The sequence below is a fragment of the Heloderma suspectum genome, chromosome 3, assembly GCF_057233095.1.
Source record: "Heloderma suspectum isolate Gila_16-S chromosome 3, 16-S_ref, whole genome shotgun sequence".
Classification (NCBI taxonomy): Eukaryota; Metazoa; Chordata; class Lepidosauria; order Squamata; family Helodermatidae; genus Heloderma; species Heloderma suspectum.
This window is the reverse complement of record NC_139460.1, coordinates 159,958,124-160,102,302: the sequence shown is the minus strand read 5'-3', so window position 1 is coordinate 160,102,302 and position 144,179 is coordinate 159,958,124. Positions and strand designations below refer to the sequence as shown.

Genomic DNA, 144,179 nt, shown 5'->3' with positions numbered 1-144,179 from the left:
CAGACCCCATCCCAAATGTCTTGGGTAAACCTGACCAAACCTATGTTGCTAGCTTATGGAATTGATACTGAGTCCTTTCCTTCTTTCCCTTCTGATAGAGTAAAGCAGAGGCTTAAAGAAAAAAATTATCTTTATTCTAAGTGGATGGATTTGGTTACAATCTCACAAATGCCTTACTCTTGCTGGTACCCATTATATAAGATGTCATTTGGTCTGGAGAGTTACTTTACAACTCTGACTGTGCCTCACTTACGGAAATCATTTACAGCATTGCGTCTGCAATGCATGCCTTCTGCCTTCTTGGAGGGAAGATTTGACAATAACCCAGTCCATCAGAGACTCTGTATCTGTGGGTCTGGGGAGGTTGAGGATGTCTCTCATTACTTACTTAGATGCCCTCTCTATGGCCATCCTAGGCATAAATTTCTTGCCATTATTTCCCAGAGCCTCCTAAATAGAACACCCTTAGAACAGATATGTGTCCTTTCTGGCACTGATGCTTTCACCACTGCCCAGGTAGCAAAATTTGCCTTGGCAGCAAGGAAAATATGTGCCAAAGCCCAAACAGCCTACTAGGGATGATTCTGTTGGATATATGAATTTATGTATACACAAATATGTGACTGTACTGTTTTTTTTTCTTGCTCTCTCTCTCTCTCTCTCATTTTAATGTACATTGTGGTGGCCTATGGCTTTAAGCAATAAAGTATCGTATCGTATCACAGACGGTGACTGTACCCATGAAATTAAAAGACACTTGCTCCTTGGGAGGAAAGCTATGGCAAACCTAGACAGCATGGTAAGAAGCAGAGATATCACCTTGCCGACAAAGGTCCGTATAATCAAAGCTATCGTTTTCCCAGTAGCAACGTATGGCTGTGAGAGCTGGACTATAAAGAAGGCTGAGCACCGAAGAATTGATGCTTTCGAACTGTGGTGCTGGAGAAGACTCTTACGAGTCCCCTGGACTGCAAAGAGGTCAAATCAGTCAATCCTAAAGGAAATCAACCCTGACTGCTCATTGGAAGGACAGATACTGAAGCTGAAGCTCAAATATTTTGGCCACCTAATGCGAAGAGAAAACTCCCTAGAAAAGACCCTGATGCTGGGAAAGATTGAAGGCAAAAGGAGAAGGGGACGGCAGAGGATGAGATGGCTAGATAGCATCACTGATGCAATGAATATGAACTTGAGCACATTCTGGGAGAGAGCGGAGGACAGGAAGGCCTGGCGTACTATGGTCCATGGGGTCGTGAAGAGTCAGACATGACTTAATGACTGAATAACAACAACAAGGATTTGATGAACTTCTCTGTATTTGCCAGATTTGACACTGAAGGCTAAGATGTACTGACTGACCCAAGATCACCCAGTGAGCTTCATGGCTGAGTACGAATTTGAACCTGGGGCTATCCCACCCTACAGCAGCACTGTAATGACTAAACCACATTGGTACAAATATGGTTGGTGGGTTACATTCAATTTACTGGGTCAGAAGTTATTTATCTCAAGTTACTGTTCCAGGCCTGACCAATTCTGGGAGATTTATACCAGTTAATATGTTATTTTTATTTTGTGATCTTTATTTTGTAAACCACTTTGTTTTTTAAATGAAAAGTGGTATAGACATTTATATTTATTTATAAAACAAACAAACAAATATCTTAATAATATGGTTGTTGCTGGAACAGGAAACCATATGGACACCTTTATATGTGTAACATGGTTGTATAAAGCAGTTGCCCTTAAGATATAGATGATTTCTGTCATGCTAGCAATCCACCTCGTGGGGCAAGGGGTGTTTGGTGGTGTGTTTGAACTTTGCCAAACTATATCAGGAACCACTTAATGTAAAAGTCATTGCATGCTGGAAATCAGCTATAGAGTTTCCTGTTCTGGCAGTAATATGGTTGTAAGATGGTACATTAATTGGGCCTAGAACAATTTGTGACACAATTTTAAAAACTACTGTTAGGAGCCTCTAAGGACTCAGCATAAGATTCCAAAGACCTGAGAAATCTAAAACAGTGTTCTTTTAATTTTTTTTTTTTTAAAAAGAACAGTGTTCTTTTAAACTCAGGCTTTCCAAATAGCATAGCTATTTATCTATAGCAGGGGTTGGCAACTGCAGGAGGTCTGAGGGCCATGAAACAAGTGGGAGTGACATTGGCAGAAAACCTGTAATGAATTTGACAGAACATGGACTACAGCCCATTTGAAGGCCTACTCTAGGGATGGACGAAAGTCACTTACCTGTCCTCGAAGCTTTTCACGGTGGGGGGGAGGCGCTTCGCTGCTCCCCCCGCGAAGTTCAGGCCGGGGGGGGGCTTCCCGCCTTGCCCGGCCGAAATTCAGGCCGGGGGGGAGGCGCCTCGCCCGGCCGCGAACTAAAAAGTTTTTTTTAAAAAAACCCACGCCCCCGTGATAGGCTACGTGATGATTAACGTAGCCTATCACGGCTAGATCTGCAAAGTCATCCGTGATAGGCTACGTTAATCGTCACGTAGCCTATCACGGGTGACCTAAAAAAAAAAAAAAAAAAGCACGTATGCAAATGGCGGCCCCCATAGGGAGCCGCCATTCGCGTTCCTTATTTGGTTGCTGTAGTCTACGTAAATCTTTACGTAGACTACAGCAACCAAATAAGGAATGGGAGTGGCGGCTCCCTATGGGGGCCGCCATTATCCGTATGCGCTTTTTTTTTTTTTTAAGTCACCCGTGATAGGCTATGTGACGATTTACGTAGCCTATCACGGCTGACTTTGCAAATCTAGCCGTGATAGGCTACGCTAATCGTCACGTAGCCTATCACGGGGTCGTTTGTTTTTTTTTCTTTGATTGGAATGGCGGCGGCGACAGCCGGTCAAAAGACCGGCTGCCGCTCCCGCCCTGGACGAAGACCCGATGAACCACCGGCCGGACCTGCCGCCGGGAGGGACATTCGCCAAAGGTACGTCCCGTCCCGGGGGGGTGCGGAGAATTTCTCCCCGAAACTTGTTCGGGGGGCTGAACACGTTGGCGCTCGGCCCCCCAAAGTTTCGGGGAGAAATTCTCCGCCAACCCTAGCCTACTCTACTGGTGATAGTGGTGAAGAAATTATTCTTCTCTGCCAGTATTGTGTCTGCACAGAGTTGTCCAATGAAACTTTTTTGGTGGACAAAAGGTTGTTACATTGTTGCCCATGAGAAGAAAATGTAGAACACTTGATAGCCAGTTGTGACATTTTATGGATAAAATCATTGTACCCAACTGGTATCGGTATAACGGATGTAACTTTGGCTTCTGCTTGTCCAGTTATAATGGATATTTTTCAAGTTGTAAAGTCCAGGAATGTGTACAGGATCCTTAGGGAGGTGAGATCTACCATGTGGGTGCTTGACCCTTGTCCTTCCTAGGGATGTACGAAAGGGACTTACCTTGTCCCGCAGCTTTTTTCGCGGTGGGGGGGAGGTGCTTCACTTCTCCCCCCGAAGTTCATGCAAGGGGGGGGAGGCTTCCCGCCTTGCCCGGCTGAAATTCAGGCCGGGCGGGAGGCGCCCCATCCCTCGCCGGCGAAATTCAGGCCGGGGAGAAGCGCCCCGTCTACCCGGCCGCGGAAAAAAAACAAACCCACCCCCGTGATAGGCTACGTTACGATTAACGTGGCCTATCACGGCTAGATTTGCAAAGTCAGCCATGATAGGCTACGTTAATCGTCACGTAGCCTATCACGGGTGACGTTGAAAGAAAAAAAAAGTGCATACGCAAATGGCGGCCCCCATAGGGAGCCGCCATTTGCGTTCCTTATTTGGTCCCTGTAGTCTACGTAAAGATTTACGTAGACTACGGCGAAAATAAGGGCAATGCTATTTGCCGATTTCGATTTCGGGGGGCCGAATGCGTTGGCGCTCGGCCCCCCGAAGTTTTGGGGAGAAATTCTCCCCCATCCCTAGTCCTTCCTGGCTTATAAAAGTGGGCAGAGGGGGATTGGTTGAGTGGTTAAGGGTAGTGGTGAATGCACTTCCACAACAGGGTGTGATTACATCATGCCTAAAAGGGGCTGAGCTGAGACCATTAAATAAAACCCTCCCAGAAACCCAGCATATTGGATAGTTTCTGACTGGTCTACAACATTCCATTCTTGGGTAAAGTGTTAGAACATGTGGCGGCATCTCCAAATCTGTTTATTGCGGTCCATGACCGGATTGAAAAAGCAAGGCATAATATATATGTATATATATTATACTATATATATTATACACACACACAAAGATATTGAGCAAAACAATATATATAGAAAGATGTATAGCACAGTGTGCCATCCATGCTAACCAAATAAAAAACAGCTCTTAACTGCAACAGAAAAAATATAGCAACTTTTCCAGTACCTTCAGGACTGGTGTTGGCTAAACAGCAAGATACATAAAACAGATTGTCTCTGCCAGAAAATTTAGATAATAAAGGCACAATCAATTATCTCCTAGCATCCTGATAAAAATTACAATACAGTAAGACATGCATTAGTCTCTAAATCCTCTTGACCATAAGGACAACAAAGTTTCAATAAAGAATCATTATTGAGTCTCCTCTCTAGCACGGCAGATGGTAGAACAGGTACATAGGGTACCAATGTACATATGGGCCAATGTAACTGCAACCCAAGGCTTATAAACATGAACAGTTTTTAGATAGTTAACCCCTTTGCTCCCAAATGGGAATTGAATGTCAAAACTAGGAGAACAAAATTTAGCTGCCAAGGATATCAAATTTTGCCATTCACTATCATACAGTCGTAATAACAGAACTTCTTTTGCCTTTTCTTGCCCAGAGAAAAAAGTTCAAATGGAGAAATACCGATTTTCATTATTTTACAGTGTACATCCTTCACTCAGCTATTTCTATAAGACTCTTGCCAGATCATAGAACAGTAGCAAGGTAGAGGCATCTCAGTTCCAGAAGTTCCTAGATGATGCATTATTTAGATCCATTTCAATCTGGCTTCAGCCTTGATTATGGGACAAAGGCTGCTTTGGTCATCTTGGTGGATGATCTGTGCCAAGAACTGGAGACAGGGGAATGTGTTCCTGTTGGTTCTGCTGGACCTCTTGGCAGATTTCAATACCATAAGCCATAGTGTCCTTCTGGGTTGTCTGTCTGGGATGGGAGGCAGTTTTATGGTGGCTCTGGTCTTTCCTGGAGGGGCAAGTTCAGAAGGTGATGCTGTGAGACTCCTGTTCAATGCTGCAGCCATTGGCCAGTGGTGTCGCAGGTTTGTTCTTGTTCTATTTAACATGTACATGAAACTGCTGGTTGTCCAGAGTTCTGAGGTTCAGTGCCACCAATATGCTGACAATGCCAAATTCTATCTTTATCTAAATCCAAGGAAATTATTCAAGTTCTAAATCAGTGTCCAGTGTTGGCAATGGACTGGATGAGGGTGAACAAGTTGAAGTTTAACCCAGACAAGCCAGATATCTCCCTGGCCTGTCAAAAGGCAGATCAGGGAATAGGGACTCAACCTATGTTGAATACTTCCCTTGAAGACTCCACATCACAGTTTTTTGTTTACTCCCAGATTCAGCCCTGAACCTTGATGCCCAGATTTTGGTGGTGGCCAGAAATGCATATGTGCAGCTAAGGCTAGTGCACAAACCACACCAATTCTGGAGATGTTGGCTCTGGCCATGGTGACACATACCTTAGTTACATTCTGTTTGGACTACTGTAACACACCCTACATGTGGCTGCCTTTGAAGACTGTTCAGAAACCTCCGCTGGTCCAGAATGGTGTGGCCACTTTGACTGGGCTGGTTAAAAAGAGCATGTGACTCCCTTATTACAACAGCTTTACTGGCTACCAATGCCAATTCAAAGTGCTATTGCTATCTATAAAGCCCTGCCCTACACAACTTGGGACCAGGCTATTTGAAAGACCACATTCTCTCTTATAAGCCTGCCTGGGTTTTAAGATCTTTGAGAGAGGCCTTTGTCTCTGTCCCACCACAACCAAAGGTACGTTTGGTGGGAACACAAGGAAGGGCTTTCGTGGCTGCTCCCAAGTTCTGGAACTTTCTGCTAAGGGAGGCAAGGCTAGCTCAATCTTTATTGACCTACCACCAACAGACAAATACATTTTTATTTAGGCAGGCTTTTAACTATTAAGCTGTTTTGTTTGCTGAACTAGGTTTTAACTGATGGGTGCTGTTTATTTCTTATTTCTTTTTAACTGGTAAGTTTTAATTTACATAGTTATGTTTTAATTATGTTACATTTTATCTGTATTTTATTACAATTGGTCATTTTGAGCACTATTTTTAATGGAAAGTCAGGATATAAAATACATAAATAAATAATATTTAAATATTTAAAAGGTGGAATATGGGATAACCAATAACAGAACAGAATTAGAGTAACGAAACATCATGTGAAACCTTCAAGTTGTTCATAAGCTGCTTGTTCATGCAGTGGGCTGGGGACCTTATTTCTCCCATCACCACTGCTTTAAAAATAAAGATAAGCCAGATCTAGAAACAATTTTTTTTATGAGTCTGTTTTCTCACCTGGAGTTAAAGGTGGTTTGAAAGAAGGATCATTTGACTCTGGTAAATATATTTTGCATTGTTTAAAGAAGTGCAAAACCTGTGTGACCAGGGGAACAGTGAGGCAAGAGAAATGTGAGTTCATCATGGGATGTGAATGTTCTCTTTAACCACTTAACTCTCTAAAGAAAACCTATTGTCTCTCTCCAGCCTGACATATCCAGTGATGAGACTGATTCATGCAAGGCAATATTTATTTGATATCAGTAGTCTGCTTGAGATGCCTGAATGATATAAGCAGGCACAAAGGGTTGGCAATGCTGGTATTAAAGTTTATTAACTATTGTACTGATTTCAGGCAGCTAACCCCCTTTGTAGCTTAAAACAGTTTGATGTAACACTTCTATTTTCTTTTACATCTAAATACTTACTACACTTTTTGATGATTGAGTTTGGTTTCTTACTGATCTCAGAAAACACTTGAATATATAGCATACTAATCTTAGGATCATTAGGGGTACATTTTCTGCTTCCATTTAAGTAGCTAAGTGCTTTATGTAACTGCCCTGGAAATACCTATCAGAGGGTGGTATATAATTTCATTTGAAAAAAATTTATTTATTTATTTATTTATTGCATTTATACCCCGCCTTTCTCCCTCTCGCAAGGAACTCAAGGCGGCTTACATTATCCTCCTCCTCACCGTTGTATCCTCACAACAACAACCCTGTGAGGTAGGTTGGGCTGAGAGTCTGTGACTGGCCCAAAGTCACCCAGTGAGCTTCCATGGCCAAGTGGGGACTAGAACCCGGATCTCCCGGCTCCCAGTCCGTCACTCTCACCACTACACTACACTGGTATTAGTGCATACATACATATTGAAATGATAGTGTTATGATTTTCAAAAGTCCTTGGCACAGAATGGTTCTGATTAGAAAGGATGAACATACTAGTACTTATTCACTAGTATGTTTAAACACAATAGTCAATAATTAGACCTTTTTCTAAGCAATAGTCCACACCCATCTATCCTTTGATTATTATGTTGCTGCCTCTTTAATAAATACATAGAACATGCTAACGGAACATATAAAACTGATGAGGACAGATATGAAACTTAGTGGGCCCCTGCCCACTAAGGAAGTATCAAGAAACATAGTTAAAAGAGCAATCCTATGGCTGCTAGACACTGTCTAACAGGCCATAGGATATGCTCATTTCCAGGAACCGGCCTCAGAGCCTGCGCTCCGAGGTCGGTTCCCGGAAAACTGAACACCCCTCTTATCCGCGCTGCCTCGGAGGCAGCACGGAGAAGCCCCATCCTCCATGCTCAGAAGAGGAGCGTGGAGCGACTGAAAGGGGGCGGGGCTGGGGGCATTCCAGGGTGGGGAGAGCAGGGCTGTGCGTATGACACATCCAATGTGTCGTACGGCAGCTTCCTCTCCCAGTCGCCCCCCTCTGCCGCTAGACAGCCAAAAAAGGCTGTCTAGTGAAAAATAGCAAGGCAGGAGACGCACAGAGTGAACGATCTCCCCGTGCCTCTCCTGCCTTGTTTTGGATAGGCGGTCACCTCCAAGGTCGGAGGTGGCTGCCTATCTAGTTAGGATTGTGCCCAAACACTACTACAGGATGACGCAGGACCTTCAGAGCAGCTGCCCAAAGGTAGTAGAATAGGCTTCCATTTGAGGTTTGGATATATACCTCAATGTTATGGTTCAGCAAAATTCACAACCTTTCTTCTTCAATATATTTTGGGACGGGTAAACTGGGATCATGCAGCTGTATTAAGAAAAGGTATATATTTTTTAACTTACTTCAGGTGACAGAGCAATGAGTCCTATCATCCAGTTGCACAGGTGGTTTACATATAATTTTTTAGTATGTCCCTTTCTCTGCTTCTCTTTCCAGGGATAGAGGTTACTGAGCTACCTTCTACCTGCAGTGGGGGAAGTGGGGTTGGGGGGAGGATGTGACCTCAAAGTCTGGTCCCAGTTTTATTGGAGATAGAACCCTGGAGGTAAAGTAATGAATAAACAGGTCTTCTAGAATAATTTTGGGTAAGAAAGAAGAACACAGACCAGCAATGAAAATAGTTATGCAGCATGTGTAGATAATTGTGCCATGCTACTGTTATTGTAATGCTGCTAGTAAAAGAGAGCTCTTGATTATTCAAAAGCCAGGTTGTTGATGACAGAAAAATGCTTATCAAAATGTTCTTCTTGATACCCCAGAATTATCTAAAGAAAACCCCCCAGTACTGAAGACTTATTATGAATTCAGTGTCATTAACCTGACATTTTGTAATGAAAAGGGAGCTGTTTTTAAATCCCTAACAAGATAAACTTCTTCACTGGTCTTTTACATTTTCTGCAGCACAAAAGTGTCCTGCCAGTTATTTGAAAATTCCATTGATAAAGCTGTAAAATGAATGGTCAGCTGGGTCAAACTGTGTATGTATAAGACAAAGAAATGTGATAGCTTTAGTATTAAGCTGTCACTGCCTTTTCATCTCAATAGTGCTAGTGACAGGTACAAGAGTTCACATTAACTGTACTTAGTGGATAGATGTTTGGGGAAGAACAGAATTCTGAAAAGAAAAAAAAAGGTTGACATTTCTGGTGCTTCAGTTTTCTCACTGTCACACAGCTATTGAGCAAAGTGATACTGTCAGATGTCAAGTGGTTACAAAACTTTACACTACTCTGAAATTAGTTCAAAAGCTGTCAGGTCCTTTTGGACAAGTTATACAAAGTCCATTTTATTATCAAGTTGAATCTTTTAAAGACAGAATCCAAATCAACAGACATGACAGCACAGAAATCTATATGAGCTGCTAGGGAAGCATCTGACTAAAAAGATCAAACAGATTAATATTGAGCCCATGCTTATGTGTTTATACTCATATGTCTGCTGTTAGCTGTGGAACAATATTAATAAGTGTACAGTGATGCACACTGGGGTAAAAAAAATTCTAACTTCACAAATACACTGATGGGGTTTGAGCTGGGGGTGATTGACCAGGATAGAGATTTGGAATCGTGGTGGATAGCTCAATGAAAACATCAAACCAGTGTGTAACAGCTGTGAAAAGGGCAAATTCCATGCTAGGGATCGTTAGGAAAACTGTCAATATCTAATGCATTTATATAAGTCTATGGCGCAACCACAATGCTCCGTATAGTAGCTGCATCTCAAAATTGCAATGTAGAACTTAAAAAGGTGCAGAATAGGGGTGAGCAGATCACTTAACCAGTTCCAGTCCAGGGCATCCGCTGGGGGGGGGGAGGTGATCCATCCCTCCCCCCCGGAATCCTCCCCGGCTGCAGCCGGACTTCTGGCCACTGCTGCCGCACTGCAGACGCAAATTGCGGCTGCTACACCGGCTGCATTTGCGTCCATGCCTTAGGCCGTGATAGGCTACGTAAGTATTTATGTAGCCTATCATGGCAAAGAGCAAGGGTGCAAATGGCACCCATTATGCCATTTGCGCCCCTGCTCTTTGCCGTAATAGGCTATGTAAGTATTTATGTAGCCTATCACGGCCTAAGGCACGGAGGCAAATGGCGGCTGCTACGACGGCCGCCATTTGCGGCTGCAACAGCCTGGCAGCGGCCGGAAGATGACCAGGAGCCACCGCATCCGCCGCCGCATCCACTGCTGCCAGGTAGGTCCATTCCAGGGGGGATTTCGAGGGGTAGCGGGGGGGTAGTCCATTCCACCATGGACTCCAGGGGAATCATTGGAGTCCATGGCGGAATTCTCCAACATCCCTCTTGCAGAAAAGGGCAGTGATCAGGGGGTTGGAGCAATTCACCATGAAGAAAGTTTACAATGCTTGGAGCTTTTGTACTTTAGAGAAATAGTGAGAAAGGGAGGGACATGATAGAGAATAACCAATGATGAGGGATGATAGGAATTGTGGGCCAAAACATCAGGAGGTCCAGAATTTGCCCACCCTTGCTTTATAGGATTCTGTCTCCAGAAACACTACAGTCATGCTGTCATTCTTGATATCTAGACTACATGTTGCATACAGGCAACCACCAAGGCAAGTTTCATACACAGAGATGCCAATCGTAATAAGCTAGACATCACTCACTGTGGGCTTTGGAGCCATTATGTAGGGATATACAAAAGTCACTTACCTGTTCGCGGATGTGATTCGCGGTAGGGGGGGAGGCGCTCCATCCCTCCCCCTGGAATTCTCAATGGGGGGGAGGTGATCCTGTCATCCCCCCTGGAATCCTGCCTGGCCAGCTCCACTCCGCGGCGGCTCCGCAGAGCAGCTGGCCAGGGCCATCCGCAGCCGGAGTTCCAGCTGCTGACAGGCTGCTGCGGACGCAAATGGCAGCCGCCATAGCAGCTGCCATTTGCATCCAGCCAGGCTGCCGTGATAGGCTACGTAAGTATTGCCTATCACGGCAAGCCAAAAAAAAACAGCGAACGCAAATGGCGGTGGCTACAGCAGCCACCATTTGCGTTCCCTATTTTTCGCCATTTCGTCCTACGTAAATATTTACATAGGCTATTATGGCGAAAAAAAAAGAGGAACGCAAATAGTGTAGTGGGCGCCATTTGCGTTCCTTCCCCCCCCCCCCCGTAATAGCTTATGTAAATATTTACGTAGGCTAAAACGGTGAAAAAAAGAGAACGCAAATGGCGGCTGACGTAGCCGCTAACATTTGCATAAGCTGTTTGTTTTTTTTTTGGCTTGCCGTGATAGGCTACGTAAATACTTACGTAGCCTATCACGGCAAACAGCAGATGCAAATGGCGGCTGCAGCAGCCGGTCGAAAGACCAGCCACCGCCACTGGAGCTGCCACTACCGGAACATCTGCCCCAGGTAAGCTTTGCCCCGGGGGGGGGGGAATCTGCGGGGGGGGCGGGGGGGGGAGGCTGTTCCGCCACGGGTTTCGGGGGGGCCAAATGCCGGTGCATTCGGCCTCACTGAAATCTGTGGCGGAATTCTCCGCCATCCCTACCATTATGTAATGAGTATGTCTGTCCCTACCAGCACAAACTCTCACTACATTATGGCTCTGAATCATGCAATGATTGATGCTTGACACTGTGACTGAAAGCTAAGCTCAGACATACCAGCTCCCATGGTGAATGTAAATTTGTATCCTGGTCCCAATTCAGCTCTTCAAAAAGCTACCACAAAGATGGTGCTGAAAAAAGATTAAATGTGAATCGCCACATTCCCTCTCTATGACTGCCACAAATTTGAAGTGGCAACATGGAGACTCACAATGTGAGTGACCCCAATTCCTGTGTTGTGTACTTTCATTTTGGGGATGTATGGAAAGAAAATCACCCACATAATTTTATCATTTTTATGTACACTCTAGTTGTTTTCCTTAAAATCCCACAAATCTTTTGCTCTAATAGAACCCCCAAATTCTTCTTGAAATTCCATTTTAGATAAAATGCAGTGGCAACTCTGTTACAGACATCACAGCTGGGAGATTAGTCATCACAGGGCAGCATTCCATGGAAACGTATGGGGTTGGAAGCAGTCTTGTTCATGCTTAGAGTACACCCACTAACCATGACTAACTTAAGTCTTATTGATTTCCTACTCTAACAACGGTTAAGTGTGGATCAAACACAGTTTGTGGTCTTATTCTTTTGTAAGTGAAACCTAAATAAACTCCCAAACCCCACTTACAGTGTGAAGTAGGCCCAAAAAAGCATAGCCAACACCAATCAGACTATGAGCCAAAAATTCCTACTCGGCCCCCAAAAGGATGACCAGTGAAACCCACACTGCATACAGAGCAGGAGGGCTTGAGCTGCACTTCAAAGAGGCAGAAGGGAGGGGCCCCTCAGTCTAAAACAGCCGGTAAGCCCCCCCCTCTGGTGGTGCCACGCCAGGAATGCCAATAGTGTTCCTGCTTGTCTCCTCTCCCCCCCCCCGCAAAATCCTCCCCGCAGCCAGGCAAGCTGGACGCAGGCGGAAGCTACTTGCAGGTGAAAGGAGGGGGGAAATAAAGAAATGAGACACAAGTATTTGGTATGAAATTTGGGCCACATTTATTGAAATTGCTCAGATCTGAGAAGGGCAAACTAAGTAGGCACCTTCTCTAAGCCAGTGTAGCCTGGCATTGTATTGGGCAAGACATTTTCTGCCTGTAGAGTGGCATCTTTGATCGCCACTTCTCATGGCTCCCCAATTTGGGGATGGGAGACTTACCCCTGCCACCTCCCCTCAAGCTGCAAAACTCTGAGTGGGTGAGTAGAGTTGGCCTCAAAGGTAACCCCTATCTTCCAACTGAGGCTGCAAAACCTTGAGCTGGAAGCCTCAGGCCTTACCAGTCACCTGAAACAAATGCCCATCAACCCAATAACCCACCAAAGGTGCCCGTACATGACCACCACAGGAGGATAGCAAGCCTCTGCTTAGCCATTCCCTCCCACCTGCACTGAATCAATTCCAGCACACCCCCTTGCAGATCGGCCAGAAACAAATCATTGACCATATTAGCTAAATGGACCCCATCCTGCCTATATAGTTCCCTCCACACTAGGGATGTACGAAATTGGCCTTACCTGGCTCCACCAGGTTCCGCTGGGGGGGAGGTGCTCCGTCCCTCCCCCCGGAATCCGTCCCTCCCCCCAGAATTACCTATCTCCCTACTTACCGTCCTGGGGGACCTGTCCAGGGCCTGAGGATCCATACCATCCCTCCACACCAGTCAAAGCAATAAACAAGACCAGATAATGGCAACTCCTGCTCAAAGCTGCTGGATAACTTCAATGTCAGCCAAAGCCTCCAAAATGGGGGCCTTGCCCTTCAGCAAGCCCAAATCATTCTTCCTAAGGTGAAACACCACAACCTGCAGCAGATTACCTAAAGTGGCTGCTGCCGGCTGCCGCCGCTGCCATTTCCAGTTAAAAAACAAAACAAAACTAAAAAACGTGATAGGCTACGTAAACATTTACGTAGCCTATCAAGGCTAGATTTTTAAAAAATACCGTGATAGGCCACGTAAATGTTTACGTAGCCTATCATGGCTGAGTGAAGAAAAAAAAAAACCGCGCATACGCAAATGGCGGCGCCCATGGGCACCGCCATTTGCGTTCCTTATTTTGGCACATCTAGTCTACATAAACATTTACGTAGCCTATCATGGCTGACTGCAGGGACGCAAACGGCGGAGGCTACGGCCGCCGCCATTTGCAGTCCCGGCAGAACAGGATTCGCGGTGGGAGGGACGAGGCGCCTCCCCGCCGGCCAGAATTTTGGGGGGGAGGGACGGGGCGCCTCCCCCCTGGCCAGAATTTTTTGGGGGAGGGACGGGGCACCTCCCCCCCAGCCAGAATTTCGAGGGGAGGGACGGAGCGCCTCCCCCCCACCGCAAATCAACTTTCGTCAAAGGTAAGGGACTTTCGTACATCCCTAGCGGGGAACCCAAATCAAACCTTGCTGGAATAACATGGGCAGGAGGTGCTTCCACCTAGGGATGTACGAAAGTCACTTACCTTTCGGGGATTATGCTAATGGTTGGGGGGGAGGTGTTCCGTCCCTCCCCCCAGAATCCTCGCCGGGGAGGAGGTGCTCCGTTCCCCCCCCCCCGGAATCCTGGCCGGCCGGCTCCGCTCCACAGGGATTCTGCGGAGCCGCTGGCCGGCTCCACCAGTGGCCGGACATCTGGCCGCTGGCTAGCAGGGACGCAAATGGCGGCGGCCGTAGCCACCGCCATTTGCGTCCCTGCAGTCAGCCGTGATAGGCTACATAAATGTTTACATAGCCTATCACGGCTGATTTAAAAAAAATATATGCACGTACGCAAATGGCGGCGCCTATGGGCGCCGCCATTTGTGTTCCTTATTTTGGCATGTCTTAGTCTACGTAAACATTTATGTAGACTAAGATGGTGAAAATAAGGGGAATGCAAATAGCGTAGCGTCTACGCTATTTGTGTTCTCCTTATTTTTGCCGTCTTAGTCTACGTAAATGTTTATGTTTACGTGCCAAAATAAGGAATGCAAATGGCGGCGCGCATTTTTGTTTTTTGTTTTTAAATCAACCGTGATAGGCTACGTAAAGATTTATGTAGCCTATCATGGTGTTTTTTAAAAATCTAGCCGTGATAGGCTACGTAAATCTTTACGTAGCCTATCACGTTTTTTTGGTTTTTTTTAACTGGAAATGGCAGCGGCAGCAGCCAGTCGGAAGACCGGCCGCCGCAGCTGCTGCTGCCGGACCGCCGCAGCCGCTGCCGCAGCCGCCACCGCCAGGAAGATCCGCCCCAGGTAAGTCCCGTCCCGGGGGGGGCGGGGGGCAGACCGTTCTGCCACCAATTTCAGGGGGCCGAATGCGCTGGCATTTGGCCTCCCCGAGATCCGTGGCGGAATTCTCTGACATCCCTAATTCCACCTCATGCCACATCTGCCCAACAATACAATGTTGGCACACAGGCTGCGTCCAAGCTGGCTCCACAGCTTGACCTGGAAGCCCTCTGTCTGGCCCATAACACATTGCTATGCTTATGTATGAGCTCATGCACTAGTTCCTGTCGATCCTGCAATCTAAGGGAATAAAACCAACAGGTGAGAGCTTGAACACTAGATAGCTATGCACCACTAATGCCCCAGGAATGACTGCATGTCAGATCAAAAGGCTTTAGAGCACCACTTGCCCCCTGCTTAAACCCTATCAGGCATGAAACCAAGAGAGATGGCTGTGGAAGCGGCCCAGATGTGGAAGGAATGTGAAGGGCTAACTCTTCCCCAGCAACTTTTAAAATCACCAAAATTAATATTTACTTCAGGAATGTTGTAAGAATGAAACAGGGGACCAGTCCCTGTCTCCTGATGCCAAGGAAAGCCTATACAGCCTTCACTGGGCATATTTCCATGATTCGGATGGGAAATGAGGACACACACACCTGTACCCCTCAGGTCAGTCCTGGGCCACCTGAGCTGGATATCTATGACCCGTTGTGAGAACTGAATAACCCCAACTAAAAAACCCGTCTGGCCACATTGTCCTTGGCTGCCACCACTAGCTAGGAAATTTGAAACACCCCAAGGAAGGCTGTTCATTCTACCACAGGGAATAAAATTGCTTCATAAGGAGTGTTCTGATGGCCACTGACCCCACAGACATAGTGAAATACAGTGGGTGCCTTGAATAAATTCTGCGGGCAACACTCTTGCCCTAAAATATATGGTGTTGTCAGACTTCCTTTATTCTGGACCCAAAGGCAAGTGCTGCCAGCTTACCACCAAGAATTTTATCCATGAATGGACATAGAACTGTAAAGGTGATCCACCAAAATGGGCCACAACTGCTGTAGTTGAATGCCTGACCCAGAAGCAAGTATCTGCCTTGGTATAAGAGGCCCTTGCACTGTGAGCTATGGAGAGCATCATGGCTTGTTCTGCCTAAATTCACCAATCTCCCAGAGAGCTGCTAGCATGGTCAAAAGTGCCAGCACCCAGGAAGCCATTTACCAGAACCTTTGCATCTGGTTAAGTGACAAAGCATCGCCACTGGCATTGTCCCAGTCAATTATATGCCTTATGCAAAACCATTTATTGCAGTGCAAGTTAAACGTTCAAACTAGAGCTATCACTCTCAGATCGCAGGAGGTCAATGTGTTAATGACATGAATGAAGGCCTGATTGTCACACCCAAAATGAATCTTGGAATTAGACTTTCAATCTACCTGATTATGGGCTGCTACATATGAGGGAGAAATTCCAATAAGTAAGATCCTGAAGGAACTGAGTGGTCAACCGTCAACATCTTCTCTCTTAATTCCTGTAGCCTATACCTTGGGATTTTACTGCACAGAAAACGGAATCCAGCACAATCCTTCAGAGACATTAAGATAAATAGTGGTCAACCCCAGGCACCGTTTTAGGCACTGTTGCTCAAGAAGAGCTCTCAGATTAAGAACAGGCAGGGCCATGAACAGGCCTAAAACCCTGCCTGCTGCATCACCTTATCAACATTTGACTTGACTAAATGTTCCACGCTGCAGACAGACTTCTAATGCTGAGAAAAGTGGGCCTTCCGCTGGCCCTGAAATGGAATCCAGAACCTTCTGAGAACCCCCTTTCTAAGCATACTGCCTCCTCCTGCTGTGGGTCTGTCACAACAGTCACATGAGGGGCTCGATTCTAACTTGGCTGGGTCCCTTATGAAGAGGGCTAATGCCCCAGCCAGCCTTCCTGCCCCCGTGCTTATCCTGACTAAGGCCCTGCCAACCCTTAAATTTTTGGAGTAGCTGGGGCAAGCATGAAATCCACAACAGATTGAGCCTTCATGGAAGAATATGCTGGTCCAGTCACAGAAACCTTGTGAACAAAATTCCCCAGCCAAAGCAGGTTATCGTGTGGCCAGAATGTGGCGACTCATATCTCCAAAACGTGGCCTGGCAGCCAGCAGTTCTGGTCCTTGATGTCCTAGGAATGAAGGGGTCAAAGGTCAATCCACTCCCATAACAGAAATTACTGTTGGAGAACACCTATGTAAATAAGGAAACCAGGCGTCAATTAGCCCATGTGGGACACCTTCTTCTGTCTCACCCTGTCCTGTTCCTCATCCCCAGGCTTGTCATTACCTTTTAATTCCTGTTCACAGAACAGGGAGGGGAATGTATCTAAGAACTCATTCCTCAGAAACTTCTCTCTAGCAGGTGGCAGTAGATATTATCACATCGGTGGTAGAACCACTGGTTGGAATTGCATCTTTATCAGCTTTGACATGCGAGTCATCCATCCCCAAGGACACGGGATTGTGCCATTGAGCCAGGGCCCACCCTCCCCTGTTATACCACAGCCCCCTGTAAGGCGCCACTAGTGGAGTGCAGGAAACATCAGCCCCAGGTCATACAGGCATGTGACCCTTCTCACCTCAATCCTGAGTTACTGTGCCAATGGCATCAGAAGCCTGGCATGGTTTCACTGTTGCAGACACCTAAGATATGGCTGGTGCAGGGGAGAGAGTTGATACTGCAGGTGCTGACACAAAACTTGACCCAGCTCACTGGGTATAAAAGGTTTGAATAGTGCCAAGGTGTGCTGAAACAGAGAGCCAAATTGATGCTGGGCCTGCAGCCAAGTTTCCATTTGCTGAGAACAGCCCCCTCCCCTTGTTGTGAAAGACGCTTCTCCACCCATGATACAGAAAGCTGCCTTATATTGAGTCAGACCCTTGGGCCACCCAGTCCAGCACTATAAACACTGACTGGCAGCAGCTCTCTGGGGCCTCAAACAAGGATCATTCCAGCACCACCCGGAAATGCCAGGGACCTAACCCAGGACCCTCTGCATGCCAAAATATGAACTCTACCACTGCACAATAGTCCCTAAAACATCCAGTCCCACCTCTTCTTCAGCCTTCACCAAGGCTACTTAGCTGGGGGGGGGGCACCTTCCCCTTCTCCTTCATCCTCCTTTGCCCCTTTTAGAGGCTTTTAACAAATCAATGGGATGGAGGTGGTAATAAAGAGACCAAAAAGCCACCCACAGCAGAAGGGGAGACTAAAAGAAAAGGTGCCACTACACCGAAGGGGCCCTAACACACCCAGGCAGGAACAGCAAACCACCTGTTCAAGCAGTAAGGTGGCCGAGTGAGAGGACTCGCACACTCAAATCAAAGGCCAGGCCCAAATCAGCCAGCACCCCAGGAAGCCCATAAAATTCCCACCTAGAGGTGATGTAACCCTCCAGCCACTGGCCCTACAACTGGGCTCTCCTCCCCTCTGGGTTAAACAGGCTGGGAAGGGAGGTTGGCAGCAGCGCCGAAAGACAAAGCATCCCAACAGGAAAATCATATGCTTGAACAGGGACATGAACCCTGTACCCTCAGATAAAAAGTCTGATGCTCTCAAAGGAAGGGTTCCCTTATCACTAAGCCCTAATTCCCAAAGCAGGGTGGGGGCAGTGAGGCCCTAGTGGCCCACCCAACAAACCTCAGGCTTACTGGTCCAGTAGAAACAAGAAAGGCGCCCGCTTTGTGCCACAAGCTGCGCATATGCGTGGGAAAGGCCACGCTGTCCCAGGAGCAGGGAATGCTGCTGCCCAAACACTGCCAAAGCCACCACCGCCACCACTCAAATCGGTCCCCGCAGAGGTCCAGCAGCCACAACTCCCACCACAGATGCCGCGAAGTAAGCCGTCCAATTCCTAAGGGTGGGGGGCAAAGCCGCCCAGGTCCCTCCAAACTGTCGCCTTTTCGCCGGCTGCAGGAGCACATGCCCAACCCACTCTGCAGCCACGCTTCGAAGAGGCAGAAGGGGGCGGTAAGCCCCTCCCCTCTCCAGTGGTGCCACCCAAGAAATGCCAATAGCATTCCTGCTCGTCTCCTCTTTCCCCCTGCCCACAAAATCCTCCCTACGGCCAGGCAAGCTGGATGCGGGGGGAAGGTACATGTTGTTGATTCTCAACTACTTGTGTGAACATATCACTATGAATTCCCCCCTTCCTGAAATGCCTTACAAACCACCATCGCTACTTCTGCCATTTTCTGTCACTAGCAGTCCAAATATCAGAAGGCCCGATACAGAGAATCAGTCAACTAGGGTATCTCTGTGGGGGCTCCCAGGTGGAAGAGATGATTCCTCAGTCTTCTCCTTCCCTCAGGTGGGCAAGTAGAGAACAATGGCTCTGTAGAATACAGTGGTCCACAGAACAAAGTTGGAGACAATCCTATGCATGTTTAGACAGAAAAAAGCCCTACAACTCCCAGAATTTCCCAGCCAGCCATGACTTGTTTTCTGAGTAACTTTTTTTCAGAGTAACTAGGAATTGAACGTTTGTTTGTTTGTTTGTTAGACTCTTTTCTATCTAAACATGCATAGGATTGCGCCCTTGGGTTGGGTAAACAATTTTTTTTCTGACTGTACACACACTACTTACACATAATACATGCTAGATAACTTATATTAGATAGTGAGCTTCTCCTCAGGCTATTTTATTCTAGTTGTAGCACAAACATATGGCTGAATCTACACACAGCAGCTATACCGTTATCATACCGTTATCATAACTATTGGAACACATGACACCAGGGGGCACCAACAGTTATGATAACGATATGATAACGGTATAACTGCTATGTATAGCTTCAGCCTATATGTGATATACTTAGGATTATAATCAATGAGTTTCTTTTATTTCTTTCGTTCTTTTGTATTGTTCTTTGTATTCTTTTTTTGTTGCCTGTATTTGTAAATTTATTTCAAAATAACATTCTATGGAAAAAAAATCTGTGGATTGCTGCCTCCTCTCAAAATGTATAACTTAACATCACTTAGTAAAATATTCACTTTGAAACTCTAATTCTTTAAAGAAGGAAAAACATTCTGGTTAAAAACATACATATTAATAAGTGGAACTAAATAATAATTTACCTGTGGTGGAAGGAGTGGTAATCGGATGTAGGCAAGCAACATACTCAGGTCACTACATCTCCTTTGCATGTCATATTTAACCCATTTCATTAAGGCATGGAAAATGGTCTCTTCATCAGGAACATTCACATCATCGCTGGCAAGAAGCCTGTGGAGTTCCTCTGCTGGTAACAGTAAAAATTCTTGATTTCTAATAACCTCCATTATGTTCTCCTACAAAGAAAAATTAACATTTCAGTCATTTTTTTTTCAGAGTAAAAAAATTCGACCAGTAACATGACCAACCTAGAACAAGATGGTGGTCATTAATTCATAACAAGAGCCTTGAGAATCAATCAGTTGTGAACAGTTGTACGAAAGCTATAGGTGATTTCTGAGGTTATACAACATAGTTCGCAAGGTTGTGAACCTCAAAGTGAACTAAATACCAACAAATTATGAATACCAATAAATCAATTGGCCTAAAATGGCAGGCTCTGAGACCCAAGTAATCAGGAATTACATGTTTTTCTTCAAACCTCTTCATCCTAGGAATGGGTAAACAGAAAAAAGTTGAATATTTATCTGTTTCTTTACCATTGCATAATGTTTCAAGATTAACCTTATACTTAACCTTTCACAGGGACAATTAGCAAACTTGTAACATGTTTCAAATATTGTACAATGTCCCCCATTTTTCCCCCCTGAAAGCCAGATGGTTCTTTCTTCCCTTTACCTTAACCACTATTGCATATATTTCCCCCTCCCATCTCTAAAAGCCTAATTTCAGTTAGGACTTTTGTGGGGGAGGGATTGTGACCTTTGCTGCACAACCTCTCCCTTGCTGCTTTTCACAGTGTTCTGGCATCTGTTTTTGAAGAGTATGAGCAGATCCTGATCTGTTTCTTTTGTTTTGTTTCAACAAATACATTTGTTTTAAGTAGCTTTCATCTTTTGTCTGCTCAGGTCATACAAGCTCTAAATGGAATTAATTGCACATCATAAATCCCATAAATCCCATGCATTAGCTAAGGTTTTGACCTGCTTGCTTTAAATTTCAGGTTTATATGGTTCAGGATATTACACATTGCCAGGATCATGAAAGCTAAATACCAGGCAGTAGGGAGCAATTCCATGCTCATTCCATGCTCATTCCATTCAAGGCAGATATAAACTATCTTGATCATGGGATGCATCTCATTTTTGTGTTTTTACTAATAAAAAAAATGTGTTCACTGAATAGTTTAATTTTTAAATAAATTAACTACATCTTAGAGGGGGCATGTAGTGTGGGAAATATCCACTACTTGGATGGACCCTCCCTTGTGGCAATAGTGATTAAAGTATTTTATTTATTTATTTATTTATTGCTTGCTTGCTTGCTTGCTTGCTTGCTTGCATTTATCTCCCACCTTTTTTCCTCCAAGTAATTAAAGCGGCATACATAAATATTCCTCCTCCTCTCCATTTTATCCTCACAACAACAACCCTGTGAGGTAGGTTGGGCTAAAGTCTGTGACTGGCCCAAAGTCACCCAGTGAGCTTCATGTCCGAGTGAGTGGGGACTAGTACCTGGTGTCTCCCAAGTCCCAGTCCAACACTCGAACCAGTATACCACACTGGCTCTTTTAAGGTATTTTTAAGGTAAAGGGACAATATTACAAAAAACCTGCCACATTTCTCCTGCACACACCATGCTGGGCTGTTAATCTCAAAGAAGAAACAAGGTCATGCAGAATAGAGAACTATGTAGCAATGATAGTACTGTATGCCTATATAAATAAACAAAATGAGAAAAACCACTCTTTCCTGACGTGAGCAGGTGATCACTGTCTTTCTAGCCATACTTCCCAACTTTTTCATGATCTGTATCAGGAACAAATTAATATGTTTGATTTTCAGCAATAATATGCAAATTAGACAGCCCAGATTTGGAGAACTGGGATATGGAACCATATGCATATAAGGATAGTGGGTTTGATCCAGATTTAGGTGCATGCACCTGAGCTCGCAGAAAAGGATGTTCCTGGCCCCTCTTCCCCATGGCAACCCCTCCAGGCCTCTGAAAATGCTACACAGAGGGTCAGAGGGCCTTGCTGGATGGGTGAGCTGTGGTGCAGGGGACAGGGGGATCTCTGAAAATTGGGCAGAGGCATCTCCTGTTGGCAGAGCTTTTCTGCCCACAGAAAACAGATCCTGCATCAAACCCACTGTGTGGTGTTTTGAGAATTTATAATGAAAATGTTTGCAGGCATTTAACTAACTGGTTTAAATTACTTTCCCATCAATACATCACAGTATTCAATAAATGTTAATTGCAGTTTTAAAAATATTTTATAGCACAAGTTCAGCTGTATTTTGTTAACCGTTGGATCCAAGTCCATTATAAAGATTTAATTCCACTTTGATAAACAGAGAACCAAAATCAAAATTTGAAATTCTATTCTAGTAATTTAATATTACTTCTCTAAGCAGAAGCCAGCGTACCTGTCATAAATTCACTGATATGAAGACTTTCCCTGGAATCTATACAACTATAAAACTATATTTATTTAACAAATAAGATTAGAGTTTGCTTTGGAGCAGTGCAATAACTGGAAACCCCTCCACAGTCAAATATAAGCTTTTATTTTAATTGTTTTGAAATATTTTCAGATTTGGTTGCAAGGTTCCTCTCTGTACCTTGTTCATTTTTCACATCCTTATCCTATTTGACCAAAAAGTTGGAAATTGTCTTACATGTTAACTTGCATGCACGTAATTATCTTACATGTAGGTCTTCAGACCAAACACCAAAGGCCTATTTAGTTCAGCATGCTGTTCCCAAAGAAGCTCACAAGCAGAGCATGAGTACAACAGCACCCTCCTGCTTGTGTTACCTAGCAATGGATACAGAAGCTAAGGCTAGATCTACACTACTGCTTTATAGAGGTATTAAAGTGCACTGATAAATGCTGGGGCACATTACACATTCAATATACCACTTTTGTAGTATTATTTCCTAATTTTATTCCACATTATCCAATCTACTGCAACAAATGTCAGTGTGTGTCCTATGAGGTATAAATGTGCAAGAGGGATATAGCGTTACCATGATGGGATTGTTGTAATGATAGGACACAAGGTGTAGATCTGGCCTAATTCTGAAGGTAATATATCGCCATCATAATAGTAGCCACTGATAGCCTTATCCTCCATTAATTTGTCTACCCCTTTTTAAAAGCTGTCCTGATTGGCTGCTATCACTACCATATCATCTTATGGTAGTGAATTCCATTGTTTAACCATGAGCTGTGTGAAGAAGCACTTATTTTTATCTAACCTGATTCTCCCACCTTTCAGCTTCATTGCATGATCATAACCTTATCTTCTTTCTCCACACCATAAAAATTGTATACACCTCTATCATGGCTCCCCTTCCTTGCCTTTTTTCTAAGCTAAAGAACCTGAAACACTGGAACTTTTCCTCATAGGGGACTTTAATCCCTTGTGAGGAAAGATTCCTTTCTGAACCCTTTCCAGCTCTACAATATTCTTTTTGAGGTGTGGCAGCCAGAACAGTACATAATATTCTAAGTACGGTTGTGCACAGCTGTGTATAAAGGCATTATGATATTGGAAGTTTTATGTTCTAATCCCTTCCTAATGATTCCCAACATGGAATTCATGTTTTCAACAGCTGCTGCAGACTGGTCAATGTTTTCATCTATCTATAACTCCAAGACCCCTTTCCTAGTCAGTCATTGCTAGCTCAGGCCCCCATCACCTTATATGTAAGTTGGGATCTTTGCCCCAACTTTGTATCACTTTATACATGCTTACTTTGAACCACATTTGCCATTCATCTTTATCCCCCCCCCCCACGACTTGCCTCCTGAATTCACAGATTTTCATTATACCCTGGCAAAACACCTGTAACTACGATGAGCAGAGAGTGCGTGGAGGGAAGGTTTTGTATTAGAAGAAAGGCTTGAAAGGTGTAGAATATGTCATATGCTCTGAAAAACACATTGCATCCCACTGGGGGGTCCTTGCCAGTAAAGGCAAGGCTACCAAATGTCAAATGTTTTTGGTTCACTTCAGCAGAGCTCCACACTATTTTCCAACAGGAGTGAATAGCGACCACCCACTCATATAGAATAATGTAAAGTGGTGCTATCAGGACCACCACTGGGATAGGGGTGAACATGATGTCTTCTCTGGTGATGATAGTTATTATGAAGAAAACCTGTTCCTGTCTGCATAGCCCCACCTATTCATCTGCATAGCCCACATAAGGGGTACTAGTAACATAGGAAGCCCCCTTATACTGAGTCAGACTCTTGATCCATCTAGCCCAGTATTGTCAACACTGACAGGCAGTGGCCTCCAGGATTTCAGGCCTACTTGGATATGCCAGGGATTTAACCTGGAACCTTCTGCATGTAAAGCATGTACTCTGTCATTAAGCTAAAGCCTTTTCCTGGCTCCTGCTTATGCAAACGTATGGCGCAATGTTGAACTGATCGACGTATATAGATAATTTTCAAAGAAAGAAGCCACTGCATCTAATAATATATCTATCCCAACTGTTGGTTGGATCCAAAGAAATGCAAAATTGTTTCCAACTGCACATGGGAGATTTTCAGTCCTCTTGAAGTAGCAGCCCCTCCCCAAGGACATCCTCCTACTGACTATTCATATCATCATGAACCTAAAACAATCCAACAGTTTCAAGGTTAATTCAAAGGACATTTGAATGTAGGGATGTACGAAAGTGACTTACCTTTCGCAGATTATGTTGATGGTGGGGGGGGAGGTGCTCCATTCCTCCCCCACGGAATCCTCGATGGCTGGCTGTGCTGTGCGGCAGCTCCGCGGAGCAGCCAGCCAGGCCCAGCCAGCTCAGAGCCATCCGCAGCCAGATTTCCGGCCGCGGAGGGCTCTGGGAAAAAACAAAAAACAAAACCCGCGTATGCAAATGGCGGTGGCTACGGCCACCGCCTTTTGCGTTCCTTATTTTTCGCCGTCTTAGTCTATGTAAATATTTACGTAGACTATGATGGCGAAAATAAAGGGGAACGCAAATAGCGTAGCGGACGCTATTTGCGTCCCTTTTTGATTCCCCGTTTTAGCCTATGTAAATCTTTTTTACCCGTCATTTGCATCATTTGCATACACGGGTTGTTGTTGTTTTTTAAACCCACCCAGCTATGATAGGCTATATAAAGATTTACGTAACCTATCATGTCGTGTTTTTTTTTAAACCTAGCCATGATAGGCTACGTAAATCTTTACGTAGCCTATCACGTCTTTTTTTTTTTTTTTTAACAAGACTGAAAATGGCGGCGGTGGCAGCCAGTCGGAAGACCAGCCGCCACCACCACCACCACCACCACCGCCAGAGCTGCCACTGCCCGGAAGATCCGCCCCAGGTAAGTCTTGTCCCGGGGGGGATCTGCAGGGGGGGCGGGGGGCAGGCCATTCCGCCACACATTTCGGGGGGCTGAATGCACTGGCATTCGGCCTCACCGAGATCCGTGGCGGAATTCTCTGCCATCCCTATTTGAATGGACTAGGTAGGTTTCTTCATGCATATTTTATGCACATTTCCAAAGTTGATTTCAGTAATGATAGTAAATATAATAATCTCTCCTCCTACTGAAATGTCGTAAGCTTTGGACAGAAATGGCACATCTATTTAGCAAAACAAAAAGCTAACATTGGAACTGGTGAAAGGGGCACCCCCTTGAAACTGAAAAAAGGAGGTTGAGAGAGAATAACTACTGCAGTGTTAGATCAACAAGCAAATGGCTGAATATTTTATGTGCTTAATTAGACAAAAAGTAATTCTTTTTATTTCTAATTATTTTCAAATTTAAATTAGTTCAAATCACATAATTATGTCTATATAATTCTTATGACTGCATTTAAAAAAATAAAAAAATAAAAAGGAAAGCCCCCTACTACTGCATTTAGTGAAGCAGAACACTTATGCCAGTGGAGCTGTTTCTTGTAGCAACTGAGTTTTTGTAAGGGATTTCCAAGTTATATCCTAACCTATTTTGACCTTACTTTCAAAAATTCAGTAGAATCACAGAACAAAATAATAAGCCTGCAGGTACATGCAGAAGCATACCTTTAAAAAGTCTAGTTTCAGAAGGCACCTTAAGGAGAAGATGAATATCCTTCTTACTCATGCCAATAACCCTTCAACCCAATCCCAGCTGTTTTTCAATTAACTCTTTTCAGCTGCAGAGGAAGCTTGATTCTGAAAAAGAACACTTCAGTCATTCCCTCACACCAACACTACCATTTCTCTTTCTTTGAATTGCCTACTGCCATAAAGGCAGGGAGTACTTCATCACTGGGGTATCAGCCCCACACACTTGACAGAGCAGTCTCCAGAAACAAGATTAAACAAAAGTGCTCTAAGCTGGTCCTGCCTACTGATTCCCCCACACCTCCTTTTCTTCACATCTTCTATAACAATAACAGAGGATGTATGTCTATCTGTCAACACCATAGCTCCAAGACTATGAAACCTAGATATGAACCTTGACATGCATACTCAGGGGACCCTAGGGGCATACCCCTCAGGGGTATTTGGTTGTTAAAATGCATGCATGCATGCATGCATGCATTAATTAATTAATACTAAATAGTACAACTGCACACACGCAGGAGCTGATAATCTTAATGCAGTACACAATAGTGCAGAGAGCAATTGTGGTACAAATGGAATGGTGGAGACAATGTTTCTGTAAGGTAGATAGATTTGTTTATTCATATAAAAAAGGTAAAAAAATCAAAACAAAAATAACGTATTTACATAAAGTTAACGCAAACACAAGTCATATAGAATAAACTTGAAATTCTGGATCTCTAGCTAAAATAAAATTACAAACCTGTGTAAGCAGTGTAAAATAGCTCAGACCTAAAATTCAGAATCTCCCTGGCATTCTCCTTTAAGAATTTTCCCCAATTACTGCAGGTAAAACTGTGCTGCCTTAGCAGTTAAATATATACCTTGCATAGAAAGCAAATAGATTACAGTCTCATGCACAGACCTCTGCAAATATCTCTCTAAATTCTGACCCAAATACTGTTTCCTTACCACATTATATAAGGGACAAGATATAATAATACATACAAGATCTTCTACATATCTTAAACCACAAGGACAGGTATGCTCAGAATATGGTCTAATTCCTGTATCTTCCTTCTAACACAGCTGAAGGCATCAGATTTAATCGAGCTTTAATAAAGGCCATCCTGTCTCTGAGCCTCTTCAAACCTTTAGGTAACAAAAGATCTAGAACATAAGGACTGTACGGGAAATTCTTATACAATGATGCTATTTTAGAAACTGATATAGTTGCACTGCCCATCTGTAAGAATACATCAGTCTGTCTCTACCTCAGACTTTTTGGGGAGCTCCATGCCCAAGTTTTTTAGATATACTTCAGAAAACCCCAATTTCACCACTAAGGATGAAACAAACCACTTCCAAGAATGATTATTCATTTCTTCAAAGGCTATCCTAAGAGGACATGAAGGCTCACTAAAGATAATGTTCGACTAATATTTAAGCATCATTTTATATGCAACTGCTTGTATTGTTACTATACCCAAACAACTCGGGACCAGAATACCTAGCTGACCACCTTCTCTTATATATACCCAGGCAACATTTAAGATCTCCAGAAGAGGTCCTGCTGATCATTCCAAAATGAACAGAATGTCACCACAAAAAACCCGAATGACAGGGCTTCTCTGTAGCGGCATCCACCCTCTGGAAAACCTTCCCTCGGGAGGCAGAAAATGTGACAGCTTATAAATGCCATCTGAAAATGCACCTTTTCACACAGGCTACCCCTGGGCTGTAACTGCTGCTGGGTTTCACTTCAGTTTTACATGGTGTGGCGATTCTACAGTGTGTATATGGTAAAGGTTTGTATATATGTATGGTGGCTGTATCTGGAATGACTGACAGGAGAGTGTGAGGCGGGGTTTGGCAGAATGTGGGCAAGAATGACAGTTTGGCATGTGGAAGGAACGGGGGGTGGCTGAGTGAGAATGGAATGCAGTGTGACTGGACGAGAGCTTGTGCAGAGAAAGGTGGGGTCTGTGCTACCAAAAAGAAAGAAAGCAGCTCTAAAAGGGTTATTGGTGGCAGCAACTGAGAGTGGTGAAACATCACAATACATAAACAAAATGTTGTGGGTGAGAGCCTAAAAGTGGCAGTGTGATGAGAGACACTGTCCAAAGCACCTGACCTGGTGACTACAAGTAGGATCGTGAGGTGGTCAAAAAGGCCTCAGGTCCTCACAAGTGGTGTCAGGCGGTGGGATTTCAAAAGAGAAACCTTTTTAGATTTCAAGAACGAAATCTTGAGTGTGTGCTGTTGAACAGAAAGAAAACCTGTGGAAAAGTAGCGTGTTGCCCAAGTTGTTGGGATCAGAAAATAAAATTACCTCACACAAAGTAAAAGTGTGTGTGTAGAGCCTTTTGAGAACCCAGAGAGCAGCCTTGTGTGCGTGTGTACAGAGGTAGCTTGGAAAAGGTTAAGGACTAGAAGCTGAACAGAAAGTAACTTTCACAGAGCAGAATCAGAAAAAAAGGAGAAAAAATAAGTAAAGGCACTCTCACAGACTATAAACATATCTTAAAGGAAAATAAGAAAAACACTCTCTAGAAAATAAGTAAACTTCTCTCAAGTGAGGGGGGAAAGAGAAAAAAAAAACTCAAGTAAAATGCCTCCCAAGGAAACAAGAAGAATTCCTGTTGTGAGTACTGACAGGGTAGATGATGAAGAAGCCATTTTGTCAGGAGAAATTCCTGAGGCAGAGGGGGAAGTTAGTGACAATATGGAAGATTTCAAAAGTGCAGAACTTATAGGAGAAGAAGAGATTAGACAAACAGTTCCAATCATAAGTGTGCTAAAAGCTAGTGATTCCTCACAGTCTGAGATGCAGTTGGAAATAAAACGTATGGAAATGGTGCTGAGACAAAAAGAACTGGAGAAGGAAGAGAAAGAAAGAGACAGGGAAGAGAGAGCACAAGAATTGGAAATTGAACAGATTAAGCTTGAGAAGGAGAGGGAGAGAGAGAGAGAGAGAGAGAGAGAGAGAGAGAGAAAGAAATACATAGGACATTGAGGGAGAAAGAAATGGAAATAGAAATTATGAGACTAAAACAACAGTCTAGTGAGGGAGAGAGAGGGAACATGAAAAAAAAAAAAAAAACCTTACATAAAAGCCCCAGATTAACCTCCAAAGACTTTGCCTCTTACATCCCAGGGCAAGATCCTCAAATCTCTCTATCCACATTTGAGAAAGCAGCGTTTAATTGGGGTATTGAACAGGCAGACTTTATGAAATTTATTCCAAGCATGGTGAAAGGGGAATTAGCAGAAGTATACAATACATTTCCCTCAGATAACAAAGTTAAACTCTTTATAAAGACTTTAAACCTGTTTTTAAAACTTTACCTCAGAAGGAGGAAGTTAAGAGAGGGTATTCACCTGGACAAGAAGGAGGTTTCAGAATGTTCAGACCAAGAGAAAATTACCACAGCCAAGTAACAAACAGCAATTGTGGGAAGACTGGCCATTATAAGTTTTAATGTCCAGGTCCACAACAGAGCAAATGTATGTAGTCATGCTGTGAAGTTAGTTAAATGTGTTGAGAAACACCTACAAAAGTTTTAGCAGAAAGCAGTGACAAAACACAGATTGTATCTCAGGGTATGTCAGGGTGGAAACTGAGCCAATAGAGCCCCAGAGCAGTTCCAATTCTGAGGAGGAACAGCAATCCGTGGGATAGGAGCTCACTCATTTCTCACAAGCACAGCAGCTGGCAGAGATTCCTCCTGCCAGCATTCCTGGGATAGATAGTGACCCTGGCAGTGAGAGAGCGCTGGAGGGGGGTTTGCTGGATGCTCGGCGCGGACGCAGGGAGCGACGACAGATGGAGGGCGCAGAAAGGAGGCGTACCGCTCGTTTGGCGCTCAAATAACGGTCGCGTCCCGAAGACCCAAGGGAAAGAGGGAGGATCTCTCCCTAGCCCATAAGTTCAGGGTCTTCCCATGGTTCTCCTTCAAACGGGGACCAACTGCCTTATCTGGAGCTTAGGCTACTCTGCCTATCTTTCCCCAATGCTGTTCCTTGCTTTGTTGCTAGTGATTAGTATCTGAAAGAGTCATAAAGTAATAAAGGAATAAAGTCTCAGAAAGAACCCTCGTCGTCTGTGTCCTGAGTTGGCTATTGGTGGGGACTGCAAGAGGCAGCTAGGGCGCTCCTGACAGAGTAATATTAAACATTTGGAAATATTACCTGAAAAGGTTATGTTGTGTGGTTTAAAAGTGTCAAATTTGCCACAGCTAGATGATGAGCTCTCAGAAATGGTACAGATAGGAGATCAAAAATATTTGGGTATGCTGGATTCAGGGGCTAAGGTTCATTAATTAGAGTAGATCTGGTGGAAGAAAAAGACATAATCCCTGGAAAGACATGTTATATACAGTCAGGGCCAGAAATATTGGAACAAGGATAACTGTTTTGGCAGTTGGCCACCACATTGAAGTTGAAAGGAAACACACCCAGATGGGAATGAAGTCAGGACTTTCAGCTGTAATTCAAGGGGTTTGACAAAAGTGGGGCACTAACCATTCAGAAAGGACAGCCAGTGGCATACACACACCCCATCCTTGGTGGCTGATAAGTAATGGAATGAATGGTTGACAAGCAGCTGCATGGCCAGGTGTGGCCTGTTTCCTGGGCACCCCATGACCAATCAAGCAGATAAAAGGCCTGGAGGTGGTTCTGAGTGTTACATTTGCACTAGCTGTTCACTGGCACTCCCAACGTGAGGTCCAAAGAGGTGTCCATGTGAGTGAAGGAGGCCATCATTAGGCTGAGGGAACAAAATAAACCTATCAGAGAGATAGCAAAAACATTGGGAGTGGCCAGTACAACAGTTTGGAAAATCCTGGAAAAGAAGGAATTAACTGGCAAGCTCAGCAACAGCAAAAGGCCTGAAAGACCACGGAAGCCAACTAAAGTGGATGACCGGAGAATTCTGCTCATGGTAAAGAGGAACCCTTTGACAACATCTCGCCAGGTCAAGAATGCTCTTGAGGAGGTAGGCATGTCATTGTCAACATCTACAGTCAAGAGACGGCTTTATGAATGTAAATACAGAGGCTTCACAACAAGGTGCAAACCACTTGTAACGCTCAAGAACAGACAGGCCAGATTAGCCTTTGCCAGCAAACACCTAAAAAAGCCTGCCCAGTTCTGGAATAAGATTCTTTGGAATGATGAAACCAAGATTAACTTGTACCAGAATGATGGGAAGAGAAAAGTATGGAGAAGGAAAGGAACAGCTCATGATCCAAAGCAGACCACATCATCTGTCAAACATGGTGGAGGCAGTGTTATGGCATGGGCATGAATGGCTGCCAATGGAACTGGGTCATTGGTGTTTATTGATGACCTGACTGCTGATAAAAGCAGCAGGATGAATTCTGAAGTGTATAGGGCTATACTTTCTGCTCAGATTCAGCCGAATGCTGCCAAACTGATAGGACGCCGCTTCATATTGCACATGGATCATGACCCAAAACATACAGCAAAAGCTACCCAAGAGTTTCTCAAGGCAAGAAGTGGGATGTTCTTCAATGGCCAAGTCACTCACCTGATCTCAACCCAATAGAGCATGCTTTTCACTTACTGAAGACAGGACTGGAGGCAGAAAGACCCACAAACAAGCAGCAGCTGAAGGCAGCTGCAGTAAAGGCCTGGCAAAGCATCTCGAGGGAGGAAACTCAGCATTGGGTCATGTCCATGGGTGCCACACTTCAGGCAGTCATTGACTGTAAAGGATTTTCATCCAGGTATTAAGGGTGATCCTTAAGTTTGAAATTATGTTGGTTTCTTCCATTACTTATGAGCCACCAACGATGGGTGTGTGTGTATTGCCACTGGCTGTACTTACTGAATGGTTAGTGCCCCACTTTTGTCCAACCCCTTGAATTACAGCTGAAAGTCCTGACTTTGCTCCCATCTGGGTGTGTTTCCTTTCAACTTCAATGTGGTGGTGTACAGAGGCCAACTGCCAAATCAATTATCCATGTTCCAATATTTCTGGCCCTGACTGTAAAAGGGATAAATGGCACTCACAGGGAACTTCCAGTTGCCAGTATATATCTACAATGGAGGTGTAGAAAAGGAAAATATGAGATGGCTGTAAATTCTGAGCAAAGATAGTCAGGGGGAATATGATGGGCGAGGAACCCACATTCATATTTGTCCTTCTGAAGAAAATTCTTTGACTCAAACAGAGAATGAGAAAGAAAACTTGAGTAGGCCTCAGGAAAGCCTTGGTAGTAGTGTAGAAAGAACTATAGAGGCAGTAGGCATGATTACTATGGCAACCCCTGTCCTTGGCCTAGAAGTACATCAGAGTTATGCTGTAACAACAGAGCCACAACAAACTGAGACTGTATTGAAACAGCTGACAAAAAGGGAAGATTTTAAACAGCCGACTCTCACAGACCCAAGTCTAGAAAGTATCAGGACTATGGCTAAAAAGAGACCAAATAGATTTGTCAACCCAGGAGGAGCAATTTATCTGGAAAAAAAGAGTTGCTATATAGATTATGGATCTCAAGAAGAGGTAGATCTTTGAAGGAAGAGCCATTTGAACATTTGGTAGTCCCTGCCAAATACAGAAAAGAGTTGCTGGAAATTGCCCATAATCCACCTTGTGCTGGGCATATGGGTATAGGAAAAACAAAAAGGAGCTTGATGGCTCATTATTTTTGGCCTGGAGTTGTGAGGGACACATATTTGTTCTGTCGGTCTTGTGAAACTTGTCAGTTGTTGAGTAAACAGGGCCATAATTCAAAAGCACCTTTACAGCCACTGCCAATAATAGGAGAAGCTTTCCATAGGGTAGCAATTGACATCATTGGATTATTTCCACAATCTACCCAGAAGGGAAAGAAATATATCCTAACAGTGATAGACTTTGCCACTAGATATCCTGATGCAGAGGCCCTATCCTCAGTCAGGGTAGATTCTGTGGCGGAAGCACCGCTCAAGATCTTTATGAGATGAGGATTTCCCTCAGAAATTCTTTCAGATAGAGGCTCAGTCTTCCTCTCTGAAGTAATGCAGACAGTCTGGAAAATGTGTGGAATAAAGCATTTAAAGTCAACCAGTTACCATCCACAAACCAATGGGTTGGTTGAGAACTTTAATGGAAACCCAAAAGAAATGATTAAGTTTTATGCTAATGAAAATGGGAAAGACTGGGATGACAAACTGCCCTGTTTGTTTTGTTTTGTTTTCTTATAGGGAAATTTCTCAGGTCTCAGGGATATTTGTAGAGATCTGAGGATTTGAATTAATGTTTTGGAGACAGGCTAAAGGACCCCTCTCCATTCTGAAGCAAGGTTGGGAAGGAGAACTGGGGGAAGCCAAAACTTCCACTATAGCATATGCCTTGAGACTGAGAAAAAAAATTGATTCCATGGTGGAATTAGTGAAAGCCAATTTAACAGCTGCTCAGTTAAAGCAGAAAACATGGTATGACAAAGTTGCACATAATAGACAATTTGAAATAGGGGATAAGGTTATGGTATTCCTACCCACCAGGCGAGATTAAATGACAGCTGCCTGGGAGGGCCCATACATTATAAGGGACAGGAATAATACCATTTATTCCATCAGCAAAATAACAGAAGAGAGGAGGTGGAAAACTGTTCATGTGAACATGTTAAAGCCATACCATGAAAGAGTGGAAGAAGTTTTATTCCTAGCTGTGCAGGAGGATCAATCAAATGATATTAGGTCTCTTACAAGAAACTAAAAAAAGAATGCACCATAGAACAAATAGTGTGGCCTCCGGATATAAGTCCAGTAGTGAAACAATAGATAAATATGATTCTACAGAAATACAAAATCATATTCTCTGTAATACCGGGGAGGATCACTAAGGCAGTTCATATAATTGATACAAAAGATCACCCTCCTATACGTTCTCCACCGTAGAGAGTAAATGGGAAAATACTGAAGTGTATAAGGCAGGAGGTGATACAAATGCTGAGACTGGGTATTATACAGCCCTCCACAAGCCCATGGAGTTCCCCAGTGGTGTTAGTGGCCAAGCCTGACAATTCGATCAGATTCTGCATAGACTATAGAAAATTAAATTTTATTACGAAACCTGATGCCTATCCCAATACTAGGGTAGACATGATGCTGGATGCTTTAGGCAGTGCACACATAATTTCAACCATAGACTTATGCAAGGGATTCTGGCAAATGGGAGTCCATCAAGAGTCACAATGCAAAATGGCTTTTATCACACCAGAGGGATTGTATGAGTTTAAAGTACTACCTTTTGGACTCCAGAATAGTCCAGCTTCTTTTCAAAGGCTCATTAATTCATTGTTAGCTGGGATGAGTGAGTTTGCAATGGCCTACATAGATGACATCACCATATATAGTCACACTTTACCAGAACACTTGGAACACCTAGATAAAGTATTGGGAGCAATTCAGGATGCTGGATTGACAATAAAAGCTAGCAAATGCCAATTTGGGCTTATACAGGTGAAATATTTGGGGCACCGTATAGGTAATGGTTGTATATCACCTTTATGGGACAGGGTGGAAGCCATAGCCAAGATAGAACCACCTAAAACAAAGAAACAAGTACATGCTTTTTCTGGAAATCGCTGGGTATTATAGAAGATTTATCCCCAAGTTTGGAGAGATTGCTATACCTGTGCATGCTCTCACCAAAAAATGTCAGCCAAATTTGATGCACTGGTCTGCAGAGTGCCAAAAAGCCTTCACAGATGTGAAGGAAAAGTTAATAAAATCCCCAATCTTACATGCACCTGATTATGGAAAGGCATTCTTAATAGCCACTGCTGCTTCAGACTCAGGTCTGGGGGCTGTTCTGATGCAAGAACAAGAGAAGATAAGACACCCCATGGCATATCTAAGCCGAAAGCTGAACCAACATGAGAAAAATTATTCCACAGTACAAAAGGAATGTCTGGCCATTGTGTGGGCTTTAAGTAAGCTGAAGTGCTACATATGGGATCAGCAATTTACCTTACTGACTGACCTTAATGCCTTGAGATGGTTGCACTCCATGAAAAACAGAAACTTCCAATTACAAAGATGGTCCTGGAGTTTGCAAGAGTACCACATGTCAATAGAACATATAAAAGGCAAAGATTACATCTTGGTGGACACCTTCTCTAGGTACCCTGTTACATCAAATTAAAAAAATAAATAAAGCAGCCAGTTAAGCTGCCTATAACGTCTCCAATTAAGAAGAAAGAAGCAGATGAGTCCAACGCAGTTGCAGCGAGGTGACCAACAAGGCTCACAGAAAAAAAAACAGAACAGAAGAAAAGAAAGACTAAAAGCTAAGACCTGTCAAAGAGACTTTTATCGTGAACTGTATCCAGTGCCCAGTTGCCGAGGGGTAACCAGCAAACCCCTAAGAAGAAAAGATTAGAAGACCCGAAGAAAGAAGATTATACGGAAATGTAAAATGTAAATGGGTTACCTACCCTTATTTTTTGGAAAAGCTGCACACTGTCCTTAGTTAAGCACAGTGTTGCGCTTTTCTCAAAAAGGAGGGGATAATGTGGCAATTCCACATGCACAGTGTGTGAATGGTAAAGGTTTGTATATATGTATGATGGCTGGTATGTATCTGGAATGATTAACAGGTGAGTGTGAGGTGGGGTTTGGCAGAATGTGGGCAAGAATGACAGTTTGGCATGTGGAAGGAAGGGGGGGTGGCTGAGTGAGAATGGAATACAATGTGATTGGACAAGAGCTTGTGCAGAAAAAGGTGGGGTGATTGCTTCTAGAGTCAGATCAGTCTGGGAGGAAGGTAGATTAGGTACAGCTAGATAAGTCTGAGTTAAGACTGGGAGATAAGAGTGAGAACACCTAGTAAGATAGTCAATGGCACAGAGAGTGTGTCAGATAGGTGAGAAGTTTTTTGAACATAGAACTAAAAGCAAGAGTTATATAGTATAGTTTATAGTGTTGACTTATTTTAATCATCATCCCTGAGATCCCTTCCTCATCCCAGCCCAGTTCCTACTTCCAGTCCTGTTGTACCAAATAAACTGTCTTTGTTTTCAATTTTAAAAGACAGTTTCCTTTTTAGTTACTAGGAAGGGTTTCATGGAATAGTGATGTACGAAAGTGACTTACCTTTCCGCGGATTATGTTGATGGTGGGGGGGGAGGCGTTCCGTCCCTCCCCCTGGAATCCTGGCTGGGGGGGGAGGCGCTCCATTCCTCTCCCCCGGAATCCTGGCCGGCCGGCTGTGCTCTGCAGCGATTCTGCGGAGCCACCGGCCAGCTCTGCCAGCAACCGGACATCCGACTGCTGGCTAGCAGGGACGCAAATGGCAGCAGCCGTAGCCGCCGCCGTTTGTTTCCCTGCAGTCAGCTGTGATAGGCTACGTAAATGTTTACGTAGCCTATCACGGCTGATTTTTTTTAAAAAAAATGCATGTATGCAAATGGCGGCGGCCATGGCCGCCGCTATTTGCATTCTTTATTTGGGCACGTCTTAGTCTACGTAAACATTTACATAGACTAAGACAGCGAAAATAAGGAGAACGCAAATAGCGTAGCGTCTTCGCTATTTGCCTTCTTTATTTTGGCACATCTTAGTCTACATAAACATTTACATAGACTAAGACGGAGAAAATAAGGGGAACGCAAATAGCGTAGCATCTTCGCTATTTGCGTTCCCCTTATTTTCGCTGTCTTAGTAAATGTTTACTAAGTAAATGTTTAAATGTTTACGTAGACTAAAACGTGCCAAAATAAGGAACGCAAATGGCGGCGGTCATGGCCGCTGCCATTTGCGTATGCATGTTTTGTTTTGTTTTTTAAGTCAGCCATGATAGGCTGCGTAAACATTTACGTAGCCTATCACGGTGTTTTTTTAAAATCTAGCCGTGATAGGCTATGTAAATCTTTACGTAGCCTATCACTTTTTTTGTTTTGTTTTGTTTTTTAACCTGGAAATGGCGGCGGTGGCGGCAGCCGGTCAGAAGACCGTCCGCCGCCACCGAACCTCGGCCGGAGCCGCCGGCGGAGCCGCCACTGGCAGGAAGATCTGCCCAAGGTAAGTCCCGTCCCGGGGGGGAGCAGGCCGTTCCGCCACCAATTTGGGGGGGCTGAATGCACTGGCATTCGGCCTCCCCGAGATCTGTGGTGGAACTTTCGTACATCCCTATCGTGGAATAACCCCCACATGCTAGCTGCTTGGTCTGTGCTACCAAAAAGAAAGAACGCAGCTCTGAAAGGGTTATTGGTGGCAGCAATTGAGAGAGTGGTGAAACATCACAATACACAAACAGAGGGTTGTGGGTGAGAGCCTAAAAGTGGCAGTGTGAGGAGAGACACTGACCAAAGCACCTGACCTGGTGACTAGAAGTAGGATCATGAGGTGGTCAAAAAGGTGTCAGGTCGTCAGACATGGTACTTTTAAACTTTTAAAGTTTTATATTGTGTTTTGTCATGTAGTATTTTATGGTTTTAATTGTTATGAACTGCCCAGAGAGCCTTGGCTGTTGGGCAGTATAGAAATTTAATAAATAAAATAATACATAAATACAGCTCTACATAAATCAGAAGGAACTGAAGAAGGGAGTGCTAACAATGTTTATAAAAAATACTTTTGAGTTGTCTCCAAGGGGTTTACATTCCCAGAAGACCGGACCTGGGCCCCATAGAGAAGTTATGGAATGAGTTTCCTACTATACAGTTCTAATGCTATTGCTACTAAATGTCCACCTCGAGTTCTATAAAAAAAAATGCAGGTTGCTTACCTGTAACTGTAGTTCTTCGAGTGGTCATCTGTGCATTCACACATATGGGCTCTGCACCTGCACAGAGCCTTGTTCAGGAAAATTCTCTAGCTGAGGAAAACATTTTTGGCGGGAACCCTCCCCCACCATCTACTGCACATATCCCAGTGGGTTCCTGCCCATTCCTTCAGTTCCTTGAGACCAACTAATGGCCTCGTTACTGAAGAAACTACCTCACCCTGACATCGACAACAATAGTGACATCCACATCAAAGTGGGGATGGTGGGTGGGTTGTGTGAATGCACAGATGGCCACTCAAAGAACTACAGTTACAGGTAAGCTACCTTCATTTCTTCTTCGTGGTCTCTGTGCATCACACAAGTGGGCAATTGACAAGCTGACTTACCGGAGGAGGGTAGAACATTGTTGTGTCTATTGGAGGATCAATGACAAGACAAGACTGCATGGCCAAAACTGCAATCCTCTCTAGCCCGAACATCCAGTCTATAGTGCAAGATGAAGGTTGAAGGCTTTGACTGTCACAGCTCTACACAAGTCCGGTATCAACACTCCCCGATTGTATGCTATGGAAGTGGACACACTTCTAGAGGAATGAGCTTTGATGTGACCATCAAGGTCCAATCCTGCAATTTCAAAGACCAACCTTATGGTATGTAAAATCCAAGAGGCAAACCTCTTAGGGGAAACCTGCAACCCTTTTTTAGGATCTCCATAGCAAACGAAGAGCCTTTGGGATTTGCGAAAAGGTTCAGTTCTAGACTTGTAGAAAGCCAGTGCTCAATGTACATCCAAAGTATGGAGCATTGTTTCCAGTTAAGAGGACAGCCCCAGAAACAAAGTGGGAAGAACAATATCTTGATTTACATGAAATTCAGACACAACGTTTGGTAGGAAGGAAGGGTCAGTTCTTAACATCACTTTGTCCTCATGAAAAGTGAGGTGTCCATGTTAGGTGCTAAAGGGATACTTTGTGGCAGCTTGCAAGATGTGTACTTCTCTGTGGTGGTTGACAAAATCTCCTATTCAAAATCCAGAGTGTCCATGGGAGGTGAACTAATTAGATGGGCAGATTTCCATAGTGCTGTTTGGAGGTGTGCTCGTTTATATTTGCTGATGAAGTGCACTGGGTGTTGGAGGAAATTTAGAACATCTTGGCATGTTTGTTACTGTTTCACTGGCCATATGTTTCTTCCACAAATGAGCACACATGCCTTCTGTTGAGGTCTACCCTCGGTTGTATACCTCAGCAACAAAGGTGTCACACTGATTCATTACAACTGTTTCTTCTGAACTGGGGTCACCAACAGCTCTAAACTTCTGGAGAATGTTTAGCATGTGGCCTTTACCAATTCCAGCAAGAGATTAGGGTGTGTCACAACCAGTGAGGGTGGGCAGCTAGCATATCTGTTATATATGAGTTGTGAACTGTGACAACATCACTTATGTCAATTACTGATTTGGACCCATAACATTCTTTCATTGTAATCGGTGTTAATATGCACTGGGTATATATGTGATATGCCAGCAGCACTAAGATGTCACTGTCATCACACTTTACTAGCATTGGATAATCTGGGGCATTTGCCACCTCCTGCACATCTATGTATACAATATTTAAGTCAGCTTCCTCATGTGTTGTTGATGGGCCCCGTAACCCGACATTAACTTCCACTGATGATGGCCCTGGGCCTGGACCAGTTAAGCTCAGTCTACGGGTTTCACTGACATCAACATTCATTAGTGCATCAACAATCAATGTAATCAATTGTGTTTTTATCTTCGTAGGTGGAGAAGCCAGAGACAGTTTGGTATTGCCTGGAATTTGCTCCATCACTTCTTTCATGTAAGAGCTTTGATTCTTTTCTCATAGTATTTCTAAAACAGTACATGCATGACAGGAGTTTGTTTCAGTTCTCATTCTACCATTGCTTTGTAAGCACTCACATACATTTGCACAGTCGCGGGCTGTGCTGGCCACGACACACACCCAAGCATGGCACAGCATCAAGGATAATTGTGTGGGTAGAGAATGGATTGTTCTAACACTTCTCGTGATGGCAACTTTTCTTTTGAACACACTCTTAGGTGCCTGCCGCATATCGCTATCTTAACTGAAGAGAGCAGTAAGCACTGGGGCAAGTTTGTGACTAAGTACATCATCCATCTTGATGTCTCAAGATCCCATTGTGCAGGCATAAATCAGAGTACGATCCACAACCACTTCACAATCACCTGATGCAGCTAGCCTCACAGATTTGGTGAATACCGTTATTGTTTTAATCTTTTTTGGTAATAGTTCCATAAGAACCAGAAGGCCAGTTGCTCACAAATTCACTGTATTGACTACTCCCAACAGCTACTGCATCATGCACATTTAATATGCAATAGTTCAGAATTTGGCCACTGACTGTGTTTATTAAACCATTCACTGGGTGACTGCTGTCATCAAGTGAATTGATACACATTGTTAAATAATTCCGGATCTTCATTCAGTTTGCACAGTCAGCCCTGATACATGGATCAGCCTCTTCCTTGTGATAAGTCACAACATTTTCAACATTCCCTTCCTTCATGTCTTCCAGATCTTTTAGAATCTGACCAAAAATGTATTGTGACAGAGCCCAAACAGCCAAAGTCTTTGGTTTCAGAGTGAATCCAATTATGTCTCCAGGGCCATGACCATATTGTATGTATGTTGTTTCAATAAACGAATTGGTCCATAGCCCATTCCATATACTTTTTTTGTGCCTGACTGTGTTCACCCACCATGAACTTTATAAATAGCTCTCAATCATGTTTTTGCATAGTCTTCAAGTAGTAGACCCATACCATGCATAGTTCATATGCCCTGGAGTGAAGAATATGGGAGCATTGACTCTACCGCATATAAATGCAGTAACCAATCACCTTCTCTCTCAGCATGGAGAGAGCTGTTTATTCATCATAATAAAATCAGGCTTGAGCAAGTAGTCATCCTATAGCTTTGAAGTCAGACCACTTTCAGACTTCTTACCAATCAGTTCCATCTGGGAGGTCACTCATAACTCCCTGCAATATTTCTTCTGCAACCCTCCTAAGGGCTCTCACATTTTGAGGAAACGTATGTCCTGAAAGCATCTTTGACACCCCAGCAAATGCACACTTTTATAATTAATAAATTAATAATTAATTAATGGTTAATATAATTAATAAATTTTAAAATTATATAAGAACAGAGTAAAAACCTTATTTGGTGTGAAATGTAATATTGTGAGATGTTCCTAAGGTTTAAAGAGCGGCACTCTTTAAAACTTGGGTTTAAAAGTAATATTAAAATCATGGTTTAAAATCAAGGTTTAAATGTAATATTGTGAAATTTCCCCAAGGTGGCACTCCTCAGATTCACATTCAGCACCTCAAAATCATGTAAGAAGAGTAAAAAATTATATATGATGAAAAGCAAAGTTCAGCTTCTCTTCCTGGATTATTGTGGCTATCAGGAAGGCTAAGCCTGCTGTTGGTCTACAACTCTTTACAGGAGCTACCATAGGTAGCACATATACTGAATACTCATTAACTACCATCTCTGTAAGCATCCAGGTTTCCTGCAAATCCCTATGTCAAACCTCCTTAAAAAAATAATGACTGGCAGAATTACAAGTCTTATTTGCCCAACCAGCAATATTCCATGAGATCAAGTATAGTGTGTCCTCATTTTGAATTGCCATATGTCATGAGGCCTGACCAGTAATGACAACATCATGAACATCTCCGCAATATACTGATCCATTTTTCACAGAGGTTAAAGGCGTAGGTCTAATTTCATTATGCTCAACTATTTCCACTGTCTCTCTCTCTTTTTTTTCTTTTTTCAATTGGTGAGCCCATTTCATGAGGTTCCCAATATTGATAGGCCAACCATTTCTTACTGGACAATTGTGTCCTGGAATTCGCTCTATTACTTGAAGAGCAGTTTTTAATATATACCTCAGCAATAGTCCACATTTCTTTCTTCCTAGCTGGAACTGGCAAAAGGGCATCCTCTACAGGCTGCTATGTCTGACAGTTTGCCAAATTCAGAGGACCCCCTTTCCTATCTAATAGTTTCCTTTGCAGAATATTTAATCTCTCAAGATAACTCTCTGTTCCATGATTCCAAGAAGGTTTGCTAGGCTGGCTATACTTTTTCCAGAGCATCTTCGGTAGGTTGAGAATTTCTACATTCTCTTACTAATGGTTCTTCCCAGTCAGTATGATCCTTCATACACCTAGAGGCTGTATATCTCCTTGCTCTAGTAACACCCCATGAAGAGGGGTCTTTACCATGTCCATGTAAAAACGATAAGGGACAGTTCCTTAATACAAAAAATAGCTTTCATTTCCTAAGAGTTAAGGCAGGAACTTTTGCACTTCCAACGTTAGTCATTCAATATTTCTAATGTTTTGATATCTATCTGCTTATAAGTCAAATTTAAAATAAAATTTAGATGACTCAGACCAAGAAATTTTGAATCCCCAGGAGGGTACATTTCCCTTCCAAGAATAGATATCTAGGACAATCTGTTTTGGTTGAAAAACTAAAACACTGACCTTCCCATTCCTCAATTTAGTATTCCAGTTTTTATTATTAGATAAATAATAAAAACTGTTTATTATCACTGTTTCTGTTTACTCCAAGTCCTCCCCATTTAGTCCCCTTCTTTTCCATTTATCCTCACTATTAGGTTCACCTGAAGCAATTAATTGATTTATATTTTTAGCAATATTTTCCAGCTGATGGAAAATATTTTTTGTCTGAACAGAAATGTGAAGCTGGGTTTCCTTGGTCTTGTTGCAAAACTTTATCTATGACACCACACTAGTGTTCCCCAAAACCCACAATTTAAACCAGACAAAACACACTTATTTCCAAGGCAAATTTTTAAAACATGTATTTTTCCAATAAAAACTCCATAGTATCTCAGCTTTATTTGTATTGTATTGCATCAAAAGTAGTATCACTGCCGTTTCAACAGGACTAGACAGCTGATCTGTTACCAGCTTCTCCCACCTATCCTATCTGGGGAGGGGGACACAGAGGGCTGTTACAGAAAGGAGTGCTATTATTGGCTGAGCCCTGAATGTGTGTGTCTGCCCCAGGTTCCATACAGGTATATGAGACTCCAACTTGCTGGAGGCGTGAGCCTGTGGCATGAGCCAAAAGGATCTCAACCTGAGGCTCTTGGCCATGGATGAGAAGCCACTAAATAGGAGCTTCTATCATTAAGAAAAGAGTGGAACTCGTCAACTGCCTGGAGTGGAGAGTAGCTGCACATACAAAGAGCTACAGCTGTACAGGCAAGGTCTGGATAACTCCATTGACCTTGTTGGGAGATGCAAGTGTGTTGACCCCTATCCTATTCTCCATGTGGAACAGTGACCTTTTTCACCCTGGGATAGGAAGAGTAGAGAGTTTGATGTATAGCATATCTGTTTTCCTAAGGGTAGAGAAATTTTGGGGATGTTAAGGGAAAACAGAGTGGGGCCAAAACTGTGCTCGCGTAATTTTTTAGACCCATTTTCCCCGCCAGTGGGGAAATGAAGGAAAATGGAGCAATTTCTTCCCAAAAAGGATGCACAGGAGTTTAGACAAAACTGTGCATCCTTTTTTGTTCTGTTCAGACAAAAAACTCCATGGGTGACCTTGGCCTATAGGGTTGTTGTAGGAAGAGTGGAGAAAGAACCATATATGCTGGATGGGATTAAAAATGGGTTGTATCTAGTATTAGTTTAACTCAAGATCCATTCATTTCAATGGGTATACTCTAAGTAAAATTAACATTGGATACAACCCAATGTAATAAAGTAAGTTTGGGTACAAAATCACAAAATGACTGAGTATCTATAAATAGTCATAAATCTTGTCAAATATACATATCATTAAATCATACAGAATGATCAGACTTGGATAGATTCTAAAGACAATTCTTTTAGACATCACTCTGCTCTTTTAAACAAGTTTGTGATGGAACCTTAAATATTTATAACATATGATATTATGGACACTAAATATACTACCTCAGAATGGAAAACTACTTCCTCATTTTTTCTACCAAGATGAATCTACAGATTGTATTGTCATTTTATCCCAAATTAACTACTCTTATAAACTTTTCCAGGAGAGCATTATGATACAAGTCACCAAGAAACTGTCACATTAAGTTGTTTTACCTTGACAGAATACTTACAAACTGCTCATTGAACTGCTCATTGAATGCTGAAAATTTTCCAATGTGCTCTCTGATCCCAACAGATAAATTTCAGACTAAATTGAGATTGGAAAGCATTTTTCATGTGGTACATTGTATCGATTAAACTGACAGATTCACCTGTTTTATTGGGCTTCTGCAAATTGCATACTCTAAAGGAATGCACATTGTGTCCTACTTTGTCGGAAGTATCAAATTATCTCATACTGTCAGCAGGCCGTAACATGCAATTATTTCTTACTTCTCAGCTTATTTCTGAATAAAGGAAACAAGAGCAGTTTCTGTGCTTCATAGACTTGGCAACTGTCCCTAGGTAATCTGATCAGAAAGCCTTTTTTCACTGCGACTTAAATATTGGCCTAGTTCAGATATAACTAGAAACCATGGTTTCCCACTATATGAGCAAGCTGTGGCAAATCTTGGGCTTGCGTACCCCCCCCCCCTTTCCTTCTCTTTTGTGCAGTACAGGAGCAGCTCAGAAACATTTGCTTCTGGTTTTAAACAAACCTCAGGCCTCCTTTGCAAAATCACTTACTTGCCTGTTAGTGCACAGAGAAAGGGACTCTCTTCCTGGTCTTATTCTGTGCATCACCAAAAGACTTGCATTACTCCCTGTGCACAGAGAAAGGGGCAGCCCCTTTCTTTGCACACAGAGAGGAAAATGGGGAGAAGGAGGAACAAGGAAAGAATGAACTGAAAGGGTTTTTTGGTATGGGGGGACCTGAATTCTGTATAAGTCTAGCAGAAGAGGAGACAAAAAGAAGAAAAGAAACAGAAATGAGGAAGGGAAGGGGAGACTTATCAAGACTGCATCTCTCAGGAATTGTTCTGCTCTGAGCTCTCCATCTACGGCTTTGCAACAAAAGTAAGATATTGCGGCTGTTTCATTCATGCTTACTTTCTCAACTTGCAAGTCCACAGGCACAGCTAAAGGCTGTGTCTCCACAAAGCAATCTGAATGGTTATCCCATGCACCACACTCCTCATGAGGAAGTGAGGAGGCAGCAGTGACAGCAGCAACAGCATCATCAAGGGAGCAGAGCAGCAGGAACACATTAGCCACTCATCGAGCAGCAAAGCAAGAGGATGAATGTTTAAGGTAGAGCTTGGAAGAGAACAGAGGATGTACTAGCTGAGCAGTTCATGAGCAGAGACTAAGCTCTTCCCAAGGAAGCCAGTCACTGATGGTTACAGCTGTTGCATGCATATGCCATTGCCATCCATCAAGCTGTGGCACCAGGGCTTGCAGGAGGAAGTGAGGTGGTGGCTAATAAGCTGCCCAGAACTGTACCTCAACACAAGTGTGGCAGCAGTGTTCTTTCTTACATTCCTACATTGCTTTCCCATCCTAAGAAGGCTTATTCACAGGTAATGTTAAAACTGCTTTAACAGCAATAAAGACAAGAAAACAAATCGGAGTCTCTACCTTTTTCTTCCCTGAAAGTCAAAGAACAAATCATTTTGTCTATAATATCCACACAGCTACATCAAACTAAGCAAAATAGAAACATTAGCTTTTATGTTTTTGTTTTTTAACAAGTCATAAAGACCATATATCCTCTGCCCAGTTTGAATGTGTACATAAAGTCAGCTGTATTTCTGAATGCCAATTAAAGAGACTGATGCTGCTTCAGCATTTCATCGGCACAATAGGGTCATTTTCTTTATATAAGCTAAAATGTAAAGTAACGCATCATCCTAAGTAAAAAGTGACATGTGCCTTTCATTACACAATTCAGACATTGTAGAATGTAAATGAATTGTTATTACTATCTGACCTAATGCTTTAATATATATGTGCGTGTGCACGCGTGCGCGTGCATGTGTGTATATGTTACAAAACTTCAGCAGAACAAATATGAAGCTTAAAACTTTAGAACAGCTTGAGACAGTCATTGAACAAGAGGTGCATGCGTTGTTGGAGGAATAGCTAACCTGGTACGCATTACTGAGACTCAGTAGTATGAGATGAGTAGACCTGTACTAGCTCAGCATGTTCTGGCCAGGTACTTGGTCCAATATCAACCTTAGGGTGGAGGCTGGGGAGCTGGAATAGATATGGCTCACCATGACTGCTTTTTCCTCTGCAGGTACCCAGTGCAAAATAAAGTCTGGTCTAGATTGTGTATTTGTAATGTTGGGTGTTGGGCACATAATTTGAACTCTGATGGTTTATGAAGTGCCCAGCAGATTCTCTGAGCTAGCAGAGATTATCTTGAGACAGGTGTTGAAGACATCCAATCTTGAATTGAATGGCTTTAATGCTGAGGTCTTGTCTGCACAGCTAAGGGTGTCATAGTTGCATGGCCCCATTGAATGGTCACAGATTTTACATGTGTACGTTCACACACTGGATTTGCTATTCTGTACTATTCAATATTTTGATGATCTGGTGCTTGAAGGCACTGATATTAGGCTGTTGTCATGGTTGGATCATTACAGGAGCAAGTCACCTCCACTGGAATGGTGGACTTCCTTTAAGTTTCTAGAATGCTGTGAGGGAAGTAATGAGACACTATGGAATTGGCTCGCTTGATCCTCATGGAAGGATTTCCCTACTGAGGTTAGACATAGTCCTCTCTTTTGAGTTTTGAAACACTGAACAACTTATATTTTGGCAAGCTTTGGGTAAATCAGGTTGATTTAGCTTTTGTCAGTTTAATTTGTTGTTCTTACATTTGACATTTTAACTTATTCCATTACCTTTTATAGCTGTGATCCACTTTGAATAAAGGAAAGCCACATATATGTGTTTTAAGTAAATAAATAAAAAACGACCCACACATTTTTATTTACTGCATCAGAGAAAAGAAGTGATGGGCCATTTTTCTCTCTATTTCCTAAAACAATCACTACATTCATACAAGAGCAGTCTCTTGGCAGTCAATCTGACGGTAAGGGTAACAGAGGGTAGTACTTCATTGCCACTCACCAGCTTTGAATTCAGTTTCCCCAGGACCTGAAAAGTGGAAGCCTTACAATCTTGCAGAAGGATGCAAAGACTTTCATTAAACTCAACTTTGACTTGATAGTCACTGTGTTGAGAGAGAGGGTGATGGACAAAATTGCTCTTTTATTAATATGTGTAGTACACAGCACCTTGCAAACAATTATACAGCTGTCAAACTTAATAACATTGTTCTAAGAACACATTTTTATAAGAATATGGCTTTTGGCCTATTCAGTTTTTGGAAGTAAACCAAACCAATCCATCAAAGTAGTGTTTTTAAATTCATTTTGAAGGATTATGGATCTAAACAAATATACTCTCCCAAAATGCAGTTCCCTCTGTTTCTCTGAATGATGTCATCACTTAAATTAAAATCAGTTAGATCCAATTGCATGGACTAATTAGTAGAGAAAAGTAATATCCACATTAACATTACTGGTTAACATTATTAGGTCAGGACACAAATTACTCACCCACTTACAACAGGAACATTTCCCATTCACTCTAAAAGGAAAAGTAGGCTAATCACACCCATTAGGCATTCAAGCAATGTTTTGGTAACTACAATTTTTGGTTAAGCAGAGAATTAAGAAGACCAAACAAAGGCCTAGCAGCTTGGCCTCCCAGCCCTATGAGGAATATTGACAGGAGAGCAGCTAGAATTCATAGACTGGGATCCTGAATTTGTTGTCACTGGTGGGAGTGTCCTGTGTGTGGATTTCCACTCACAGGAGACTCCCACCAGTGGAAGCGGGGGGGACAACTTTCACCAATTCCCCCTTCCCCCTGCATCCCCTTGTGTCCCCCCAAACTGCTTCAGGGCATTGGTGGGGGGGACAGTGGGGCATGCTTCAGATGGAGGGAGGAAATCTGGGAAATTTACCTCTACCCTTCCACTGGTGGGATCCTCCACTGGATTTCAGTCCTGTTCATGAATGGACAGAGCCCTTCAAGTTCTTGGAAGCCTAGATAGGATCCAACCCATAGTATCCCATCAAGTTCCAAGCAATGATTTATAATACCCAGGAGACCCCTGGAACAAGGGCCAATCAGGGAACTCACTGAACATATGATGAGGTAAAAGTAATGTTAAAATATTCCACATCCACAGTTCTGACCCCCTCCCAATTGCAATGACAGAGTCATATCCATTATTATCTTAACTCTTTAGCTTGATGTTAGCTTGCTAAAAGTTGGCTCAGTTCTGAATGGCTTCTATGTAACTCCTTAGTGGAGTAATCAAAACAATGGGGATGGGAAAATGCTATTGCCTATGGAAGGATATAAGAGAGTTTGATCTCTCACAAGCAACAGTGTATGATTCTGGTGAAAAAAAAGCCAGGCAGTGTACCTATGATAACAGTATTTGAAATTTCACTAATATAATGGCTTCCTTTCAGGGTTAACCTCAGTCATCCTGAAAAAGACTCTTGACATGTGTTCCAAAATTCTAGTTGTACTGCATATCTTGCTGTTTCAATATGATGTAAAGAAAAATAAAATTGGACAATGAGGTTAAATATAATATTTGAATCTAGTCTCTTTGACAAATATATCGGCTAATATATTTAATAATTGACTAAGCGTGCAATCCTATTTGGAATAGTCACCAGCCTCTGAAATCAGAGGCTGCCGACTAACCTATGCAGGGCCATTGGAGTACGGAGGAGATCCTCTCCTCCATGCTCTTGCTATCCTGCATTTTTGGGCAGATGGCCTATTTCGGCTGTCTAGCTGCGACCTGAGTGACGGAAAGGGAAGGAGGCCATGTAATGCATAGGAAGCTGAGTAAAGCAGCTTCCGCAGTCTCCTCCCCTCCATGCCCCTGGGACTGCTCCCTTTTCCTGTTTCTGAGCGTGGAGTCATAACCTGCACAGAAAGAACTGCGGTGGCTATGAGGGGGAGGGGAGCACGGCCTCTGGGAACCATGTTCAGAGCCCTGGCTGCAACCTTGGTTCCAGAAACTGAAAATCCTATGGCCCTCTAGAAAATGTCTAGTGACCATAGGATTGCCTCCTAAAGGGAGTTTCCTGAATGAATTCTTTTAAAACATAACATACACTATATATACATACATACATACACACACACACACACACACAACCTCAGATACCAACTACATGCTAAACTTGGAAACCATGCAGTATTTGAGAGGGGGAAAACATGAGAAAGTTACATGTATAACAGACAAAGTTGATACACTCTAGCAGGTAGCCTGTTTTTCTTGCACAACGTTATTATTTACACTTATACCCCATACTTCTTTTGCAAAAATCCTACCAGCTTCATGACTCCCAAACAATATTCTAACTAAGCTTCAACAAAATGAATTCCTGCGTAAATATCGCACTCTTTTAACAGGTGAATGATGTGCTCTGTTGCATGTGTGCTTGACACATATAGGAATGCATTACATTTTGGCATACTGAGACGTAATCTATTGTAATTCTGAGCTGGGAGTTCAGTGCATGGCCAGAAACAAGCGGTGTTGCCTAAAATCAACTGAAGTTTGAAAATACTGACCACTAATGAGGAAGAAAATATGTATTTCACTTTTGTTCATTTACTCTAAAGAAGATAACAGGCCTTTTCCAGGTCCTTATATTTATTTATTACATTTCTATACCACCCAATAGCTGAAGCTCTCTGGGCAGGTCACAAAAATTAAAACCACAAGTACATAGGTACATATTTGTAACATAAGGTATGAGGGCTGAATATGATTCATTTTTAATTTAATCATTCCCTGCTATCTCTTGCACCTTTCTTAGTAAGCATAATGACTGGCAAACTTGATGCAGTCTAGTAGGCAAGCCAGGGTCTCAGTAGAACTTTAGGCTGGGATCTAAGCAGTCTATGAGCAGGAAAAAGTTATGACTTACTCAGATGGATCAGCTGGACCAGTCAGTAGTTGCATAACAGCAGATAGGAACCTATAAGAATATAAGAACTTAAGAAGAGCCATGCTGGATGAGACCAAGGGTTCATCTAGTCCAGCATTCTGTTCACACAGTGGCCAATCAGCTGTCGATGGCAAGCAAGACATGAGTGCAATAGCACCCTCCTGACCATGTTCCCCAGCAACTGGTGTACATAAGCATAGTGCCTCTGATACTGGAAGTAACATATAGCCATCAGGACTAGTAGCCATTGATAGCCTTCTTCTCCAGGAATTTGTCTAATCCCATTTTAAAACTATCCAAGTTGGTGGCTATCACCACATCTTGTGATAGTGAATTCCATAGTTTAACTATGTGCTGTGTGAAGAAGCACTTCCTTTTATCTATCCTGAATCTCCCAGCAATCAGTTTCTAGTATTATGAGAGAGGGAGAAAAATGTCTCCTTAACCACATTCTCCACATGATGCATAATTTTGTACACCTCTATCATATCTCCCCTTACTCACCCTTTTCCCCAAGCTAAACAATCCCAGCTGTTTTAACCTTCCCTTTTAGGGGTGCTCCAGCCCCTTGATCATTTTATTTGCCCTTTTCTACACTTTTTTCCAGTTCTATGATACTGGAAGTTTTATACTCAATTCCTTTCCTAATTATGACTAATATGGAGTTTGCCTTTTTTATAGCAGCTGCACACTGGGTTGACATTTTCACTGAGCTGACCACAAACCCCAAGATCTCTTTCTTGGTCAGTCACCGCTAGCTCAGATCCCATCAGGTTATACTTAAAGGTGAGATTTTTTGCCCCAACACGCATCACTCTACACTTGCTTATATTGAACCACATTTACTATTTAGATGCTCTTCTCCCAGTTTGGAGAGATCCTTTTGGAGCTCCTCACAATCCCTTTTTTGTTTTAACCATCCTAAATAATTATATGTCATCAGCAAACTTGGCCACTTCACTCCTCACTCCTAATTCCAGATTGTTTTTGAACATGTTGAATGTTCAAAAACAATCTGGCTCTGATACCACATGGTATCAGAGTCAGAGCTAGGCCATGGGAGGCAGTATCTAAAACCAGACCTGGAATATCTGTTGTTCAACCCAGAGTCCTTGTTGTCAGTTGCTGAAGCTTGGAAAGCAGTGGAAAGAAGGCACTACTGCTTGAGCAGGCAAGGGCAGAAATCTAGATGCCTAACGTTTATACTAGGCCTGGAAAATCTACAGATTTTATAGTGCCTGTCAGTCAAAGGAGTTTTTGCAGCGTATCCCTATCCCCTTCCACACATGAAGGGGGTTCTGGGCCTACGTCACTGTGCTAGGGTCTCGGCTCATGTGGTTTTTGGTTCTACCTGTGGAGTCCTTGACATAGAACAGAATAGTATCTTTCCCCCCCTTGGTTTGACAGTATTGAGACTGCAGAAAGTTTGTTTTATTCTTGTGTATATGCAGGGAATAAAATCATGAACAACTCCTGGTTACTTAAATGAGTATTTAAGTACTTTATTCTTCACAATCCATGCTATCATCAGCAGTCATAGCCTGCATTCTCTCCTCACAAGAAAATAGAGTTGGCAACATTAGTTGGGCACAAAAATGGCTTGCCACCTGAAGTCCTTACAGAAATATAAAAATGTAATTTGTACAATATAAGTGGTAAGCCAGTGTTTGTTTCCACAAAGAAAGAAAAAACTAATTTTAGGGTACTTTTTGGTGCTCTCTATCCTGAGGATTTCCATCCTAAATGTAAAATTACTCGATTCAAGCATCAGATCAGATGTTATCCATGCAGTAATTCAGCCTTATTTTCTAGCATGTTAATTTCTTTTTGTGGATTTTAAGCAATAAGGATGGAGGTTCTTGGAGTTAAATTAGGCATCAGATTGCAGACTAATTCACCATGGACTATTTACTTAACTACTTTCTGGGTAGGATCTGAGGCATTTCACTACCAGCGGTTGTCTTCCTTATATGTCTGCTAATTGACTTGTTGTCCATATGCTGGTCCCTGAAATGTTTTTACTTTGTCTCTTCTCCCCACTGTGCCTTGATGGAGCGGTGCTCTAATGCACTGTGGCATCATTGCTGTATTAGAGAAAGCTTATCATAAAACAGTTCCACACTGTGATAAGTGTGCTAGTTATATCCATTCATTTCAAACAAGCACCTCCAGATAGCCAAACCACAAGCAGTGATCTTATGAAGTACCACTGTTTATGGCACAAACGGGGGGTGGAGGAAAAGGATATTAAAGCAAGGAAAGTTTAAAGGCTCTTTTAACATCAAGAACACAAAGAAATACAGCTTTCCTAGTGCCTTACACCCACAGTAAAAGACCTTTCTATTGATCTAGGAAAGCCTGATTATCCAACAGATGATGGTATCATGATTTCTCTTCTATTCCTAGTTCATAACTACATACATTAAATGGATCACTATTTTGCAATATAAGTTGCAGGCATGGAGACCTGATCTGGATTTCCCCCAGCACTTTCTCTAGAGAAAAAATGGGGGTGGAGGAGACCTAGCTGCTAATTAAGTCTTTAAAGTCTTTGGCCCTTACTTATGTAGGAGAAAGCAAAGACGTACAACTGAAGATACAGTACATTACCCAACGTCTCCCCTGACCTTGGGTAATGGTCAGATTTTACCCCTTCTCGGCTGTGTTCCAGATTACAGCTTAAGGAGCAATTCTACTGCCCTGAGACACTGGATCTCCACTGGATCTCATAAAAATCATCATGAAAAGATCCCCTCAGTCCTTCTAGAGCTTTCTTATATACCAGCTAATGGGAAGCCAGATGATCTTTCTCTCTTAGAACATCCTTTTGGCATATACTCTAGGGCTGTCATATGCTCTAGGACCCATGACTGTACTCAAGTAAGTAATGTGACTACATACGTTTGACTTTTTAATTTGGAATTCTCTGTGTGTTATAGTTGCCGTTCCTGTTTTTCCCCCTTTATTTCTCTTTTTCCCCTAAATGAACTATTTTTATATTTAGACAATTGGCTGTTTTGTTTTAAAAGGGATTTCACTGTTCTCTCTGTTCTCTTCTCCACGTGAAAGACCACATGGTTACAAAGCTACCACTTGCATTTTAACATTTTTAGAAGAGTTTTGGCAAGCTCTCTGTTTCTGGGCTTTGGGAAGGAAAGTCCATACCTTTCATTTTTCTTTTCCCCTAGAACTGGGCTGAAAGGAAGGGTCCCTGGCAATAGGGCTCAGAAACTCTCCAAGCACCTGGATGGACTAAGGTGTGTCAGGAGGTTCATCCTCACTGGTGGCAGCCTATCAGAGATTCTTTTCCTGGTGAAGCCATGTAAAGAAGGGGTCCACCAGAAGGAAAAGTGATCCCTCCTCCTGATCCCATAACAGTCAGAAATTGTGTTTGCTTGAAACTTACTCTCCATGTAGCACTGTGTGTGGACATTTCAGGGCAAAAATGAGAGTGGGGAAAGCTTAAATCTTCCTCTCTAGGAGCACCACAGTTCTTATCTGAACTGGGGCCATACATACTTACACTAAAGTAAATAATCGAATCACACATCATTCTGCTACCCCCAGTTCATGACTAACAAAACCAGAACAACACAAAACAGCAAAAATGCCTAATAATTGTTTATGTAACAACAAATGTATTTATATTTGCATAATTTATACAGTTCTTTGACTGCAGGCTTCTACAGGTGCTTGCACAGTCTGATGGTTCATGGGGGGGGGATCATAAGTAGACAATTGGGCTGTTCTTTGGTATTAAGAGTTTTATACAAATTAACATTTTAAAGGAAGGCCAGGTGTTGCTATAGCCACCTGAAAGAATACAGAGGGGAAGAAATCATTTTGCTTGCGCCAGATTGGCAGGGATAACTAAGGAGCAATGGGAAGAAGCTGCTTTGGATATTGGGCTGCTGCACTAATGTTGGTTTATGACTAGTTTTGCCTTTATACTTGTGCATGTGTGCTCCTGTAATGCCAACTCATTTGTAAAACAAACTTTGTTACAAAGACACCATGAATGTCTGGTAATCTGTCCTCCCAAGGAAACTTACCCTATAAAGTTCAGCTTCAGAAAAGAGGAGCCTGAAACAATATATTAGACTCATATTTTCTGTTCTCAGATGTGATTTATACAGCTTCTAAAGAGGTGCATATAGAACGGTGATTGTTTTTGGAGCCAATTTGTTCTCATATGAACAAATAATGATCCCAGGTATGATCCAGTTGTACACTTCCAAGTTCTATTTATTTCAGTGGAGAAGATTTACCTACCCAGGAATAAGTCTCACTATATTGAATAGAACTTACTCCCAGGTAAGTGTGCACAGGATTGTGGCCACAAGCACATGCCTATAAATAAAAAAAAATAAAATCACTTAGGGTGCTTCCAGATGGCCAAATGCTAGTGCTACCAGTCAAAAGACATTGTGCTGCTATTCTGTGTTTTCCTCCTTAACAGTTTTTTTGTGGAAAGAAAAAAGATGGAAGAAGCAGTGAGATAATATGGGAGGTGACAAATGGAAGAGGAAATCTGCACTCCCTATAAAATTATAAGAATGAGACAGGGAGTTTGCATGATAAAAGCTTCATCTGGAAGCACCCATAGCTTTAGTCTCATCATACTCCTCTATTTTGTGGTGCTTACTTTTCTTATTCTCAGAAGATATTATGTGCCTTAGCATTCATTATCTTTAATCCTTTGCTCTTGTTGAATCCTCAAACTCTCACAAAACTTTAATCATTTCTAAAAAGGTCTATTAGTTTGTTTTGTGGTGTTTTCTTTCCTTTTTGAGGCATTTATCTTCCTCTGTCCTTCCTGGCTTTATGTTAAATGTTCACTTGGTCTCCTTCTCGTTCCCTTTCTTCCCCTCTAGCTTCGACAGTATCTGTTTTTCAGTATCTGCACTGGATTGTGTTTCAAGTTCAATATGGACCTTTTATTAGGTGGAAAATCCAATGCATACTGAACAATCTGTGACAAGTTCCAAACGTGTGTGAGTAGCATTGACACTGCAGCATTCATACAGTGAATTGTTATATTTGCTCTTGAACTCAAGGATGGTCTAACTTTAAAGACTTCTATGAGCTGCTCTTCAGCAGGATGCAGCATAGAAGGAGCTGCAGGTTTCCTTTCAATCACAGCACTCTGCTTCTTTTTAGTCCCTGTCAACACTCTTCAGATCACTCACTAGCCATTCTATTGTGGGTTCCATGCCAGATTCAACATTCTGGGGGCTTTTTTTCTGTCTTGCTTGTCAGCACTTTCAAATGACAGGAAGATGGCTGTATATTTATATTTACTGATGCATTTTATTATGGCTTTTCAACACACTCAAACAGAACATATCCCAACTGCATTTTATTTGTTACAGTATGCTCCTTCATGTCCCAATTCAGCACCAATAGTACTGTTTTCCTTCTGCATAGAGCTGTCAGGGTGGAATAACCTTGCTACCCAGGGATAATCATGCTGGAAGGAGGGGAAGGAAAGAGTCATTTTGCTGCCCTACCCTTTTAAAAATGACTCCTAGGTTTGTGCTTCAGCACAGGAAACATGAGTGCAGAGCATTGAACACTGGACTTTTAAAAGGATCACAAAATGGCAGGGCAGTAAGGTAGGGAAAGAGGAGCTGGTCTTTCTCTTCACACCAGTGTTTAAAAACAAAATCTGGATGAGGGCTCCAGCAGTGGGGTTGCATGGCATAGGGCAGTGACTTCCACAGTGAGGGCTCATGGAAGGAACCATGCTTGAGCCTTCTGGGCCTCCCTGCACCTGCCAGTTGTGGCAATCCCAGTGCATCCTTCCTTGCTTCCTCAGGAAGATATCACTGCATATCGAATTGGCATGGGGAATCAGTGCTGCACAGGGCTTTCCTATTCCAGGGGACTTAGAAACCTCCTTCATGTATTAATCTAGTGAACGGAGCTTCACACATTGAAGGGGCAGTGAGACCATGCTGCAGGGCCTGCCTCAAATGTTGCACAGCTTCCCCAGCTCTGCCCCTGATGTCCATATGACAAGCATGGATGTCTCTGGTGAGAAAACATGCAGAAGGCTGCATGTGTTGCAGACACCCATGCTTGTCATGTGGACATCAGGGGTGGGACTGAGACACCATGTGACACTGAGGGCAGAGAGAGTGATGCAGCCCCACTCCCCTTTCAACACATGCAACCCCCTTCATGTGATAACATGTGAAATGGGTCTGGATTGTGGATTCATCCAACCAAGTGACTTGATTTTTCAAGTCACATTGCAGTCCCTCTTACAATATACAAGTTTGGAATCACTGGTGTACATGAAGAAAGACACTGAAGGATTTGAGTTTAAATAAATTAACAGCATTATGGGGGAGTCCAGAAGTTGTGTTACTCATTGCTAATTGTCTCACAGAGAATATGTAACAGGTGTCTATGAAACTTATGTAAGCACTTTTCTCCTGACAATAGTAACTGCAAATGCAATGGATGCAAAATCCAGGGGGAAATACTGAATTTCACGAGGTAAAAAAATGATGAGGTTTCTCAGAAAATGTGATCTCCCCACCAGAAATGTGCAACCTCCAGGGAAGACCTGTGGACTCTACACAACAAATGATTAACAAATGTACATTCATTGCACAAAATCACAAAGGCCTTCAAGGAAAAGATCGCTCCTTTCATATATATTTCAAACTTCTCTCAGAGCTGTCTCTGAATAGGTTTTCTCGCCTGAATTTTTGAGATACTGGTTCATTATATATGTTCAAAACTGTAGATTTTGTTCCATTAGTTTACTTTTCACAGCCTTTGCTGCCTTTTACTGTATATTCTTCCTTTTTACTACTAAAAAAGTACTACTACTACTAAATTATTTAGTGCCAACAATGTGTGCTAGGCTGCTAGGCACTGCTTTTTGTAAGTGTTATTTTTTTGACCTGATGCTTAACTCAAGCTTGTCCAAATAAAACTGAGTGTCATCGTCACCATTTCATGTAGATAATAAGCCAGTAAAATATGATAGTATTATGTCAGCATATTAATTTGGCATGCCTAACTGTTCAAAACTATTTCCTACTTTGCCTATACTAATTAGACACACAAATATTGATGGAAGGATATTGTTTTCTGTACTTATTCTTCTGTTCTTGCTCCTTCAGGCATCTGACATCATTCCACCTTTATAGAAAGAGGCATCCTTACCTGTGCAAGATGTCCTTTCCAGCTTGTTTTAAATAAAAGTATGCTTGATGTAATTGTATCATCACAGTTTTCACCTGGCTTGTTCTTGCTCCACCATCTACCCTTATGCAGGTCTATAGGTTTATTTTGCAATCTCCATAATGTTTAATATTATAACTTTGTTGTAAATTATAAAACAATTTATGTTACTATGATGCATCAGTAGAAGGTTGGAGAGATTCAGAGTCTGCAGTCCTAGATTAAATTATCTGAAACTACCTAATATGCTATGGATAATTGCAACCCTGAAGTTTAACAAAGCTTGTGTAACTACAGCTGCTGAATAAGCATCTATAACCTCCATGAAATATAGAAGCTAGAAACCCGCTTTCAAGCCAGGTATAAAAATGTGTACCCTTGGAATTACATTATAGTTCTTATTTGGATTATACATACTCCTTGAAGCTTGTTAATTTCCAAGCAGAATGTTGTATCCAATGTTAGTCTACGTTGATGTGGATATTAAGCCAGTAATATATGATATGTATGGGTCTACTCTAAGTAAGACTAATGCTGGCTATAATCCAAAATATTAGTGCAATTATACCTTGTTCTCTGTTTCAATAGAGGATGTATTAAGATTTTGAACCAGTGTAAGAATGTAATACATTAGCAAAATCGAACCAGCACTGGATAAATGCCAGTTCAAACATACTCTTGTATTGTTTTAGTGGAAATTTGGATTTTCCTCCTTCAGAAGCAATAAAAGTCTCAATAAGACTAGCAACACTTATCAGACAGAGGTAGGGGGTCTAGACATTCTTATGTTACCACATTTTGCTTGAAGTGAAATATCAGTGCAAATGTGAGGGTTCCTGCTGGATGAAACATGAAACTGCTGGATGAACCCGAAAGGAACAAAAAAGAGTTTCCCAAGAAACTAGCTCAGTTTGCAAGGTGGAGGTTTCTGTGCGCTGAGGAGGGGTGTAGCTCAGTGGTACAGCACATGCCAACTCCAGGTAAGGTTGGGAAAGACTGGAGAGACACTGCCAGCCAGTGTACCCAACTGAACTGGGTGGATTAGTGGTCTGATGTGGTATAAGGCAGCTCCCTATCACTACCCCTACTTTATCCAGTCACAGTGAAGCTCTTGAAAAGAGAAATACTGAACTGATTGTCTTGTGTTTTCTTTCAAGTCCATCCTCGTTTAGAAGATGCATTCAACTATTTTTGGTGTAAGAAAGGTAGCATTCATAGGGCACAGTCTAACACAGCATTATGAGCACTGGAGACTACTGAAATCAGTGGCCTTGAGTGCACTTAGCCTTGTGTTGAATGGTGGCCATTGCCTGTATTTTCTTATCTGAGCCATTTTTAATGTCTTCTTCTTGCCTTATATTATTTAGTGACAGTGCAGAATAGAGGCTTTAGGAACCTAATTAATTCTACAGATTTTCTTTTGCTATTTTCTAGAAATTACCTGAATCGTCTTGTTGAAATTTGGAATACCTGTAATGCATTGCACAATTGTCACAACAAGGCATACAATTTCTAGGAGCATGAATCAAAATATTTAACCTAGTCGTTCTGTATCGGTCTGCAGATAATATTATTTAAATATCCAAGCAACAGTGCTGCTTGTTCTAATGGAAATCTGGCTCGGCAAGCACAGCAGCTGCATTTAAGGCTCTGTTTATTACTACAGTAATCATTTCAATCTAGACCAGAAGGAACTGTTATCTCTGTAGACATTAAAGGCTTTGGTCTCTCTACCTCAGCTAAACCTCATAAGCCAAATATTGTTATATTGTATCAAACCATACAGAATGAATTGGTTTCAGCAAAGCTTGGTATTCTAGTTGGAATAGTTCTTTTGTTACATTTACTTTTTATGTTATAGCTTGTAATTAGTGATACTTAAAAACTATAAGATACATGTCTTCCTTAAACCCAATCCTGAAACCCAATGTGTTTAGAATGTGGACATTACTATAATGGTGCAAAGTAACTTGTTAGATGTGTTGAAAACACCTAAATCTTCTCAGCATTTGTATCTACTTTTTTTTCTTTCATTATACTACATGCAAACCAAAGCAGTTTTTAATATGTGGCTACAATATTATGTATAATGTGGTGTCCTTAGGACCTTTGGAAAGTCTTTACCACTCTCCTTATGTGACACCTAAAACACACTAAGGATCCATAGCTGCCAGCATCCATCAAAAGACCAATGGACATTCTTATAACCAAGTGAAAGTCTCCTATCTAATGGGGATACCAAGATAACCATGGTGAGCTTCCAACCTGCATTCAACTGCCCCTGAAGAATGATCATAGTCTTTCTAGTAACTTGGCTGAAATAACAAGGCATTAAGGTGGGGTGAAATAAACAAAGTTAGAATCCCCCAAATCAGGACACAATGGTTTACTTAACCAAGAAGTTCAGTAATAAACCTAACACAAAGGACATAAAATTGCAACCAAAGAAATGTATATCTGTTACATGTAGTCATTCAAATGCGGAGTGCCTTAGGAGACAGTGCATTACTAATTAAGCTGTCCTGTTCTTAATATTATAGTTCTCAAATATATATATAGTAGCCTCTATTAAACTATCTTCATGTTATGGTATCAGGAAGCAAAACAAAGCCATAGGAAAAAGTTTGAATTCTAGCAAAATCTATGTATGCTTTGATTCTATTCTGCTATGATAAGGTATATTTGAACTGCCTTACCATGGTATAGTTGTGAGCCACTTTCATAAGCTCTGTGCATCCTTGAGCATCTGCAAATGCCCGGATTCCCAAACAGTTAGATGGATGTAAAAGCTTCATGAGAAAATGACAACACACGTCAACTACTTGAGGGAGTTGAAGAAGGCATGCTGCTGCCAGGAGGTTTTCAATGGTATCTTCCTTAAGTTCCAAACAACCTGTATAAGAGATTAAGGTACACATTCAAATTTTGCCACTCATATGTGTGGATATTTTAAACAAATTGAGCCAATTGTGATTTTAATAAAGAAGCAAAAGGGGGACATTTCAACCATTTTAACAGCAGTTGAAAAATAAACTTTACAATTAGTGAGCAGTCATTATGCTTCCATTTGCAAAGTTTCCAAAGAAAATGTAACACTTCTCTGAATTCTTCAATTAATCTTTCCTTTATTAGGCATCAGTCCTCTAAAAGAGTGCCATTGCACAGCTGGTCCACCGCAGTACAGAAGAATCTGGCATACAATATTACCCAATGGTATATTGTATTGTACTATGAAACAAATTAAACATTTGAAGTTTGGAGAGACCTTTTCCTCTGAGATTTGTATTCTCATCTTTCTTTCACTGATGAGGGGAAAGTAGTGAAAGATGCGGACCTGTAATACCTTTAGTTTAATATTCAGATTTCTAAAGCTGAAGCTAAATGGATTCAAAAGCATTTACTTGCTAAATCACCTTACAATCTTTAACTTCTAGCTCCAGTGGGTTCAGTGAGGCAGCCTTGCATGAAACATGATACCAAAGCATCAGATGTGCTGTTGCTTTGATACCAAATGTGTTTCACTCCATTAATTTAAGCCAATAAAGTTGACTTATTGTAAACCCAAATTTGGAGAAGGGATAATGTTAATAAAATGCATACACATCATACTAATTTAGGTCCTCTCCAGGACATCATTACTGATTCAGATAAATGTAGTATGCCATTTTGGGGAGCAAAATATGAATGGGTCAACCAGCCCTTTCAAGTGGTTCGAAATGGTTGTAAGAACTCTTAAAAGCATCTTCTATACATTTTCAAAGTAATTATGTTCTGTTGTACACAGGAAATAAAAGATATAGCGATAGTTTTTATCAGAATCACAGCTTTATGATTTCTATTATGGTGCATTTGTGTGTCAGCCCAAGTCAAAGTTTTATATTCCATTAATTTCTATTGTTGCTTGAAGCAGGTAGGTACACCTTTTAAAATTCCATTTACCTTACAAAGGCATGGGTCCCAATTCAGCTAAAGTTACCAATGTTTAGCATCACAACCTATGCAAGTTTTCTAATAAGTAAATCCTATGTTCAAAAGGGCTTACTTCTACATAAGTATGCACAGTTTTAAATAGGGGTGAGTGAATGAAAAAAAAATGTTTTCCCATTTGTTTTGTTTTTTAAAATATCATTTGTTTAATTTTCCATTTGTTTGAATTTATTTAATTTCATTTCTCATTCACAGAAAATCATGATTTTATTTGTTTGAATTTCACTTTTCATGCATAGAAAAAATACTTAAATGGGAGACCCAGCCAGTCTTCTGCTTCTTGCAGCTTTGGTGTTTTCCATCCAAACAGCATAAAATGTTCAGGGTTTCTACTATCCTCCACCAGGGCTTCAGACCTGCCAGATTTCAAGTAGAATGGACAAAGTGTCCCAGTTGTATAGGCCTTTAAAAAGATACATATCCTGTAAGCTTCCCGTTGTTGTCAATGGGAGAAGCAGCAACTCTTCTGCTGCCTATAACCTTGCTTTTTGCTATCCAAATTTTACAAGAATTGTACTACTGTTTCAATGTATCAGAACCACCACGTTTCAGACAGACTGGGGCAAAGGATCCCTCTTTTAGAGGTGATTTAAAAAGGCACCCAACCTATGAGCTACCCCTGGCTTTCAAAGGGAGAAGGAGCTGCATTTTTCCTTCATGAAACATCTGTGCTTTATATCCTATGGGCACAAAATTTCCCGGCATTCTACCATAACTCCAAATGATCAAATCCCCCAAATTTTAGACAGATAAAGCAAAGGTTTCCAATTCTATAGACTCCAAATGTTATCATCACTTTCATTGCTCTCTCTCTCTCTCTCTCTTCCCGCCTCCTGTAACTGCTTTGTGACCTGTAAAGCTAAGCTAGAATGTTGCGATCTTTTCATAGGAAGAGAAATGAATGAAAGGAATTAAACAAATGTAAAATGAAAGGATTTTTTTCATTTCTCATTCAAATTCTCATTCATTCAAAAAGAATAAAGTGAACCGGCTGATTCATTTTGTTTTCCATTTGTTTTAAAAACAAAAGCATACCCAGGAATAAATCCTAAATCCCACTGAAAGCATTGGTCTTGGGTTAGTCACGTGTAGTTTGTTCAATTGATTTCAATGGGACTTAGCTGGATTGGAACCAGACTTAGCTATGCTTAGAGTAGTAGACCCACTGAAATCAATAGAATTTAAGTTAGTCATGACTAATTTTAGTCCCATTTATTTCAATAGGTCTACTCGGGGCATGGCTAAGTGTGGATCCAACCCAATATCTTTAATTTCAGTAAAACTATAAACATAACTGTGTCTGTAAGAGTGAGGCTTTAATATGTGGTGCTTTACAATACTAAGGAGTGGATTACCAGCAGTGGGAAAGAGAGACTGAGCCATTAGGTAATTTTACAAGATTTATTGGTCAGAATAACAAAATATAAGGTACTGAGCACTCACAGATGTTAATACATTCATCTCCACTGTTGGCAATTACTGAGGAATCATTTAATTTTATTCTAGTCACCAAAGCATAAATTAGGGTAACCACCAGGGTGATCAATATTTCAGCTGTTTGACTCTATATTTAAAAGCACTTAAATAGGACAACTTTAGGATGAATTTGGAATAATAAAACACTAAAATATCTTTTAGAATGCAATGTCTTCATGACCAAAAAGGTCAATCATTATGAAACTACATCAACAAGACTAGACAATCCATTTCATTAATTGTTATATTCTGTTTTAGATTGCCATCTAACCTGAGAGTTAGAATGCGGGTAGAAAATATTCTGATTTTATTGCTGATTTATTAGTTTCTAGAAAACAATGCTCATGGCACAATACTGTTTTTTTAAAGGTAATATAACATCGATTGACATATGGATAAAGTCTGGGATGTTGCAGCAATGTCAAAATTGATATATGTTATTAACTGTAGAGAAGGCTAGTATAATTTAGGGGATGGCCAAGTCATAGTACAAGAGAAAGCTAATAGTTGCTGCTGTTCCATTCCACTGCCTTTGTGTCCTGTAGCAAAGGCTCCCTTATTTTTGTGCTGTTCTCAAGGTGATGTTCCCTATCCCTCAAGCACAGGGGAAAAGGCAGCTTTTCCCAGCTCAATTCTTGGGGCGGGGGGAGGGGGTCATGTCTACAAATATGAAAAGTATATAGCCATGTCAGTAAATTGTAATACTATCATATTGTATTCCACTCTGTTATGGGCATCTCTTTTTATATTAAAAATGAATTATAGATTTGAGAGGCATGTGAAAATCATCTGGTACAGTGAAAAGTATGCCACGTGTCAAGCCCAAGGTATAACACAGTGCCATTCTAGTGTGTACTAGAAATGCATATGCAGCCTCCTTTACTCTCCGCACCCTACAAAACTTTTTTTTTTACAAAACTCTCTGGATATAAAGTTGAGCAACAGTCAGCAGCACAATAATTTGAAGTCAGGCAGAGACTGCAGGCCAGACTCTAAGCCAGGGGTGGAGAACCTCAGGCCCAGGGGCCAAATCTGGCCCTCCTGTGTTCCCCAGATTGTCCCACCTCCTTCCCCTGGCCCCGCCCCAATCCCCCCAACCACCAATCATTTTCCCCATTCTAAAAGTTTGAAAAGCCTTTCCTAAGGCTTAGGGCCAAACAAACTGTTCTGATAAACACACAGAGTTGTGTGTCATTGGCTTACTTACTTGAGTGTAAGTGTGCACGGACCCCGATTCAGATCAGGATCATGGAGATTTGGGAGGGCAGTTAAGCTTTCCCCTCCCCTTTTCATACCAAAATGCCACCCCACACCCTATGGAGGGTTGGCTAATAAGTGAAAAAAGTCTCCGTGGATTCCAATGGATATATTTTGTTTTTCTCTTCCCCCCCCCCAATCCCCACAGAGGGCGGGATTTTGAGATGAAAATGGCAGGGAGGGAGCTTAAATCCCCTCCTTCCAAATTCCCATGGTCCCAATCCAAATCAGGGCTACGTGCACGTACACTCAACTAAGTAAACCAATGTGTGATTATCAGAACCTTTAGTTTGGCTTTTAGTTACTGGCATTTGAGAGTGTTAAACTACAATTTTCGGGGGGTGGGTGTATTTTTTATATTTTTGGCCACGCTCCATTTCCCTTTGGCCCTGCCTCCTTTGCCTTTAGCCATACCCATCACTGGAATGCTGCACTGAGAGCTTCTCTAAAGTAGAATTTGGGCCTTGGGGTGAAAGAGGGCCTCTGCTCTTAAGCCACCCCAGCCTGTCCCACTGGATCTTTGTCACCTTTCCAGGCATGCCACAAAGTGCCATTGTGCTGCCACTTCTGGTAGCCATGCCACAGACTGGTCATCATCAGTGATGACACTCAATATATTATTTATTTACTTGGGGCGCAATCCTATGCAGATAGGCGGCTGCCTCCAAACTCAGTGGCGACTGCCTATCGAATGCAGGGCAGGAGAAGCACAGAGGGGATCTGAGGTCGGTTCCCAGAAAACCAGATATCCTATGGCCATCTAGCCGCTGACTAGCAGCTATAGGATTGCTCTACTACTTTATTGTGGCAGATGCCCATATTAACCTAAATCTTCAACACAATCTGGACTTTTGCCTCATAAGTTTCCTATAAATTTACTGTGATGCTTGCTTTCGTTCATAATACTAGATACAGGTATAAGATGCTATCCTATCTTTCAAACTTTTAACAAATGTGTTGTTAAAATGTTATCATTTATATATTGCAGTTTTTCTTTTGTTTCAGACAGCAACAATATCTACATTATTTTATTATACTGCAATATTATGATGGAATTTTTATAAAGCGTGTTTTGTAACAAAACCAATCAGCCAACAACAATGTCTGATAATACAGTATATTGTTATCATGAGATTGTTTTTCAGTTTCATTTCATTTACAGGCAAAAATTGGTGGGCAGGAGGGGTGCTTACCCCTTCCCCACCCATCAATTCTCCACTGAAAATACCTCCAAGGCTGCTTTAGCATGTTCCCACCCCCACACCACCACTAAAGCCAGATTTTGAAATGAGACGTCAGCCTTTCAGTGGGGGCAGTGTGGGGGAGAGCATCTGAATGAGAGAATTGGCAGGAGGGGTTGAGTAGCTCCACCCACCTGCCAATTCTCCCCAACAAATACTCAGCCCCCACATCTATATTACTTCAGCAGATGTGGGTTTAGGAACCCATGTTTGTTGAGATAATTTAGAGTTCTGCCCTAAGCTGAACCTCATTCAATGCCTAACTATTATAATGTCTCTTAGTTGCTTAGTAGGTTACAAGGTGTATAGAGGCAGATGCCAGTAAGATTCAGCACTACCATTACTGCAGCCAACATACCTGCATGACTTACTGCACAAATAACTACTCACACAAGTGAGTCCCTTGGGTTGAACAGTAAATAACAATGACTGAGGCATGAGAAAGAGTGAGTTGTCTATAGAAATGCACTTCTTTTAACAGCACCTGCAGATACAGAGAGAGAATGAACAAATGGATGGATAAACACATGAAGGCATAATAGGGAAAATGAATACAGAGACATTATTAAAAGGGGCTAAAATAATGCTTATAATCTGAAAGAATGAGACAGATGTGAAATGGAAATACCTGTGTCTTGTGCTATCACTCAGTATCTCAAAACTTCTCATCAGCAGTTGGTAACTCTGATATGTAATTACAGATTCCACTCAAACAAAATCTTGAAAAGGTTTGCTGCATGTATCCTCCAGCTAAAATTGGTAATCTTGCTTTCAAATGTGTCAAATTATAGTATGCGTGTATTGAAGAAATCAGAGCAATTGCAGAAAATTGTTAATATTATTGTACATAGGAACATAGGAAAACATAGAAAAAGATACACTAAAGACATGATTATGCAACATATCTAGGTAAATCTATGCATGGGTGGGAAGGAAGGGATTGTGCCCTGACTGTGCATTATACAGAGACATAGGAAGCTTCCAGATGGAGGACTCCTCACACTAGCTATCAAAAGGCATTGTGCAGCGATTCCATCTTTTTCTCCTCACCGTTTTTTTTTTTCTGGTAAGAAAAAGTTGGGAAAAAATATTGGGAAAACACAAGAGGGATACAAATTGAAGAGGAGCCTAGGCTATGCATGAAGGACTGGATCAATGCATGATGAGAGCCAGGGCCATAAGTCATAATCCTGCTCCCCTGCTCCATATTTTAACATACCCATGAATGCCATGTGTACAGAATGTAACAGTAAAGAAATCTAGGAACACACTTGGGAAAATGTCCAATAACAGAAATAATGTACCCTTGAATGACTGCAAACTGATGCTTTTCTAACACTGGTAATGTGGAATAGTTAATCTGCTATATTGTCACAGACCCTAATTGGTTGGGGGGGTGTTTATAAAAAATCAAATGCAAACAATATGGGAGTTTCAAAGTGACCCTTATAAATCTGTAAATTCCTTTGAGAACCTATGTTGGGTTTAAACAGGTGCATGTATATGCATGTGTAACATATATCTGCTCCAAGACTACATTATACAACTGTTTCAACACTACAAGGTGCCACTTGTACCAGCTTGCATCAACTTCCTGGGGCTGAAACATAAAAGGATGGGCTGCCCGGGTGCAGACCTGCCACCCCCGAAGGGGTGACACACCCAAAGGGGAGCCACTTTGGGGGTGGACGAGGGCCATCCTGTTTATTTGACAGACAGAAGGAGGGAAATTATTGCCTGTACATCAGCCTGCCTGTTTTGTATATTGTTATTAGAGCTATGGTTATTGCCTGCTAGTGGGAGAAATGTGGGAGATGGAGGGAAACAGGAAGTGCCCATTAGAACAGTTGAAGGCAGAGGGAAATATGGTGATGGAAGGCAGTTAGGCCATTGTGGGGAGTGCAGCAGTGTGTTAGTTGCCTCCGCTTGTCCAACTGTTATTCAGTTTTTATAGCCTAAGAATGTGGACAGGGTCCTTGGAGAAGTGAGGCCTACCACACATGTGCTGGAACCTTAACTATCCTGGCTTATAAATGCAGCTGGGGAGGACGACTGGCCAAGCAAATAAGAGTAGTGGTGAATGCCTCTTTAAGGCATGGTGTGATTCCCTCTTGCCAGAAGGAGTCAGTCATATTATCTCTTTCTGGCCACTCTCCAATATTCTATTCTTGGGCAAGGTGCCCAAGCATGCAGTGGCTTCCCAGCTCCAATGGCTTTTGGATGAGGTAGATGATTATCTAGATCCAGTTCAATCTGGAGTTATGGGAGATTTCTTTGTCCACCTTGGTGGTTGATCAACATTGGGAGCTGGACAGATGTGTGTATCCCTGTTGGTTCTGCTGGACTTTTTGGCCGCCTTTGATACCATCAACCATAGTATCCTTCTGGGTCATCTCTCTGAGATGACTCCATGCTATGATGGCTCATTGGCTCTGGATCTTCTTAGAAGGGCAATTTCAAAAAGTGGTGGTTGTGGATTACTGTTTAACGTCATGGCCATTGGCCTGTGGTGTCCCCCAGGGCTCCATCTTGTCTCCCATGATACTTGACATATACATGAAACTGCTGGGAGGTTGTCAGGAGATAGGGGTTCAGTGCCAGCAGTATGTTCATGACACCCAACTCTATCTATCTCTCCTTTCCATCTAAATCCAAGGAAGCTATTCTAGTTCTAAATCTGTGTCTGATGTCAGTAACAGATTGTTTGAGGATGAACAAATTGAAGCTTAATCCAGACAAGACATAGTGCTCCTGGTTAGTCAAAAGGCAGATGAGGAAACGGGGATCAATCTGTGTTGTATGCAGTTACACTTTCCTTGAAGATTCAGGTTATAGTGTGGGTCTACTCCTGGATTCAGCCTTGAACCTGGATGCCCGGGAGGAGCTAAAAGTGTGTTTGCACAGCTGAGGCTATACACCAACTGTGCCCATTCCTAGAGATGTCTGATTATGCATGCTTTTGTTACATCCCATATGGACTACTGTAAGATGCTTTACATAGGGCTGCCTTTGAAAAGTGGTCTTAAACTTCAGCTGGTCCAAAATGCTGTGCCAGACTGTTGAACGGGGCTGTTTACAAGCAGCACAGACTCTCTTGTTACACCAGCTACACTGACTACTAGTCTGTTTCTGCGCACAATTCAAAGTGCTGGTCATGACCTATAAAGCCCTAAACAATTCGGAACCAGGTGTGGAGATTCCACATGCACAATATGTATATAGTAAAGGTTTGTATATGTGCATGGTGGCTGGTATGTGTCTGGAATGATTGACAGGTGAGCGTGAAGCAGGGGGGTTGGCAGAGTGTGGGCAAGAATGACAGGTTGGCAAGTGGGAGAAAGGGGGAGTGGCGGAGTGAGAATGGAATGCAGTGTGAATGGACGAGACCTTGTGCAGAAAAAGGTGGGGTGATTGCTTCTAGGGAGTCAGATCAGTCTGGGAGGAAGATAGATTGGGTACAGATAGAGACGTCTGAGTTGAGATTGGGAGATAAGAGCGAGAACATCTAGTGAGATAGTCAATGGCTCCAGGACCAGCATGGTCATTTTAGAAGGTTTTTTTCTTTCTTTAAAACAGCGTTGCTTTAAACAAATAGTTTATCACTCAGGCACACCTAAGACATCCTTCTTTTGGGAAGCCCCTAGGAAGAGGAGGTGTTTTGGCTGAAAGTAAATGGAGATGGAGGATTACAATTTAAAAAGAACACCCACAGACAAGGTGGTGAGCACAATTCATTTTTTTTAGAGTACGTATGTATTATCGGAATATACTACACTGTGTTTTTATTTATGAAAATTCCACGTTAGGGATGGATGAAATACTTAACTTGCTCTGTTCCAGGGCATCAATGGTGGCAGGGAGGCGCTCTGTCCCTCCCCCCAGAATCTTCCCTGGCCGGCTCCGCTCCACGGCAACTCCACGGAATTCTGGTCGCTGCTGGGCTGCTGCGGCTGCAAATGGCGGCTGCTATGCCGGCGGCAATTTGTGTGGCTGCCAAGCTGTGATAGGCTACGTAAGTATTTACGTAGCCTATCACAACAAAAGGCAGCCACGCAAATGGCGGCCACTACGCCATTTGCGTGGCTGCCTTTCTTCTTGATAGGCTATGTAAATACTTACGTAGCCTATTACGGCAAAGAGCAGGGGTGCAAATGGCGTAGCGGCTGCCATTTGCACCCCTGCTCCTTCCCATTATAGGCTACATAAGTATTTATGTAGCCTATCACGAGGAAAGGCAGCCATGCAAATGGCGGCCACTACAATGGCCGCCATTTGCGGCCGCAGCAGCCCGGCAGCGGCTGGGAGACCAGCCACCGCTGCATCCACCGCCAGGTACGCTCTGTCCCAGGGGGATTCCGCGGGGTGGCAGGTTGGGGGAGGCCGTTCTGCCACAGATTCTTTAGAATCCGGCCTCACTGGAGTCCATGGCAGAATTCTCTGACATCCCTTTTCCACATCTCTTTGCGGATGACGAAAAAGAGCCGCATGACTGCTGGATCCTCAGGACCTTGTGGTGCTGTTCCGCAGAGGATTCTGTGGCACAGGTTGAAGGGAATTCGATCCCATTTTAGTCCGTGGCGGAATTCTCTGACATCCCTACTACTACCAAAAAGAAAGAAAGCAGCTCTAAAAGGGTTATTGGTGGCAGCAACTGAGAGAGTGGTGAAATATCACAGTACACTAGGGATGTCAGAGAATTCCGCCACGGATCTCGGTGAGGCCGAATGCCAGTGCATTTGGCCCCCTGAAATCCGTGGCGGAATGAAGCCCCCCCACCCCACCACCCTGCGAAAGGTGCGCGAAACGGGACACTTACCTGGTGCCATTCGCGCTGCTTTGCAAATGGCGGCCGCGTCTGCTGCATCTGCCACTTTTGCACCCCTGTTTTTTTGCTGTGATAGCCTACGTAAATATTTACGTAGCCTATCATGGCCAAAAAACAGGAACGCAAATGGCAGCCGCTACGCCATTTGTGCCCATTTGTGTGTGTGTGTGTTTTTTTTTTGCTGCGATAGGCTACGTAAATATTTATGTAGCCTATCACGGCAAAAAAAAAAAAACCAGGGGAGCAAATGGCGTAGCGGCTGCCATTTGCATTCCTTGCATATCATGGCCAAAAAACAGGAATGCAAATGGCGGCTGCCCTAGCCGCCGCCATTTGCGTCCACAGGCTCCACACGGCGCCTGCAAATACACCCGGCCGGCAGCTCCGCGGAGTTGCCGCAGGGTGGAGCCAGCCAGGTTAGGATTTCGGGGGGACGTGCGGAGCGCTTCCCCCCCACTGCAAATCACCCGTCAAAAAGGTAAGTGACTTTCATACATCCCTACAGTATGCAAACAAAAGGTTGTGGGTGACAGCCTAAAAGTGGTAATGTGAGGAGAGACACTGACCAAAGCCCCTGACCTGGTGAGTCGAAGTAGGATCATGAGGTGGTCAAAAAGGCCTCAGGGCTTCACACCAGGCTACCTGAAAGACCACATTATCACACATGAGTGTGCCTGAGTTTAAAGATCTTTGGGGAAGGCCCTTCTGTTACTCTCCCGCTGCCACTGGAAGCACATTTGGTGGTGTTAGATAAAAAGTCCTTGCTTTCGGTTTAGAAGAGAAGGATGCCAGGCAGGCAGCAGTGGATCCAACACTATTTTATTGAACGTTTTGCAAAACGTGTGCAGAGCAGTCTGGAGACACGTGTGCAAAAGCCCTTTATATCATATCGCTTCTATTGTTCTTACCAGTAACCAATGAAACAGTTAGTACATCGGCTCACTAAGTCAATAGCCAATAAACAGTCACCATCAGCTTACCAAGCTGTTAGTCATGAGCGCGTCAGTATGATTCCCTTTTTGCTCCGCCTACATTTTCCTGCCACTCGGGCTCTTACATAACTTGAGACGCCATTGGTTATGGAGTCTCCTTTTTTTCTAACAATTCCCTCCTTTAAGTCTTTATTCATGTCTTAAAGCATTTAAAACGGAGTTTCTTTATCAGCACAATAAAGCAAGAGCATCTGTTTTGACAGAGCGGTTTCAATTAACCGCTGGGATAAGCCTCTAGCGCAGGGGATAATGCAACAACCAAATAACACTAAAACTCCTATCATCACTACAAGCGAAATAAGGATTGAGGCTGCTAGGTGTTTCCATTTTCCAAACCATCTCTCTAACCAGGCAGTCACAGGGTTGTTAATCCCTGAATTCTCGGCTAATTCTTCAGACAAGGCGGTGAGGCCCTGCAAAGCCCTTGTTACCGTGCCATCTGGGGCAGTGTTGTTAGGGATGAAGGTGGAACACCGTCCACCTAGCATGACACAAACCCCTCCTTTCTCTGCTAACATCATATCAAGAACACGCCGATTTTCCCAAGCCATTTGGCTGGTGGCATCTAGCTGCTCAGCCAATCCTTTTACAGCATCTCGAGTATAGTTTATAAACCTCTGTTGATTTTAATAAACGTAATTGATCCAATCTACATTTTTGTTAATGGTCACCCACCAAAACAGGGTAGATTCAAATCCTGCAGAAATTTGATTTCTTCCTTTGAACTCATCTGGCACTCCCCTTGGTACTCCTATGGAGTCAATATATATTTGATCATCAAAAGGGGTTACTGATCGTTTCTGCTGGGGTTGGCCAGTCTTCTCTGCTGGATGATATGCAATTGAAAAGGGGACTGCCAACTGAACTAACCCACAAGCTCCGGACCAATTGGAGGGCAATACCTCATACAACTCTAGACCACCACAATACCACCAGAGATCAGCTTGTGGGATTGAAAGGGAATTATTCCTAAAGCGGGTGGAATTAACACATCTTACTTTACTCGTCAGGTTCCCTATACCAGGTTCCACAGAAACCTCTGTGTGTGCAAGGTTTCGGTGTATGCATCCGGTATGGTTTCTTCTTTGCAGGAAGACTGTGGAAGGTCTGACGCGATCCTTTAATTTGAGTGGGGGGTATAATTTATTGAGGGTTTGGCATTCCTCCTCTCCCCATGCATCAGGGTGTTGGAACAAACGGATCACGCAGGTGAGGAGGGAAGGAGTGTCCCACCCCAGTGGAAAGGGCAGCACCTTTGCTACTGATCTCCCTGTGGCACAAACAAAACAGTCAGACTTATTTAAAGACTTGGCTGTATACTTTATCCACTCTAACCACACATTATCAGCTTCCTCTGTTATTGGGATTCCTAACCTGGTTCTCCAGGGACGCCTCTCTTTCTCAGGGATCTGTACCAGAAGTGGTTTGAGGGGTGTTGGTGTGACATTTCGGGGTTTTATCTTAAAGCTGTCAAGCCCAAGTTCTTGAGGTATCACCATCCACGTTAATATTTCTTTAACTAACATTACCAACACCACCCACAATACTTGCTTCATATTACAAGTTTTTTGTAATTCGAACCCGAGCTTTTCCCAGATGTTGTGACTTGTATATTACAGGCGATTGTGGCTCCTGGATGGCTTCTTCGCCTGTGTCCCTGGCAGTTTCCGGAGAGGTGCCAGGGAGCAAAGGACCGTTGCCTGTGTCCTCCTGTTCTTTCCAGGTGACAGAAGGAAGCAAGGGTTGCTTAAATGGCTTTATCCGGCTGCAATGTGTCCATTTACTAGAACCCACAAGCTTTACACACGAGTGGCTGGTTGGTCCCACCAGATAAGGCCCCTCCCACCCTTCCTTTAAAGCTTCTTTATTCCACTTTTTTCAGCAACACCTCGTCTCCCGTCTGGAAGAGATGGATAGGTGCATCTAACGGCAGTCTCTGAAACGGAACGGAATAAGCTCGTAGTTGTGAAAGAACAGACTGTAGAGAAGTCAACTGATCCCTTAGCATCTGATCACCCACCTCCCACTTGACTTCCTCCCTCCTTCCGCAGTGTACCCGAGGCGGGAACCCAAACATCAGTTCGAAGGGGGACAATTTTATGTCCTTTTCTGGCATCCTTCGAAGCTTCGTTAAAGCTATTGGCAGAGCCTCAACCCAAGTGAGCTTCACCCCTCACTGGAGTTTGGTTAAAGTCTCCTTGAGGCTCTGATTGATTCTTTCAACTTGTCCACTTGCCTGGGGCCTCCAGGGGCAATGTAAATGCCACTCTACTCCCAGAGCTTGTGCCAGCCCCCATGTAATAACTGAGGTGAAGTGTGAGCCCTGATCGGACTCTATAACTTCGGGCAGGGAGAACCAGGGAACCACCTCCTGTAACAATTTAGCAACAACAGTTTTAACTTGGCAGTTCCTACATGGAAACGCCTCTACCCACCCCGTCATTTGACATACTATTACAAGCAAATACCTGTAACCCCTACATGGTGGCATCTCAGCAAAATCAATCTGCACCCTCTGGAAAGGATAGCAGGCCCATGGTCACCCTCCTTTTGGAGGAGGGGGTGCCCTGGGAGGGTTGGTTTTCTGGCAGACTTCACAGGTTGCGGCTAGTCGGTGGGCACATACAGTTAAGCCAGGGGAGACAAACAGCCTCTTGCAATAGTCGATCATGGCTGATGCTCCAGGATGTCCAAGAGAATGGTGAACTTGCTCTAGAACAACCCTCTGCAGGGTCTGTGGAAGAAGCAGTCTTCCATCTGTCATCTGGATCCATCCGTCGTCGCGGGGACTTATTCCGTGTTCTTGTGCCATCCGTAACTCAGCAGGGGAGTATGTGGGGTGCTCTTTTCTTTTGGGTAGAATGAGGAATGTTCCTTGGATTCCCTCTCTGGCTGCTCTTTTTGCGGCCTCATCTGCCCTCTGGTTTCCCTGTCTCCATTTTTCCTCTTTTTCTTTCCCATGGGCTCGGACATGGACAACAGCTACTTGTGAGGGTAGCTGGAGGGCATCCAGAAGATCCACTATTAGGCCGCCATTAGCCACTGGAGATCTGTTTGCTGTAAGGAATCCCCTCTCTTTCCACAGTTGCCCATGAGCATGCACAACAGCGAAGGCATTTTTGCTATCGGTATAAATATTTACTCGCTTTCCCTTGCTGGCTTGCAGGGCTCTTGTCAGGGCTACCAGTTCAGCGGATTGGGCGGAGAAATGAGGAGGCAGCCTTTCCTCGTGCACACTCTCGTCTAGAGTAACGACGGCCATTCCTGTGTAGCGCCTTCCATCCAGCATATAGCTAGATCCATCTACAAACAGATCTCTGGCTCCCTCTATTGGTTCATCCTCAAGGTCCGGTTGGCCTTTGGTGTCTAGGTCTAATACTTCAAGGCAGTCATGATCTGGGAGTCCTGATACGTTTGTGCCCAGTAATGTTGGCAGTAGTGTGGCGATATTAAAGCTAGAGCAAGCCTTAAAAGTGAGGTTTTCGTTTGTTAGTAAACCTATTTCATATTGGGAATGCCGGGCTGGGTTGAGAAATTTACTTCCTCCTCCTGATCCCAAAATTTGTGGCACCCCATGCAGCACCCAAACTTCAATGGGTCCTCCCATCGTCATTTTCTCGGCCTCGGTACAAATCAGAGCTGTTGCCGCCACTGCCCTCAGGCAACTTGGCCATCCTTGTGCTACGACATCTAGGACCTTGGAATAATATCCCACTGGTCTCCAAGAGGGCCCTTTTCGCTGGCAAAGCACTCCCGAAGCTATGCCCTTATTTTCATGCACATAAAGTCTAAATGGCCGGCTGGGATTTGGTATGGCTAGAGCAGGTGGTGACACAAGAGCAGCTTTAAGACTGAGAAAAGACTTATTCATTTCCTTAGTCCATTTCCATTTATCCAATCTATCTTTCTGCAGCGCCTCATACAGCGGCCACGCTGTCTCCCCATAGTTTGCTATCCATAGTCGGCAGAATCCGGTCAACCCCAGGTAGGCCCTCAATTTGCGGGGGGACTTAGGGACAGGAGTGTCACGGATGACTTCGACTCTTTCTTGCCCTAGGCTCCGAGTCCCTTTAGTTATGTGGTAGCCTAGGAATTTTACAGTTGGTTGGGCCAACTGTACTTTTTCTTTTGACACTTTATACCCCCCCCCCCGCTAGATAGTTGAGGAGGGAAACCGTCCCACTCAGGCATGCATTCTTGGCCTTGGCTGAAATCAGGAGGTCGTCACAGTACTGGAGGAGATGCACCTCTGAGTGCTGCTGGACCCAGGGTTCGAGATCCTTTTGGAGCTGCTGGCCAAAGACGACCGGTGAGAGATTGAGCCCCTGAGGGATGACTGTCCATGCTAATTGAACTTTTGACCCCCCCCCCTCTGGGCTTTCCCATTTAAAGGCGAACAAAGGCCTTGAATCAGGGTGGAGGGGGATGCTGAAAAAGGCGTCTTTTAGGTCTATGACAGTGGATAAAATGTCCAGTTTACAAAAGGTACCATCCAGTGTTTTTATTCCATACGAAAATCTGGCCATGATTGTAACATTTTCACAGTGTACTTGCAACAACCCAACCTTCAGGCATTATACCTGTTGTAACCCCTTTTTATTGGTGCCATATCAACTGCTCAGACTTCCCAACAGATGCTATAAGCATGACATTGCAAGGAAGGGATGCCAGATTGTTTACATTCCTTTTTACAACTCTGTTAGAACCTTATTGATTCCGATAACATTGGCACAGAATAATGATCTAAGAAGTCCTGTGTGATATTTCTGGCAGCTTTAAAATTATTTCTCAAATGTAACTATGCCTTTTCTTCCCTTCACTTCTCTTTTAAGCGAAACACAGGTGTGCCTGGAACTAAAATGTACATAGAAAGGCATGTGTTATCTATGAAAACCTTTGACCTTGTATTTTATGGATTTCTAAAACCACTGGTGCTGTTAACTGATCACTTGTCAGGAACAACATCCCTGTGATAATTGGCATCCACAAGTGGAAGTTCTCTTCCTAGCCCAGATCCCAGGTATAAGAGATCCCCAGGTCTGCAGTATGATTCACACCAAGCTGTGGCTTCTTATTTTCCCATTGTCTATCACTTCCCATAATCACACATGCAACACTGGAACAACTTTCCCCTCACCATCATTTATACACACCACTCTCTTTCCTGAATTCCTCCTTAACTCCTCTTCCTTCAACTTTTATTGTAAATTCTTCCTTGCTCCACTAAATTGATTTCTTCTCTACACTCCCTAAACCAGTTAATCCTGCCGTACCCTCAGCTACCCTTCATTTTTCCCAAACGCTCAAATTGGTAGCTAGACAGCTTTGCAAAAAACCTAGTAAAAAGGGTGGCAGGAAGCAGTCTTGCCTCCTACCTGACCATTTTTGTTGCCAGGCAGGTTTTGACAGTAGGGCGAATTTAGACTTGCCTTTTTCTCTTCTCCCTGTTTTTGAGAAAAGAGAGTGCAAGATGGCAGCAACTGTTAGACAGCTTACTTTAACTCTGACTTGCACCACACATGTGATCCACTATGTCAAACAGCCCACCAGACCACTTTTGTGGCCTGCCAGGTGCTTGAACAGCCCCTGTTTTTTTTTAGTCTCAAGCAGACAACAAAACCATGCAGTTTATCAAGTCTCTGGAAAGGCTGCCATATGTGGTTGGCAGTCTACATTCATTTTGATCAGTAACAAACCTACTTTAACTCAATGCCCTATTTACCAGTGTGGAACCAATGTGACAGTTTTCTCAAGACAAAGCAAAAGATGAAATTTTACAAGTATCATAGAATGGTAGCCTAATCAATAAATATTTACAACAACATAAAAAGAAAATTCAGCAAACCTTCACAATATCTCTGTATTATAGTTCCATTACTAACAAGTTTTACAACCAGTGTTTATGACATGATGTCACCAGAAATAGCAATCTTGTTTGTTGTAACATCATTCATCACATAATCTCAGCCATGCAGAATGTGATGTCATCCACAGCCTCAGAAAAATACTGACATTATTAGTGGCTTACAAAGGAGGAACTGTCATAATCAGGACCAAGTTGGACTACATACAGGAGCTGAGAGGCAACTCTCCCATACCCCATTTTACAGACCGCTATACTCAGATCCCACTGTACCAAATTACACAATCTGAGGAATTACACAATCTGATAAAGGGATTTCCTATCAACATGCAGGACTAAGTATACATAGATAGACCTCAAGAGCCTTCCAGCAGGCATCTTCTACTTACTACGAAACTACACAAACACTGGACACCCCATTGTTTGAGGAATTATCACAGTATAATAATAATGGACTACATTCTCAGATCTTATGCTGCCGGTAATTGAAGTTACATATGGAATACCACTGGCTTCTAGGAGAAACTACAGTCATTGAAAGCATTCTTCTAAGGGCCAAACTAAACAATCACCTAGTCATGCACAGTAGAGCTATGAATTATTGTTTTCCCTACTCTACTGCAAGCGTGTGTGGTCCCAATTTGGATCAGGACCATGGCACTTCAGGAGAGAAGGGTTTAATCTCCCCTGCACCCATTTTCATCCTGAAATCCCCCCCCCCAAGCTGGTTAAAAAAAAAGAGAGAGAGAGAAAGCCTCCACTGGATGGGGGGGGGGATTTCAGGACAAAAACAGATGGAAGGGAAGCTTAAACCCTCCTCTCCTGAAGTGCCATGGTCCCAATCCAAATCTGGGCTTTATGCACTTGCAGGAGTGCAGGGAAAACAATCACACATACCTCCATCATGCATGACTAGGAGAACATTTCGTTTGGCCCTAAGTTAGCAATAGTGTAAGAACATGCAAATTCCCATGGCAATACCATTGATCTGAAGATACCATTGAAAGGAAGAAGCAGCCAGTGAGGTGAACTGTCACCATTGCCTTCCCCACCTGCTGCTGCTGCTGCTGCTTCATAAAGCAGAGACTGGGCCTATCTTCCCCTCACAGGAGCCATTCCAACAAACTGCCCTGTGAGCAGGAGAGAAAGAATAAGTAAACAGTCACCATCACCATCTCATCAAATAGGTTTTGGTGTGTTTTTTTACAGTTTCCTCCCTTCCTATCCCTTATTCCTTGTGTGTCATGCCTTAATTCCATTGTAAGCATGAAAGCAGGGACTGACATGTACCTATCTTTGGAAGCTGCTCTGGGAGCTTGTTTTGGCTAAAGGCTGGGGGACAATTGGGGTAAATAGTAATAATAATCTCCCAGAAAACACCATCCAAGCTACCATAGATTTTGAGACCCTTTACACCAACCCCCCACCCTCCAATGATGATCTACATGCCATTAAGAATATTATCCCTGATGATGCTACAGCATATTTAGCTACTAAACTCTGCCAGTTTGTACTTATCCACAGTTAATTCTGCTTTACGGTGCATCTTCAGATTAGTGGTACTGCCATTGGGACTGGCATGGCCCCACAGTATGCCAACATCTTCATGGCTGACATAGAACAATGCTTTCTTAGCTCCTGTCCCTAAAAGCCTCTTTTCTACCTGAGATACAATGATGACATCTTTAATGCCTGGAATCATGGACAGGAGAGCCTAGCGAAGTTCCAGATGGAATTCAATAACTTTCAATCACCATCAATCAACCAGTCCACACAACGTGTTCACTTTCTAGACACTACTGTGCAACTTCATAATGGATATACAAACACCAACTTACATTCATAGAATCATAGAATAGTAGGGTTGGAAGGGGCCTACAAGGCCATCGAGTCCAACCCCCTGCTCAATGCAGGAATCCAAGTCAGAGCATCCCTGACAGATGGCTGTCCAGCCTCGTCTTGAACACCTCCAGTGTGGGAGAGCCCACTACCTCCCTAGGTAATTGGTTCCACTGTCATATTGCTCTAACAGTCAGGAGGTTTTTCCTGATGTTCAGCCGGAATCTGGCTTCCTGTAACTTGAGCCCATTATTCCGTGTCCTGCACTCTGGGATCATCGAGAAGAGATCCTGGCCTTCCTCTCTGTGACAACCTTTCAAGTACTTGAAGAGCACTATCATATCTCCCCTCAGTCTTCTCTTCTCAAGGCTAAACATGCCCAGTTCTTTCAGTCTCTCTTCATAGGGCTTTGTTTCCAGTCCCCTGATCATCTTTATTGCCCTCCTCTGAACCCTCTCCAGTTTGTCGGCATCCTTCTTAAAGTGTGGTGCCCAGAACTGGACACAGTATTCCAGATGGGCCTAACCAGTGCTGAGTAGAGGAAAACTTGTACTTCCTGGGATTTGGAAGCTATGCTTCTATTAATGCAGCCCAAAGGAGCATTTGTCTTTTTTGCAGCCACATCACATTGTTGGCTCACATTCAGCTTGTGATCGATTATTGGAAACCTATTGATGTCGATATGTATTTACATGCCTTCAGTTTCTACCCAAAAAGCACCACAAAATCAATTGTCTGCAGCCAAGCTCTTCGATACAATTTTATATATTCAGGCTTGCCAAACAAAGACTTAGAACCTAAGGATTTAAATCAGGCATTTCTCAGGACTACAATACCTACCCATCAAAGTGAAAAAAACAGAACAACAGGGCTGAACTACTCAGGAATAATCTACTACAGGACAGACTCTGAAGAGAAAACAATGGGACACCATTTGTTGTCACTTACAGTTCCCAGCAAAAACTACTCAATCATACATATCAGTGATCTACAGCCCATCCTGGACAATGACACTCCTTTTCACAGGCCCTTGAAGTACCCTGTATTTGCTTACAGACAGCTACCCAACCTAAATAGCTACTTACACCAACAGCAGAGATCCGTTGAAACAGAGATACCCAGCAGACCATGGAGCAGAAACATGATTTTGTGGCCGACCCAGATGCCAACTCTATCTTCCATATCTTCTCTGGCAACACTATTAATACTATTAATAACACACCTAATAATGTCATCCACATACACCTACTCATCTTCAAATGTGACATAGGTAGGCATGGCAGAGAATTCCACCATGGATCTTGGTGAGGCTGAATGCCAGTGCATTCAGCCCCCCGAAATCAGTGGTGGAACGAAGCCCTCCCACCCCCCACCCCACGAAATGGGCCCAGAACAGAGCACCTACCTGCTGCCATCCGCGCTGCATTGCGAATGGTGGCCATGTCTGCGGCCGCCATTCGCTTTTTCCATATAGCCGTGATAGGCTACGTAAGTATTTATGTAGCCTATCATGGCAAAACTAAGGGAATGCAAGTGGCGGCGGCTACGGCAGCCACCATTTGCGTTCCCTTTTTTCCCGCCATGATAGGCTACGTAAATATTTATGTAGCCTATCATGGTGGGAAAAAAAGGGAACACAAATGGTGACCACCGTAGCTGCTGCCATTTGCATTCCCCCCCCTTTTTTTTTTGCCGTGATAGCTACGTAAATATTTATATAGACTATCACGGCTAAAGCGGGAATGCAAATGGCGTAGGGGACGCCATTTGCGTCCCTGCTTAGGTATGATAGGCTACGTAAATATCACGGGCCGGCATAGGGACGCAAATGGCGTCCCCTACACGGGATAGGCCCCGCTGTGGCTGGAGGCCCCGCTGCGGGTTGCCCTGGCTGGTGGCTCCACGGCCTGGCTGCAGAGCAGAGCCAGCCGGGCAGGATTCCAGGGGGGGGGGAGGAATGGATCGCCTCCCCCCCCTCGAGGATTCCAGGGGGAGGAATGGATCGCCTCCCCCCACCTACAGAACCCGGCGGAGCCAGGTAAGCGGGGTTTCATACACCCCTATATAGGCCATCTTTTGCCAATAATGCCCCACATAGGACAAACAGACCAGTTTCTACACAAAAGAATAAATGGACATAAATCTGACATAAAAAGGCAATATTCAAAAAGTACTGCAGAAACATTTCAAACTCTCAGAAACCCTCATCTTAAAAGTGGCCATTCTTGAGCAAAGGCAGATTTCAGTGTGAAAGCAGTGACTTACAATTCACCAAAAGGTTCAACTCTATATCATATGACTTGCATAGGAACATAGGAAGCTGCCTTATATGAAGTCAGACCATTGGTCCATCCTGACCAGCACTGTCATCCCTGACTGGCAGCAGCTCTCCAGGGTTTCAGGCAGGATTCTTTCGTAGCCCTACCTGGAGATGCTGGTATTGAACCTGAGATCTTCTGCATGCAAAGCATGTGCTCTACCACTGAGCCATAGCCCCTCAATAGGGACAAAGATTTTTATTGCACTACATGTGTTAATCAGTTCAGCAATGCAAGGATGTCTGTTATTAACCAACAACTGTTTTGTGAATGGCCACTGTTAATAAGGTTATTATCACTTTCTGAATCCCAGTTCCCTCTAACACACAATACCACCTGCTCCCGACCATGTAGATATACTGGGAACTCAGGAAACACTTCATGCATCTGATGAAGTGGAGTGTAGTCCGCAAAAGCTCATGCCTTAATAGATTTCTTAGTCTTTATGGTGCCCCAAGACTCTTAGTTGTTTTTGCTGCAACAGACTAACACAGCTACCTTCCAGATATGGTGGCCTATGTCCAACACAAATTATTACTAGAAATCTTTGCCTTCATGCCACAGCAGGTGTTTTTTAAAAAAAATTCCTTGTTTGCAATGCTCCTTGGAGAAAACATCCCTTAAATAGCTTAGATCCTGAGTTGCCCTTCTACAAACACAATGCCTCTTTCCATACACAGAACAAATTCCAATGCTGCAGAGGCTCCTGTTGGTGAAAGGGGGAAAACTGATTTTCACCAATTCCCCCTTCCCCTTGCAGCCCCCAGTGCCACTCTCCATGCCGTTTCAGAGGGTCTCCCCCACCCCCAATAGTCCTATACACATATTCTCCCAAACGCTTGAGGACTCAAAGTGTATAGAGGGATGGGCTACAGAAGCTGGCCCTGTCCATCAGTTCTTGACCTTGCCATGTTGGAACAGCAAGGTCCAGAAGAGGGTCTCTACTCATGTTTAACCATCAGTCCCTGCTCATGCAGAGAGTTCTATGCAAACGGAGACCTTCTTCAGACCTCCCTGCTCAATATGGTGACCTTGGAGATGGGGGCGGGCAGTGAGGGAGTATGCTGAGGAACAGAGGAGAACATAAATGCTGTCATGCTTAACCATTTCCAACAGATATTTTATTTGCATCATTTTGTTGGAGTATATTTGACCCACATACTGGATTGGTACCATCAGTTTTTCTATTGACAGAGTGCTAATGAATGCATAACAACAAGGCAAAATCATATTTCAACACTGAAACTTGTGTTCTGAGTGTCCCCTTTGCAGTCATACATCTGAAACTGCACATACACAAACCACATCAAAGGTTCTAGAGCTTGGGAGAAGCAACTGTATTGCCCTACTACTATTGCTGCCTATTCCTCCTATCTTCCTCTTCTTCTGCCTCCATCTAGAGTAAGTTAATAAAGTGCCTTGCAGCCAGGTGTTGAAACTGTTTATCCAGGTGCTGAAGGACGCAGCAACAAGCATGAGATAGCAGTGGTAGCACATGAGAGAGCAAGAGGGGAGGGGACAAGACTGACAGGTTGCTGTGCTCAACCGACAATTCTACTGTGTGTGCTGGCAGGCTCAGAACCCAGGTGAAATCCATGAGCCTTGTTCCTATATTATACCTGTTTCTCCAGCCATAAAATGATGGCAGCCACCCAACTACTTTTCCATTCCATACATTAAACCAAAGGAGTAAAGATGCTTTTTTGAGCAGCATACCTGTGATGAATATAACATGTGGTCCAGTTCTCAGATGTCATTTAAAACTAATTGGAGAGTATCATTTTCTACTCCCTGCAGGGTACAATCCAGGGACTCCTCCTTTGCACAACAGGCGGCTGACGGCTTGCCCACAACAAACAGTTTATTGCCATTGTCAATTGTGAAAACACTGACCACATGTTAGTGGAAGAAAATTCAAATGATCTATCACTGCCCATATGCCCCACTGTCCAGGACCCTTGAGGAAATCCAGACAAGTGATTCACGAATGGAAACCTTTCTGAGCATGCAAATAGATATTGCCATCTTAGGCAAAGGTTATTCCTCCTCGCATATCAAAATTACGTATTTTTCAAAACCAGCCAGTCTTAGCCTACTGGTATGGAAAGCTGTGTAATTAGTGTTCTAGGGAAAACAAACATAAATTGCAGCAATGTGTTACAATGTGCATAGTATATACCATTTGAATTAAACTGGCAGTCCTAATGCAACAGTAATTTTGTTTCTGTTGTAATGTATTGGGTTTTATAATGAAACAACATATAGTAATCCCGTTATAACAAGGAAATGTTTTGGCAAATATCTTAATATTCAATTAAAACACTTAATGGAAAGGGGGGAAATCAGTTAACACAAAAATTACAATATATGTAATTATATGTAATGTATATCTTTACGTATATTTCTTTGTTATTTTTTTCAGACGAAACATGTTGCGCTTGAAGTTTTGTCATTTTGCTAAGGGTGAAAGATGAATATTTCATTGTCAATAAATGTTTGCAATTTGGCAGTTTAATTTTCTATTCATCTTCCTAATGCACATCCTATAAGGATAGTTTGCTTTATTTAAACTAAAATGTTAATCAGTTCAGTGCAGAGTTGGACATTTTGCTTCTAAGCATGCACGTTTGTGAAAGCATCATTTATTTACATAATTATCTGAATACATGCATTTCCTGCATTGTCTTATGATACTAATGAATATAAGGAGCTAACCAGATGTTACATGGGGCTTTTTTCCCTATGCACATCACAAATGTAGAGGCCGCAATCCAGTTTAGGAACACAGCAGGGACAAATGTGGAAAGCCCCCGAACCCCCTCACTTGAGTTCTGATCCAGATCGGGCCCTTCATACTTACTTTTGAGTTGGGAAATAGTACTGACATCACTACATATGAAAAATAATATTTAGTTTGGCTCTTAGAACAGAGAAGTGGCAGGCAAGGGAAATGGATAGCTAACCTTTTCTCACACACACCCCAGGCACACCCGCATGTCACAATACATGTTTGCCCTTGCATTTGAAAGGCGAACTCTTCCATGTTCAGGGAAAGTAACCATTATCTACATGTATGGGAAGGCCAGGTTTTGGGATGGGGTGTTTGAATGCATTGCTTTGAAGTTCAGTTCAAAGTTTTTCCCTGTTCCGAGGGAGAGAAATATATTCAAATAGGATCATCTTAACTCTCTGTAACATTGCTGAGCTCCTTCCCATGGTAAAGGGCAACGTGAGAAACCTGAGACTACACAGGAGGAGCCCATGCTGCAGTTCCTCCCTATGCCAGATTTATTAACCCTGGTGGTGTAGTGGAGGGAAAATGCAAAGGAGTGTAGCTCTGGGACTTCTCTCAGAGCAGGAGTGATTCTATCACCTGCCAGAGGGCCAGGCTAATTGAGGGACCCTCCTTGCTCTTGTGAGTGAATGTGATAACAAGGCTTTCAGGTTTTATTCTTGTTTATAATAGTAGTATAGGATGACGAAAATGATAAAGCAGAGGCTGGATATGTCTTTCCTTTTCTTTGGTGGAGTTCCTGCTTCATGCTAGCTGTTTAAATGGTTACACTTTTTTGCAATATTGCTTGCATCTCTCATTAAAAGCTAATGATTCCATTTCAGCTGACTGAAGGTATTTTGTTAAAGCACGATGAATTTCACAAGTTGAGCCTTGTAATGCAAACTTCAAGATTTACCACTACACCACTGATTAACCACTTTTTGAACAGCTGATACTGGTAGGTAAAAGACTAAGGCATGGGCTCCTATGTCCTCCTGCATAGTTTTGAGTTATGTTACTCCAGTGGTGTGGGTAAGAACAGCACTCCTGTGGCTTTCCACCAGAGTAACATGAGAACCAGACTGAAGTAGAACTCAGCCCTATAGTACTTTAGAAAACACAGAAGATAAATCCAGCTGCATTTACTGAGAAAGCTTCAATGATTGAGTGGTTTAGAAATCTAATGAATAAATAATAAATAAATACTGACCAACAGGATGAAGTAATGCATTCACATTGGCAATCTGTCCCTTAACCACCAAGTCATATTACTCATAACTGCGAATTTCATGAGTGCATTCTACTTAATCTGCTTTGAATTTTGAATTTTCTCCCACAAATTAAAGATAGAGTACAATGCAGTTATCTCTCTGTAGATATAAACAATTATTTGAACATGCCCTTCACATTAGTGAAAGCCATTCTCGTATTTTTTCTAGCAACAATGAGAAGCAATGTTATTTCCTCTATACTAATATTGATACAAGCCTCTCCAGTTTGGGCACAACAGTGAAACAGCAGAAAAGGAACTTTGAGCCAATATATTATATACAGAAAATTTCTCCATCAGCCCACAATGTTATCTTGTTGTACTGAAAAAAACATGAAGTTGCTTTACAATCATACATGAGTTGAAAGGCCATGTTCCGTTGTACAAAGCAAGCATGCATTGAAAGCAACAAACTTCAGACCCCAAAGGGATCAATGGCATAATTCCCTCCCACAATTGCACATGGAAGGAATCTCTGCTTCAATGTATCTGACCATTTACAATAACCCAAGGCCCTCCCATATCTCACTTACAACCATTCATTCCTCTCCAGTGCACAGGGAATTTCAACTAGGGGCATGTGGTCCTGGCAGGAGAGGATAGTGCTCCAAATATTTATAAATATTACAAAGACACAGCATACCATTCATTCCCATCTTTTTACAATTCCTAACATGGATTATTTCAGATTACACAGTCTGAAGATGGTATAATATGCCCTTGTGGTTAAAGAAAGATAAACAAATGAAAAATATAATTTAATGCATTATAGTACCTGTGTATGCAAATTGAACAAGATCCCAGAGTGCACTTGGGTCAATGCCTTCCATTTTGATTTCCTCTTGCTTGGCTTCACAAACATCACTTGTAAACATGGCGGAAAAGTAATCAGAAACGGAACTGAGAACAAGCCTGGGGAGGAAAGGATCACATATATATATCCATTAATTTATTATATTTCACATTACTTTTGAGCAGTCCAGTTCTAAATGTGCTTAGCCAGCAGCAACCTGCTGAACACTTTAAGTACTTTTGAGATCTGGATTTTTTTAAAGCACATATTATATTTCAAATATTGGTATGACCTAGATGGCAAACCTATGCACATTAACCTGGGAGAAAGCCCCATTGAACACAGAGGGACTTACTTCTGGGTAAGCGTGCATATGATTGCACTTTAAGAAAGCTCTCATTTATTAAAAACAAATAAATAAACTGAAAAAGTAACATTTAAAAAATACACCAAAAATTAGTAACAAACCATTTCTTTTATTTATTTTTAAATAACCACCCAGCAGCAAAAGAGAGAATAAACAGCAGCAGTTCAGGACTGACAGTACTATTAAACCCAATAATAGAATTCTATTGTTATCAGAGACAGAAGGTATATTTGGTGACATGTTTATGCCCTGAAGAGAAGAGGTTTTGCATCTCACTTTTTGGAGCCTGATGGCTTGGTAGCTAAACTACAATGGGAAGATGCTTCACTAGAAACGCCAAAACAGACATTATAAGAGACACAGAGCTGCTGCCACTCCATGCCTTCTCCCTCTCTTCCTGCTTGTCAAACACAAACAAGATGCAACATGACATCATTGCATTATGCAACTCCCTGTTGCACCAGCCAATTATGGGAGGCAACAGCAGGAGATGCACAAGCCCAATGACGCCACAGGACATTTTGTTTGTGTTTGTCATTGCAAAGAAGAGGGGTAGAAAAACCAGAGAATGGCAGCAGCTTCCTATCTCTCATAATCTCTAGTCTAATACTAATTCCATCTATTTTGCTATCTTAGTAGATTGGCAGTGAACTGACTATGGCTAAGCAGCCTCCAGACCCTTGACCCAAAGAACCAAGCATAAGTAAGTGAGTCTATTATCATAAAGCCTTTCCATGCCCCCCCCCCACACACACATCCTGCTAGGTGTTTGGCATCACTCTTGAAATTCCCAAGACAAAACCAACAGAAAGACAGGACTCTGTGGCAAGTATCATGTCACTATAGTGAGTGTGCTTTTAGAAGCTCATCTCCTGCCCTTTACATCAAGCTGCACTGTACTGGCACATGGGAAGCTCACCAACTCACCGAATGAATCCTGAGGAACTGGAGGGGGGAAGAAAAGATGCAGGGAACTGACCCACTGGCAGAGAAGGTATGGTAGTGCATTTCCTTTCTATTCTACTTGCTTTTCCATTGAAGCTTCCCCCTCATCTGTTTTGTTCTTGATCTTGAAACCACAGATTCAGAACCCATGGGGAGAAGAGAACCTGAGGAGAAAGTTTCAGGGGAAAAGCTACTAGCAGAAGGAGGGTAAAGCATACCCTTTCCCCCCACCCCTTCTCTGTTGCAGTGCCCCACCCAAGGATGCTTTACAATGGAGAAGTGGCCATAAAGTACAATTACCAAAGTGCAAGGATGTTTCAGTTGCCTCTTCAGCAGTGAGGAAAGGACAGAGCAAGAAGGCACAGTACCTGCCTGCTGGAAAGCTGATTCCTTGGGTTTTGTCAAAGCACTGCAACATTCCCACATTTAGACCTAAATGTGTAAACTGCCAAGTGTGGCACACTGCACAGGGGCACAACAGATATTCTATAGTTCTATTAATTGTCTTGTAACCATTATTTTAGTTTCTATTGTGCATTTATTTATAACTCTGCTTCTTCAACCTCCAAGGGCCCCCAGAGCAGTTTACAATCACATAAAAATCCATAAAAAATAATCTGGGTACAATACACTAAAACACATGCATCAAAACAATTGCCAAAGAAGGAATGTATCAGCAAAAACATCAGAAGGCAGAACAGTATCAACTATTATTAAAGAAAGTACACTTAAGCAGCACTTTTCCCCTTCTGCCTGGACGTACTAAGAGATCAAGCCAGCTGAACCTCCCAAGGTAAGAAATTTCACAATGTGGGCACTGCTGCTTGAGATGGCCTCATCATGCATGCCCAGCCTCCGCACTTCATGAGGTAAAGAGGCACACAAAAGAGCTTTTCCTGATTATCTCAGAGCACAGGCAGTTTCATGTAGGTGGAGGCAATCCTTCAGATAACCTATTTCCAAACCATTTCGGGGTTTATGGTGTATGATTCTTCATGAATTCATGTTCTTTTAAAGTCCTATTCCACACCCAGTTTTATTCAATAACTTATATTATTTCATTATAAATTAAAAGAGTGATCAAAATTTTAAACATGTCACTATTTCAGTCTTCACTGGCCTTGTTGTATTATTTTCTTACACTTATCTCAACTAGGGCCAAATGTATACCAGGGTAAGATATCTCCCCAGTTTGTTTATTTAGAAGATTTATAGCTTGCATTTTAGCTACAGGAGCCCCCAAGGTGGCTTATACTATAGATTACAAACATACAATAAAATCACAATAATATCAGAATAACATACAAAAGAGTTAAAAACCAGAGGAATTTTAGACCGTTTGTAGCAGCAGGGCACACAGTTAATACAATCCAAATAACTGGCCTAAAAGGAATGTCTTGACAAGTCGCCTGAAGGCTACGTCAGGGAATAACAGAGCTTCCTGAGGAAGGGCATTCCATAGCCTGGGCATTGTTATGGAAAGAGCAATCTTACCAGTGGGGGCAGGAAGATGCTAAGGCAGAGGAACCACCTTCTCCAAAGCCCTGCTGGAGCAGTGTTCTTTTTTCTTTTCTTTTCCCTTTTCAGTTTTTTTGTTTCTTTAATGACTTTCCTCCCATTGGAACCAATGGAATTATTATGTATGCCAGCTCCAGGGTTAATGTATGTTTCCCATACTGGGGGCATGTCTGGGGGCAGCGAGAACTTCGGACTCTGCAAATGACAGCATGCCTCCTGATCTGCACCCATTTTGCTCCAGCGTCAGAGAGGCAGTTGCTCAGAGGTTTCTGCTGGTGCTAGAGGGGGCAGCCAAGGCTGGATATCTTGCTCGAAGGGTGGACCTCTCTCTCTCTACCTTGGGAGGGGGAGAGACGATCTATCCTATGGCCCCTGGGACGTTCTCCCAGGGACCACAGTGTTGTAGTCTAAAAACGCCTTGTCCCATATTCCAACCAACCATGTTTCCGGCTTCAACTGGTAATCACAGAAGGGAAGTCGGCAGACTCCGCTCTTCTTTCTTTTTAATTTTGGCTCTAAGTTGCCATCTTTATTGCATTATGAAAAATATATTATGTGATAAAATGTATCCATGGTTAACAAGATTATTGAAAATCCTGAAATCAAGTGGTTCTTCAAGATCTCTCCATGCTGTTAATAAATAGTGCTTCATCCTACCCACACTCCATTTGAAACTGGCTGATGAATGCAGCACATACAGAGCATCTCTACACCAGCCTAAAATCCTACATTTAAAATGGGGCTTTCTGCTTCCATTTTAAATGCAGGATCACAACGGGCTCCCTTTACACATGCTTCCCCCCACACACACTTTCCCCCCTTATCTGAGTCTTCCATATGTTTCATTATACAGCCGTAGATGGCACTGTGGTCTAGCTCTAGCAGAACTCAAACACTGTAATTTGATACCTCATTATCGCCAATCTTTAAAAAATGGAACAAAGGTCATTTAGTGTGGGAGATGCTCTGGAGGTTAATGACATCATCTAAAGGACCTACAAACTTCCGAGAGTAACCAATCTCAGTAGCAGATAAAAGCTCTGTGTGAAGAAGCTCACAGAGACAGAAATATCCAAGTATTCAGAAAATGTCTTAAAATGCCTTTGCATCCTGATCATGTCTCTTCCCATGTGACAGTCATACAAGCAAGCAAAGGCCTGGGTTTTTTTGAAACATGTATTTTACAAATTCATATTTTTCTTTGTATGTGCAGCAATTAAGAAACAGCATGACATATTTAAAAATACTTTGTTAACTTACTAACACAGCTATTTTTCTTTAGCTTTCAACCAGGTGAAACAAGTGAATGGTGCCTCATAATTAATCTTAATTTTGAGAGATGGCATCATACTAAATCATCCCATATTCAAAAGAAAAATAAGGATGGCTTTGGGATTCATTGAATTCTGAATGAACTGTTGCTTTCTGCACCTCAGAGGGCGGCAGGTGGTGGTAAATCTTGGCTCTGAGGCATGCTGACCTATTCAGCAGAAAGGTCAGTTGTCTCCTGCGTGTCACTTTCCCCTTTTCAGTTCCTGCAATGCTACAGGAATAAACTAATGAACCTTGTTTCCTCCATGGAATGTTGCATACTACATGCAGCCTAAAGATAATCCATCAACTCAGACATTATTTGGATATAAGCATGACTGATTTTACTTTTCCAGGCCATCATTTAATTAAACCTTCCGCTTTCACATATACAATTTTGTTTGTGCCAAAATTGAACCTATGGCAGAGGCCTGAAGAATTGGAAAATTACTACAACTCCCGATTACCTTAATAGCATCTCAAGTGACCAAACTTTTTCCCCATTGGTTTCTTGTTTAGGAATCTCTTAAAATTTTAAAATACTGAATTTTCTTGTAGGAGGAGTTGCACATGAAGTTATGGAGGTTCTACTCCCACTTAGCATTTATTATCTATATCAGAACAAATATAGATCACTTAATGTTATACTGTAGAAATTAGGGATATCATAGTAATCAACCAATTACAATTTACAACCTGGATAGTATAGTTCTGTTAGAGTGGGCAAGGATCCCAGATCCTCCCTTATGTCCAGTTGTATGTACTTGTATCCAATTTAGGGCACAATCCTATGGCCGCTAGTCAGATGCTAGACAGCCATAGGATAGGTCAATTCCCTGAGAACTAACCTCCACCTCCTACCGCACAGCCTCAGAGGCAGTGCAGAATGGCCTCGCACTCCATGCTCAGAAGAGGAGCATGGAGCAGTGAAAACAGGGTGTTCCTGAGGGCATGCTGGGGTGGGGATGGCGGAAGTGCTGTTCCGATGCTTCCTATGCATTGTCTGGTGTCTCCCCCCCCCCCGCTCTGACTTTCCATGGCTGGACACCTGAAATCAGCTGTCTAGCCTTGAATGCAGGGTGGCTGAAGCGCAGAGGGGAAATCCCCTCTGTGCTTCTCCTGCCCTGCATTGGATAGGCAGCCGCCTCCGAGTTTGTAGGCGGCTGCCTATCCCAATAGGATTGCGCCCTTAATTGCCATCAGAAAAACATTTTGTTGGTGGCTGGATGCTCAAACTCTTGCTAGTGCTAGTCAAAGGAGAAAGAACAGATGAGGATGGACACATGAACCCATGAGCAAGTTCAATTCTGTGCAAAGCTAGCAGAAAGCTGTCACACCATGAGAAAGGGAGCTAGTCAGCCAGTGGAAATGACAAGCATTGCCCTTGCACCTCTGCAACAGGTGCAAAGAAAGAGGCCCCTTCACTGTAGAGTCCAGATTCACCTCTACAGTGAAGGAGCTTCTCCAACTCACTACAGAAGAATGGAGGGAAAGCTTGCCACTTTCAGTGCTCCTTGTTGCTGCCTTTGCTGGAGGCAGACAACATAACTGCAGAGGGAAAGGTACTCTACTTTGAACATGGTTAGTTGTAACCTATTATCCAGTTCCTTCAAGACCCTCTTGGCTCATCTCTCCTCTCAGAAATAGTATTGTGGTGATCATTATTTTTGTACCTCCATGGCTGTCCCAAATCTTTGCAAATCTTCCTTTGCAATGATGCTAGCAAATGGTTAAAAGTAGCACCCCTTTCCCTGCTTTGGATTATCTTGTTTGGTGGCACTACCTTCAGTATTGCTAATCTGTAAAATGGTTAGGAATTTAATTAACTGGCTAGTTCTCTGTGTGAAGAGATCTCTGTGTAGCTCTCCTGGTGTATTTTTTTAATTTCAGAGCAACTTAGATGTGATTTATACTTTTATAGCTAAGTCTGACTGGGTACCTGGGGTGTGAATGGCTCATAGAGTGCAGGAGGTAATTCTGATTGACTCTGACCTCAAGCTGCCATTTTGCAACAAACTCCATCCCAAGCCACCATTTTGAGAAAAGCTGCAATTCTGTGGATTCTCTCTGTCTGTACAAAAACTCCCTCTTTTTTTCTTTCACACACATACACACACACACACACACACACACCTCCTTGCTTTATGTTCTAAACAATTTGCTCCCAAAGAGTGACACCCACTGGCCATACTGGGCCATTAAAAAATATTATAATTATTTTGTAAAATTTCAGGCTCTGATCAGGCATTGCTTTAACGCAAACCCATAGCGGCAGACCTATTTACACTAATCAGACAGAAAACACGCAACCATTTTTTTAAAAAGAAGTGCAGGGAAAGAGAGAAAGCTTGTTTGTTCCAAGTCACAGTTTTAAAAACCCTGTAAAGGTTTCTCTGTTCAAAAACAGATTAGACCGAGTAGCCCAATGCCAGGAACTCTCAACCAAACACAACTTGTTTTATCAGCACTAGTACACAAAAGTTTACTCCATAATACATTTCTCAGTTTCATGGTGCTACAAGACTCTTTGTTGTTTTTGTTGCCACAGACTAACACTGTCTCTGAAAACTATTTCTATCAGGATTCTGAACATTCTATATACTACTGAAGCCACTTAATCAGACATTCATGGATACGGTGTTACTTGATACTTTTGAACTAACTGCATGGAATTTATAACAATAACTTGGCTTAGATACATTCTCAGATGTAACCAGTTTGGTACTCTGGACAATCAACATAACAGTATCATTTTCTTTAAGCATTGTCCTAGCACAATTTTAAGTATTGATACAAGTACCAATTTGTTTGATCTGTATAGGTAATGCATGAAATTACGTGGCAGGTACTCTGAGATGTCAGTGTTGAGTCACTTGATCTGCAATTTTATATACACATTATTATCAAGACGGAATTATTATTTGGGAAACAAAACAAAGTTTTTAAAGTAAGGGCATGTCTGTAAGAATGAGGTAACATCACAGTTAATTTACTCCCAGTCCACAGGTCCCAGATGTTTCTTTTAATAAGATAAATGCTGTACATTATTACTTACCTATGAGCAGGTATCTTACGGTTCCCAGCAATCAGGATAACATCACAGAGTTGCTGTTGCTTCAGGTAGCTTTCCATCTTCCTGAAGGTTTGTTCAGCATGGTGTGCAGCTTGATAGAACTCCTCAGAACTACTGGAATCCATATCACATTGAGGTGTCAGGGGAAGGCTAGCTGCTGACAACCTGTAAACCCGAAACAGAAGGGGGAGAAATGAAAGGAAAATGAGACATGATGAAGTGCCACTGGAAGTAGTGACTTAATCTCAGGCACTCAAAGCTGATAAGAAAAGGACTCAATGTGCCTTTTCCTTTTCTCATGACTTAGAATCACAATAGATGGAAGTCTCTTAGTCAAGTAAATTATGTACAAAAATTGGTATGACACCACTGGAAAATATTTCTGCATCATTACACGATGTTTTTTTAAATCTAAAAGAAGACAGAAATCAAACATAGGTCACATATTCAGTTTAGTGTTCATGTAATCATCATCACCATCTATGATGATGGTGATGATGATGATAATAATATTTTTTATTATCCATTTATAAATTGCCACATACAATAATTGGTCTAGAGCCCCACAGCCATACTTCCATTCCTCCACTACCAGGCTCAACATCAAGAGTCAGTATCATCAAGCATCTGCCAAGGTCCGTGGGCCTACCAATAACCTGAATCCCCCAAAGCAACTTCTGATACTAGCTTTGACAACAGGAATGGGTGAACGGATTATGAATGAATCAGGCTGATTATGCATAGTTTGATTATGAACTGATGCTGCTTGTTCTTCCTTTTTGGCCATTACAGGCCACAGGCCTCCCTTGGACTGTTGCCCCATCACTATAGAGGCCACTGAAACATGACAACCATTGCCCAAAAGGTGCATCTGACTAAGCAAGGACTGATAGGCACTTTCCCCCTAATATATACATTTTAACATACTTTTTTTTAAATTGGAGAATGCAAATGCTAAATTTGGAGAAGTGCGACTTTCAAAGGATTTGCCAGTTTCGTTTGCATATTGATTTAAAAGTCCAAAATTACGTAAATTAAAATACATACCAAATCTCTATCATTACATCATTCTCTGTTCTTTACATGTTCCTCCATCACTAGTTCTACCCCCAAGTCTGAATTTGGTTCATCTGCTCCTTTCCTTCCCATCTTATCTTTTACTTCTTGTCCTGTTGAGTTCATTCTCATCTTCCTGCCAGTTTCCAGCTTCTCCTGCATTTTCTTCCATTTCCTGTCTACTGAGCTGCTCTGTCTCTTTCTTGGTGGCTTCTTGGTGGCTTTCTTCATCTCCATGTCTGCTTTCTCCCTTCTTTCCTTCCTAAATGCTTCTTCCCTCTTCATCTCCAAGCATCTTGTGTTGTACACTCTGCAACTGAGATTTAAATTAATCTCCGCTGAAAGCTAGCCATCTCCCTCTCTTCTCCTCCCAGCATCGGGTCTGTGCAAGCTGACTTCTGGGATGGACCCAGAATTCCCAGTGCACATTACCAACATTGCTTGTGGCTGCTGGAGCCTGCAGTCAGCCTTAGTTGCCACTAGCAACATCAGAGAAGCAAGGAGAAAGCACGCTGGACTCCAGTGATCACTGACATCAACCTATTCTGGACTGATTGTCTCCAATGCTTAATTAGAATGCACCATTATTCAGAATAAAGCAGCTACTTATATGACTGTATGTATGAATTTTTTCTCATTTATACCGATGATTCTAGACACTGAAGTATTAACCTTAAACAAGTGGGAAATACATTGGTGATTTTAGAAAAGTATATTTATTTTCCCTTCTGAACAGCTGTACTCATTGCTAAATAAATTTTGACTGGGAGCTGAATAAACCATATGGCTGAGCTTACTTGAAAAAGAGAAAGTAACAGGTTTTCCTGACATCTAGATGGATTCTGTTTGGAGAGTTCTCTGAGGGAGATGTATCGTACAAAACTGGATTTGTGTCTGAACCGTCTGTCATTTTATATTCTTGGGAATCTGTGTGCCAGAACATTATGTCAGTTTAATAATAAAAGATGAGTAGCTCCATTGGAAAAAAATATTAGTGGTAGTGAGAGTCTTTCTGAATTCAGTAAGGATTTTTCTATATGTTGTTGCTGCTGCTGCTGTTGTTGGATTAGTTTTGGAACTGAGATTCAAGGATGAAGGGCAGGTTAAAAACCTGTTTAACAAATAAATAAACAAAACAGTTCACTACACTTCAACATATTTAGGAGTGTTCACACTTTCATAAGTGTGGAATGAACACATGGAGGAGGAGGAGGTAGAACATCCCCACTGACCCAGCCTCCATGCATTCATCCAAAACTGCAAAAAGAGCTTATCCATGTATAACTTATATGGATGCAGAGAGTCTACAATATATAAGTTATAAATCCATAAGTTCTGTTCATAGGTTCAGATGAACGTGTGAAGGTTGGAATGTTATTAGCGGCCAAAATACTACTTACCTCCAAGTTCATTCTACACAGGTGAATATATGAACAAGATTAATAATAATTAGACATACAAACAATGCTGTCAAATAATCTATTTATTATGAGCCAATAAAAAAAAACAGGTTGAGTCTTCCTAGAGTCTGTGAGACAGGCCTCCTAGAGATGGAACAGACAGCTGCTTTCTTCTCCTCAATTCTCCAATTTGTACCTTGATCGCCCACTGGGACAGGTTCTGCCATTGGGCATTGGCAGCTCTCAATCACCTCAAGTGTGGCTCTCTGCCTCTCTCTCTCTCTCTCTCTCTCTCTCTGCAGTAGATGTTCACTCTCAGCAGGAGCACTCTAGCTTTGCCTTGCGGTTTTCGTTAGTGGTAGGCCAGCTACTGTGATCTATGCTACCAGAGGCTTCAGGGATGGAGAGACAGGAGATCTGCTGCTCATCGGCTGTAAGGTAGCTGAGTGGGGTGTGGGGAGCAGTGGAGAACAGAATACAGGTGCGGTCAGTCCTTTAACTGTGGAAAGGGGGAGGAGCCCAAGAGGCAAAAGGCAGTGTGACTGACTATCTGCAGTGGTGCACAGCACAGGAGGTGGAGGAGAAATTGAATGCCCAAGTGAGAGAGAGCCATGTGGATTTTGCAGTACTGAGCTGAGTAGAGCAGAATATTCTCTCAGTGACAAGAAAAAGATCCAAGTCCAACCCAATCCAAGGACCAAGTGAACCTGCTGGAATTTGCCAGCTCGGTCACTGCTTAATGAATCCTTGCTTGGATGATGTGTAGGGGGATATCGAGGAGAGCCCCAAAAAGGCTTCCAGCCGAGTCCAGTGTCCCTGCTTTGCTGCTAGACCAGGGTTCAGGGGAGAGAGAAGAACCACTCACCCACCCACAGCCTGGGAAAAGCCTCCAAATGGCCTTAGTGGCAGTACCAGGCATCAAAGTGGCTCCTGCTTGAAAAAAAATAGTGAAGGTCACTGATAAGGCAGTAGTATGACCAGTGATTTATATTCTGAAATGCTGAAAAGCATGTAATGGTTGTTACATGCTTTTCTTAATTAATGGTTTCTTATTAAAGAAAACTAGTAGGGGAACTGCATGTGCTGACTATACTTGATACTTAGAAGAAGCTGCCTGAACCACTTGTTACAATGTTGCCTGGTGAAAGGCTGAGAAGCTGAAATTGATTCTTGGAGACAAGCTGAAGCCAATAGCCCTTCTAATACTTAATAAAACATTGTGCAATTCTCTGGTTTCCAGGCTGTCTTGTCTGGCTACAAAGAATGCTTCTGGAAGTGACAGCAGCAAACTGTAATGCCCTCCAGGCTGAGACCCCTGTGAGGGCCTATGACAGCATGAATTAGGACTCCATGTGAAGCACCTGGCCTTTAATGTAAATGACAAAAATCCCGCTTAGATAGAATCAGTATATCATCCCAAATGCAAGCTCCATTTTGCTGGATATAGCTGTGAATGGTGTATACTTTGCAGCTTTATCCACATTTTGGCATTAAATGAGTCATGATAATCAAAGCAACTATCTTATACCTGTTTTCCTGGAGTATATCTTTTTGAGATCAAGGACAAATGGATTGACTTTTTCCTCTCCAAGTATGGCTTTAGCTATGTACACAAGAGCCATACAGAGGTAATTATTTGGGAGTTTATTTTGTCTGCATTTTAATGTATTTTTAACAGAGGTTTACTGGAAGTACCCTTTGTGTACAGTGATGGGAACTGTACATTCGAAATGGTTCAAGCTTTTATTATTAAATACATTAAGCTTTCTCTCAGCTTAGTATTATTTTGCCAAAACACCCAAATACATCCCATATTTCAGATATTTCTGATAATGCACACTGGAAAGACAAAATGTCTGGTAAATATGATGATATATTTAACCATTGTTTAAAAGTATAGTTTGCTTAAGATGTGATAATAATATTAATTTTTTAAAGAAACCTCTCTTACTCCCGATTAAAGCCCCAAACAATTCAAATGAAGGGTAGGAATGTCAGTTAATTTATAAACAACACATTTGCAACTTGATCCTAAAGTATGTAACTTTTGGCAAATAAATGTAGTTGGGGTATTGTTGCCAGTTCATATATTGCATCGGCTATGAATTCACTTGGTGGCCTTAGGCAAAACTCCCCCCCACCACCACCACCACACACACACTCAAAAACACACAATATGGGGACAACGATGCTCATCCATCAATAATGATAATCAATCATAGGGTTGTAGTAATGATTACTGAGGAGCTATGTATGAAATGCTTAGAATGCTTAGGAAAAATGCATTATTATTATTATTATTATTATTATTTATTAATAATAATAATTTAGGATTGAAAGTACCAAAAAAGTTAAGCTACAGCAGCATCACAGATATTCATGCTGGCACTGTACTGATACTTTGGCAGTACTGTAAGCAAATATACCAGAACTGATGAACAACACCTAGCATGATGATCCAGATCCCAACCCATGCACTTACTATATGGCCTTCTGCATTCATTTCAGTGACAGACTTTGTCTTTCTAGGTGCAAAGATGACTGCAGACGCTGACTGCAGCCAGGAAATCAGAAGACGTTTACTTCTTGGGAGGAGAGCAATGACAAACTTTGATAAAATAGTTAAGAGCAGAGGCAACACACTGACAACAAAGGTCTGCATAGTTAAAGCAATGGTATTCCCTGTAGTAACCTATGGCTGCAAGAGCTGGACCATAAGGAAGGCTGAGCGAAGGAAGATAGATGCTTTTGAACTGTAGTGCTGGAGGAAAATTCTGAGAGTGCCTTGGACTGCAAGAAGATCAAACCAGTCCATCCTCCAGGAAATAAAGCCATACTGCTCACTTGAGGGAATGATCTTAAAGGCAAAACTGAAGTACTTTGGCCACATCATGAGAAGACAGGATACCCTGGAGAAGACGCTGATGCTAGGGAAAGTGGAAGGCAAAAGGAAGAGGGGCTGACCAAGGGCAAGGTGGATGGATGATATTCTGGAGGTGATGGGCTTGACCTAGGGGGAGCTGGGGGTGGCGACAGCTGACAGGAAGCTCTGGCGTGGGCTGGTCCATGAAGTCACGAAGAGACGGAAGTGACTGAATGAATAAACAACAACAACAATTCATTTCAGTGGATGTTACAGTGAAACCCATGTAACTGAATGCAAGCATGGAGACACCTCTACCACTGAAATGATTGGGGGAAGTTTTTTTTAGAGAAGAGGGGTTTGTGTGCACATAAGGTAGCCCAGACCATAAGAGGTCACCATATCAGGGCAACAGAGAAACCCTGAGTCAAAAAAACAGTAAATGTGTTGTTGTTGTTGTTGTTGTTGACTAAAGTGTTCTAAGCACTTCACATATATTGAAAGACAATGCAGGCTCACAATCTATAAAAAGGGAATGGGTAGGAAGAGAAGAGAAGAGAAGAGAAGAGAAGAGAAGAGAAGAGAAGAGAAGAGAAGAGAAGAGAAGAGAAAGCACAAGAGCAGCAGCTCCTTTTCTGGCCAACAAATGGGGCCAGATTGGTCTCCCCCTTGCCATGAAATTGATGTATGAGAATTTCATTTCAGTTTGTTATGCATCATAACATGGTCTGTTCGCAACCTGAAATGCGAACATGGACAGGAGTGCATTTCTCCACCAAAGCTCACATATCCCCAAGCTTGAGATTGTGTTTGAACCATGCATTCACTAGAAAAATGCACACTTTAAAATGTTAAAAAAACAACAACACATTTTTATGCTTTAGCCAATGGGGAAAAGTATGTATTTGGGTGTGCACTTTTTAAAAAAAGGTGCACCAAAATGCACACTTCTTTCCATTTGAGTGGGGGGAAAGCTTGCTTTGGGAAAGGGAATGAGGCAAAAACAGAGAACCTCGACAGCTTGAGTCTTGCTGCTTTTCCCATCCCTAAGCAGGGGTTGCAACCTCTCAATGGCCCTTGGTCTCCTGGCTGATGGCAAAGTGTACCATCCTTCAGCTCTGCAGTCCCAGCCCCCAGGTCATTTGGCAGGTGGAAAAGAATTTTCTTTCTGGCAAGGAGAATTTTCTAATGTTCTCAGAATCTGCTACTGGACTCCATTTCTGAACTAAATGGACAGAGCACAGACAATTTCAAAAAATGAAGATATCACTGCTGAAAAACCTGTGGGCTATTCCCACACTGAAATAATGTACTAGAAGTTTCCTTGCACAAAGCGGCTTATGCTGTTTACTTCCCCTTCCAGCTATGGAGAAGTAGTACTACTTTTGATCCTGTTTTCCTATCTCAAGAAATTAGATTTTCTAAGAGAAAAAGATAGGAGGAGGAGTATGCAGGATTTTTCAGACAACATAATATATGCATCCGCCACATAAGTATAAGGTAATCTCTCTCTCTCTCTTTTTTTAATAACACACATTTCTTATGAGCCGCTCATTAGATCTGATTATATAATCCCCTAGCTAGTCTTTTAATCCACTCTATTATGTTCATGTAGTTTTCTTTATTGATTTCTCCTTGTTTTAACTAAAGGGAATAACAAACAAAAAACTATATAAGGACATTATACAAACAAACATTCACTACCATCCTGGGGATTTCTTCAGATCTTTTCTTCTAAGTAGATTTGAAAGGAAAGTATGGGCTATTTTGATTTCAGGAGGGGAAGGCAAATCACTTTGCCTAAATGAAAAGAAGGAAAACTTAAGTCACCTAACACTTTATCTCCTGGAACTAGTAATCAGCCTTTTGATCTGTGTAGCCCAGCAATATCTACTGCGATTAGCTTTAGGATCTCCAAGGTCTCACAGAGAGGTCTGTCCCAGCCCAACTGCTTGACATGTGACAGTAATTTCTGATTTTAAAATTTATTTATAATATCTAACACCTGTCATTCAAGCTTTTCATTTAACCTTAAGAACTGACTGCTGGAATGCACTCCACCATGGAGTCCCTGGGAAAGTGTTTGAAAGCTGCAGCCAATGCAAAAGATGGAAGAGTTATAGTGCAATCCAAGACACGTTTACTACTGAAATACATTACTCGGAAGCAAGGCCCATAGAGTTCAGAGGGGCTTATTCCCATGTAAGTGAGTAAAGGATCACAGAGCTTTGTTGTTCAGTCATTAAGTCATGTCTGACTCTTCGTGACCCCACGTACCATAGCACACCAGGCCTTCCTGTCCTCCGCTCTCTCCCGGAGTGTGCTCAAGTTCATATTCATTGTATCGGTGATGCTATCTAGCCATCTCATCCTCTGCCATCCCCTTCTCCTTTTGCCTCCAATCTTTCCCAGCATCAGGGTCTTTTCCAGGGAGTTTTCTCTTCGCATTAGGTGGCCAAAATATTTCAGCTTCAGTTTCAGTATCTGTCCTTCCAATGAGCACTCAGGGTTGATTTCCTTTAGGATTGACTGATTTGACCTCCTTGCAGTCCAGGGGACTTGTAAGAGTCTTCTCCAGCACCACAGTTCGAAAGCATCAATTCTTCGGCGCTCAGCCTTCCCTATAGTCCAGCTCTCACAGCCATACATTACTACTGGGAAAACCATAGCTTTGATTATATGGACCTTTGTTGGCAAGGTGATGTCTCTGCTTCTTACTATGCTGTCTAGGTGTCAGGAGTGCCCTAGCGGCCTCTTTCAGTACACTCCAATAGCCAACTCAAGACACAGGCAAAAGCATTCTTTTCAAGGCTTTAATCCTTTTATAACTTAATGACTCAGATGCTAATCACCAGTGACTAAGCAATGAACAGCAGAGTAGCCTATGCTCTGGGTAGGCAGTTGGTCCAAAGGAGAATCACTTGAAGACCCTGAACTTATGGGCTAGGGAGAGATCCTCCCTCTTTCCCTTGGATCCACGGGACGCGGCCGTTGCTTGCGTGCCAAACGGGCGCTACGCCTCCTTTCCGCGCCCTCCATCGCTCATCGCTCCCTGCGTCTGTGTCTAGCAAGCCTCCCTCCCACACTCTCTCACTGCCAGGGTCACTATCTATCTCAGGAATGCCGGCAGGAGGAATCTCTCCCAGCTGCTGTGCCTGTGAGGGATGAGCTGGCTCCTCTCCCATGGATTGCTGATCCTCCTCAGAATCAGAACTGCTCTGGGGTTCTATTGGCTCAGTTTCCACCCTGACATCATCCCCACTCCCATGAGCCCCCCCCCCATGCTCCTCCCCTGGGGCCCTGGTGGAGCTGGTGGAAGCACCTCAGCAGCAACGGAGCGTGCATGTTTTCCATGGGTTCCCAGGTTCGCTCAGCTGGCCTGTACCCCTTCCAGTCCACTAGATATTGCAGGCGATGGCGAGAAAGGCAGGAGTCCAGAATTTCCGCGACCTTAAACTCCTCCTCCCCCTCCACCAGCACTGGTGGCAGAGGGGGGGAACCAATGGAGCAATGAGGGTCACTAGAAGCCGGGGGGACAGCAAGGATCGATGAAAAACAGGATGAATCTTCATGGAGGGGGGGAGAGCCAGGCGAAAAGCAACAGGGTTAATCTGGGCCGTAATCTGGAAAGGCCCCATGCGGCGAGGTGCAAGCTTCCTTGTGGGTGAGTGAGAGGGGAGGTATTGGGTGGACAACCAAACCCAGTCCCCCAGTTGCATAGATGGACCCGGCTGGCGCCGCCGGTCTGCAGAGGCCTTGTAGGCTGTCTTGGCTTGCTTGAGGGAGTCCCGTAAGAGGTGGTGTACCACTCGCACCTCCTCTAAAAAGTCTTTGTTTTTGGTTTTTGTTGTTGTTTTTTTTACCCAGAGCCCTCTGCAGCCAGAAATCCGGCTGCGGATGGCTCTGGCCTGGGCCTGGCTGGCTGCTCCGTGGAGCTGCCATGGAGCACAGCTGACTGTGGAGGATTCCGGGGGGGGGAGAGGAATGGATCACCTCCCCCTGTCGAGGACTCCGGGGGGAGGGACGGAACACCTCCCCCCCACCATCAACATAATCCGTGGAAAGATAAGTGACTTTCATACATCACTAGCATAACCTTGCTGGCATGTGAAATGAGCGCAATTGTACGGTAGTTTGAACACTCTTTGACATTGCCCTTCTTTGGAACTGGAATGTAAACTGACCTTATCCAGTCTTGTGGCCACTGTTGAGTGTTCCAACTTTGTTGGCATATTGAGTGCTGCATTTTAACAGCACTCAATAGCTGTTAGGATTTTAAATAGCTCAGCTGAAATACTGTAATCTCCGCTAGCTTTGTTGTTAGTAATGCTTCCTAAGGCCCACTTGACTTCACTCTCTAGGATGTCCGGCTCAAGTTCAGTGACCGCACTATCATGGCTATCAGGGACATTAAGATCTTTCCTGTATAGTTCTTCTGTGTATTCTTTCCACCTCTTCTTAATCTCATCTGCTTCTGTTAGGACCCTGCCTTCTTTGTCCTTTATCATGCCTGTCTTTGCACAAAACGTTCCCTTGAAATCTCTGATTTTCTTGAAGAGATCTCTAGTCTTTCCCATTCTATTGTTTTCTTTGATTTCTTTGCATTGTTCATTTAAGAAGGCCTTCTTGTCTCTCCTTGCTATTCTCTGGAACTCTGCATTCAGTTGGATATATCTTCCCCTTTCTCCCTTGCTTTTTGCTTCCCTTCTTTCCTCAGCTACTTGTAAAGCCTCATCAGACAGACACTTTCTTGCATTTCTTTGTCTTTGGGATGGATTTAGTTGCTGCCTCCTGAACAATGTTACGGACCTCTGTCCATAGTTCCTCAGGCACTCTGTCTATCAGGTCTAATCCCTGAAATTTATTCATCACCTCCACTGTATATTCATAAGGGATATGATTTAGGTCATACTTGAATGGTTTAGTGGTTTTCCGTACATTCTTCAATTTAAGCCAAAATTTTGCAAGAAGCAGCTCATGATCTGAGCCACAGTCAGCTCCAGGTCTTTTTTTTACTGACTGTATAGAGCTTCTCCATCTTTGGCTGCAAAGGACATAATCAATCTGATTTTGATATTGACCATCTGGTGATGTCCATGTGTAGAGTCGCCTCTTGTGCTGTTGGAAAATAGTGTTTATGATCAGCGTGTTCTCTTGTCAAAACTCTATTAGCCTTTGTCCTGCTTCATTTTGTACATCAAGGCCATGCCTGCCTGTTATCCCGGTGATTTCTTGACTTCCTACTTTAGCATTCCAATCCGCTATGATGAAGAGGACATCTATTTTTGGTGTTAGTACTAGAAGGTGTTGTAGGTTTTCATAGAACCGATCAACCTCAGCTTCTTGGGCCTCAGTGGTTGGGGCATAGACTTGAATTACTGTGATGTTGAATGGTTTGCCTTGGATTCGTACTGAGATCATTCTATCGTTTTTGAGATTATACCCCAGTACTGCTTTCCACCCTTTTATTGACTAAGAGTGCTACTCCATTTCTTCTAAGGGATTCTTGCCCACAGTAGTAGATATAATGGTCACCTGAATTAAATTCGCCCATGCTTGTCCATTTTAGTTCGCTGATTCCCAAGATGTCGATGTTCAATCTTGCCATCTCATGTTTGACCACCTCCAGCTTACCTTGATTCATTGATCTAACATTCGAGGTTCCTAAACAATATTGTTCTTTACAGCATCGGATTTTCTTTTCACCACCAGACACATCCACAGCTGAGTGTCCTTTCGGCTTTGGCCCAGCCGCTTCACTCTTTCTGGCGCTACCTGGAAATACCCTCTGCTTTTCCCCAGTAGTATATTGGACACCTTCCGACCTGAGGGGCTCATCTTCCGGCGTCCTATCTTTTAGCCTTGTGATACATTCCATGGAGTTTTCTTGGCAAGATTACTGGAGTGGGTTGCCATTTCCTTCTCCAGTGGACCACATTTTGTCCGGACTCTCTGCCATGACCTGTCCATCTTGGGTGGCCCTGCACGGCATAGCTTATGGCTTCACTGAGTTACACAAGCCCCTTCGCCACAACAAGGCAGTGATCCATGAAGGGATCACAGAGCTTAATGAGCCTTAAAAAATGGGTTCCTCCTTTACCAACTTTAAACAAACTTTGAACATCCACACAAATATGTCAGGAACTATGAAGGTTTACAATCTGAAAAGCTCTCAACCATCTGTAAATTTAAAATAATAAATGAAGACACTTGGGGTTTGCCAGTACAGCACATGTTTTTATTGTATATTCTCCCAGGTTCAATCCCTGACAACTCCAGCTAAAAGGATCTCAGGCATCAGGACTGAGAAATTATCTTTCCCTGAGACCTTGTAGTGCCACTGCCAGTCAAAGCAGGCAGTATTGGGCTAGATAAACCAATGGCCAGACTTTGTGCAAGGCAGCTTCTTACATTCCTGTAACTAATTCTCTTTTTCCTTTCCAACAAAGATAAAAACGGTAACTACAAAAATATCATTTACAATGAAGTTACTGTGACTTATATGGCTGCCATGGTCTCTGTTTGCATACCTGGCAAAAATGCATAAATAACTTAATAGCACAATATAGTACAATAGCAGCACTTGAGTTGAATCATATGTAGTTAAATGATTGCTGCCGCTGCTTCCCCAACATGGAAGGGAAGTCCTGACCAAAAGTGTATTTCAAGGCATGACTAGAGATGGAAAAGTAGCTTGGGATGCTCACAGTGCTTTGCACCACTTCCCAGTGGCAACGAGGCTGCATCAGCAAAAATAAACCAAGCAAGCAAAATGATGAGTTCAGTGTTAATACTGATCATATCTGTTGTGCATGAATATTTTAAAATGGATCCAAGCTTTCCAGCTCATGGTTCTTAATTATAATTTTGTTCTTTTAAAGCTACTTTAATAGCACAAAAGATCATTCTGGCATTAAAAATGTGGGAGCATTCATACACACTCCACTGTTCTTCACAACAGAACATAGTGCAAGGCAAAAATTTGTCCCCAAGCCATCAATGTATTTGCAGCAATACATATTATAGACAAATTACTTTAAAGTGTTCACATATGGGGGCCAACTACATAACTGAGCCATTAGCATTTCAAGATAAGGCTCAAGTTTCTCCTGCTTTAAACATTGTTGTTTTTGCAAATAGAATGTTCATGACATAGTAGCAATATAAAACACACATGATGGCATTTTATTTACTTAATTTGGTACATGTATTTATTTTTTTTTACCCCACTTTCCCATAGAATATACCCAAGGCATCTAGCAACAGAAAAATCCCCAATTAAAAAGTAGCATAATAAATATAAAAACACCTAAAAGTCAAATAAGGGCATATAAAAATAGCAACTAGTTAAATCATCATTAAATACAGGTTAAAACACAGAGCAGGAGAGAAAATGAATTAGCTGTATAGGCCAAAGGCCTGTTTAAATAAAAAGGTTTTTGCCTGCAAGTGGAAGGCCATCAACGAGGGAGCTCAATGAGCCTCCCTCTGTAAGGGGTGCCAAAGTCTGGATGCAGCCACTAAGAAAGCCTCAGGTTCTACAACCTGAAAAGTGTCCCTAACAGGTTGAACTGAAAGCCACTGGGCAACTATTCCATCTTCTCTTCCTTAACAAATGTTGTTCTGGTAAAAAAAATAGATTGAAGAAGCTATGGAAAAAATGGGAGGGTTACAAATTGGGGAAATCATCTGGAATCCCTGAAAAATTCCATGACTAAGGCAGGGCAATTGCACAGTAAAAGCCTTGTCAGGAATCAGCCTAGGTCAGTATCACTGGACCCTGATCTCAATTAGGTTGACTTGAATACCAGATGATGCATGAAATTTAATCAAATTGATTTAAAAACAAGCCTTGTAAGGGAGCCTCACAAGATTACATGTTGTGAACATGCTGTCTGTTCTATTTTAAAGGCTATTTGATGCCTCTTCCTGGGCAGTGGGTTTCAGCTTCAGTCTAGTAAAACATTCTGGGAGTAATTGTAGTTTACAGAGTCTAAGGGCGCAATCCTCTTGGGATAGGTGGCCGCCTCCGAACTCGGTGGAAACTGCCTATCCAATGCAGGGCAGGAGCCCATTTCAGCTGTCTAGCCATGGGAAGTCGGGGAGGGGGGGATGCTGGACGATGCATAGGAAGCATCAGAAAGGCACTTCCGCCCTCCCTGTCCCGCTCCCAGGAATGCCCCATTTTCGCTGCTCCATGCTGCCCTTACGAACATGGAGCGCGAGGCCAATCAGAGCTGCCTATGAGCCAGTGCAGGAGGGGGTGAAGGCCGGTTCTCAAGGAACTGACCTATCCTATGGCCATCTAGCCACTGACTAGCAGCCATAGTATCAGAGTCTGTAAAAATGAAGTAGGGACAGAGGGCACATCCTTTTCTGAAAATGAGGTGGTGGGGATTTCCTCCCTTGAAAACAGGTCTGAAGAAGAGACAGTAAAAGAACAATAAGCTCCTAATATTTGGAATTATATCTTGGGCAAAAAATAGATTCAGTTACCATGGAAAATAAAACAGAGATGGATACATTATAATTAATATTTATTAACAAAGTTATTCAGTATTATTTACAATGTTTATCTCAGTCAACTTCGTAACAGCTATGTGAGGGGAGGTCATTCTTCCCATTTTACAGACAAGGAGCTGAAGTTGAGAGATAATTGCTTGCAAAGCTACCCAATTACACAATGTCTGAAACAGAACATAAACATTATCTCTCATAGTGCTTTACTAATTTTCTAGGATCATTTTTCAGCCTAGATTGCTATCCAGAACCAGATTTTTCAAAATGAGCTCTCAACGCAATTTCTAAATAGTAAGAATGTCTAGAAATTTTACAGATCACCCTGTCCTTTTACATTCATTGTGGCAAAAAATTATTTAGGTCTACTGATTTGAAAATGCACTGATCTTATCCCAAATAAGTATATTGAATTGCCCTGGGATCAAATCGCCAACATTCGCTGGATCATGGAAAAAGCAAGAGAATTCCAGAAAAACATCTATTTCTGCTTCATTGACTACACTAAAGCCTTTGATTGTGTGGATCACAACAAACTCTGGCAAATTCTTAAAGAGATGGGAGAACCAGACCACCTTACCTGTCTCCTGAGAAACCTGTACAAGGGTCAAGAAGCAACAGTAAGAACCAGACATGGAACAACTGATTGGTTCAAAGTTGGGAAAGGAGTACGACAAGGCTGCATATTGTCGCCCTGCATATTTAACTTACATGCAGAGTACATCATGAGAAACGCCGGGTTGGATGAATCACAGGTCGGAATTAAGATTGCCGGGAGAATTATCAACAACCTCAGATACGCAGACGATGCCACCCTAATGGCAGAAGGCGAAGAGGATCTAAAGAGCCTCTTATTGAGGGTGAAAGTGGAGAGTGCAAAAGCTGGTTTGAAACTCAACATTAAAAAAACGAAGATCATGGCATCTGGCCCCATCACTTCCTGGCATATAGAAGGGGAAGAAATGGAAGCAGTGACAGATTTTATTTTCTTGGGCTCCAAGATCACCGCAGACGGTGACTGTAGCCATGATGACGCTTAAAAGACGCTTGCTCCTTGGGAGGAAAGCTATGGCAAACCTAGACAGCATAGTAAGAAGCAGAGACATCACCTTGCCGACAGAGGTCCATATAATCAAAGCTATAGTTTTCCCAGTAGTAATGTATGGCTGTGAGAGCTGGACTATAAAGAAGGCCGAGTGCTTTCAAACTGTGATGCTGGAGAACACTCTTACAAGTCCCGTGGACTGCAAGAAGGTCAAATCAGTCAATCCTAAAGGAAATCAACCCTGACTGCTCATTGGAAGGACAGATACTGAAGCTCAAATATTTTGGCCACCTAACGCAAAGAGAAAAGTCACTGGAAAAGACCCTGATGCTGGGGAAGACTGAAGGCAAAAGGAGAAGGGGATGGCAGAGGATGAGATGGCTAGATAGCTTCACCGATGCAATGAATATGAACTTGAACACACTCTGGGAGACAGCGGAGGACAGGAAGGGCTGGCGTGCTATGGTCCATGGGGTCATGAAGAGTCGGACACGACTGAACAACAATAAAAATACATAAGCAAGGTGTATATAACTCAGTATACCAACCTTTCACAAAGGTTGCAAGTGAAGTAATCTTTTGAAAGCCTTTAGCCCCCAAACCTGAAGCCTTTCACTGAAGCCAGTTTGTTGTTAGCTGAAATATTAACAATTTTGAGGCCTTATTCTCTGTGCTTAGGAAATCTTCAAAACATTTCTATGCAGCAGATGGATTCAGTGAGTGAATTAAAATTTTATTCCAGATTTAAAGTTTCATAAAGTTTAAGGTTATAAAATTTTAACTTCGAGGTTGAGATTCTGAAATGTTCACTTTAAAAGAGAGCAACTATATATCTTCCAGTATGAAAAATGCACACATCCATCTGGTTTATAGACACTGTCTTCATTCTTTTCTGTCAAACTACTTTTCATAAATGCATGAAAGTCAAAACAAAAAAGATATAATCTGGGGGTTCATATTTTCAAAAACTTTATCAAAAATCTGACAGCAGAAAATTTAACATGGGCCATGTTTAATTATTTCCAACATAAATAGCCCTTAGAGATTGTTAAGGTATGCTGACCAAATATCCATCATCAATGTTTACATAAGCAGGGATTTCATTTTTTCCAGAGTGCTTTGAAGCCCAAGCACACTGATTTCTCCATCTTTGTATGACATGCTTATATTTCTTCAGTCTTGGGTTAGCTCATGGAATGGGGATTCATAAAAAGTGTCAATTGCCTCTGAACAGTTGTGTATACCCTTCTGCTAAGACTTACAGTGGTTTTACACTTTTTTAAGCATGCTTGGCTTCCCTACCCTGCCCATGGTGAACTTCTCAAGATGAGGAATACAGTCAGAGAAGTAATTTGAGGAAGCAGTGGCAAAGGATTTGTAACATGACTAATTTTAATGTGTGGGTTCAAAGGCATATTGAAAGGCAACAAATGTTATCATTTATCACCTGTACCATTCAGGATGGTTGGTAGAGCTATCTCCACTTCATCCCTAGACATAGACACAACACTGCCCCCCAGACCTGCATTGTGGTGGATGCAAACTGGGGCCCAGCCTGCCAAGGCAGTTGATGCTACTGCAGCATGAAAACCCCCCAAACCCTTACCAAAGAAGAAAGAAGCTCTGCTACAAGCACAGCCAATGAGGAGCCCTACCTGGAAGAAACTGTGGAAAATGTCTCCTCCCCCTTGAGATATTCAGTGAAATTGGCTCCCAAATTTATCTGCCCAAAGTAAGGTAGAGAATTTCAAGGGGCCATCTGCACACAGCTCTAGTTTGAATTTTCAGAAAGGCAGGAGAAACAGGGTGCATGAATGCCACACGCTTCCTGTAACCCACACTTCATAATTTCGTAAATGGACAGCTAGCATATAAGAAGATGGAAAATGTTCTCTTTTCCCATATTGTGGGAAATTGCACGGAAGAGTAACTACAAGGTAATTGAGCTCCCGGTTCTCTCTACTCCGTATATCTCAAATGAGGCATTTGGCATTTTGTCTTAACTCTGTACAACTCTATATACTAGCCTTTCCCAACACTGGGTCTCCAGATGTTGTTGGACTACAATTCCTATTAGTCTTGATCACTGGCCATGCTGGCTGAGGGTGATGGGAATTGTAGTCCAACAATCTGGGGACCCAAGGCTGGGAAAGGCTGCTATATGCCAAAGATAATGATGTTGCTGTTTATATATTTGTTTATCTGAAAATGAAACAAAGGCAATTAAAGAAGAGATTCTTTGGTTCCCTTGCAACTTACTTCTGCCCCTAATTTGCAACTTCATTTTTAAACAAAATGGACACTAAAGAGTTCAGTGATTATTTCCAAAAATTTGATAATACAAACAAACCCTGCTAAGGCAAACTTTATCAGGTCTGGGTTGAATTACTTAACCCTAAATAGTGTGGTGCTGCCTGTATACTGTGGTACCCAATCCTATGTATATTTACTCAGAAGTAAACCCATTCTATTCAATGAGCTTACTTTAAGGTAATTGTGCATAGAATTGTAAACTTGGATACTGACATCTGATGTGGTTAACAGAGTGGTTAAGTGTATGACCAATGAGCTCCTGCTTCAAAGCTGATCTAAACTCAGCTATGAATTCTTTAAGTGAGCTTGTGCAAGGCACTTACATGTTGGCCTGTATGTAACTTTGTCCCCAGGGCAAGCACCTTCCATATAACAATTCTTCACGGTCTGCTATAATGGCTCAGTATGTGGGCTATCCTAATGATCACACAGAGACTTTCCCAGCATCCAGCATTGACAAAGACACTTTTCATGTGTCCAGGAGGATCTGCATGGCAATTGTTGAATAAATTACATCAGGGAGAGATGCCACATTGACAATTTATTCATTATTTCAAACATCTATACATTGCTTTTCAGATATAGGTAACTTCTCAGAGCAGTTTATCCTCATATTAAAACAGAAGATTGATTGAAAAAATCCATACACTAAAAATCAGCCACAGAGAAAACTTCTATAAAAGTCTGATGAAACCACCACACCAAAGCCGCCACAAACTGGAAAGACCTGAACAAATAAAATAGTCATCTTGTGCTGAAAAGATAAAACAGCTGGCTATGTTTCAAAGGCCCTATCCTGGGTCCCCATCTACCTCACTTCAGATGGCAGAGAGGTAACATGTATCTGACTATAATACTCAAATCTCGAGACACTTATATACTAATACGGGAGGGTGAGTTGATAGTAGCCTTTCTTACAGAAATATTGAGCAAGACAATGATGTATTTATACAGTGCTTTACAAAAAGGTATTATAGTGTCTAAGGACTAGTGTACACATTACCTTGAAAACACATTAGCATCCTGTGGTAATTGCTTCCATTTGCACCTACTGTCCTGGTTCACACATCACAGCAGGAATTCCTGGGTTGTCTCCTGAGATGAGCAAGGTATACTCGTTGTTTCCGCTTTTAATTAACAACCCAGGAACACCCTGCTCCTGGGTTCTTTTGTGATGTCTGAACTTGGAAACTCTGGGTTGTTGGGGGTTAAACAACCCAAAGTTAAGCCAGCAGCAAACCATGGGTTGATTCTGGGTTGCTTAACCTCTAAACAACCTAGAGTTTCTGGGTTCAGATGCCACAAAATTGAAAGTGGAAACGAGTGTGCAGGAGGCAGTGCACTCATCACTTCACTCATCCCTGGGTTAAACAACCTAGGAATTCCTGCCGTGGTGTGTGAACCAGGTCATTATGTACACAGCACCTTTCCATAAGGACAGCTTTCCACTATGTACACGCAGTTTTCCACCATTGCGTGGAGATGTACAAAATTATGCATGGCATGGAGAATGTGGATAGGGAGACATTTTTCTCCCTCTCACTAGAACCCAAGGTCATCCCATGAACCTGATTGGTGGGAGATTCAGGACAGATAAAAGGAAGAACTTCTTCACACAGGGCATAGTTAAACTATGGAATTCGTTACCACAAGATGTAGTGATGGCCACCAATTTGGATGGATTTAAAAGGGGGCTAGACAAATTCAGGGAGGAAAAGTCTATCAGTGGCTACTAGGCCTGAGGGCTATATGCTACCTCTATTATCAGAGACAGTAAGCCTGTGTACACCAGTTGCTGGTGAACATGGGCCAAAGGGTGCTGTTGCATTCATACCCTGCTTGTGATTCCTGGTCGACAGCTGGTTGGCCACTGTGTGAACAGAATGCTGGACTAGATGAACCCTTGGTCTCATCCAGCCTGGCTCTTATGTGCTTAGAGTTTCTATATCTTTGGTATATCATATGCAACAGCCCTAAGAATTTATCCTTCTTTGCTCTCCTGCGTATTCAGTCTGGGGCTGAAGTAGTGCCCAAGATGCTTTCCTAAACACTTTTCCTCCCATTCCATATATAGGGTGCTTCCAGATGGCTCAGAACATAAGAAGTGCCTGACACCTAGTCCAGCATTCTTTGCAAGAAATCCATGAACCAGCAAGCACTGGGTAGTCCACTGAAAATTGGCCACTGTTGATTAGAGATGTACAAATTCCTTACCTGGCTCCATTCCAGGGCATCCGTGGTATGGGGGAGGTGCTCCATCCCTCCCCCAGGATTCTTCCCCGGCTGGCTCTGCGGCGACTCTGCGGAGCCGCCGGACGGGGCCAGCCACAGCTGGAATTCTGGCTGCTGCCAAGCTGCGGTGGCCACAAATGGCGGCCGGTACACCAGCCGCCATTTGCTTCCCTGGCAAGCCGTGATAGACTACGTAAGTATTTATGTAGCCTATCATGACAAAAGGCAGGGATGCAAATGGCGGCTGCTACGATGGCTGCCATTTGCAGCCGCAGCAGCCTGGCAGCGGCTGGAAGAGGAAGAGGAGCCGGAGCTGCCACCAGAGCCGCATCCGCTGCCAGGTAGGCTCTGTCCTGGGGGGATTCCGTGGGGTGGCGGGGGGGGGGGGAGGCCGTTCTGCCACAGACTCCTGGGGGGCGGATTCTAAAGAATCCAGCCTCACTGGAGTCCGTGGCGGAATTCTCTGACATCCCTACCGTTGATGGACTACCATCTACATTCTGTCAAACCATGATTAAGGCATATCTGCACTATATATCAGCCTTACTCCACACAAATAATTATGAGAACTAGGGAATCATCCATATAGCCCTCCTTTCATAGACCTAGTCCCAGGCTTTCATAGAAAAGAGAATGGTTGGTACATCAGTTTATGTCTCTAGTACAGATACACCCAAGGTGTTCTGATATGCCTAAACATTAAGACAAGTCACTAATTATGCTATTTATTTCATCGTCTGAAACAGTATTTGCTTCACCAGTGCATGCTACTTTGGTCAATCTCCAATTAACCACAGCCCATTTGTTGTTATAATTCTAGGCTGTTCCCTTCACCATTCTAACAGTAAGTTAACTTTCTATATGTGAAACACCCTCCCTTCTCCCATAGGACAGCATAGCTTCTTGTAGGTTTTTTATTATTATTACAAAAAGGAAAATACAATATCAGTACTATAAAATGAATTCCATTGAAAACAATCAAAATAATGATAGTGCTTTGCACATTAGAAGAGATTTAGTGTAAGACAGTGCTGCTCTTTTACCCTTATTATACTGAAATTCTTATAATGCTCATTCAAATATAAGTCTGCTGCAGCTTGATTCCCAATGGCACTAAATCCTATTAAGTATGTATCAACACGAAAAGAGTAACAAGGCTGAAATATGTTCATAGAGAACCATAATATGTTTATTCAAAAAGAATTATCTACTTGATAAGCAGGTTACCATCTACAGTTTATTATCCATCTAAGGTTGACTGGTGTATAAATCCTCGGCAGGTATCAAAGATAACTGCAATGCCTGCAAACATCATGCACTTTATATTGTTGCACAGCAAGGCAAATATGAATTAAATAAAGCAGTGTGTGTGTGCGTGAGTGTGTGTGTGCATGTAAAAGTTTATCTGGACTAAATCTAGGAAATCCAATATCAAATTTGACATTTTCCATAAAATATTTATTTGATTTATGCACTCCCTGCCTTTCTACCAAGGAAATGGTGCACAAGGTGGCTGACAGTAATAAAAACTAAAACTTAAAAACTTTGCAATTCTCCATATTGCACTCACAACACAATTCATAGCTTGCCATACATATTAGGAAGAAGTAATTTCAGCCTTCTAGTTTCCATTCTCCAGATAACTCTTCCAAAAACACTGAACACCTTATTAGAATCTGGCCAGAGTCCATGGTACAGTACTATTGATGGATGGTCTTAGCCATCTTAATAATATTGTTCCCTGTTCATCTCTCCTCCTCTCCCTCAAGAGAAGTAATTTATTTAGCAGTCTGTTATTGGACATCCACCATTTCCTTCTGCTTAGTAAAGCTATCCTTCATTGCTTAGTCTCTCCATCTCTTTCCAAGCATGCCATTTCTTTACAGTTCATGGCATATACATACTAACTTTGAAGGAGATCGCCCATCTATATGGGTTTCATTTGTGGCTAAAGCTGTTGCTGAAAACATTCTGAAGCATTTCTGATGTAAGGGTTGTGTCCATTTATTCATTTGCATAGAGACTAGTCTGTTTGTCTTCCTCAGAATGCAGTAAGGCACTGTTGCCAAATGATGGCATATATCTCATTGGAAGATAAGCAGGTATATGAACCCCTGGTGTTGTGGATGGAATTATTAGTTCCTGTAATAGTGTTACCAGAGTAACTTTCCAGGTGACAGAGTTGGCATCTGGGAAATTATATTATTTAAAAAAAAAAAGTGGAGAAACCCTACAATCTCCTGCGACACTATGCGGGCCAAAATAGGCATTACTTTAAATCTGTGTCTAGCAGCTACGTCTTTTTTTCATTTTTACTCTAGAATAAGCACTGCACCCCCAATCTGAATCTTAAAAACTTCCCTACAGTCCTGTTCTCTCCCCCGCCCCTACTCCAGCTAGGGGACTGTGCCCTAAATCTTCTATTCACAGCTTTAAAATACTTCCTGGTTTGGTCCTCAATGACCTTACGGTAGCTGTTCTTGAACAAAAGAAGTTCAGCAACAGATATCAACACAAAATTGCTGAAGTACTCATCAATACCTCTGAGAGAGGACCGGCTAAGCACTCAAATGACACCTCTTCATCTTCTCTCTCACACCCTCATTTTCATATTTTAGTTATGTTGTATGAAGAACATAATTTTATTTGGCCTGAATCTTAGTTCCTCTGAACATGTGCTATGGTCGTGTATGAGTAAGGAGCCAAATAGTGGGTGGTCCACTCCTGAAAGTGTATACACTCCCTGGAAATGTATATTCAAAGCTGAGCTGTATTAATTCAGGTTTATTGATTAATCTCGGTACCATTACCTTATCATACATTTTATGACAGGTTTACCTTTGCTGGATAAAGGACCAAAAAGAACAAATATTTACTAGTGTGGCATGATTTGAAGCAGAGCATTTAAGGCTGAGTATACGGATTTTTTTAGTTAGCGCAGTACCCTAAATTATGTCACTGCAGTGCAATTGGCCTGGGAATTCTAGCCAAGAAATGTAAAGTTAGATGTTATTAGAAGTTTACATTACAATGATGTCCCTTAAGGCAGAAGTAAGGAGGCCTCTGCAGAGTCCTATGAACTGCCAAAACTCCTTCTTCCTCATGAAAAACCAAAGAAGCAGGAATAGGCTGGAGAGAGTATGGGTTTTTTTCCCTCAGAATTTGAAAGTGGTATGATAGTGAGATTGTGGCTTGTAATGTGCACATTCATCTCACTACTATGTGTAGCCTTATTCATATAACAGGGCAGGGACTATGTTCAGTGACAGCAAGGACAGGACAGATCACAACTGCTATTCCTGCTCCAACCTGCATATTCAGCCAAAAGGTCTGACTAGAGCCTACTCACATACACTGTACCTGCAATACAACAGTACCTGTGATCTTACCTTTCACAGGGTTCCTGATTGCATTGAGAGAACCTATGAGCATGTATGGGTGCAGGCTCTATTTAGACCCTGGGCTGAACACATGGAGGTTAGGAGTGAGGACAGTGGGCATGTCCTGAGTCTGTACACCCCTCCTCATCTTCAGTGAGAATATGAAAAGGGCTTCTGTTCTGTTTTGCAGTATTTTCTAATGCTTCAAAACTTGATTGACCAAAGAGAATTGTGTGTGTGTGGGGGGGGGGGGAGAGATAAGAGTGTCTATACTACATCTTCAACCCTCCTATGATCTATTGTTTCCAGTCACAGTTAATGATAGCATCAACATAACCAACAAAGTAACAACAAAGTATTTCAACACAAAGAACATGGGTTGTATTTTTGGTGTGCGATATATTCTCTGTACCAGAGGTGTTTCCATCATTGACATAAGGTGATTTTTATATACGCAATGCAATCCAAATGCATTGGATTTTTGCATTGCACTGTTACATAGTAACAGTGTATGTTTTAAGAACAAGGAAGAGTCTTGTGTCACCTTAAGTACTAACACATTTATTATAGGATAAGCTTCCATAGGCTGTCGTCTATAAAAGCTTATGTCACTAAAAATGTGTAAGTATATTATGACCAGTTAAAAGATCCCTCGGATGTGTTGCCTTATGAGTCTGTATCTGCACTATTAATCTGTACCTGCACTGTAATTTGGCTTCAAAGTTTTGAAGGGTGCCATGCTCTATTAAAAGTTTAGGTACAAGTGCCACACCTTCAAAAACCCTTTATGCTAGTATAAATCTATTAATAAACATTTCACTTCAATGCAGGCTCTATTATTGTAAGCGGACATTGCATTACCCAGGTCCTGAACTACAGTTCATGTCTTGGCTGATGTTCCTGTAAAATAATAATGATGCCCTTACTTACAGTCAGGGCCAGAAATATTGGAACAAGGATAACTGTTTGGGCAGTTGGCCTCTGTACACCACCACATTGAAGTTGAAAGGAAACACACCCAGATGGGAGTGAAATCAGGACTTTCAGCTGAAATTCAAGGGGTTTGACAAAAGTGGGGCACTAACCATTCCGGAAGGACAGTCAGTGGCATACACACACACCCATCGTTGGTGGCTCATAAGTAATGGAATGAATGGCTGACAAGCAGCTGCATGGCCAGGTGCGGCCTGTTTCCTGGGCACCCCATGACCAATCAAGCAGATAAAAGGCCTGGAGGTGGTTCTGAGTGTTACATTTGCATTTGGTAGCTGTTCAGTGGAACTCCCAACATGAGGTCCAAAGAGGTGTCCATGCGAGTGAAGGAGGCCATCATTAGGCTGAGGAAACAAAACAAACTCATCAGAGAATAGCAAAAACAGTGGGAGTGGCCAACACAACAATTTGGAACATCCTGAAAAAGAAGGAATGAACTGGCAAGCTCAGCAACAGCAAAAGGCCTGGCAGACCATGAAAGACAACTAAAGTGGATGACCGCAGAAGTCTGCTCATGGTGAAGAGGAACCCTTTCACAACATCTAGCCAGGTCAAGAATGCTCTTGAGGAGGTAGGCATGTCATTGTCAACATCTACAGTCAAGAGATGGCTTTATGAATGTAAATACAGAAGCTTCACAACACAGTGCAAACCACTGGTAACGCTCAAGAACAGACAGGCCAGCACCTAAAAAATCCTGCCCAGTTCTGGAATAAGATTCTTTGGAATGATGAAACCAAGATTAACTTGTAACTTGTACCAGAATGATGGGAAGAGAAAAGTATGGAGAAGGAAAGGAACAGCTCATGATCCAAAGCAGACCACATCATCTGTCAAACATGGTGAGGCAATGTTATGGCATGGGCATGTATGGCTGCCAATGGAACCGGGTCACTGGTGTTTAATGATGACCTGACTGCTGATAAAAGCAGCAGGATGAGTTCTGACGTGTATAGGGCTATATTTTCTGCTCATATTCAGCCGAATGCTGCCAAACTGTTAGAACGCCACTTCATATTGCAGATGGATAATGACCCAAAATATACAGCAAAAGCGACCCAAGAGTTTCTCAAGGCAAAGCAGTGGGATGTTCTTCAATGGCCAAGTCAGTCACCTGATCTCAATCCAATAGAGCATGCTTTTCACTTACTGAAGACAAGACTGAAGGCAGAAAGACCCACAAACAAGCAGCATCTGAAGGCAGCTGCAGTAAACGCCTGGCAAAGCATCTCGAGGGAGGAAACTCAGCATTTGGTCATGTCCATGGGTTCCAGACTTCAGGCAGTCATTGACTGAAAAGGATTTTCATCCAGGTATTAAAGACGATCCTTCAGTTTTAAATGATGTTGGTTTGTTCCATTACTTATGAGCCACCAACGATGGGGGGGGGGGTATGCTGCTGGCTGTCCTTCCTGAATGGTTAGTGCCCCACTTTTGTCCAACCCCTTGAATTACAGCTGAAAGTCCTGACTTCGCTCCCATCTGGGTGTGTTTCCTTTCAACTTCAATGTGGTGGTGTACAGAGGCCAACTGCCAAAACAGTTAACCTGCTCCAATATTTCTGGCCCTGACTGTATAGGGATTGTAGTGGTGGATAGGGATGGCGGAGAATTTCTCCCCGAAACTTCGGGGGGCCGAGCGCCAATGTGTTTGGCCCCCCGAAGAAGTTTTGGGGAGAAATTCTCCACACCCCCGCCCCCTGCACCCCCCCGGGACGGGACTTACCTTTCCCGAATGTCCCTCCCGGTGGCGGGTCCCGGCGGCGGTTCGTTGGGTCTTCGTCAGGGGCGGGGGCGGCAGCCGATCTTTCGACCGGCTCCCGCCGCCGCCATTCCAATAAAAGAAAAAAAAACGCCCCGTGATAGGCTATGTGATGATTAACGTAGCCTATCATGGCTAGATTTGCAAAGTCAGCCGTGATAGGCTACGTCAATCGTCACGTAGCCTATCACGGGTGACTTAAAAAAAAAAAGCCGTACAGCTAATGGCGGCCTCCATAGGGAGCCGCCATTCACATTCCTTATTTGGTCGCTGTAGTCTACGTAAAGATTACGTAGACTACGGCAAAAATAAGGGCAACGCTATTTGCGTACGTGCTTTTTTTTTTTTTAAGTCACCCGTGATAGGCTACGTGACGATTTACGTAGCCTATCACGGCTAGATTTGCAAAGTCAGCCGTGATAGGCTACGTCAGTTGTCACGTAGCCTATCACGGGTGACTTAAAAAAAAAAAGCCGTACAGCTAATGGCGGCCTCCATAGGGAGCCGCCATTCACATTCCTTATTTGGTCGCTGTAGTCTATGTAAAGATTACGTAGACTACGGCAAAAATAAGGGCAACGCTATTTGCGTACGTGCTTTTTTTTTTTTAAGTCACCCGTGATAGGCTACGTGACGATTTACGTAGCCTATCACAGCTGACTTTGCAGATCTAGCCGTGATAGGCTATGTTAATCGTCACGTAGCCTATCATGGGGGCGTTTTTTTTTTTTAACTTTTAATTTCACAGCCGGGCGAGGCGCCTCCTCCCCGGCCTGAATTTCGGCCGGGCGAGGCAGGAAGCCTCCCCCCCGGCCTGAATTTCGGTCGGGCAAGGTGGGAAGCCTCCCCCCCAGCCTGAACTTTGCAGGGAGAGCAGCGAAGCGCCTCCCCCCCACTGCGAAAAGCTGCGAGACCAGGTAAGTGACTTTCGTGCACCACTAGTGGTGGATCTGTAAATTACAGAAAGTATTGTAAGTTTCAGATTCTATTAATATTTTAAAACCTTTGGCTGATAATTTCAATTATCATCAATTTATGTTGTTCTTAATTTCTACAGGAGTAGCCATGTTAAGTTTTCTGCAGTTAGGAACCTGAATCTTCAGGATAATGTAATGTCCACTTAGAATAGTACAGCCGTCACTGAAGTGAAACTCTTATCTCAAGGAGCGCCTCCAGCATCACCAGACTGCTCTGAGGCACCCCACTTGTTACCTCTCCCCAGTTTGAGAAGATTCCATTGAGAAGCACTCTTTGAGTCTGATTCTGTAGCCAACTGGATCCACCTGATCCATCTAGCCCACTTTGAGCTAGTTTGCTCATCAGGATATCATGGTGCACTTTGTCAAAAGCGTTCTTAAAGTCGAGGTATATACGTCCACAGCATTCCCACTGTCCACAAGGGAGGTTGTTGTTGTTCAGTCATTCAGTCATGTCTGACTCTTCGTGACTAGGGATGTCAGAGAATTCCGCCATGGATCTTGGTGAGGCCGAATGCCAGTGCATTCGGCCCCCCAAACTCCGTGGCAGAACGGCCTGCCACCCCCCCACCCACCCACCCCGTGGATCCCCCCAGGGACGAGACTTACCTGGGGCTAGGGATGTCAGAGAATTTCGCCACGAATCTCGGGGAGGCCGAATGCCAGTGCATTCGGCCCCCCGAAATCAGTGGCGAAATGGTCTCACCCCCCCCCCCCGGGACGGGACTTACCTTGGGTGAATCTTCCTGGCGGTGGCTCCAGCGGTGGTTCGGTGGCAGTGGCTGGTCTTCCGACCGGCTACCGCCACTGCCATTTCCAGTAAAAAAAAAACCCCAAAAACGTGATAGGCTATGTAAAGATTTACGTAGCCTATCACAGCTAGATTTTTTAAAAATACCATGATAGGCTATGTAAATGTTTACATAGCCTATCACGGCTAAGTAAGAAAAACAAAAAAAACCCTGCACGTACGCAAATGGCAGGGTTCCTTATTTTGGCACGTCTAGTCTATGTAACCATTTACATAGACTACAGCGAAAATAAGGGGAACGCAAATAGCATAGCGTCTACTACGTCCATTTGCGTACGTGCGTTTTTTTTTAACTCAGCCGTGATAGGCTACGTAAACATTTACGTAGCCTATCACGGCTGACTGCAGGGACGCAAACGGCGGTGGCTACGGCTGCCGCCATTTGTTGACCCGGCTGGCCAGGATTCGGGGGGGGGACGGAGCACCTCCCCCCCGGCCAGAATTTCGGGGGGAGGGATGGAGCGCCTCCCCCCACATCGCATCACATTTCGTTAAAAGGTAAGTGACTTTCGTACATCCCTACCTGGGGCGGATCTTCCGGGCAGCGGCGGCAGCAGCGGCTGCGGCGGCTGGTCTTCCACTCGCTGCCGCCGCCACCATTTCCAGTCTTGTAAAAAAAAAAAAAAAGACATGATAGGCTACATAAAGATTTACGTAGCCTATCATGGCTAGGTTTAGAAAAACACACACACACAACGGGATAGGCTACGTAAATCTTTACGTAGCCTATCATGGCTGGGTGGGTTAAAAAAAGACCACGTACGCAAACGGCGGCAGCTACGGCCACCGTCATTTGTGTTCCTTATTTTTGGGCATCTTAGTCTATGTAAATATTTACGTAGGCTAAAATGGTGAATCAAAAAGGGATGCAAATAGCGCCCGCTACACCATTTGCGTTCCCCTTTATTTTTGCCGTCATAGTCTACGTAAATATTTACATAGATTAAGACGGCAAAAATAAGGAACACAAATGGCAGCGGCCGTAGCCGCCGCCATTTGCGTATGCGGTTTTTTTGGGGGGGTTCCCTAGAGCCCTCCGCGGCTGGAAATCCAGCTGCAGATGGCTCTGGCCTGGCTGGGCCTGGCCGGCTGCTCCGCGGAGCTGCCGCGGAGCACAGCCGGCCGCGGAGGATTCCGGGGGAGAGGAACGGATCGCCTCCCCCCCCCGTCGAGGATTCCGGGGGGAGGGACGGAACGCCTCCCCCCAATCAACATAATCCGCGAAAAGTAAGTGACTTTCGTACATCCCTATTTGTGACCCCATGGACCATAGCATGACAGGTCTTCCTGTCCTGCGCTCTCTCCTGGAGTGTGCTCAAATCCATATTCATAGCATCAGTGATGCGATCTAGCCATCTCATCCTCTGCCGCCCCCTTCTCCTTTTGCCTTCAATCTTTCCCAGCATCAGGGTCTTTTCCAGTGACTTTTCTCTTTGCATTAGGTGGCCAAAATATTTGAGCTTCAGCATCTTTCCTTCCAATGAGCAGTCAGGGTTGATTTCCTTTAGGATTGACTGATTTTACCTCCTTGCAGTCCAGGGGACTCATAAGAGTCTTCTCCAGCACCACAGTTTGAAAGCATCGATTCTTTGGCGCCTTCCTTAGAGTCCAGCTCTCAATGTCATAGGTTGCTTCTGGGAAAATCATAGCTTTGATTATACGAACCTTTGTCGGCAAGGTGATGTCTCTGCTTCTTACGATGCTGTCTAGGTTTTCCATAGCTTTCCTCCCAAGGAGCAAGCGTCTTTTAATGTCATGGCTACAGTCACCGTCTGTGGTGATCTTGGAGCCCAAGAAAATATAATCTGTCACTGCTTCTGTTTCTTCCCCTTCTATATGCCAGGAAGTGATGGGGCCAGATGCCATGATCTTGGTTTTGTTAATGTTGAGTTTCAAACCAGCTTTTGCACTCTCCACTTTCACCCTCATCAAGAGGATCTTTAGATCCTCTTCGCTTTCTGCCATTTGGGTGGTATCGTCTGCGTATCTGAGGTTGTTGATAATTCTCCCGTCAATCTTAATTCCGACCTGTGATTCATCCAACCCGGCGTTTCTCATGATGTACTCTGGATAAAAATTAAATAAGCAAGGCGACAATATACAGCCTTGTCATACTCCTTTCCCAATTTTGAACCAATCAGTTGTTCCATGTCCGGTTCTTACTGTTGCTAACAAGGGAGGTTACCTGATTAAAAAATGAGATCAGATTCACCTGGCAGGATTTGTTCTCGACAAATCCATGTTGGCTTCGAGTAATCACTGTATTGTTTTCAAGGTGCTTACAGACTGACTGCTTTATCAACTGCTCCAGAATTTTCCCAGGGATTGATGTCAGTCTGACTAGTCTGTAGTTCCCAGGTTCCTCCTTTTTACCCCTTTTGAAGATAGGGACCACATTAGCCCTCCTCCAGTCATCTGGCACTTCGCCTTCCCTCCATGATTTCTCAAAGATAATAGACAGTGGTTCTGAGAGCTCTTCTGCCAGTTCCTTTATTACTCTAGTCTAGGATGCAGTTCATCTGGCCCGGGAGATTTGCACTCATTCAAAGTATTCAGTGTTCCTTGACCATATGCGTACCAATCTCAAGCTTCAATCCTGCCCCTTTAGCCTGTACTTCACCTTTGCCAAGCGGGGTCATAGACCCTCTTTTGGGAGAAGACTGAGCCACAGTAGGAATTGAGCACTTCTGCCTTTTCTTTGTCATCTGTTATCATTTTGTCATCCTTATTTAATAGTTGAACCACTATTTCCTTCCTCTCTTTTACTATGCACATATCTGAAGAAAGCCTTTTTGCTGCTTTTAGCAGCCCTCGCTAACCTCAGCTCGTTCTCAGCTTTAGCCTTCCTGATGCCATCCCTGAAATTCTACCTGCCTGTACTCTTCCTTTGTTGCTTGGCCTTCCTTCTGCTTCCTATATGTGTCCTGTTTTTGTTTTCAGGTCATCTCTAAGCTTTTTGTGAAGACACATTGGCTTCTTCTGTTGTCTTCCACTTTTTTTTCTTGTTGGAATGGTTTGTAGTTGTGCCTTGAGAATTTCCTTTTTTAAAAAATTCTCACCGATCTTGGACTCCTTTTCTTGTTAGAGTCACTTGCCATGGGACTTTACTTATCATTGTTCTTAGTTTATTAAAATTGGCTTTCCTAAAATCCAGGGTATGTGTTTGGCTACACTCGGCTTTTGCTTCCTTAAAACCAAGAACCCAAGTATAGCATGGTCGCTTTCCCCCAGAGTTCCTGTAGCTACTACTTTATCCACTAAGTCATCTCTGTTGGTTAGGATCAAGTCAAGGATAGCCGATCCTCTAGTACCTTCCTCTACTTTCTGAAGGAGGAAGTTATCCACCACACAAGTCAGGAATTTCTTGGAGGGGCCATGTTTTGCAGAGTTCCCAAGATGGCCATTCCACTTCCCCTTCCCCTTCCCCCATCCCCTTTCTCCCCTGACCACCGATTGGTGCCTTCCCAGCTTTTGTGCATTTCCCCCCATTCCAAAAGGTTGACGTGCCTCTCCTAAGGCTTAGTTACTGGCAGTGAGAGCTTTAAGCTAAAATACTCTGGTATCTTTTGGTATTTTTGGCTCTAACCCTGACTTTTTTTGCCTTCAGTCCCACCCACCACTGAAATGAAGCCCCAAAGAGCTTCTCCAAAATTGAATTCAACCTTTGGACTAAAAGAGGTTCGACACCCTGCCCTACTGGAACTAAGCATATGCAACTGAGTAGAAAAAATATTGTTTCCATTCCTCTGCAACCTTAAGCTACTGACAAATTTTAGATTGTGAATGCCACAGGACAGGAAACCATTTTCTTGTTTGTTGCTCTGTAAAGTGCATTGATGGAATAATAATAAGAAGAAGGAGGAGGAGGAGGAGGAGGAGGAGGAGAAGGAGAATTTAGATATAATTTTGGATTATGAAACTGACTTTTTAACTATATGACAGTTCAAGCCCTATTGTTGGTGGCAACCCATCCTTAATCATAGGCAACTAGTTATACATAGATAATAATGAGCAGTACCAAATGCAGAAGTACATCTTCATGTTATTTATTGTTATATTTATATCCCTCCTGAGGGGCTCAAATGAATACATGTGATTATTTTTCTATCCATTCTATCACAGCAGCCCTGTGAGCTAAATTTGGCCATCACTATCTCTCAGCCTAATGTCACCCAGGGAACTTCATGGCCAAGCAAGGATTTGAAGTGGGATCTCCCTAATCCAATATTCTAACCGCTACACCACACTGGCTCTCAAAAGACAAATCCAGCTAACCAACTAATTTAATGGGACTCAAAGAAGCACTGTGATGTGGATGTGGAGCAGGTACTCCACATCGACATGGGTGTCCCTTACTGGATCAGAACAACTATTATGAAAAAGGTGGCAGGTTTTCTAAAATGTATTTTGCAAATCCCATATTAAGTACTTACCTCCCTATACTGAATAATATTATCAAAACTTTACCACCATGATCTTTGCTAGTAGCACTTTTCTTTTTCTTTCAGATGTCGCACTTTTATGTTGTTTATGTTGCATAGTTGCTGTGATGAACCATGCTCATTGATTAGCACACTAAAAGCTTATTTCAAGTGGATTAAACATTATTTTTCTTCTGCAGCTGAAAACATCACACAATTCTAAAGTAGTTTCTGTCAGGCTAATTCCTAATTCTCATCTAATGATATGCCAGGCAGGTTACACAGCCTGGATATATTACCTTAGTGAAATATTTAACACAATATATCTTATTTATTATATAACAACTAGAAATCCATGCAAAAGAGTAATTGCACTTAACACTTTTATCTACAAATACTACTGCAGATCCACTAATTAACAACAAGAGATATATAAAGGAAGATGTAATTACAATTTGTTAAAACACTGAAATAAATGGAACTAACAAGGGGATGACCTAGGATTCTCTCTCTTCAGTGCCTTTTGTACCACACAGGTTTTGTATCCACTGCACTCCATCAGTGTTAGCTGAATTCCACTCTTCTGCTACATACACACAATTACTTTAAAATGTGCATTAGCTGATCACCTGCAGGGAACTAACAAGGATATAAACAGATAGATCTTCTATGGGACATACTGAATTCCCCTTTTCACACACACACACACACACACACACACACACTTATTCTAAAATATTCAGAAACAACTGAAATGTTTCTACAAATTCATCTCCATCATATGTAAATGCCATTACATTCATTTTAAGGGACTGAGAAGATAAGGCAAAACAAGGATACTGTGAACCCCAAAGGGAAGCAGAGACAGAAATATGCCTAGTTTTTCCCACCTTTGTCATTCCAGTTTCAGACTGAGACAAACAGCTGTAAAACAGTTTTTAAGAAAACTATGTGGAGACTCAGGCTTAACTACAACTTACATTAACATTGTGTTTAAAGTAGCATGTTTAGGACTGGCCATGACTTTCTTAACATAGAGAAGTCATGTGTGGTCCCGATATGAATCAGGACTGCAACACAAGAGGACAGCATCTTTAACCCTTCCCCCCCACACTGTTTTTCCAGCTGGAACGCCCAGGCTGCCCAGGCTTCTATTTTCCTCTGAAGGTGCTACATGCTGCAAATAGCACCTTTAGTGGCAAATGGCAGCTGTGGGGGTGGGGATCTTGAACTTGGAACTTTGAATCTCCAAGTTCAAAGCTTTCAAACATGATTGAACTGGTAAAGGCATTATTTCACTTTTTCTGTTCCTTCCATTCTGCAGAATCACCAGAACAGCTACAAATGCTCTAATGCTCCCAAAGTATGAAAAATAAATGAATACTGGCAAAACTTTCCAGTAACAAAAGTCAAATTGTATAAAATCAGCTTCCCAGCTCCACTGCCTTGAAAACAATTCATATATCATTATATGCCAAATAACTGCTTGAAACAGTCTACTCACATGAGTAGCCTAGCAATGGAATCAAGATCCCACACAGGTTTCCACCTGCCCTTTCACCTGAGGTTGTTCCACTCTGTTCAGCAAACAGCAAACCATTGTTTTTGTTTTCAAAACTAAAGCAGTGATTGAACTGGGTGGAACTACACATAAAGCAGCAGATGCATGCAAAACAGGAGGTTGGGCATTTTCAAAAGAAAAGCAGCAAGCTGGAGTTTGGGTTCTGATTCCCTACTCACTGAGTTTCTCACGAAACCCCACAAGTACTTTTCCCCAGCTTGCCCAGGGATCCACAACATGGTTTCTGCAAAATGAGAGAATGGAAGGTTGCAGATTAAAACCAGAAGATGGGGGAAAGTTTAGCATCTACACTTCTACCTGCCACACTGTCCCTGTAAATGCACCCCTCCCCCCAGCTCCACTTGACATATATGGTAGCAAACAAAGGATTCAGAATTACACATAGGGCAGCAGACATCCTGTCTGTGTTTGCTACTGAACTTGTGGTACTACCTTAAGACTCCATTCATACTACAAGACTTAGATTAATAACTGCTTAAGTGAGCACCTATTTGTGTAGCATATTAATTGTCTCTAAGTTTGACATTTTTCATCTACTACTGTGGTAAAATACAAAAAGGTTGGTTTGCTATTGTGGAACAGACACTCATCCTCCTACAAATAACATTATTCCATACTGCAGTTTTCATGAATGTAAAGCTCAGAAAAGCTAAAGGAACCTTCAGACATTTCCATACGTTTGCCCCATTCAAGTCACATTGCTTATCTATTAGTCTTTCACTCTCCTTTTTCACTACTTTCTATTCTGAATTTTTGCTATCTGAAAATATATAATAATTTTCTTCCTGACTGATTTCATCATTACCTATACTTATGCAGTGTTGTAGCAGGTAGTTTCTCCTGATAACTGTCTGAATATGAAGGTGAAATAAGGTAATACATGTCTCTCCTCTTGTTTTCAGAGTGAAGATAACTGAATTCTATGGATACCATAAAAGACACAAAAGTGGTCCAATCCTCAGTGAAATGAGAAGTATACACAGTGTTTAACTTCAAGGAGCTCAGATTTCCTTCCCACCTTTATGTCTTTGGGGAAAGAGTATCTAGAAACATGGAAAAATAATAACTAGGTACAGATTTAATTATCTGCTGACAGTTTGTGAAGGATACACAGATATCACTGAAGAATTTGGAAAACATGAAACAATATCCTCCAAAGCAAGAACTTTAGTTGGAGAATTTAAGAAAGGCCAAAGAGATCTAATGCTAAATGCCATTGGACCTGTCCCACCTCTAGACTTAGTGGTGAGCATGTGAATTGTCTGAACACATTATACCCAGCAAAACACATCTCATACCAATGCAGGTGCAGATGGTCAATGATCATTTTAGGTTAAAATCCTATACCCATTTACCATGAAGTAAGTCCAATGGAACTCAATGGGACTTACTTTTGGGTAGGCATGCATAGGATTATACTCTTACATTGCAATACTATGCATGTCTACTCAGAAGTAAGCCCTATAGAATTTAGCAGATTTACTCCCAGGTAAGTCTTTATAGAATTGCAGCTTTAATGTCTGAATAAACACCATTGACAATTTAGTCCAGTCTTGATTAACAGCAGAAGTGAAATATTCCCAAGCACCTACCTACCAGTCTAATGGTGGCACTCAGTAACTTTAAATCATTTTTTTTTTTCAGTTTTGTGCTTGGTTGGTGCCCCCAAAATTTGATCCAGCCAAAGTTAAGCATTTTTAAGTCTACTTGGTTTTACTGGGAGAGATCTAAGCATGTGCTTAACTCTGCCACTGAAACCAATAGACTTAATTGTGTTATCTCTGACTGAATTGTGTCTGTTGATACTTGACAATTAGAAATGTTTTTCCAGTCCTGATTTGACATTGTCTGTCATCCCAGAAAGCAGAGTAACTGGGACATATTAAAGTAAGTAGCAGAAAATAAAACATAGTTTCTGCTCTGTTATTCTTACAAACTGAGACAAGGGAAGGCAATATTTCTTACTGAATCACTGTCTCATACCAAAGGGAAATGCAAGCAGAACGCTTAATCAGACTAAATGGAAATGTCCATGGTTATTAGTGCAAATACTCGTGACGCTCAGCCCAAAGCATATTTATTCAGAAGTAAGTCCCATTAATTTCAGTGGTACTCTCTTCATGGTAAAAGCACATAGTAGTCCTTTGGGAAGGACCAACAAGGATGCCATCTGGGTTTTTTGAGGGTGCTGGAACTGTATGATTTCAGGAGGCATCACAGCAAACATTGGTTATAGAAATTGGTGCTTCAAAAGCAGCGGCTTTAACTGACTGTTGGATTTTTAATGATACATTGATTGGTTTATTAGTGAAATGGATTTTAATAACTTCCCATACTTTTAGTGCAAACAAATATCAGTTAATAAGTTCACCAGCTTAATGGGACAAGTTCAGAAACTAGGCACATGGGGTTGTTTGTGTCTTTGGCAACACTATATATTTAAAATATGTGCCTGGAGATATTAAGGCAGCACTTAATTTTTAAAATGAGATGCCAGAGTTCTCATTGCACCCTTTGTCCTGCAAGTCTTCATCATCTAATTCTAGGTATGTGGGGACTGATTGTGGTTACTTACAGCATAATCCTATACATGTATATTCAAAATTTGAGTCCCATTGAGTTTAATAAGACTTACTCCCAGCAAATTGGGTATAGAAAGGCATTCTGCACATATTCAAATGCACAGTATTCATTCATGTGTTATAGAGCTAAGCCCTGGCACTGAAACAGATTCTGGAGCAAGGCTGAAATTAAACTGTCTGAAGTTATTATACAAGTTTCTGTTTGTGGGAAAATTGGTTTCAAATTGGTCACATCAACTTGTGATTAGAGAGTTATGCTACTGAGCCTTCAGAGGATGCTGACATGGATGGTCTTCTTGCAACCTGAAACGTTCTTGTTATAACTTCCCAGAGGGAGGGGAGAATTCAGTAGATCAGGGTGGGCACAGTCCAGCCAAAGTTAAGTGCTTTGAAATCCTTCAGATTTCAGTGGGAATGATTTAAGCAAGTATTTCTCTGTCACTGAATACAAACATACTTAAAAGTGCATAGCTTCAGCCGGATTGTGTCACATATTTATAGCCTACACACTGGTTCCACACACAGCAGGGGCCATGCAAAGTCAGGACTAATTTGATATACATTTGGAATGTAGAATTCAATTAACACCAAGTGTATGCAGTGCATACAAAACCATGTGGTATAAGTAAATAGGGCTGAACTGGAAAGTCTCCCATCTGGAATCTGTCTAGATCCATTTGCACTCCTACAGTTTTAGTAAGTCGCAAAGTAGTCTTCCTCACTGTATCCTTCTTGTTGTTAAACTAGTGGATCTGAAGCAGCATTTGCACACATTTGCATGGCATGCAGCCTTTGGTATGGAGGAAAGTGAAGTTTGGTGGCTAAAGACAAAAGGTATGATCCAGCCCATTTAAGCTCCATTCATGTTAAAGGAAGAGTTAAGCACACACTTAAATCCTTCCCTTTGAACTTACTGAGACATGCAGCAGGTTCCTATCCATGTTTACTCAGAAGTGCATTCCACCTGTTCAACACATTGAAGGCTGTGATCCTATCTACACACCTAGGAGTTAGACCCATTGAACAGTGTAAGCTATAGATCTGCAATCGGGTGTGCTAGCCCCATCGAATTCTGCTTCCAAGTGAACCTAGTCAGGATTGGGCTGCTTATGCCAAGTTAAGTGTGCTTAGGACTGCAGTCTTAAAGTCAAAAGTCAGTGTTTAAAGTTAGACAGCTCCCAGCGCTGTGTAGGGCTTGCCCCCCCAAAACCATGCATCAGGCTGAGGTTGGCTGGTTTGTACCTTTTTCAGTGTATTGGGGCTTTTAGTTATCATATCGTAAAAAACCAACAGCGTGCGAAAGTGTCAACAGTTCTACCACGGAATGGGGTGCAGAGTGACTACGTGCAGTGGAGTAAAGCAGAGCAAACGAACACAAAGCCTCAAAGAGGACAAGCGCCGTGGCCCGCCCAAGGCAGGCGTGCCTCCCTTTGAAGCCCCCTCTAAGCCCCCACACTAAGGATGGTGTCTTGCTCTGCTAGCTGGGATGGAGAGGACCAGAGCCGCCGCCACTGTACCTGTGCACGGCCCCTTCACCTGTTGCTTGGCCGCCGCCATCGTCCAAGAAGGGCACCGGCTCCTCCTTGACCTCGCGCAACACCAGCGTTTTCTCCCGTTCGCGGGTAAACTCCCCCAGCCCGCTTCCGCCGGGCCCCTCCTCCAGGGCCTCCACGTAGAAGACGGTGCGAGGGGCCGGCCGGTGGCGTTGCTGCTCGGCCAGTCCATGGAGCCTGGTGGCGGGCAGCAAAGTCCCGTTGAGGGGCGACGAAGAGCCAGCACAGGGCGACGAGGAAGAGGAGGACGAAGAGGACGAAGAGGCGGCTTTCTTCCAGAAGGTGCCGCTGCCCCTCTCCTGGCTCTTCAGCAGGCGGCTCTGGCTCGGCCCCCAGTGCTCGAAGCTGCTGTCCGGCTGCAAACAGCCGCCGGCTGAGGCCGCCGGGTGGCTGAACAGTTTCCAGCGGAGGCGCAAAATGTGTTTCACGTCAAAGTCCTTTCTGCCCGAGTTCGACATGCTGCCGCTGCTCCTGTTGCCGCCGGGGAGGCGGCGGCGGCGGCGCTTGGCGCAGGCGAACGGCCCGGGCGAGGCTGGAGCGCCGCGCCGCGCCGCGCTCTCCGTGTGCCCCGGGCGGCGCCGGTGGGTGAACGCCCCCAAGGCGCTTCCCTCTCCTCCGGGAGGAGGACAGCGCGAGGGAAAAGGGAAGAAGAAAAGCCGGGGAGTTCCGAAGAAGCCGCTCAGAGAAGGACCGGAAAAGGCGGAGGTGGCGAAGCCCTCGGCGGGGAAACAAACGGGGAGAGCTGACGGAAGGTGCCTCAAAACTGCAGGGGAGATGTGCAGCGCGAGAGGGCAAGGACCAAGAGAGGCTCCCGCCAAAGCTTGCGAGTGACTGAGGGAGGGAGGCTGTGAAAAGCCCGCGCTGCGCTAATTGACGGGGTGGGGGTGGGGGTGGGGGTGGGAGAGTCCTCGTGCGTCCACCGCCCCTCCTTCCTTCCTCCCTTCAGCAGCTCTAGTAGAAAGCAGGTGGCTTCAGCAGCAGCAGCAGCATCCGCCTCCTCTTCCTGGCGCCGAAGTGTGTGGAAAGAGCCTGGAGTTATTAGTCGTTGTCGTCCCTACCTCAAAAAGCCTCCGCTGAGCCAGTCGGGCTGGGGGTGAGGGAGAGGAATAACGACGTTTAAAGTTGCATAGCCTTTAAGGGCTAGTTAGCAAAAGGGGAGGAAGGCGGGGCTGCCTTTATAGGCAGCGTGTGTTATCTCTCTCCGCTCGCTTTCTCTCCCTCTCACGCACCGAGAGCTGTCAAGGTCCTCACTGAACCATTTTCTCTCTGCCTGCTGCCTCCTCAGCGCCTCCCTTTTCGACGCTGTCAAAAAATGATGCGGATGTTCAGACAAGGCTTGGGATGAAAGAGATGCCTGAATACCCGAAGTTAAAATGCCCGAATACCCGAAGTTATATGAGCATTCAGGTTGCAATGGGTCCCCCCCCCCCGCTTGTTATTGCAGGATAATGCTGCTCCTTGGAACATAAGGGATATTTTAGAACACCACGTTTCCCAAAACGAGCACACAGCCTCTGCAGCACTGCTTAAGCAAGTTTGCCCGGACAACTAAAAATGCTAGGAACTTTCATCCTGTCCTGAGCTCCTATTGAGAGTCTGAAAGCACAATTCCCACCTAGTGTTTATCTCTTCAGGAGTGCCTTTGAAATGATTTCCCAAGATGGCCACATTCACATTTGGTATGTTGGAGTGGGGCACTCTGTTTTCCTCAGAGTAGAATTGTATTTTGTCATTCAAACTTATTATTATGGAGTGACTCCATAATAAAGGAACATCCCACAATAGCCTTTTTTTCCCTTTTGTACTGACACTCATTTATTCCTAAGAATTCGAACGATGTTCAACCCCAACTGTTGTGTTCACATGTTTTCTAATGCTGATTTAGTGTTGTTGTTTTTTTTAAAAAAAAACCCTACAAAGTTCCATAGTAATTGTAGCACAATCCCTTCTGCTGTGAATTGTAGGGCTATTGTCCCACCTTGGGTAGAGGTGTGGTTTTTGACATAGTTGCTGACTGTGTAACCATCTTCTGCTTTACCTGCCTCATGAAAACCTGCAGGGTACCCCAGAGACAGGATAAAATTGTCTCAGGAGCCTCAGAGAAAAGAGGGGAAAGTTATGTTATAATTTAATATCAATATAGATTTTACAGCCAAGATCTGTAAGCAGGATCCAGCAGAATTCTAAAATGATGCTTACATATCTTTCCAGGAATGGATTTACCATTCTGATAATGTATTCCTTTGTGGGAACCTTCCAAAAGCCCTCCTGTGGAGGATAACCACTTCACTGCTACTATTATTTATATTTAATATTTATAATACATGCAGCCAACAGTGCTCTAGGTATTTAGAATAGCCCCAGAGAGTTCTAGCTTTGGGAAGAAATGTGGATGTACAGGAAACTAGAAGGGGGAAAAACACTGGAGAGTTTTGTGCCATCCCTGCTGATAAACTGTAGCCTGGAGTGAATATTTTCCCAAATGAATGGCCACTTCACATTACAATAAAAATAACTTCCCATATTTCCACTGTATTCATTGTACCTTTAAAAATGGACAGTGTCCAGGAAAACATATGCCAGAATAAATGTGTTAGTGTTTAATATGCCACAAGACTGCTATTTTAAGCTGCCACAGACTAACAAGGCTACCCCTCTGGAAAGTGTATCTTTTCTGTAGCATCCGAAGAGAATCCATATGTCTGAGAATACATGGTAAACACATACCACCCAAAACAACACTGAGTATGTCTACTGCATGGCTGTCCAACCACCCCCACATATGAATGCCCTGCAAATGTTTACAGGGAAAACCCCCCACAATGAAAATGTGAGGATCCATCTGGAAGTGTCCCCGGCTGGTAATTTGGTGCAATGATTTCCTTTGTACAGAGCCAGAAAATTCTGGAAAAAGAACTCCCACTGTATCTTATGGTTAAGCAAGGTCAACATTTAGAAAGGATGGTATGGTATGCCTTCTTCCAGCCCACATGTAATTATTTCTAAGGCAACCCTACATTTCTAGGCAAAATATTAGTACTAAACACTGGATCAAATGGACTAATAGGAGAGCCAGTGTAGTATAGTGGCTAGAGTGTAAAACTGGGACTCGGAACCCCCCCTGGGGGGGGGATGGAGATCTTCACAACAATGGAATGAGAAGTGTGTTGGAGTATTACCTGGATTTTCATGGAATCAGCTTTGGTCCATCAGGGACACATGAAGTAAGATAAGCCGAGTGCACTGAACCTTTAAAATCTGGTTTTCAGGGTTCACACAGTGCTTGAAAGGAACATACTTTTGGGTGGGGTGTGGGGAGTAGAACTGAATGTCATCAACCTGGCAGGGGCTGCTCAACCAATGAGAGATGCTTGTTTCCCACCCTTGTTTAGGCTCCCCCTTGCTACTACATTATTATGAATGGAGAGCAACTAATTTTCCCATGTGTGCAGATTTCCCTGAAGCAGCCAAAATCCCCACTTCTCCAGTGCAGCAGCTGAAGGACCCCCCTGAGAGCTTCCCCCCACCTTAATTGTGCCCCATTTTAGCAATCTGCAGTGGAGTTATTGCTCCCACCCCTTTTTCTGCCATTTGCATGCTTCTGCCTTGAGAAACAAAAATCCCAGATTCTTGAGTGCAGCATCTGAAGGCCTCCCCCTGAGAGTAGCTCAGCCCCTCAATTTTGCCCCATTCCAGAACTCTGCCCTGGAATTATTGCTTAGAATCATAGAATCATAGAATAGTAGGGTTGGAAGGGGCCTACAAGGCCATCGAGTCCAACCCCCTGCTCAATGCAGGAATCCAGGTCAAAGCATCCCTGACAGATGGCTGTCCAGCTTCATCTTGAATGCCTCCAGTGTGGGAGAGCCCACTACCTCCCTAGGTAATTGATTCCATTGTTGTATTGTTCTAACGATCAGGAAGTTTTTCCTGATGTTCAGCAGGAATCTGGCTTCCTGTAACTTGAGCCCATTATTCCATGTCCTGCACTCTGGGATAACTGAGATCTTAGCCTTCCTTTCTGTTGACAACCTTTCAAGTACTTGAAGAGTGCTATCATATCTCCCCTCAGTCTTCTCAAGGCTAAACATGCCCAGTTCTCTCAGTCTCTCATACAGCTTTGTTTCCAGTCTGCTGATCATCTTCGTTGCCCTCCTCTGAACCCTCTCCAGCTTGTCTGCATCCTTCTTAAAGTTTGGTGCCCAGAACTGGACACAGTACTCCAGATGAGGCCTAACCAGTGTTGACTAGATGGGAACTAGTACTTCACATGATTTGGAAGCTATCCTTCTATGAATGCAGCCAAAAACAGCATTTGCCTTTTTTGCAGCCACATCACATTGTTGGCTCATATTCAGCTTGTGATCGACAACAATTCCAAGATTCTTCTCGCTTGTAGTATTGTTTAACCAAGTATTCCCCATCTTGTAAATGTGCGTTTGGTTTCTTTTTCGTAGGTGCAGAACTTGGCATTTATCCCGGTTAAATTTCATTCTGTTGTTTTCTGCCCAGCACTCCGGCCTATCAAGATCACTTTGAATGCTGCTTCTGTCTTCCAGGGTATTAGCTATCCCACCCAATTTTGTATCATCTGCAGATTTGATAAGCATTCCCTGTACCTCCTCCTCCAAGTCATTAATAAAAATGTTGGAGAGCACTGGGCCCAGGACAGAACCCTGTGGTACCCCACTCATTACCTCTCCCCAGTTTGAGAAGATCCCATTGATAAGCACTCTTTGAGACTGATTCTGTAGCCAACTGTGGATCCATCTGATAGTTCTTTCACCTAGCCCACTTTTAGCTAGTTTGCTCATCAGGATATCATGGGCACTTTGTATATTATTTCTACAGCATTCCCATAGTCCACAAGGTAGGTTACTTGATCAAAACATGAGATCAGATTCATCTGGCAGGACTTGTTCTTGACAAATCCATGTTGGCTTCGAGTAATCATCACTGCATTGTTTTCAAGGTGCTAGCAGACTGATTGCTTTATAATCTGCTCCAGAATTTTCCCAGGGATTGACTGACTTGTCTGTAGTTCCCAGGTTCCTCCTTTTTACCCCTTTTGAAGATAGGGACCACATTAGCCCTCCTCCAGTCACCTGGCACTTCACCCATCCTCCATGATTTCCCAAAGAGAATAGACAGTGGTTCTGAGAGTTCTTCTGCCAGTTCCTTTATTACTCAATTGCAATTATAATTGTAATTATAATTATAATTGTAATTATAACACACAATTGTTATATTGTGGTTTTAATGTTCTATATATTTTAAATTGTTTTATTGTGTGTTGTTTGGTTTTAGTTTTTGTGAACCGCCCAGAGAGCTTCGGCTATTGGGCGGTATAGAAATGAAATAATAAATAAATAAATAAATAAATAAATAAATAAATACTCTAGGATGCAGTTCATCTGGCCCTGGAGATTTGAACTCATTCAAAGTAATTCAGTGTTCCTTGACCATATGCCTATCAATCTTGAGCTGCAATCCTGCCCCTCAGCTTATACTTCCGCCTTTGCCAGGGGCCTCATAGACCCTCTTTCAAGAGAAGACTGAGCTTAAGTAGGAATTGAGCACTTCTGCCTTTTATTTGTCATCCGTTACTGTTTTTCCATTCTCATTGAATAGTTGAACCACCATTTCTTTCCTCAGTCTTTTATTACGCACGTATCTGAAGAAAGCCTTTTTGTTGCTTTTAGCATCCCTTGCTAACCTCAGCTCAGCTGTAGCCTTCCTGACGCCATCCCTGCTATTCTGTGCTACCTGCCTGTACTATTCCTTTGTTGCTTGGCCTTTCTTCCACTTCCTATATGTGTCCTTTTTTTTGTTTTCAGGTCATCTCTAAGCTTTTTGTGAAGCCACATTGGCTTCTTCTATTGTCTTCCTCCTTTTTCTCTTGTTGGAATTGTTTGTAATTGTGCCATGAGAATTTCCTCTTTTTTTCTTTTTCTTTTAAACTCCCATCCATCTTAGACTTCTTTTCTCATTAGAGTCACTTGCCATGGGACCTTATTTATCATTGTTCTGAGTTTATTAAAATTGGCTTTCCTAAAATCCAGGGTATGCATTTGGCTACACTCAGCTTTTGCTTCCTTCAGAACCAAGAACTCAAATATAACATGGTCATTTCCCCCCAGAGTTCCCATAACTGCTACTTTATCCACTAAGTCATCTCTTTTGGTTAGGATCAAGGATAGCCAATCCTCTAGTTCCTTCCTCCACTTTCTGTAGGAAGAAGTTATCAGCAACACAAGTCAGGAATTTCTTGGAGGGGCCATGTTTTGCAGAATTTGTCTCCCAACAGATATCGGGGAAATTGAAGTCCCCCATTACTCCTACATCATGCTTCCTTGAAGCATTGGCTATTTGCTTTTCAAGTTTCACCCTTGTCTTCTCCTTGATTGGGTGGCTGGTATTAGATTCCAACCACCATGTTCCTTCTATTCTTTGCTCCATTTGTTTTAACCCAGATGCTCTCAATGGGGCTACCAAGCTCATCCTCCTGTATTTCTGTGTAGAGACATGTATTTTTCACATATAGTGCAACTCCACCTCCCTTTCTGTTCCCTCTGTTCTTTTTGAAAAGCTATATCCTTCAATTGCTGTATTCCAGTCATGGGGGTCATCCCACCAAGTTTCAGTTACACCTATCAAGTCATAATTTCCCTCCTGTATTAAGAGTTCAAGTTCATTCTGTTTGTTTCCCATATTCTGGTCATTAGTACATAGACAATGAACACCATGTGATTTATAGTCTGGCTTTCTTCCTACATGTTTAAAGGTGTCCCCAACCGGTCATGTCTGACTCTAGGGTGCGGTGCTCATCCCCATTTCTAAGCCGAAGAGCCAATGCTGTCGGAAGACGCTTCCGTGGTCATGTGGCCGGCATGACTGAACACCGAGGTGCACGGAACGCTGTTACCTTTCCCGCCGAGGTGGTACCTATTTATCTACTTGCAATTTCTTGCTTTCTAACTGCTAGGTTGGCAGAAGCTGGGACTGAAGATGGGAGCTCACTCTGTCACGCAGCGCTCGGGTCTCGAACTGCTGACCTGCCGACCTTAAGCCACCGCGGCCTCCTACATGTTTGTGAAGACTATTATTGGGCACTATTTTAGCTGTTCTCTCCATTGTGGCTCATAAGCCTTCATCCATTGTTACCCCCAACTTTATGTCTCCCTTCCCCATAGGATTCAGTTTAAAGTCCTCCTGATAAAGTTTTTCATGCTATGGGCAAACACATTCTTCCCAGCTCTTGTGAGGTGCAACCCATCCCTTGCCAACAGTCCAACTTCCAGGAAGTATAGCCCATGTTCCCAGAATCCAAATCTTTCATGTCAGCACCACCTTTGTAGCCAGTCATTCACCCAGAGTATTTTTATTTCCCTTTCTATCCCTCTTCTAACTACTGGAAGGATGGATGAGAAAATTATCTGTGCCCCCCCCCAATGTTCTTGAGTTTCCTTCCTGAAGCTTCAAAGTCCGATGTGATTTCTTCGTAGCTCTGCCTAGTGGTATTATTTGTTCCCACATGGATGAGAAGAAAGGGATACCTGTCAGTGGGCTTTATGAGTGTAGGCAACCCTTCAGCCATGTCTCTAATCTGTCCTCCTGGGAGACAACATAGATGGCGAGTCCATAGGTCTTCGCAACATACTTGGGTTTCAATCCCATGCAGCAAGAAATCTCCCACAACTACTACTCTTCTTGTTGTTCATTGCCTCTGCTTGGTTTCATTGCCTCTGCTTGATTGACCTTCAGCCTCTTGCTCACTCTCATGAGGGGTCCCCTGTAATTCTTCCTCTGTCCTCCAATTCATCCTCAAAAACCTGAAAATGGTTCCATAGTTCTACTTCTTCCACAGGTGCAGAGTGGCTTCTAGTTCTTCTGCTCCTAACTGTCACCCTTTTCCTCTATTTCATTTTTCCTCACCTCAGCATTTTCCTCTTCTGCTCTGCCTCAGCTTGCTGTTGCACTTCTAGCTACTGTTCTTTGCTTTGCTGCTGTAGTCCCACTGTTCTGTGTAACAACTCTTCATCTTGTCTTATTACCTTGAGGGTTGACACTCGCCACTCCAGTCCTCTTACTTTTTCCTCCAGCATTGTAATCAACTTGCATTGTTGCATGTGTAGGCCATGTTGATCTCAGGCAAGAAAACAAACATTGCACACACCTTGCAGGTCACCACCACTGGAGAGTCTTTTCCTTGTATAGTCTCCATTCCCTTTATGTTTTTAGCTTCCTGATTGTACTGGAATAGCCTGTGCTTTGTCCTCTATTCACTGGAGGTTAACAACAGAGTCCCACTGGTATAGAAGTGTGTGTTACAAGAAAAAGATTTTTTTAAAAATCCTTAGGGACCTCTCCCTTGACCCCCCCCCCCCCGCCAAACTCCGGTTTGTCTCCCTGTTCTCTCGCTCTAATTGCTTGGTCTCTGGAAGCTTGCTTGCTTGTATAGCTCCTAGTCCAGCTGGAGCAGCTTCCTCTTCTCTGCTCAGCTAGAAGTCAGGTAATAGACTGAAACTTCCCACCTACAGAGCTGCTGAGAGTAATCAGGCCACACTCCTTCAACTGGAGGGGCTTCCAACCCCCCTTTCTCCTTCTCCCTGCTCACAATAAGAAAGATTGTTACTGTGATAAAGCAGAGAAGAGACTTTACATAACAACACAGAAATAAGTTTACGTCAGAGTAACTACAACACATCAAAGAAGCACAACATCACAATAGTGATTTAAGAGAGCATCGGAGAAGCAAAAGAGCGAGTTACTAAAGTTAGCCTTTAACACTTTCACTGCAGGGGAGGGAGATTTATTTCTTACTTTTGAGTAAACATGCACAGAGGGGGGATATGTTAAAGACTAAAAGCAGGCTAGCTAAGGTGATGTCCCCACTACTGTGGTAATGTGAGGGGTTGCTGCTGCGCTCCTGGGCATTTTCTCAATGGGAAAAATTACTTCCACTGGGGAAGCAAGAGGGAATGAAGTGTCCCAGCCCCTTTTCCATGTCACTGCCAAGTCACAGAGGCATGCCCAGGACTTAATGCAGGGGAGGGGGGACATGGCACACTGTGCTAAAACAGCCAGGGAGCCACTTTCAGGTGTTTTTTTTTTAAAAAAAGTCAGAGTAAAAGGGGTTTCAGAAAATGCAGCTTTTCAAGAGGGAAAGGGCTGGCTGGCAGTGGATTGGTGATGACATCATCTGTCACAAAGGAATTCAGACTGCTCTAACTTTGCACTAAATTGCTTGTGAAGACAGCCCCCCAGGTTCTAGTCCCCTCTTGGCCATGAAGCTCACTGGGTGACTTTGGGCCAGTCACTGACTCTCAGCCTAAACTACCTCACAGAGTTGTTGTGAGAATAAAATGGAGAGGACGAGGACTATGTAAGCTGCCTTGGGTTCCTTGCAAGAGGAAGAAAGGTGGGATCTAAATGTAATAATAAATACAATAAATAAATAATCAATTAAATTGACCTGTGTATTGAATATGTATGGCAAATGTACCCTTTTTAAAACCCAAGTGCCTCTGGGTTTATTTAAGAAGTATGATGGTTTAACCTGCATTCATAACATTTTGCTACAGTTATAATGAAATATTATAATGTAACCATAATAAATACCCCTAAGATAACCTGCATAGGGTTTTACTTGTTTTTCGATATAATCTTTGTTAAATCTAAGAGTGAGTCTTCAAATCTTGCTAAATATCTTCTCCCCACCCTTCCCCACCAATGAAATCTGTGGTTATTTATGATCTAGATACTAAACTTGACCAGGGATTCTTTGTCTTCGCTGTTGGTGTTGCAAGAGAAGGAAGATGATGAACAAAAATGGGGTTTCCCATCATTGCAGCATCATGATGGATGTGGGGCAGGGGCCTCTTGGGTACAACAACCAGTTTGTGGGACTCCTTCTTCAAAGAGACATAGTTGGCTTCTTCTCCCATTGCATTTAAGCGAATAGCAATTTTTTTGTTTTGTTTTATCAGACATTTAATTAACTTCTATTTTGTGCTGTTGAAATGTTGTTGTTTTGGTTTCTCTGCCACCAGAACGTTGCAATAACTGATGTAACACTCATTGATGTTTCGTGTATGTTTATTTTTATGGAAATAGGTTGCCTTGGGAGCTCTCCTGTTGAATGTCTATTGTCTATGAAATAGTAAAGATGTATTATTTGAGGCTGGAGACAAAAGGCAAACTTCTTTAAGAATAAAGACATATCTGACAACCTTAGTTGTCACATTCTTTTTCAGTATGGTTTCAAGACAGCTTACATGGCAGTAAACTACAGAAAAAAATGTGCCACCACAAAACAGAAAGGGAAAGAGCTTGAACCATAAGCAAGTGTATCAATCATATACTGAATGACTGGGATCAAATTATAGGCTAAAGACTTTGCCTGCAAGATGCATTAATTAGCCTTATAGTTTTACTTTCTTATTGTGAGCAGACATACTAGACAGAGAGGGAGGCACTGTGTGCATTAGATAGGGAATGTTAGCTTTGGGCTGTCACTTTAATGTACACAGACAATAGTGAACATTCTGTTCAGTCACAACTTAGACAGTTGCCTAGGGACATTTACTCACCTGCGGGGAGGGGCTGTCCAAAGGTTGCACTATGCAGCTGGGACATAATTGCAGAAGGAAAGCTCCATGGGTAGAAGCTAGGAGAGAAGTGATGAAATTGCATTGCATGGCATTGCCTTCTAGATCATAAATCATCATATAAAATGCATGAAAGACTGTAGGCAATAAAATGATACACACAGTGGCAGCAAACCACTTCCCTTTCTGAGATTAGGTATTTGGAGGTGGGAGGAACAGGTCTCCCCTTTTAGGGTGGAAATATAAAATTCATGCTGTAAGTATATTTCTTGAGTTTAAAGAAATTTTATTCTTCTTAAAAAGTGCAGTCAAAAGAGTACCACAGAGAATGCAATCAGCAGAGGATGAGGAATGGCTTTCTTAACTCAACCAGGAATGTTTTTGCTCCTTGCTCATGAAAAAGCTACAGCTTCAAAAACCCATTTGCAAAGCACAGATGCTAGGCACCTGGGATAATAATTCCAGTTCTTTTTGACTTATCACAAACCTAGTAAATCCAGTTACAACCTTCTGTTAAGGATTGTACCTGTCTCTAGACAAAGCTACATATTTTAACAGAACAAGAATCCCAGTCACTAGACCCCATTTTTAGGGGAAGAAAAATCACTACTGTGCATTTTAAATACTGATTTATGCCGTAACAGCTAGATCACAAAATCTCCCATGCTATGATTTTGTTCTCACTATTCAATGATTAAAAATAAGACAAAAAAACACTTAAAGCCAAGATGGGCCATTTTTATCCAAGTCTGCAATCAACTGCTAAGGACACCTGCACATGGCCCATTAAAATGAATGGGAACAACATAAGAGTTATTGTACTCCCATTCATTTTAGTGGGGCTTGATAGGAACCTTAACAGTGGCTGCCCTAGACTGATTAGCTATGAGAGAACAGTAGAGGTGACACCAATGCATGCAGTTGGGGCAACAGTGGTCAAACTTTGCCACAAAGGCTAAAATCACTGTGGACCAAAAATATTAAATTTTTATGTCAGGCAGGCATTATTTATGAAGGGAAAAATACATGTCCTCATATACTCGTTTCAAATGACAATGACAAAATAATAATCTGCCATTTTAGAAGGCCTTTGCACTTTCCTAGTATTTTTTTTAAAAAAAACCCATCCTAACATTAAGTAGATATTTTTCCTTTTCATCCTTGTACCACTAAAAACCTGAGACATAAGGAAATTGGTGTTTGTGAATTCCAGAGGCTTTCCAGACACATAAGAAATAAAAATAGAAATGCAAAGAGATACTAATGGCATATTTGCAGTGCAATCCTATGCACAACTACGCAGGAATAAGCTCCATTAAGTTCAATGGGGCTTCCTTCCAAGAAATTGTGTATGGGATTGCAGCCTTAGTCTAGTACTGTTGGTCCTGACTGGTTGCAGGTCTTCTGTTCAGCAGTTCAAAGGCTCATGCAAAAGCACTTCCAGATATGCCACAGGAGTTGCTAGAGATTGAGTTGTGGTCTCAGATGCATAAAGCACTAAGTGCATCTACTCATAAGTAAGTCACATTGCATTTAATGAGGCTTACTCACAGATAAGTGGGTATAGGATTGCAGCCTCAAGCTACTGCTCTTCTCCCAAGACCTGTCTCTGTTGATAAGTTCATATACACTTTTGTGCCTCACAAATTAGTAGATCCCAAACTGTTCTCTACTCCCCCCCCCCCGTAACTACTTTCCCCCCTACCTTTCACAGACCCTTGCAACCTGTGCCAGCCCAGGAAAAATCCCTGTTCAAAATGGAAATGCACATGTGAGCAGCCCAAACTGAAAAGAAATCATTCCACTACCACAGTAGCTGCATTCACACATCACTCCAAGCCACCCTGTGAATAAGGTATGCAGTGTGGGTTGTTCGTGAAACAACCCATGGTGCTTCCAACAGCCGATTGGGCTCACTGTGGCTTGTTCTCCCCCTCCTTCCCCCTCAGTCCTCCAGATGGTATCCCAGTGTCCTTCATGGCAGAACCTGTCTTGTCTTCCGCTCCCTGCTCCAATTGCTACCCCTTTTCATTTGCTGATGTTTGTTTTTCTTCCCCCTGGAGCCTCAAAAATTCATAATAGTGTTTTGTTTGTTTTTTATCAGTCTTTTGCAAATGCGCAATTGCGCTCTTACAGCTGTCCAATATATGTAGTGTTGCCTGGTCAATTTCCTGTCAAAAGGAGTGGTGAAGTGGAGGAGGAAACTGACAAGGTGTTCCACATACATGGAAACTGACAAGGTGTTACTGCAGATATGCTAATTTGCACACAGTTGCCAGGGTCCAATTGCCAAGTTGGTGCACCAAGCCGGGGAAGGGTAGGAGACAATATCTCCCCTTCGGCAATGTGATCCTGCCATTTTTAAGTGTTGATCTGGCACTTCTCAGAGTCCCCCACCTTTTCAACACAGTCCTGAGTCTCCAGCTACTCTGGAAAGAGGAGATATTAACTCCCCCACACACACTTTTTGCAGCTCCTTTTCTGAGCACTTACTTCTGTGGTTACTGCAGTTCCCCAACTGTTCTAACCCCTGCCCCCGAGATGGCAGCTGCATGGGAATGAGTGAATGGGGCCCCATTGTATGTGGGGTGGTGTAAGTGCTGGTGGTGCTGGTGCCTCATCTGGTCCATCCTGTTCTGCCACCCTTAAAGGGTTTTTAAAAAAGAATGTAGGAAAAAACTGAACATTTTTTGGGACTCATAAGGAAATATACACAAATTTAATGGCTGGTAAGTAAATGGAGGGCAAATTTGTGCAAATTTAATGGCTGGTAAGTAAGTGGAGGAGAAATTTGTGCACCTGAAGTAATGGAGCAGTTAATGCAGGTGCGCAATTTCCCCTCCAGTTATTATTGTTTTATGTGATAATATTGTTTAATCAGATATGAAAGGGGAGCAACCCTCACATTCATTTGGTGCTTTTCAACTGACAGCTCAACAATTCGTCCCTGGCAAATTGCACAAATTCGCTTATATGCAGTCTCGCCTTGACAGTTTCCATGTATGTTACCTCCTCTACTTCACTGCTCTGAGAGCTGAAACATACAAGGAAATTGACAAGGCAACACTACACATATCAGGCAGTAGTAAGAGCATCCTTGTGCACTTGCGAAAGATCAGCAACAATAATAATAATTTTAAAAATGCAAACACATTTGTGCAATTTTCAGGGACTGAAAAAATAATTTTGAAAAGGGTAGTGAACCAGTAATGG

General features: G+C 42.9%; 1 protein-coding gene across 1 annotated transcript; it reads right to left on the bottom strand.

Annotated features, from left to right (window-relative positions):
* Positions 1-65,338: 65,338 nt before the first annotated feature.
* Positions 65,339-130,814, bottom strand: LOC146350379 (kelch-like protein 1). The gene is made up of 4 exons (XM_084841834.1): positions 130,321-130,814; positions 92,853-93,035; positions 85,639-85,775; positions 65,339-65,464 (listed from the first exon to the last, which is right to left on the bottom strand). Exons 1-4 carry the CDS (start codon positions 130,812-130,814, stop codon positions 65,436-65,438), a joined length of 843 nt encoding a protein of 280 aa, XP_084697960.1. The 3' UTR covers positions 65,339-65,435.
* Positions 130,815-144,179: the final 13,365 nt, after the last annotated feature.

What these genes read in the sequence shown, in the direction of transcription:
- LOC146350379 (XM_084841834.1), bottom strand. Translation starts at nt 130,814, where the DNA reads ATGTCGAACTCGGGCAGAAAGGACTTTGACGTGAAACACATTTTGCGC. An exon ending in GGTGAAGGGGCCGTGCACAG is followed by an intron (nt 93,036 to 130,320) that starts GTACAGTGGCGG and finishes TCGGGTTTACAG; the next exon opens with GTTGTCAGCAGCTAGCCTTC. An exon ending in TGTTCAATTTGCATACACAG is followed by an intron (nt 65,465 to 85,638) that starts GTACTATAATGC and finishes CTGTATCTGCAG; the next exon opens with GTGCTGTTAAAAGAAGTGCA.